The sequence below is a fragment of the Leptosomus discolor genome, chromosome 12 (assembly GCF_034619465.1).
Source record: "Leptosomus discolor isolate bLepDis1 chromosome 12, bLepDis1.hap2, whole genome shotgun sequence".
Lineage (NCBI taxonomy): Eukaryota > Metazoa > Chordata > Aves > Leptosomiformes > Leptosomidae > Leptosomus > Leptosomus discolor.
Genome location: NC_141402.1, coordinates 10,813,289 through 10,953,593, shown reverse-complemented (window position 1 = coordinate 10,953,593; position 140,305 = coordinate 10,813,289). Strand labels below are relative to the sequence as shown.

The 140,305-nt window shown below is 47.6% G+C and overlaps 1 protein-coding gene across 1 annotated transcript; it reads right to left on the bottom strand.

Annotated features, from left to right (window-relative positions):
• Positions 1-56,144: 56,144 nt before the first annotated feature.
• LRRC56 (leucine rich repeat containing 56) lies at positions 56,145-106,545 on the bottom strand. The gene is made up of 12 exons (XM_086472340.1): positions 106,390-106,545; positions 96,423-96,510; positions 89,288-89,348; positions 70,879-70,975; positions 70,270-70,467; positions 66,015-66,192; positions 63,722-63,922; positions 62,171-62,235; positions 60,925-61,055; positions 59,990-60,183; positions 57,067-57,433; positions 56,145-56,331 (listed from the first exon to the last, which is right to left on the bottom strand). The coding sequence occupies exons 1-12, from the start codon at positions 106,543-106,545 to the stop codon at positions 56,145-56,147; spliced, it is 1,923 nt and encodes a 640-aa protein (XP_086328466.1).
• Between the last annotated feature and the right edge of the window lie 33,760 nt (positions 106,546-140,305).

Genomic DNA, 140,305 nt, shown 5'->3' with positions numbered 1-140,305 from the left:
GTGACGGCCACTCCCAAAAGCCGCTCTCATTTTATTCTTATCCCCACCTCCCCCCCCGCTATGGATTTCTAAGTGATTTCTATTGGAAGCAGATTAACAAAGTGACTAATTTTCTGCCCCTTTCCCCATGCGATGGGTCTTGAAACTGGGGGTAGGGATGATTCAGACCACCACTTCAACAACTTTCCTAACTGGGAGCTGGAATTTCAAATGCTGACACTAAAAAAAAAAAATAAAAATATATATATATATATTTAAATTAACAATCTCAGATCTCGCAGCTTTATTTTGTCTCTTGGCACTGCCACCTCCCAGCCCCCCCAAAGCTGTCGGGCTAAAGGCAGAGGAGATGAGGAGCATTTTGGCACGTGTGGGAGGATGCACGTTTTGCGCAGCTCCTGCAAACTGCCAGTCCGATGGCTGCTGGGATGCGCAAGGGTTCGGTGAGCTCCCTGTACCTGAAATAATACATGGCCAGCCATGAAAACTGGCCAGTCACCCTCCTCACAGAAGCGAGGACCACCACCGATTGGCAGGGAGTCACCCCTGTGTCCCCCACAGGGACCCTCAGAAGCCGAGACAGCACCTTGCAGACAAAGATTGCAAACACTTGGCATGTGCCTTTCTCCCACACCGGGCACACACAAGAAAAAAAAAAAATCCAGTTAGGAAAAAAATCATCAATTTTGCACCCAACAGCAAGGCCAGCTGCAACCCAAATCCCAAAGCATCCCAAGTGTCTCTCAGCTGCACCCCAAAAACCAGAGCTCCTAACAAGCACCGCCTGGGACCAGCATGAAGGTTTTGAGCTGAGCAGCCCACCAGCGCTGAGGTTTCACCCACTTTTGGGGGGTTTGCTCACTCCCCTTGCTATGTCCACCCCCTGGCAGAGTGCTGGGTAGGGGACCGGGCAGGCAGGAGAGCAGCAGCACGGGAAGAGCTTCCCAGCAAGCCTAATTAAAACTGCAAAAAGTCAGAAAACTAGCCTTTCAGGTCAGGGTTTGGGCTGGGGCCAGGGTTCTAAAGACTCCTAACTAAGATTTATTTATACTTGAGAGTGGGTTATGACGAGCCCGCCACCCAAGGAAGACTCAGGTGTCCACGGGGACCAGCCGATGTGTGCCGGGCAATTCTGGGGTGCTCTCGGTCATTTTATTCCTGCTTTGAATCTGACACTCTCACTCCTCTCCCGCCCGATGCCGGGAGGGATGCTCATCCCAGCTGCGTGCAGACAAACGAGGGGAAAAAAAAAACAACAACATATGAGTAAACAGCAAGCGGGGAGGGGAGGAGTGGCCCGTGCCGCCATCCTGCGTGCTGGAGCGCTGGCAGTGACTCACTGCCCCAGATCAGCTGCTGCGGTGACGCATCCACCAGCTATCTAACACTTCCTGAGGGCCCAGCTCCTGGGCACCAAAGGGAAGAGGTGGCACTTGCCCGTGTGGTGAGACCTGCTGGTGGGACAGCAGCCTCTCCGTTACTCAGGTGTGGAGAGGTAACCCAACTTGGAGAAGATCCACGGGGAACCGAAGCCTCCTGATGGTGCTTGTCCTGCTGTAGGGTCCAGGCTCCCATCCAGCCCACCGACAGTGTCCTCCTGCCTCGGGTCCCTCTTTTGGAGCAGCATCACTGCCCTTGGCTGGGGTGTTGCAGGGATAGAGCAGCTCTGCTGAGCTTTCCATGCCATATCCATTCCAGGCCAGAAGGTGACACCGTGGTCAAAGGTTGAGTCTGTGGCCAAGGGTTTATGCTGCTAGCAGGTCCAACGCTGGGCTGAGATCAGTCATGGCAGGGGCTGACAGCATGGCACTTCCCAGGCTGGCAGTTCCCATGCCAACTGGAGATGACTGGCCACAGCAAGGCTTGATGCTGTGGCGCTTCCTTGGCTGGCAGGTCCCACGCTGGGTGGAGATGATCATCCATGGCTCTGAACGAGCTGTCCATGCAGCAGGCTCTGGCGACCACCGACAGTCACTACCACCGCAGCAGGGAGCACCAGGCAAAGCCCTGCCTGCAGCCACGTGGCACGGGACCTTTTGACAGTGCCGTGCTTGTCCTGAGGATGCTGGCCCCGGGGTCCTGAAGAGACACCATCTCCCGGCCTGGTAAAGAGCAGCCAAGAGGGCCACCTACCAAAGAGGTCATTGTCCTCTCCTGCAGCATGGTGGCCATCAGGGTGCAGGCAGGACACAGGCACAGGGCTCCAGCCCAGGGCAGCAAATGGGTTACTTCATCCTGGTGCAAAAGAGCTGACGGCGGTTAAACGAGCTCAAGAGATGACAAACAAGTCCTACCAGAGTGGTCACAGCCCAGAGAGGCAGCTCTTAATCCTTCCACTGTCACAGGGAGGGTGTGCAAACGTTACTCACCCCCCAGGCCTATTGAAGCCATCAGCTTCTATGCACGGTGTCCACAAGCACCCAGGAGCAAGGAAGCAGCAGGCACAGGGCTCTAATTCACACCCAAGTATGTTATTTAAGGGCAGCCATAATAGTCCCCACATCCTTGGTCCACCCATCATGCCACATCCAGCCCCCTGCTCTGCCACAGCGTGCCTGACAGCAAGCCCTAAAAACCATCAAATTACCGAAATCAGTAATTTTGAAATTGCACAAGGGCTTTTGTGGACTCCGCTTTTCTCTCCTTCAGCTAGGGAAACCCCAGCTGGGGACAGGGAGAACCACTGCAAACGTACCCTGAAGGCGCAGCTTTACCAGAGACGTGCGGACAGACTCCAGCCCACACCCGTCCCTGGGCTCCGTCACGCTTCGGCAGCAAGTGGCTTCTGCTGGGGGTATCGTACAAGGCGTAACACACACTCTGTGTCTGCAGAAGTTACACCCGTGTTTCAAGGGCTTTTTGCACCCAAGGGAAATCAAAGGGCCAAGACCAGGAAAACTTAAGTCCCATGGCACTTGCATTGCTCAAGAGCTGAAGCATCACTTGAGCCTGAAGCTACAGACCATGGAAGTCCCCCGGCACCCCAAGGGAAACGTGTCCCCCACGTTAGGATCTTGCAGGAACTGCCCAAAGAGACAAATTTCTGGAGAGCCATAAGCACCGCACCAGCAACCCCCCCTTAAGAGCAAAACAGAGGCTTGGGGATTTTCTGCTCCACTTCCTCCACAAAAATTACAGGCCCACACTAACATGCCTGGGGTGTAAAGGTGAGGCTGGTCAATGCTGAGCAGGGCGGGAAGAGTCAGGCACAAGTCCTGCCCAGGGCTCCGAGATGGGATGGAGATGGGCCTCGGGGTGATGGCCTTGGGCAGGGATTTAGGGGGGGGGAGGCTCACGCCCCAGCCTATGCAGAATCAGCTCACCCCATCCCAGCTCTGCCTGCAGAGATTTCTCTCACCCTTCCTTTCACCCAAGCTTTTGGGTCTGCTACAGCATCGGACCCACGCAAAGGCTTTGGAAACAGCACTGGGAAGGAGCTGGGGAACTTCTTTAAGCCTCTTAAACAAGCCAAGATCTATGGCCATGGTGGACCAGCATCGAGAGCCGTGTTAAAACATCAAGGACCGCAGGCAGCAAGGACATTTCAGAGATGTTTACTAGCCAGTCCACCCTGTGGATGAGCAACCAGCCAAAAGCTCATTATAAATTAAAACAAGCCAAAAAACCACCACCAACCCTTCCACCTACTGCATGCACTCACGTTACAGCGTTTCAGCCTGCAAGGGGAAGGATCATCTTCCTTAGCTTAATGCATCGTATTTCTCCCTCGCAGCACTAATGATTACTGTCCACGGGGGGAGAAAAGCCAGCAAGGTGGGCTAGTAAAGCCTGCCATAAAGACGAAGGTTTGCAAGGGAAACATTAGCAGCACCTGCTGTTGCTGTAACCATTACCATCGATCCCAGATGCGCAAGCGAAGAGAGACTTCATGAAAGCAGCTGAGCATAAGCTCATAGTTTCTTCTCAAGTGGGTGAAGCAAAATTAGCATCAGTGCGCAGATTACAGGGGAAAGAGGAAAGGCTCTTGCACTGCTGAGCTCCTTTTTTCTTGTGCAATTGAACCTGTCCGGACACCAAGCCCAGGAGGGGCTGGGGAAGTATTTAGGTGTCCAGCTCCCAGTACAGGGGCAAGGTTGGGTCTAGGTACCTTTGGGCTCTAGGCTAACCTAGATCAGCCTTGAGGATTAGGGCTTGGACTTGAAAACCTTTCAGGGTTGAGCCCTACCCCCAATATTTCCCTAAAGCTGTTGCCGTAGTTTTTAATACTAAAAAGTGTGGTGCTTGCTCTGCAGCTGTCAAGGTACAGCTATACTTGCAGCCGCTGCCCAGCTGCAAGCCCCAGCGCAGCAGCACCGGGATGCCCAAGTGCCCATCACCTTCAGGGGGTCACTCACCATCCAGCTCTCCAAAGCCAAGCTCCAAGGAGTATTTGCCAAACCATCCACATGCAAACACAACCCCGGCACGCATCTGCTGGCAGGTCCAGCATCTCCACCACGTTCACCTTCCACAGCAGTCACCAGCAAGAGCACGATGCAATTTGTGAACGTTGCCCCGTTACTATGTACTGCTCATTCCCCAAGTCAGAAAACAGCTTCTGTTTCTCATCATGCAGGATGCAGGAGGAATGCTGCAAATCTAGAGATGCAAGAGCCTGTTCAAGCCTTGGAAATACTCCAAACTACCCAAAGTACCTGCTTTCTCCTCCCCAGCCAAAGAGGAGAAGTGTTTCAATTTCCTCCAAATATCCTTTTTTTTTTAATCCCCAAGGGCGAAACCAAAATGGGGAAAACCCGACCAATGAACTATTTCTCCTAATGCCTCCAGAAGAGCCAGAAACGACCCTCAAAGTGCAGCTTCCTCACGCTGCTCGCCCGGTCCAGCCCAGAGGACAAGATGCACCTTGGCCACCTACAAGGCAAGCAGAGACAGGCACTGATCTGCCGCTCTCCTCGTCTCATCTCAAAGTGATCAAGGATTTCACTTCCACAGGCTCACAGGAAAATTCAGGCTCTGTACCTCTCCTCTGAGCAGGACGAGGGACATGAAAGAGCCAAGTGACCTATAAATATTCTCCCACCAACCTGCCTTCCAGCCTCCTTCAGAAGAGCTGGCGTCAGCCACCAGCAATCCTCTTTCCACTCCAATTCTCATCCTAGAGGAGAGGGTAATTAACAAATTAGCAAATGCAAAACCAGGGATAAACCTTCCAGATTTTATTTTCTATTTCCAGAATAACTTGCAGTTTCCTACCCTGCTTCAGAAAGCGGCCACGCGCCAAGGACGCACTGCTGGGTCTCCGGAGGAGAGGATGCACTGATGAATATGCAGGTGCGTGCTGCCACGGATATTTATTTATAACTTTGTAGGATTAAAAAGGCCTTTAATGACCATTTGCCGAGAGCTAAAATCGCTCCTTTCTTTCTCCGTCACACACACACAGACGCAGAGTCAAATAAACAAGAGACCCAGAATTAATCCAGGCTGAAACCTTTGATAAGGTATTTTAGAAGTCTCTGCTTTCACACTACCTGGCACATGATTAATTAGGTGGAGGTGCTATCAACCCCTGCCTGAACCCACCCAGAGATAATAAGCTCTTTAAAGCACTAAAATGGAGGCACATCTCTGGAGAGGCAACTCAATCCCCTGTCTGGCACAAAAACAGAAGGGGCCATCCATCGGGGAGTAGTCACTGTCCTTCAACAAGTGATGGAGATCATGGCTCATGACCAAGCCCCGAAATTGCCTTGCTGGGAGGTGGCGAACCTCTGGCTGAAGGGGTTTCAACGCTGGCAAAGGGCCCCATCTCCTGCTCCACGTGTAGGTGTCCTCCTTCCTAACGCTGGGGGTCAAGGGCTCTGCGATACCCAAAGGGCCGAGATGGGATGGGAACCGGTGCCGGGGACCACGTCAGCCCTCCCACCTGCTCGGAGAGGGAGATGCAATAAAAATATCTTGGTTTCTCAGGAGCATTTGGGAGTTTAGTCCTCATGTAACTCATGCTCACCTGGGGTCACTTTGGGGAAACTCAGCCTTTTGAACCTCCTACCCCAACTTCTTTACACAGACAGCAGGTCCTTAAAAAGCCAAATAAATTCAAAGAGGACAGTACCAAGTCCAACATCGCAACCTAGGCAATTCTCAAACCACGTTAAAACACTCCAAAAATTACTCGAGGTGGAGTAGATTTGAGGGACAACTAGTCCGTGCCATGCAGCATCTTAAAGACACAAAGCAATGTTTCTAGCACACCCACTCCTGGGTCCCAGAGATATTTCCCGGCCAGAGTGGAAGAGCAAATGTCCTTTAGCAACATAAGATGCTGAGTCTGTAAGATTTTTAAAAGACTAGAAAGAGCAATAGAAAATGACTTTTTCTTAAAAAAAAAAAAAAACAAATCCAAAGAAAAACACTACCAAAAAAACAACCCACAGGAATTCTCTCTGTGGTACAAAACCCTGTGAAGATACAGCATTTTCCCCTGCTGATGGTGGGGTGGGTGGGGATACCTTGGACCAGGTATGACGTGGTACAATCCGGTGCCCAGGCGGGCTTAGCCCTGGGAAAGCCCCGCAGTCTTTGGGGTGGGACCCTGAGGACTTGAGCTGCCCTGAGAAAACCCTGTCCCAGAGGAATCAGTGCAGGGAAGAAAGGAAGAAGAGACATCCTTGGAGCAAGCCTGGGAAACACCTGACTTTCTACAGGCACAAACCATTAAGCAAAGACCTGGGCATACTGGTCAAGAGCCCAAGGAGACCACGAGCCGCTTTCTGACAATTAACGAAGCTCAAGTTGTCCCTCAGAAAAGCATGGGGGCATTCACATTGCAGCAACCAGCCAACACCAATCATGACATGCAAAGAGGTAAAAGCCCACTGCCTGGTCCACCCAGCCTTCCCCCGTGAGTAAGTTTGGCTCTTTGCAGAAAGGAGCACTGCCACCGCCAGACATCGCCAGAAGTTGGAAAAGAACATAAATAAAAATCAGCAAGTGAAAACACCAACCACAAAGCCTCCAAAAACCCCAACCCAACTTTATTCTTATCTACAGATGTCTGTGGTGTTCATCTAACCCCTTGCACACCACCAGCTACCTCGGGCAAGCATCTGGAGGCAGAGACCAGCTCCCTGCTGTGTACTTGTGCCTCCCGGGGAAAGCAATATTCCCAGCAGGAATCATTAAACCAGCAAGAACCCTAACAAACGCTCTCCCCGCGATCCCTCAGCCAAGCAGCTTCACACCACCAGTTGGGTGCCCCCATCCCTTGCCGATGGCTTCCCTGGGCTGACAGAAAAATCTGGGAGCAAAGGGGAGGCTGCTGCTCGCCAGGTTTCTCTGCTGACCCAGCGACTCTCCTACAGGATACTATAGGTGCCTCCCAAGTTCCCGTGCCCAGGAGTACAACGCTAAGTCTAACATCATGGAGGACCTCCATGGGGGACCCCGGACCCCAAAACGCTGTTGAGAGCACTGCAGCATCCCATCACCAGTTCTCTCAGTTACGAAGGAGACACCTGGGGTGATATGGGAAGGTTTGAGCACGTGGCTCCTAAGACCAAGAGCTCCAGCAGGTCCTGCGCTGCAGCAAGGTTACAAAGCAGCAGAGGAAGCCTTCCCAAATTCAGGCAGTGCTCAAGTGCCCCAAAGTTTCCAGCTCAGGGCTGATCAACCCATGTTTTCAGGTAAGAAGTGTTGCAGGTTTCTTTTTTAAATTTTTTTTTTCCCCCCTTTCTTTTTTGAAGCAACGAGTTATTCCAGATGACTAGCCCGGGGCAGCTGGAAGCACCCCAGCCCTCAAGAAAGTGCTGACTCCAGTCCACAAAAAGCCAGATAATCAGCTGCTTTTAGAACCTCATGAACTTGGCATCTGAAAAATGGAAGGGCATAAAATTGTTAGCAATCATTTACAATAATAGGATTTTGTTAAAAACCTTCTGTGGAGACACGCTTATGCCTCAATTTGACTACACAGGTTTACAAGGGCATAGACAAGTTGGGACAGATCAAGGAACATCCCTTAAAAAGATGCTCTTAAAAACAACGCATACACATGGAGCTAATACTTAAAACGTCCCTCACGCCTTTATTTAAACTCGGGCGCAGAGCAACCCATCATCAAGCAGCACCTGGACTTCTTCTGACCTCAGCACAGCGCCCAGCATCGCAGGACTCGACGGAATATCCTGCTCCGAAGCCTTGGTACGCACAATATAGCCTTCCAGCCAGGGAGGATCAGCCTGGCTGGATTTGGTCCCAAAGTATCACGCCCCTGGCACATGGGGGGATGACAGAAGGTAGTCTTGGGTCACTTCCAAGCCACCCCTGGAGGTTTTTCCCACAGCAGACAGCACAAACAGGACAGGACAGAGAGGCGCTGAAAGACAGGGATGAGATGAACCACTGGGGACCCCAGCAGACGCACTCGAGCGATATTTCTCTGCAGCACGTGGCAACGGTGAAGGCAACCGTGACACACACCTCCGCTATGGAGGTGGACAACATACATATTGCTGGAGGATGTTAGCTCCCACACAGCCCCATTTTACAGCCCCATTTTACACCCAGTCCCCAAAATACTTTGGCACAGAAGCTCCTGTTTGCCCTGGTGCAGTAAATCCTTGTATCTTCAGCAATTACACCACGCTACCTTTTTTGGCCAAGTCAGATTTCAAAGAGCAGGGAAGGGAGCACCCTGGGATGATTCACACTGGCCATCACCGCACCACTTCGGCCAGCCACCACCCACTGCCAAAAGGTTTGGTCAGCCTGGCAAGCTCCCCAGCACGCTCGCTGGGGCCTGAGGGTATCCAAAGCTACCAAGTGCCTGATGGCAGCCATAACTTGCTTTTCTTAAGCATAAGGAAAAAAAAAAAAATCTAAAATAAATCAGGCTTAGTTCTTGTTTTATTATCTCAGGGTCAGACTGTTGCTCAGGTTCCCCCCTTCAGGCCCTGGGTAGAGCTGACTCCCACGTCTCTCATGCACTTCTTTGCAAAGAATTCTCTTTTTTGGAGTGACCGGCATCCCCTCACTAGGAAGTTTCAGAGGGCAGGACCCCCAGACCCGCAGTGCTCAATGCTGCGTGGTGTCGGGCACCCATAGGTGCTGCAAGCCATGCTCCCCGGTCTCATGGCTTTCTATGAAAAGGTGAAAGAAAGGCTTTAGGAAGATGTATGCACTTGCAGGAGGGGGAGCATCTCGATTTCCACGCTATTCCTTTCAAGAGGGTGTGGGGAAGCCAGCAGAGCTATGCCGAGAGGGAGGCCAGGCGCCCTGCTCAGGCTCTCCCAGCAGATAACTAGGATGCGGGAGGATTCCTGGCATTCCAGCGGCACCAGCAGAAAGTAAGAGCATCCCTCCTTCCCCACAGCCCCTTCCCGAGCAGACACAGCCGGCACTGCCTGGTGAGAAAGGCATGCAGCGCCTGGATGCGCTTCCCGCTCATCCCCACTGCGGATACAGCACATGCACACGCGCGTTCGCTCTCTTCTCCCCAAGAAGAGCAGCCGTTCTGCTGCGCGAGGAGCGTGACCCCCCACGGGTACCCTTCGAGGTGAGCGGATGGGTGCGTGGGCCATCCCTGCCCCATCCCGGCCGCATCCAGCGCCCCGCCATTTGACAGCTGAGCTCTGCCGATCGTGCTGCCACACGTCCCCGGGGCCCGGCGCCTGCCTGGCAAGTCTCGGCACAGCACCAAGCCAGGGCCCGCAAGCGGGCCGTTAGCACCAGCACCCCTGGGAGCCGGCCCTGGCTTACCGCATGGAGTGGCCGGAGCTCCCGTCTTACCTCTTTGGATCATTTCTCACCCGTTTCCACCTGCACCTTCCCAGTTTCTCCTGAAATCAGCCATCCCGAGGGGAGTGCCACAGGCTGTGCTGGAGGCAGCCACCCTGTTTGGGTGCGTGGCCGTGCCCCTTTCCTCCGTGCAATACCACCCTCAAACCCACGCTTGGGTTTTTTAACCTGCAGTTGGGTTTTTAACATGCAATTACAAAGCTCTGTCACGGGACAGGGAAAAAAAACAGGGAGAGGAGTTTGTTCTCCCACCCGCAGCGGGCCACAAGTGGAGTTACGAAACAACCTGCCGGCAGAGTTCACAGAAGGCATCAGAAGTATGCAGCGAGGAGCCAGGCTCTCACCGAGGAGTTTAACCCCTGTCCTTAGGGAGCTAGAGATGTCCCTGCAGGGAGGAAGGACAGACAGCTTTGCCCCGTGGATGCAGACGACGGGGGGAGGCTGCTGGCAGCGGTGGCCGAGACCCCCCACCACCTCGCCTGCTCCTGCGCTGTGGGCTCCGGCCAGCCATTTCAGAGCTAAGTGGGACCACGACGCTGCTTCTTCAAGTGGGGCTTGGGTGGGCCATGCTGGTGGCAGGAGCTGCTGGAGATGCCGGTGCCAGCTCCCAGTGCCCCGGGGAAGGTGGGAGGCAAGGCCACCTGGTGCTTCACCGACGGCGACACAAACAGTGTGGCACCGGGCAGGTGGCAAAGGGGCTCGGGGTCTCACCAGTGCCGAAAGCCGCTTCCAGTCATCTCATTTGGGGTACCCCAACTTACCCCCTCGCCGTCCGCGCCCCACTCCGTACAGCCGGGCGGGTCGTTGCACTTCGCAGCCCCAAAATAATGGGCTGTCCCGGGGGCGGCTCGCTCCGGGGAGACCCGGGGCCGGCGGCGCCGCCGCTGCAGCAGCCGCAGCAGCCACCCTCGGCGGGGCTGCTCCCGGGGGTGCCGGCCCGGCTGCGGGCAGGGCCGCGCCGCGCCCCGCTGCTGCAAAGCGGCGGCGGCCCCTCGCCGGGAGGCCAGGCCCAGCCCAGCCCCGCCGCACTGGTGCGCACTCACCTGCCGCCGGCCCGGCCCGGCCCGGCCCCGGCCCTGGCCCCGGCCCCGGCCCCGGCTCTGGCTCCGGCTCCGGCTCCGGCCCCTCTCCCCGGCAGCGACCGCCCCGCTCCAGTCCCGCCGCTCCGCTCGCAGCGCGGAGCCACGGCGACCTGCAGCCCCACCGTCCCGTCCCGGCCCCGCCCATCGCCCCGCCCCGGCCCCGCCCCCGGGCAGGTGAGCACCGCCCCTCCCCTAGCGCCGAGCGCCCCAACGCCCGGGCGGCGCCTCCGCTCCTCTGGAGGAAAGAAGCGCGGATGCTCCTCTGTAAAAATAAGAGTCTTGAATTCTTCTTTTATAGGAAAAAAAATTAAACTCTTCTTGTTTCAAAAAAAATTCTTGAATTCCTTTTTTTAAAAAGAGTCTTAAATTCTCCTTTTTCAAAAGTTTAAAATTCTGCTTTTAAATAAGCCTTAAATTCTCCTGTTTTATTTTTTTTTTAAAAAGAACTCTTAAATTCTCTTTTTTTCCCCAGTTTTAAATTCTCCTTTTCCAAAAGTTTAAAATTCTTTAAAATAAGCCTTAAATTCTCTTGTTTTGTTGTTGTTGTTTTTTTTTTTTAAAAAAGAACTCTTAAATTATCATTTTTTCCCCCAAAGTCTGACATTCTCTTTTTTCAAAAGTTTAAATTTCTGCTTTAAAATAAGCCTTAAATTCTCCTGTTTTGTTGTGGTTTTTTTTTTTTTTTTTAAAAGAACTCTTAAATTCTCTTTTTTTCCCCAGTTTTAAATTCTCCTTTTTCAAAAGTTTAAATTTCTGCTTTAAAATAAGCCTTAAATTCTCCTGTTTCATTGTTGTTTTTTCTCCAAAAAAAGAATTCTTAAATTCTCTTTTTTTCTCCAAGTCTTAAATTCTCCTTTTAAAAAAAAAAATCTGTTAAAGCAGACTGTAAAAAATCCCTCTTAAATTCTCCTTTTATTTTGCAAAAGGGTCCTAAATTATCTTTTTTTAAAAAAAACCCTAAAAACTTAAACGATTGTCATGTCTAAGTGACAGTCTTAAATCCTCAGTTTTCAAGGCAAGCCCAGCCCAGGCCGCACCGTACCCCTCCGTCCTGGCTGCCAGCGTGGCGGGACCCTGTGGGCAGGCTCCATCCCGCTGGCAGCCGTGGCCCGCTCCCCAAGGCCGGTGCCAGGCGGACGGCAGGGCCCAGACCTCTGCCTGCTCCAGCAGGGCCCCAGGACGGACGAAGCCACAAGCCCTTTTTGGGGAGGAAGAGCTCGGCCTGGCCCCAAGGCCAGTGCAGGCCCCGTGTCCTTCAGCCATCCGGGGGCTTCAGAGGCCCTAAAACCGCAGAGCGGCAAAGGGAGGGAGACAGGTTCAGCCGGTTTGGGAAGAAGCAGGTGCCTGCTGCTGTGCCGGAGGCTTTGGAAACTCCTCGCCTCCTCTCTCTGCCTGCTCTTCCCATTCGAGCTCCCAAAAAACCCACCCGAAAGCTGCCCCGGCCTTGCGTGCCAATACCCGTCCCCTGTGGCCCGCCACGTGGCGTCAGCCTCGGCGTCCCATCCTGGTGATCTCCGCTGGCGAGGGTGCTCCAGCCAAGCCTATGCCGGTGCCACCCCAGCGCCAAGCATCTCCCACAGTGGGGCGGGCACACAGCTGCTGTTCTATTTCCTTATCCAGAAGCTCTTGTGAAACGTCCTACTGCTCATGAGAAAGGACAACCCACCCATCAGGCCATGGGTCCTGGGGTGGCTGTTCTAAAACGGATCTCACGGCTGCTGCTCCATCACGAAACGTGCATTAATTTTTACTTATAGCCAGAAAACCCCCCATCTCCTGTGGACCTCGTCAGGTTTACATCCTTAACTACTTTCTTCTCCACATCCGAGCTGTTGGGATTAGGAGGTGATGCAACACACGAGAAAGTTTCTGTCACTCGGCAGCTTTAATTGGGTTTTTAAATGAAGTTTTCTGTTGTTCTGACATATTCCCCATAATTACGATCTCCTAAGATCAGATAATGCATCTGGCGCTCTGTAACATGGGCCATGCCCTGGAGACCTTACAGCACAGGAGGAACAAAGCTCTGTATAAGAAAACAACAAAAGCTGTTCTCAGGAGATACATATCTTATTTATTAGCTTGGATACTCTTCCGAGATCCCAATCGGACACAAACTGAGCAGAGGTTCGTTTGTCACTAATAAGGATGGTTTTCTTTCTTTTAATAAAAAGATTTTGTGTTTTAAATCTTTCTGCCTTTAGCAGCTTGTAAAAATATTGGAAATCTCTTTTGGTACCTTGAAAAGGTAAAGCTATTACTGTAAAAAATAAATAAACTTCTAACTCTGCACCCACAGGTCTGTGTGATCCCTTGATCCCCCGCCCTACAAAGATTTTTCCATGTCTTCCGTCAACTGAGATGGATGAAAGTGTCCAGGGGATAGTTCCATACTGGTGAGCTCTTCCAGATGGGCTTATGCACAGACCGCTTCCTCCAACCCTTGCAGTGTCTCAGCCCCCCTCCACATTTATTCCTGAAGCTCAGAAGCTCCTGTGGTGCTGAGGCCACGTTCAGGGACTGCCCCAGGAATAGCGACCGAGCTGATTTTTGGGTTTGTGCTCACGGGTTTCTCGCTGGAGATGCAGCTTAAAGTTTTGAAGAGTCTCATGCTCGTTGTACACTGAGCAGCCAAGCTGCTCTGGGCGGAAAGCGGAGCTATCTCAGCATCTTGAGTAGTTGAATTATCACCCAGCAGGTCCTTTGGTCTCTCCAGCACCCTCCCAATTGCAGATGAGATAGTAACCCCATCTGAATTTCCCCAAAGAAGATGGTGTGCTCAGGAGTGCAACAAGAAGACTTCTTCCTCTGAAGCGTCTTAAGATACAGAATAAGCACAAGAAAACCCCTTGTGAGTACAAACGTACTGCACGTAGCAGCAGGTCATCCTCCGGTGACCAGCGAGAGCCTCTCTTAACACAGGACATCTCCCTGTGACAGCCTCCCAGGCCAGGCCAAGCAGAGCAGTGCTGGCCCGTGCGATGACGTGGCACTGCGTGGTCAGCGTGGGGGATGAGGGGAAAACAGGTATTTGAGGCACTGGAATCTGCAGGGCTGTTGGATTTTGGCTTTGAGCACAAAGCCAAACCCCTCTGAGCTGCTGTTGGGAGGGGACAGTAGAGGAAAGTTTCTTTTTCAAGCCCGTCTCAAGCACCACTCCAAAAGGAAAGAGTGAGAAGTCACGTTTTCAGAAGTGCCCCACATCCACTGGCCTCCACAGGAGCAGGATGTGGTCTAGATCACGGCTATTGAACCTTCCTGCTGGCCTGAAGGTCATCTGTTATTTCACCATCTCACACCAGACACAGCTGGAGGCAGGAGCTGCAGCCCCCCTCCTCCTGGGGGACAAGGGCTGCGTGGTCCCCACAGTGCTTTCCTCTCCTTCTCCCCTTGCCGTGGTCTCCTTGAGACCTTGGGAATGTGCCTCTGAATCCCACAAGCCTCAGGAAATTTGTCCGTCACCATCCTTTTCCCAACAGCCACGACATTTCATATGCCACAGAGAAATGACCAGGGCATCCCTTGCCTAGCTCTGCACACAGGAGGGCATGTTTCCCCCAGAAGATGAGTTTCCCTCTCAAATAAAGACCACTGCTGCTCAAAATCCCAGAATTTCCAGGGGAGAACTGGCACCAGGAGAGAAAATTGACTGGTACCATATGGCATGTTGACCTTATCTTCCAGCAGACCCCCTACCTCAACAGCTGTAATTGAAAGATGGAAGTGAGGACCTAGATATATGAATACATATGTATAAACAATATATACAATTACAAATATATAAAAATAGATAAAAATCTAGTCTATAGATAAAAATAAAATACATACACGGGAGTACTGCCTCCTGTGCTCAGCTTACACTTGTAGCACGGTTGGGAAGTGCCTACTGATCCTTTGGGCACTCTTAGGGCTTTGGGAAAGTTTGGAGGGGGGGGGGTGTGAATTTTTTCCAGGTTTCTTTGGAAGGTGTGGAACCCACCGTTGTTTTTCTGGCAAGGGTCCTATTGCACAACCATGCACTGTTTTGCTGAGAGACAGAAGATGCTGCCTCGAGTGTAACAAAAGGGCTTGTCTGGAAGAATTTTCCCGTCTGTTTCTAGGACAACAAGAGACACGAGAAAGAAAAGATGCTGCAGCACCACAGCAAAGCCGGATCGAGGTTTGGCACCGCAGAGCCACTGCAGCTGACAGCCAGCGTACCACGGACCCCACCATTGCCACCCGCGGCCTTGCTTGGGTCAGGGCTTGCAGGAAGAACAAACCTTGATTTGGTGGGAAGACCTTGGTCTGGTGGGAAGACGAGGTGTTTTCCTTCAAGGGCAGGCCTCCTGGCCTCTGAAACTTGATATATTCCTTGTCTTCCTGCTTTGTTCAGTGAAGTACTCGTTCTGCTTCTGCAGCGAACCTGCTCAGTTGCTGAGCGCTTGTCTGCTGCGGCTGCAGTAGGAATGGGGATGTTCAACAGTGGCCCGCAGGATTGCAGCCCCAGCGAGTAAACTCTTGGGCCCCATCGGTCTCCGTACGTGTTTGGCTTGCGCCTCGTCAGCGTACAGTGCTTTTCCGAACACACTAAGAGCAGTGGTGATGTCTGCATGCGCCTGCCCACCCTCCTTGCCTACGGTGGTGGGAGCTGTCAATGGAGGTGACCTGCAAAGGGTCTGGTGGAAAGTTGTGCCCAGGAAAGTCACGGTGCAGCCGAATGGGAGCCAAGTGGAAAGGCAACATTGTAAAAACTCGTGGTGTGGTCAGAGCCAGAGATCTCAGGTCCCTGCAGCCTCCAGAAACCTGCATTGCTAGAATAGCTCTCGTAAAAGGTCCAAACCAGCAAAATCTACCTTCAAACTGGAAGTGAAGAACTCAAAATTCAAAGCACGGCTCTCGCTTACCCCTTTTGCAAGGAAAATTAAAAAAGGGATGTAATGAGGTTGGAGCTCCTACACTCCTGACCAGCACCCCCAGGGGAGAGCGTGGCTGGGTCATTACAGCTTCATCGTCATTCCCCACTTCAACAGTGGGTTGAGCTGTGCGACACCAGGAACAGGGGAAGAAGAAACGGCCGAAACAATGGTGGGTGGAAGTGAAGAGAAAGAAAATGGACTGGAGAAATAGAAAGGGGAAAGGACAATGGTGTCAGGAAGGGAAGGGATTCCCAGGGCGCGTCCCACAAGCTTTTATTTCCCGTCCAGGTGCTGGGTAGTGTTCTCAAGATCTGCCTTTCGTCTAGGAAATTGCCTCATTAATTATGGCTGTTGAGTATGGGAATGCAACAGCTCTCTGCCACTCTGCTGCTGGGGGAGCCTGTGACCCGAGCCGTCCGGGTTTCCCAAGCATTTAGCAGTGTGGTCATGCTAATTTAGTTCAGGTTTTTCAAAGGCTTGCCGGGAAAAGTCCTCTCCTTTCCAGAGGCATTGAAAGTTTTGACCTCCTGACCTTCCCTTTTACTAGGAGGTTCAAAAGCAGCATTGCAGCTGTTAAAGTTTTTCTTCATGCCTCAGTGATTCTCCGATGGGGGACCAAGCTGGTGTTTATCTAGGCTTGACCTCTCTTGTTTGAGCCTGGAGATGTCTCTTTCTTGTGGTACTACAGGCAGGGCAATGCTGGAAACCTCCCTGCTTTTCAATTCATTCCTTCCCTGCATGCAAACGCACCAGTACCCATTACTAATCCATCCCCCACCAAGAGCTGGGATTCCCAGCACTGATCCCATTTGTCCATCAAGCTGCAGATTCATTTACATTTAATCCACCGTGACTTGTCTATGAAACACGACCCTCCTCCCACTCTGATGCTGGCATCCATTTGGCTCCAAAAGTCAACTATTGGTTTCTGAAAAAAAAACCAAACCCCAAACTAAACCCCCATTCCCAACAGGCTACCACTGGCCTAGCACGGACCTTCTGTGTCTCATCCTCCCCTCTGCTGCCAAGGCTCATTATTTCCAGTGGACATCCTCCCCTCAATTTACACCTTTACCTCACACCCTGTCCACAGTGCCAGACTCCCTCGAGGACCAAGGCCCATCGAAGCACCTGAGCAGAGGCCTAACTTCGAGCATCTTGTTCTGGGATGGCACTACACGTCTCATCCCCTGGGTGACCGGTTGGAGATGGATGGCCTGATTCGCTACTGTTGTACCCTGGATATTTAGTCACAGCAGCCCAATTTCCAAGCCAGGACAGGGGCTGCTGCCTTCTGCTTCACACAAGTCCCAACAGCTCATCCCGGTGCTGAAGCGTTAGGTTAGGATGCAAAGTGAGGTGTGAGGCGGCAGGAGAGGAAAAGTTTCTGGACTCTGAACTGCCAGTCCCCAGAGCTGTGGGATTAACCACATTCACACCAACAGATTAGGGTCATTAACATAGTCATTAAAAAAGGGAGAGTCCTACTGTGAATGACGACAGGTGCTGCACACTGGCAGGTGCCTGATCCCCGTGGTGGAGGCTTGAAGGTGGCGAGGTAGTGATGGGCTCCTTGTTGCAGACATCTCCAAGGCAGGAGCAGCCCTCACCCTTTTTACACCTTTCCTGCCACCTGAAAATGGTGGCGATCATAGAAATGTGTGTGGGTGAGGTCTGAATTACACTGGGTGATGTCCCCAGTGCTCACGCTGCAGAGCCCTCTGCAAGAAAGGTGCTTGTGGCAGAAGCTGGGGTCAGGACCTGCTCTCTGGGTTCCTGCATCCCTGCTCAGTTATTATCTCCTTAGGTGAGCTCAGCTTCCCTAGCTGCAAAATGGGGATACTTTGCTTGCAGGGGTGTGGAGGAATAATTAATTAATGTTTATGAAGTGCTTTCAGATCCCCAAACAAGAGGGGTGAGATAAGCAGCAAGGATTCATGTGGTAGGTGCAAAGCGTTAGGATGAATTATTGTGATTCAAAGGTAAATTATTGTTATCGCTGCCTAATAAGCAGATACAGCTTAGATTAGCCTCAGACAATCTGATTTTTAACTCTGTTAGCCTCTTTTTTGCTCCTTCTTCTCAACAAGAGCATGGTTTCACCCCCACTACTCACACCCAGTTGACTATAATAACCCGATAAATTATATGGGGCTGATCCATCTGGCTCATCTTCTGGTGGGAAGGAGAAGTGTGGTGGAGCCAGCCCCGGTGCTAGCACAGAAGAGACCTGCAGCAGGGCAGCTTCAACTTGCACCACTGCCATGAGCTTCTCACCTGCGCTGGCATCTGGGAGAGGCAGCAGACTCTTTGCAACGTGGAGCATCCCCAGAAGCTGACTCCCTTCCAGCTTCAACCAGCAAACTCGCTGGGTGAGCTTCTTCAAAGCCTGTTGCAGGCCAGGAGGTGCGAGTGTCCAGATGTGATCCCACTGCTCATGGTTACTGCCCCTCAGGTGGGCAGGGGAACATGCCCCCAGCCCAGCCTTTGCTCAGAAAGGCTTAGATCACCGGTATGACCATGCACTGGTGAGGGGTTAGGAGAGCACGGGGCAGTGACAGAGCAAATGGGCCTGCGGGAGCTCGGACCTGCTCTGAGCTGGGCTGAAAACTGTCTTGAGGCAGCTTGGCCATCTCTGCCTTGAAACCAAAGCGAACCCGACCTGTTTTAAACCAGTGTGAGTAATGTGAATCCCGGGCTGGCGCGAGCAGGTTTTTCTGGTTGTCGCTGCAGACTTTCCCCCTCCTTCCTTGCCTGGGTTCCCAGTTTTGCACTGGGAGGGCACCCGAGCCTGGGGAGGAGCACAGCTTACACCCTTCAGGACACCTTTTCCTGCTCTCTACCCATACCATTCCCCTTGGGCCCAAATTGCCTTTCCAACCCCGTGCCTCGGCAGCCACCTGCCAGCCTGTGCTCACAGAAACCCCCATGTTACAGACAGCTCCACATCTCCAGCCTCACGGACCTCTCCCACCACCAAAACCAGAGGTCCTCTCCCACAGCCTCTCCCTGTTGCGGTTGCTGGTGCCAAGCATCAGAGCACAGCGCAGTCCTGCACCGGCTCTGGTCCTTGGTGGCACCCAAGTGGGGACCTCGGGCAGAAACGAGGAGGGTCTCAAGCCCCAATTGCTTTGGGTGCTGATGTGGGCATCCCAGACCACCTCTAGACACACACCTGCAAAGGACAGGCAAGTTCTCTAGTTTTGAATTGTCCTGTATTATTTTTATACTCAAAACCATGTTTTTTTTCCTTTTTTTTCCTTTTTTTTTTTTTTTCTTTCAGCTGGGAAGACCAGGGTTATGCATGAAAACTCCGGTTCAACAAGATGGTTACACCTGGGCTGGAACCCATCGCAAAAGACTTAAACAGGATTTAAGCCTGGGTTTCAGTCCTATTGAGTCAAAGCTCTTTGGTGAACAGGGATGAATGGAGGCTAAAATCGCTCTAGGTAGGAGGGGGCTGGCACATCGTCTCAGTTCATCTGTGCCTCCCTGGAAATCCCAGTCTGGTAGGAAAGCACCCAGGCACCTGTCTCTTGTGTAAAGATAACAATAGTTATCCTTAGTTATTTCAAGTCCTAACTGGGTCCTATATGCACCTGAAACACAGAAAGAATAATACCTAAATAAAGAGGAGCAAAGATTTTTTTTTTCCATCTTTGACAATTTTTTTTTTAAATTTTAAAGATAAATTTTTATTATCTGCAAGGGACTAATTTCTTATTAGCTATTGATTTTACACAAAGATATTATTTGTCAGGATACTTTATTTGTTCTCCATATCCTGAGTACTTGAGTACGGTAGGTAATGTATCTCAGTCAACTGGAATTCACTGGGAAAGCCAAAGAGAAAATAGATTTTATTACCTACTACGCTAAGAATAAATAGTCCCCGATGCCTACGAAGTACTGCTGTATTCTTAACCCAAGGTCTTCTAGTAACTACACAAATCATGCAAAAAAAGTTGCCTTTCCATTCGTATGTTAGCAGCATGCCTGAAATAGAAACACCATCCAACAGATGCACATTCAGCATGTATCTTCCTTTCTATTGGAAAGTCAGTAATTGGCTTTCGCTACCGTAATGCTGAGCTCTTGGCAGTTTTTGAGCGCAGCCGTACTCAGCACACGGCAGGCAGCTCGAATAACAGGCCATCTAAGCAAAAAAGGAGGATTTAGACTGCCCTTGCTCACCGAGATTTTCCACTTCTTAATAGTCAAGATTTGCCTTAAAGTTAAAGTCGGGGCAACCCAGCCCCGGTGAGGCTCTGTGAAGCGCTGCTCATCTCCTGCATGTTGCGTGAACCAGCACAGCCCCAAAACACGCGCCACAACCCTGAGAAGGACATGCCATGGCAGATGTTGCCACCTCCGAATGGCTCTCCGGCGGGTCCTGCTTTTCCTAGCAAGCATCCCCCCTTTTCCCACCCGGCATGGGAAATACGCCTGGCTGTCGTTCAGAGAAAGGGGAAAACAGCTGAACAGCCAGAAACTTCAGACAGGATGAAGCCTGGAGTGGGTCGCCCTCAACAAGGCGGGGTGGGGGTTGGGGGGTGTGTGTGTTTAGAAAACACCACCTTTGTGAAAGAGAGAAGACAATACAGAGCCTGACATGGGAAATGAAATATGTATGTACCTAGGACCTCATCCAGCCCTCTCCAGCCACTATACCTCTTGCCTTTGCATTCAAGGGGCTCTGGATCCCATCCAAAAAAGATGCAGGGGAACAAATGTAGCCCTGGCAACCCCACCGAGGGCAGGGAGGAACAAAGAGGACCCCCCGGGCTGAATTTGTTTCCATTTTTAATCCTTATCTATACCCATCACCCCCATGCATGGAAAGAGGCTTCTTGGCTGTATAGATTTGCATTGCTATGAGAGTTTGAAGTGATAAAACATTTGGCCTGCCTATTCAGAAGCAATTAGTGATTCAAAGCAGTCTGAGGCATCTTAAAGGGGCCTGGTTTTCCAAGAGACAGGTGCTCTGAGCTGACTTCGGGGGAAAAATGAGATTTTTAGAAAAAAGAAGTCACTGGCTGCTTGAAAATATAGTTCCTTCAAGTCTTAGTATGGAAAAAAAAATTGCAGAGAAAATTCCAATTTAACCTAGTAAAATCTGGGAGGAGGTAGGGAGAAATGGCTTAATTTACAGTGCTAGTAGAAGTAATGCTTTGTCTATCTGTTGAGCACATATGATTTGTATGTTCCTTCTCTGGGTTAAGGATTTCCCCACCACCACCACCAATGACACAGGCACAGCCACCTCCCGCTAACCCTGCCACTCCAGCATCCCTGTTCCAGCACAACATCATGCCCGAGCCAGTATTTCTCACCCGGATCTCCTACCAAGGGAGGAGGCATTTCTTTGAGCATTCTTGCTCCTAGACTTTATAATCTACCCAGGCAAAAGGGCAGCCTACCAACCTTTAGTCTAACTGCAGGTACCAGCACATCCTTGCTGCTGCTGTTGCAGGGCAAACCCAGGGAAGGAATGAGACCTGCACCAAACCCATGCTGTTACAGTCTCTGGCAGGCTGAAAAGCCTGGAAAGGCAGCCCAGGGACACCTAGCTCTCAGAGTCCCTGGGGAAAGGCAGGAAAACCCATGCCAAGGGAGAGCTTGCCCCTGCAGAGGCATCCGGGCAGGGCAAGCTGGCATACAAATGTCCAGTGCAGAGGAGAAAGCACCCCCCCTCCCTCTGAAGGAGTTGTTTCGTAGTGTCCTCCCCATGAAGCTCCGTTTCTCCCTCTATAACCAGGAGACATAAATATGTGCCTGCAACAGGCAACTGAGAGCAAAGTGAGGCTTTTGCTTGATGCTACAGAGGCTCCAGCTCCTCCCTATCCCCACGCCGCCGAGTCATGCTGACACAACCACCGAATTGTTGGATCCAGGAGAAAAAAGGGAGAAGGAGGAGGAGATCTCTAACTTTCATCCGGAGGTGTCTATCTCCTCCCTGCAGTACTGTGTACAGCACCTGGGCTCCCTGCAAAAGCATCCCAGTCAGCCAAAGTCGTTTCCACTACACGTGCCGCATTTCTCGGGGGCTGCTGCTGGGGCTTTGCCAGGCAGAAAACAGCAGGAGAAGCTGTAGGAAAGGGTAGGGCTGAGTTAAAAAAGGAGGATTTCTTCAAGAAAGCGCTTGAAAGCTAATAGAGCAGAGGGCCACAGCTGGCTGAGGATGCATTTTAAACAGCTTTTTAATCTGAGCACGGATATATCCATCACTGTCTCTAACATCTGTCTGGCGAGCGGGATGGGTGGGGGCAATAATCTCCCAGGCTGTTACATGCAGACTAGGAGAGCAACTAGGCAGCAGATAGATTTGGCACCCCTCAGGGGTTTCCAAGGTGAAGCACCGGTTGTGAATGGGTCCTGCTAGCCCCCAGCGAGCGATGGAGGAACACCCAGGTGGTGGAGATACCCCCCTCTCCGCATAGCGCTGCGGGAAGCCACGCTTGGTGGGGAAAAAAAATACCCTCCGCTACATGCAGCTCTGCAAGGCTTAAAGAGCATCTCGGGCTGCTCAGCTCCAGAGATGGTTTTGTGCGATTCAGTACAAGTGTCCAGCCGAGACGAGGGCCTGTAACATGCACTCACACACACACAGACACATCTCTTACCCCAGAAGCTTTCAGGTTAGAGAAGACTAATAAATGGAGAGAGAAAAGATACTTCTTCCTATTTCCAAATAGAGAACAAAATTCTCAGAGTCAGCCTAAAAGCAAAATAAACAGCACGCAGACACCAGCCTGCATTTTTAGGTACTTACATGTCTTCATGCAACTGGTCCCAGCTGATTTTTGCCCAAGCTACAAAGCATCAAAAGGCAGAGGCACTAATTGTGACCGCTTTCCCCGGTCCCGGGCTGCTAAACCTGCACTTCCCTGCCTGTGCAGAAAACTCCCTCTGTACTTGGCCAAAACAAGGGGCCAGACCTATCACAGGCGCTCTTCAGAGGGTGCTACGCCTGCAGGAACAGCTTAGAGTCAGGGCAAGGTCACAGGTGAGTGTGAAATGCAAGAAGCAGCAGTGAGGAGAGCCACGGGCATTGTGGAAGAGGACCAAGACTCATCAGCCCTCATGGCATCTGCTGTGTTTCTCCTCACCCCAACAGTAGCTGATTATGTGGGTATCTCACTTTTCTTAGCACATACACACACACGCACCATCAGGTTTGAACTCCTGCTGTTGCGAAGACACGTTAGAAGTATGACACAGAAATGCTGCAAAGGTTCAGCAAGTAAAGCATACCCACAATTTCCTTCTTACACTTCGGGGCTGTGCTGCTTTTTGAGTTGACGTACCAGTGTGGGACCAACAGAATACTAAAATGACAGAGGCTCCCCCCCAGAATCAGGTGTCAGAGAGGACAAATGGAGTCTAACAACAGCTACAGGAAGGACTTTCCTAGGTCCTATGGGACCCTCAAGACCACGTAGCGATCACTTGGAAAAACTCACCAGATAAGAAGCGAGAGAAGATACAGAAGAACTGGTAGGTCTGGAAGTGGTCCAGGAGACCATCTCCAACCCACTGCCAGCACCCACTGCTCACCCACTTCCTCCCAAAGGAAATTTCCGGCTGCTCCAGTTCACCCGGACGACAAGTTTTTCCTCCCCTACCTCTGCTCAGGTGTGACCGTGTCAGCTGTTTTTCAGCCAAGAGGATGCTTTGCACTGAAGGGATCCAGAGACAAGCCTTGTAATTAGGAGGTGGATGCCACCCACCAGTTAACCCCTCCTCCTTCCTCATTTACCCTGGGAGATGTATAGCCAGGTTTGTTTACGTTGCCCATCCAACTTATCATTTGTGCATACTACTTTCCATCTTCAAAGCACTTCAGCAGGCGTTTTGCAAGCTTCTCACCAGCCCTCATGTGACAAAGGTTTTGGAAAGGGGATGGAAGGGGAGCAGGGCAAAGGAAAGCCAAATAATTTGCCCTGGGACAAAAAGAGCCAGCAGTAGATCCAGGATCAACAGTCAGCAACTCCTGCCTTTGAACCTCGAGCTCTGATCTTTGCCTGTACCTCATTACTTTCAGGTTCAAAAATGGTGTTGTGAAACCTAGTGCTCATCTTGGTACCAGAAAGAAGATTTCATGGGATTTGCTTCAGCTCAGCACTCCTGTGGTCACAGCCAGCAGACTGAGTGGTCTTGGAGCAATGATTAAACTAAATAATTTCAAGCATCTGGCAGCAGTTAGCAGCATGTGTTTCCCTAAACAGCACCATGGCAAAGAGAAGGGAAAGGATCCATCCATGACCTCTCATCCTAGCTGATATTTTGGACTGGTTAAAGCAGGGAATGGCAGCCCAACAGCCTGCGCTGCCCCCTCATCATGCCAGCACCACTCTTGGTGCAGAGAACTGCATCAAGGACTGGTCCAGCTTTAGAAAAAACCCAGAGGAGAAAATAGTTATTTTTTTCTGCCAGACTGGTGCCTCTGTGTCAGGCAGTCAGGAAAATGTTCATGCCAACAAAGGAGAAGGTGGAGGAGCAAGAACTTGGGTCAGGCTGGGAGTTCAAAACAGCTTAAACCACTTTTCCCATTGCCAGGCATAGCAGTAGAGCAACTCAAGGCACGTTGATGGAGCTACAACAAGCTGGACCAGCATTGTCATTTATGTCAGCCTGTACCTGGCAATGTCTGGTCCAGTTGTCTGAAATTCATAATATATTGATAGCCCTGCCACAGCTTTACCATCAGCACCCCTGACTTGCTAAACCCCTTAAATCATTGTTGGGCCAAAAGCAGCCCCTCTCCTGGGTGGTCCTGGGCCCACAATCTAATTTTCTTCCCATCGCTGGAACAGTCTTGTACTGAAGATTGTTTTGCTGGTTTTGCTGCAATTTTTCTCTCTTACTACAGAGGGAGAGGAAAGCTCATTAAAATTGAGAGAGCAGACACACTCCCCATCTTTGCCTCTTAATCACGAGGTCAAATGAAAAGGCTCTAGCAGACAACGAGCCACTCGACCAGAGCGTTCCCAGCACCAGACCCACCTGCCGAGCTGCTCCCTTGGGTGAGGCGAGAGCAACACTATCAGCCCCTTGGCTCTGCTGGGAGAGGCCCGACCTGAACCTGCCATTCGCTCTCCTCCTGGCAGTGTGTGTCAAGGCTCTGCCCCCCACTTTCCTTCCATCCTCCCAGCCGTAAAACAGACATAATGCACACGGCGCCTTTCCCAAAGCCCTCCAGGACCTGCTGATGAAGACTCTGGAAGCATTAGAGGACTCTAGTGTCACCATCACTTTCGGGATTACTGCTTTCCAGGGTAGGAGATGGTGGCAATTACAGGCATCGAGTCTCCAGCCCTCTCCTCCACAAGCAGGGAAGGCAAAGCAATTTTGGCTTCTCCACTGACAGCTCTGCAGGACAAACAAACACAAAGTGCCAAGGCCGAAGACCGCAGGCGCTGGGGTGCTGCACAGCTGGAGACAGCCCCAGACACTAAGGCTAGGTGAGGACTACCAGCTCTGTGTACGCTCGGGCTGAGTAATATCCCAAGGAGCCCAAATGTGCTCCGAGATGGCTGGGACTTGGGAAATCTTACCCAAGGGCCAACAGGGCTCTAGCGAGTGACCACGCGAACTCCTGCAGATCCCACATTCATTAAAAGTAAAATTAATGTCTCCCTTTAATAACCTCGTTAATGATGTCTGCTCTCCTAGGAACCAGAATTGCTTGGGGCTCATCTCTATGGAGAAGACCTGAGCTTATGCTGAAGCCTTCTGGTGAGCGAGCTTTGTCAGGGGCCCTCTGCTACGAGAAAGCCCTGGTGTCTAACAGAGTTTGGGTCTGTGCCGGACCTTCTTAGGGGCAGTGAGTGAGTCCATCTTTCTCTTTCCTCCCCTCACGACCCATTTTTGGGACACTTGTAAGTGTCCTGATGCAGAGCATCTCTATTTCTCAACAATGTTTAAAGGGTATGAAGAGCAGGAAGGGGCACAGACTGACAGGTGCACAAGTCTTACCATGAGTGTCTCTTCTTTAAGAAAGCAAGAGGAAAGAAAACAGATCAAGAGTTATTTTTCTTGGTAAGGAGACAGGATAATTTCCTGGTCGTGATTCAGCACTGTGATATGGAGTCAATGACTGTCCTTTAGACACCTCACAGCTTTGCCTTTAAAACACGGCTCACGACAACACACCTCTCCAGGTAAGGTGCAATTACCTGGGAGTTCACTAGCTCATTGCTAGCAATTACCCAGCTGCCGGGTGTCCCATCAACCCACCTTAATCACTACATCATCACTATGGCCCTAAAACTGGTAGCTCCTACTGTCAACAGTAAATACCATCATTAAACATCTGGGAGTGAATTTACTACCAGCGACGGAGCGATTACTTGCTGGGGTCACTGCAAACATGCAAGGTGAGCAGGATTGTTATAAAATATGATCCCACTCAAATAAAAGTAGATGCTATTAGTGAGCAACAGGCTGTGTTTATTCCATAAAACACCAGGAAAGACAAGTTATTTAATGACTTGCTGGGAAAGTCCTGCTTCACTGGGGCTAGTGCTCCCAGTTCATAAACTGCCTCAACAGAACTGTTGCGGAGATATAGAGAAGGCAGAATTTATTCCTGTTTATGGCCTGCAAGGTGTGGGTATGTTTTCCTCTCTCTTGTGTTTAGACTGACATTACTCTTCATGGGTTTAATAGAGCCTGAAGAATGTACTTGGCTTAACCCTTCAGAGAAACAAGGCTCATCTGAGCTAACTGGAGCAGGGAGAGCTGTTCCTCCAAACAGGAGCAGCATCACCCGGTCCCAAGTTGCTGAACTTTAAAAATTGGCTCTAAAAACGTGATTGTTGAAAAAAAAAAAATAAAATACCCAATTAATTTCATTCACCTTTAGGATTCGGGTTCATCTAGGTCAAACCCCTCTAACGACATGGGACAGATGTTTTTCCTCAACTCTTATTTAGATATAAAAAGCATCATTGATTCTCACAAATCCAGTAACTGGGTCCTCTGGCAAAGCCTATACTGCCGTAAAGCTCCCCCTAAAATTGTAAACTTTGGCAACACCGCATGACGCAGGATTTTTTTATTTTTTTTTTTTTTAAACTGAGATTGTGCTACATATTCCCATTCAAACAGTGAAAAATGATCTCTGTAACAGGCATGGCTCTTTCCCTCTCTCTAATCCCCACCCCCCAGCCCTGGGACGGGCTGGCTGTGCTAATCTTATACCTCCAGGTCATCGGTGCAAATCCAGGTCAGAAATAACCAGCAGTTTGCTTCCCATCATGAGGCTCCTTGGGGATTACACCGTTGGTCTGGGGACTCCTTTGGCAGAGGAGCACTTGCCGCGTCCTGCTCCCAAAGTCCCTGTGCCTCTGTATGGAACAGGGTCCAGGACGGCTCCTGTGCTCCATCACCCCACTCCACGGAAGATCCAGCTGTGATCTGACTGGGGGGTGGAGGGAAACGGCTGTGTGGCTGCACCCGCTTTGCCAAAGCATGTGCCCTGTGCCAGGGGTGCTCCCAAGGGGCCTCTGGACAAAGTATCCAAATGCTGTTTCAGGGATGGGGCAATTTAAATATGCTTCCTTGGCCCAAGGATCCCCTGCTCCAGCTCTGCTTGACACGCTGTCAGCAAAACCCTCTCTGCTCATTTTGTGATGTCCCTCTGCCTTTCCCTGCCACCAGGGTGCTGAGGAACTGCTATTCTGCCACAAGCATCGGTGCCAGGAGGGATCTCCAAGTTTCCTTGCGCCTTTGGGTCTATGGGAAAGGCTTATTCAGGCAGCCCCCAGCCCTCTGCCCTGATAAACAACACAAGCCGTGAGCTAAAAGGTCCTGGCATGGCCAGCCCTCTCTGTCCCCCACTCGTGGCACCGAGACTTTTCCGAGTCTTGGTGCTGCTCTCCAACGTGTGTCGCTGAGTCCGCGCAGGACGCCAGCCCTTCCGCGAGCTTGCAACCTGCCACGGAGCCAGGAGGCTCCTCTGGGGTGGATGTTACCCTGTTGAGGGGGTTTCTCATCTTGGACAGCTTGGACCTGCCCTGTCATTAGTGTGTGGTTCTGCCAGTTTTGATGGGTGCAAAATGCGCTGCGCTGAGCACTGCCTCCCCGTGCAGGCGAGTGTCCTCCCCCTGTCAACTCCTTGCGTCTCTGCTCCCGTCTCCCAAGTGGAGGAAAAAGCCCTTTCTTTACAGAACTCCCCCCCACCTCCAATGCCCCTTGCTTCCCTGCACACAGCTGAGCCTTGGGGGGCCCTTCCCTCCTCACCCTGCCTGCTCCAGGGGGGCAGGCACGCAGGGTGGTCCTGCTGAGGCAAAAGCAGAGCAGCTCTCTATCAGCAGGAAAAACTCTTTCAATTTAAATTTAAAGCCACCTCCTTCTAGCACAGATTCTTGCCCTGGGTGCCCTGCAGGGCTTTCGTGAGTTTGATCAATCAGGAGAACCCAAACCAACCCGAAATCACCTGCTCCATCCTCTCCGGGCAAGAGAGCTGACCACACAACCGTCTGAAGGCCCCCTGACTCCCCTCTCCCTGCACAGTTTCTCCCTAAGTATCCCTCCTGCCATCCCTACTGAACGGTTGCTTTCGAGACCCCCCCAAAACCCCAGTGACTTCCCCTGCCCCCCTCCCACTTCGAACAACGCCCTCTGTTGCCCTGCCTGTGCAGGAGCACAGGTGCCAGCTGAGCAACCTGCAACGCCACTGCCGACGGCGGCTGCCTGACACCCGCATCGGGCAAAACTCATCCCAACTCCAGAGTCAGGGCTGGGGTACAGGCCGGGACCACGCAGGGGGTACCTGGAGGAGGGCCGGTGGCCCCGTGCGCTGCTCCTCGCTCCACGATGGCCACCTTTGCCCGGCACCCGCAACGCTCCCGCAGCGGAGCGGGGATGGAGAGTCTGGCTCCTCTGCTTCTCGTTGCCAGGACACCTTGGCGTTCAAACCTGAGCTGGGACCAATCAGCCCTGGGGCTGGGGAGCACCAGCCCCACGTCATCTGCTGCTGGCGTTTATTTGAGGGAAAAAGCGTGACAGCGGCCACACAGCCCATGGGGAGCTGCCTTTGTGCGGGTGGGTTCTGCCCCCACCCCCGCTGCTTACTGGAAGCCTCTTCTGTCGGGCTGCGGGAAACAAAAGAGCCGCGGAGAAGGGAAGGGAAAAGAGCTCTTCCCTCCAACTGCCAGGACCGAGTTCAAAAGCCTGGGCTTTTCTGCATGTCCTCTCTCTCCACCTCTGGGCTCCAGCCCAGACCTTGGTGGTCACCTCATTGGGGAGAGCCAGCGCCCGGGTCACCTCTGCCTGGGAGCGACTGAACTCCCCTGGCACTGGCAGGGTGCTCCTCGTGCCCCTGGTGCGACTGCTTCCACCTGCCTAGCTCTGCCCCAGACCACGCAGCGTGGGCATGGCCCCACAGCCCCACAGCTTCAGGGGTGCTTTCTGGCTCGGATGCAGTCACAAGTGCATTTTTCTCCCACTCAGGCCCCACAAGATGTTTTCTACAGAGCCCAGAAGTGGAGCCCTAAGCCACTTGTGAGCACGGGGGGCCCAGGTGCACCACATAGGCAGACCATCCTTGGTGCTGGCTTCCCTGCTCAAACACATGCAGCTGCTACCAAGGTGTGCCCCTGAGTGAGAGAAGCAGCCGTCGTCTTTGCTCCTTTGGTGTCGGTGGTGGGAACTGGTGCATTTTAGTTGCACACAGATGAGGAGGGTGAGAACCACCAGGCTCCTTCCCAAGGTGGGGTAGGTCCAGCTGCCTGGGTAGATACTGAAGAGAGACCTCCACGTCTCCTTGGTGATGGTGGTGGTAGGGGGATGGACAACAGCGATAACAACAGGGGGCCAGGTGTCCTGGCAGAGCTCCTCCCCTCAAGCTCCTTAGACTCTCCAACCCAGGCCTCTACATGGACCTCCTTCCTGCTCACGAGACAAAGCCACAGAATAATATCCTCCACGCCTAGAGCGGATGCTGAGCCTCTGCGATAAGCGTACCTGGTGTCTGCTAATCCCGCTGCCTGTTGTTTATTCTTCCCAGCAGAAGGTACTGGGGTTTTGCCAGCTCCCAAGAGAAGAAGACCTGGAGAGTGGCCTGAGCACACTGGAGGGAGAAATCGTAGGGTTGGCTACATGTGGTGCTGTGCCTGACTCACCTCTCCATTAATCCACCTCCCAAACACTCGTTTCACTCCATTAATTGGCTACGCTGCCGAGGTGCAATCCATTCCTGCGGCTGGCTCTTGGGCTGGCTTGCTTGCCACCCGGTGCTGGCAACAATTAAATCCAGGCTGGCTCCTCACCGTGCTCCGCTCCGCAGATGGACACGGATGACCCATAGCAGCCTTTTCCCAGTGAACCCACACGTTGCCTGTACGGTACCAGGCACCCACGCTGCCTTCTTCGCCTTCAGGCTCAACGCAGCACCTCATGAATGAGGTATGATTGAATGAAGGACACTGTTTCTGCAGAAGATAGCCCACACGAGGCTATAAAGTTCTTTAACTCATTAATTTTCAGAATATACTTACAGTTAATTTGTGGTGACTTTATGGAGTAGAGAACACACAAAAAGGTGTCTGTGCGGCTCTGAGGTTGGTCTGCTCACCCTTGGCATCAGCCTCCAGCAGTGCTGGTAGGACCATGGTTACAGACATCCCTTGTTTGACTCAGACACCAGGCTTCTCCATTGACTCAATGTAGGAGGGGAAGGGGAACGGCAATCACAGAAAGCAATGGGGTGGATTTCACCCCCTTGTTATCTCCATCATCCCAATTCCAAAGGTTGGGGTGGGTGGCAGCACTCAGGCAGGGCTGCAGCCCCACTGGCGCATGCAGAACAGAGGGGTGAAAAACGACATTTCGGGGAGTCTTCCCAAAGTGAACAGACAACGTGGCAAGGGAGTAAGTGCGTATCAGCGTGGAGCCAGATGGCTATGAAAGGACATCCCCACCAGCGCTGAACCCCACCTCAGGTTATGAGGGCTGAACAAAATTGCAGAGCAGTAAGACCTGGCTGGCTGGGCATCACTGTGCCGTAGCAGCATATGGTGGGGAGCTGCAATGTCGCAGCCGTGCAAAAGGCAAAGGGCCAGCCCTGGCCAGCGGTGGTGCTTGGGGATGAGGCTGTCCAAAACATCAAGCTGGGGTTGTGCCAGCATTTTGCTGGTGGAGAAAAGGCCATTTCTGCACTTCTTGCACATGATTTAGAAGTGTTCCCCTTTATCCTCTGCCCATCTGTCCCCGCCCGAACCAGGATTGAACTTCCAGCCCCCGCAACTCACCACCTCTTATCTCAGGTTTCACCATAGGCAATCCTGAGTCCCAGACTCCTGGGGACACATTCAGGCAATGGAGAAAACACACTTGAGAGTGACTTCTTTCTTAGGCGGCTGACTCAGCCCCTGGAGGTGCCATCTCCCTCCTCCGCCTAGGCAGGAGCTACGTATAACCAGGCATAGTCACGTGCCTCATGTTAGATGAGAGCTGAGTCCTGCCTCCAGGCAAAATCAAAAGATATGAAATACCAAAATGCTCCAGGGGACCTGGGCCTCGCTCCTTAGCTAGGAGCCACCACCAACCTGCCCCACGCATTTTGTCTGGGCATGGGCAGCACTGGTGGATTGGGTGAGTGAGCTCAGCTCCCTCCTCCAGGACTCACCAGCTCCTTCCAGAGCTGAAGATGCTGCTGCTGCTGCCAGCATGGGGAGGGAGCACAAAATCCCCTTTTGCACAGCTCTCCTGCAGCCAAGTGGTCAGCAAAGCTGTTGTGTTGCTGGACAATGGACCTCTGTCCAGACAGATGGGACATCTGACTGTGGACCCGTTGAAGGGGTTAGAATGGAAGAGGGTTCCAGCAGAAGCCTCCTCCACCTGTCACTACAAGTGACATCATGCGACAAGGCTAAAAGATAGCAACGAAATGTGCTAAACTAACTCAGTGGTGGGGCAGAGTGGACTCAACTAGTTAGCCACTCAGCGCAGCAAGCGAGTAGTCTTTTCCAGGGTCCAGTGGCTCAGTTTTGCCCCTTCTTGCTTCTGCAAGCTAGTTCTGTTCTGCCTGTGATCCCGTCCCATCCACAGCCATACAATGTCACGTGAACCGATGCAGTGGCATGATGGGATGAGACCACGTCTGGATGCAGCAGCACAGTGTGATTTCCCTTCAAGTGATTACTCTTCTGGGAGCTGCCCAAAATCCCCAGCTAGCCACCACCAGAACTGGTGGAGGAAGAGAAATAGATCAGCTGTTTCTGGAGGGGCTGGAAGAGGGCCCAGCAGGTATTGATTCAATCCTTCATTCAATGCACGTTTGGGTGAAGCAATTCAGAACCGTCCCGTCAATTCAACCCTGCGTAATAACATTAGCCACAGAGCTCAGGAGCTCGGTCCATCTTCCCTAGCAGATCCATTATTCTGAATCAGGCTCTAGGTAGCAGCAAGAAAATGATCTCAGCCCGATACACCAAAGCCAAAAGCTCTAGAAGTCCAAAAGCCTAAAGCTCCAAAAGCCTATCACTTTTCTCTGGACAAGAATACTCTACAGGAACATGCCAAAGGCCCAGTTCCCCATCTCCCTCTTACCTTGAATAAATTATATTATAAAAGAAGAACAAGAATAAAGTTAACAATATGTATATTTGACATGCACATCAAAAATAAAGAAAAAAAGAAACTTGCAACCCCCTTTAGCACTTGGAGCAACTAGAGCCCAGGAAAATGCCAAGGGTGAGGAGGAAGGTTGTGTTGGCACTGCCAGGGTGGGAACGGTGTACGGGGAGGGAACTGTGACCCCCACTTTTCCACATGGACACTGCACCCTTAGACCTTCAGGCTTGACTTGAAGGTGTATACACGGTCCAATATTACCTCCAGGAAACCTATGCCCATCTCTGCCTTCGCCACCTGCTCTCAGGCAAGCATCTCTTCTTTCCCATTCCTTTGGCTTGGCCTATGTCTTCCTCAGATAAACTCTGCCCAGGTGGCACTCTCCCTCTCTCCTCATTCCTCATGAAGAGTTTTCCTTCCCCATCAGATTTGTTTTTCCGTGTGCCCAGTGGGAACTGGAAGGAGGGTAAACACATGTATTCATGCACATCTCCATCTCCATATCTATCCCTTTCACAGGTATGATGCAAACCCTGTTGTGAATAACAGCTTTAACCATGGCAACATGCTCCAGCATTACAAACACAAAGGCACCGAGGTTGGAAAAAGGCTGGAAAAAAGCACGAAAGGAGGAGAGGGACCAGGTCCATCAAGGCCTGTCAAGAGCCAGACACCTGGACTTGGGTTGAGCAGCCAGGTGGTAGGGATGTTTGGTACCCCCTCTCCCCCTTTTTCCTCCCTTTGTACTTATATCTCAGCATTTTGCTAAGCAGAGGTCTTATTCCACCACTTCTGCCACTACTGGGCTTGACTGATCTGGAGTAGAGCTTGATTTGCTATGCCCCAAGTTGTAGTAAAGATATGTTACAAGTGAAGGTCCCGGCTGCTTGAAAATCGCAGTGCTGCATCACTGCCTGGTCTGACGGGAAAACCAGACCAGCCTTGGCTCCATCCTCCTCCTGTGAGATGAGACCACGGCTCAGGCTATGAAATCCCACAACCCCTTCTTTGGACATGGGGTGCTCAAGTCCTCTCCATGCCAGACCCCGTCACCACCTCACCCACGCTCATAGGACAACTTCAAGCGTACCTGCTAGCTGGATAAATCAAGGCAGGATTTTCCTGGGTTTGCACTGATGTACTTGTGGAGAGGAGAGAGATCATTGCTGGTATGGAGGACAGAGGTCCTTGCAGCCATACAGAAAGCATCTGCAATGCAATCCCATCATTCTTGGCATGCCTGAAGCCCCCAGTGAAGACCCTGATTCCATTACCCCAGGCACTGCAAAGGCAAGACCCTGTCCCACAGAGCTTGCAAGCTTGATAGGAGGTGAAAGAAAGCAAGTTTTATGATCTGCATTTTCCGAAGAGAATGTAGAGGAGCAGAAGGGTTGAGTGACATGCCCGTGGTCAGCTCAGATGCCCATGGCAGAGCCAGAAGAGGATGCAGCCCCACTGCTGTGCCACCTCTCGTTGTCGCTAACGCTCTTACGACGCAGCCAGAAATACGGGACTGACACCTAGTCTGGCGGGACTGATCTCTCTGCTCGGAGGTGGGAGGTGAATCTGGACAAAGCAGGAGCCTTTTGCTAGCCCCAGCTAAAATGTCATCATTTCTGGATGATTTTGGCCCTAGAGTGACCTCAGACCTCCTTTTTAAGGGCGATGTGGGCTGTTTTGCTTATTCTTGGTTAAAATCCAACAAGTCTTTGCAGCCTGCAAAGAGTGAAGGAGATGGTGACGAAGCATCTATCTACAGACAGAGGCAGAGAGACTGGAGACAAGAACTGTTGCTTAGGAAAGCCGTACCCGTGCCAATCAGGGAGAGGAGACAAACCAGAGCGGCGTGGGGAGAGGAGCACCTTCCAGGGTAACCGGCTAGTGAGGCAGAGGGGTGCCGAAGGGTTAAAGGGTTTTACTGAATGCACAGGAGAGACTAAATGGATCCGAGAGGAAAAATCCAATTAGGAGATCTAACAGGAAGAAGCCAAGCCCTGAAACAATAAAGATAATAGTTTTAGCTGCCAAAGAAAAGATTAGAGCTGGGTGGTGAGAGCAGATTTGTGGTGGGGCCAAGAGGAAGGAAAAATTGTAACAAAAACCCCAAAACAAAACAAAAAGAGTTATTATTCCTCAAGACGGATTCACATTACAGCCTCACCTGCAGGAGAGTTCATCTCAGGACCCAAGCTGTGCAGCTGGTTCTTGCTTTTATACCAGGCTGAATGCCTTCAAAGCAGTTTGAAGTTCCAGCTTGAGTTCGTCACTGACTTATCGGCGTGAAATAAGCCAGGATAGAATTGACCACAGTGAGGTTTGTTTGCTTGCTTTGCTTTTCTATGTTATCGTGTAAATAGGTTTTACCTGGGATAAAAGCAAAGAGAAGGAGCCAGCACAGCACTAAATGTGTTCCCCTCACCTCTCAAGCAACACCAGGCTCTCACCTACGGTGCCTTACACACCATGGGGTCTCTGCAGGAAAACCAAGCAGATTTAAGACTGGGAAGATGGCTTTGCAGACAGGAGACAGCCCAGTGCTCACAAAACCACCCAGACACCACCTCTACCCTTCAGAGGAGAAAGTCCTGGATAAAAAAAAAAAAAAAATCTATTAACAAGCTGGTTATGCCTGGTATGAAGTGCCAATTCCGTAAGCAAGCTGGATCAGGGGAGCTGGCACAGCCTGTGGCCAAGGAAACAGCAGCATCTGGAGGGAGCGAGAGCTGCGGGGCACAGGCATGCTCGCCACGCCACCCTGCTGACCTGGGCCCCGAAAGGCACCTTTTTGCAGCCTCAACCCCAAAATATAATAGGGCAACATGGAGAAGGGGATGAAGGAGGATCAAAGGTCTGGAGGAGCTTCCCTGCAAGCAAGGACTTGTGCATGCTGGGACGCCTCAGTCTGGAAAAGGCGTGACTGGAAAGGTTATAGCAGAGGGCTATGAAATCATGCATGGCCCAAAGAAGACCGATAGGGATCGGCCTTGCTGCCTCTTCCCAGTGCAAAAACTGGGGCCAATTTCAAAGCTTGCAGGTCCTCATGCAGTGGAGGACAGACCTGGGGAACTCCTTGCCCAAGGATGCTGTCAGCTGTGAGACTTTACACGGGTTCAAGACAAGTTGTGGGGAAAAAAAATCATCTGGGTTAATGAATACAGACACATGCTGTTTAGGAAGCACGTGGGGCTGTGCTCTTGACCTGCGTTAGTGGAGAACGGTGAGGGGATATAGGGGCTGCACTCTGCCCAGGTGGTCCTCACTCCTGGAGGAGATGACAAGGGGTGGGAATCAAGGGGATGCTAAGCAACATGCCCTTGGGAGCACCTACTGCTCCCTGAAGGCTCCCTAGGATGCTCAGTGACTCAGACTCTTGGTCTGATCTGGTATACTTTCTCCTTACTCACGGCTAAGCAGCCACGTGGATCCCAGTCTTGTCCCATTAGGTCTCCCAGGATCAGAGCTGTCCTACAGCTTATCACCGGGAAAGCTGGCCAGTGAGCGATTTCTCCCCGTAGCGCATGTCCTCAGCTGCTGGCCTGCATCAAAGACACCAAGCCACAGCCTCAAATGACTTATTGCTAAAGGGTGATCTGTTACACTTAGCGGAAACACTGAAGAATCTCACCAAGCCTACAGAGGATCATCCATATCTTAGAGTGCTGAAGCTCCATCTCCAAGCTTACACAACTCTGTTCAGCCTGTGGCCGTGCTTCTCCACCACCAAAAGCACACCGCTCGTGTTCGACAGCATGAAACCATCCACCTCCCTCCTCTGACCCACTTGTCAGATGGGAACATGCTCTCGCCAGCGCCGGCTCCCAGCTGGGAAGACGAAACCTTTGCCAGCCCCATGCCAACCCCTGGGACAGCAAGTCCCCCTGCCAACTTCATGTGTGCTAAACCACATGTAATATTTGTGAGCTCAGGCAACTGCAGAGTTTTAATGTTTAATGAAGGGAAGTCTGCACAGGGGTGGGGGCAGGAGGTGGCTGGCTGAAGCTCAAGATGTCCACGCGCTTCTTGTCGTCCGTCCCATACGACATCTTCCTTGACCATTCCTCTGACCTTCCCTTCCTCTGGATACATGAGATGAGGGACATGATGGCAAGGCAGACGCCGCGGTCTGGCTTTTATGGCCTCATGGGATTGCCAACCCCAACAACAGGTGCCAGGCACCAGCCAAACCCATGTTCGGTCTGTGTCTGGTGCCTACAGGGAACCACCTCATCTTGGCCAAAAGAAGGACCGTGCAGCCTCACAGAGAAGCCTTTTCAAGTTCTCATGAAGCCAAAAAATGCCAATGCCTCTGCCTGACTTACAGCTCACTAGCTGGTGGTCACCTCAGGAACCCCAGCCCCGAAGCACAGCGCTGCAGAAGCCGTGACAAACCCCTGTGCTGCCCAGACATCCCGGGAAGGCAACGGCAGAGGAAAGCACGATTGAAACTGGAGCTGCTGCACTCGCATCACAGGATAAAATCTCCCTTAAGCCAAATGTTAATGAGAGGCACAGGCTCTGGGTATGCTTTGTACTTTTTTCCTCCTGGATTAAGCAGCAGCATGTGAGGACCATGGAGATGAAGGGCTTGAAGGTTAACATCAGGTCAACAAGCCCTTTTTCTCTGCCTTTCAGCCCCAAGACCCTGAGGTGGGGGTTACCTAGAGCAAACATTTTTAAAAAGGCAGTTCTTTCTTCCCGGCCTCTTTTGCTTTTGTGCAGAGGAGCTGCCCTGGGTTTGAAAGCCAGCTTGGACGCTGCTTTGCCCCGAGCCAGCAGGATGTGGGAGCAACGGCGAGCCATGGCTCTTCTCCCATCTAAAGTCCATCGGTCTCTCTTTCCCAGGATGAGCTCACTCCTACGCACTTGCAAGTGTCTGCAAGCACCTGAGCTGCGCGCAGAAAAGCAGGCTTCAGCTCCTGACTCCGCAGCTGATTTCTTGGGTGATGCCAGGCAGGTTGTTCACAGCCTGACTCAGCCACCCTCAGGTTTCCTTGTGTTGCAGAAGCGTAACCAAGGCCCGGGCTCTGGTCTCTTCTCCAAAGCAAAGGTCATCACCCCTCCCCTTGTCACCCTCGCAGTGCGTGCCGAGATGGTGACGTCCCCAGTGGAGCAGTGGTTTCTGTTTGATCACCTGGGTGGTACCACAAACACAGCAAGCGGGTTGTTTCCCCTGGTCCCGCTGTGCAGAGGGCCGTGGACTGCCCTGGCCGGTGCCCAAACTCCCCCAGTCTCATCAATGGCATTAAGGACAGTAGAGTGAACCATTGTACCTTAAAGATCTTTTTGGCAAGGCAGAGCTTGATGAATACAATTCCTACGCACCTCTAGAAGTGGTGACCCGGCAGCTGCACTGGATGACGGCTGCGGGGGGGCTTCCCCTGCACAGAAATGTGACTTGTGGGGGCTCTGTCCTAAAGGCATGCGGCTGGGCAGTGAGGGAACACCAGAGGGGAACACGGCTGTCCCAGCTAAACCCAGCTGAGTGGGCTATGGGGATGAGAAGAGGTCCCTCAACCCCTCCCACCATCCCTGCTCTGGGTGCCTCTGTCCCGAGCAGCCAGAGAGTACCGAGCAGCTTGGAGAGGAGGGAGCGGGGAGGGAACCGGACGAAAAACAGATCGTAAACCACTACAGATATTTCTGCCATCACCTTCTGGCCACTGCCTCAAGCCTTGTTAGCATTCAGAGGTTGCATTGATTTAAAGCTGTTGGAGTAACTAAAGTGAAACAAATTTCCCAGTCACTTTTTTGCACAAACATATACATTGATATTTTTATATATCTCCCTGTAAAATTAAAGCAGCGTCCTTTACATTGGCATGGTTTATTCTTGCCTGGGAGGGAGGTACCAGTACAAGACGCTTAAAAGATGCATTTATATCAAGTGCTGCATCCCTTAAAAGACAAAAATATTTCACTTTCAAAACACCTGCCGCATGTCTGACTGCTATTTATACCAATAAAAATGTCTTGGAAAATGAATCCAAAATAATTAACACTGCAAATTTAGATTAGTAGAATCACATTAAGTCTTTTTGTATACATTCTCATTTGAAATAAACAGTCTTAATTCAGGTTAATTTATAATTCATCGAAAAAATCCCTAATTAAACTGAAGGGACCATCACTCCATTATGTACCTAATGAGACTGTCAATACAGCTCTCAGATGATTTTATACTGCCTCTTGTAACTACAGCAGAACAGAAACACCTGGGAGCTTCCCTGGGCAGGCAAGAAACCTTCAGGGCCTGCGAGGGGGACCTGGGGATGGCGATAACACAGCCAAGCCTCTCCTTCAGCCCCAGTGCTGCAAGCAGAAGCACAAGAGCTTGAACAGAGAAACGGCCCTTTTGGCCCCTCGACCCTCCAGTCTCCATGTCTTCCCACCTCCCTGGCGCCAGTTGTCCTCTGGTGGGGCTTGGGAAAGAAATCGTCCACTTCCTAAAGGGGTGAGGGGAGGGAGCCCACCCTGCAGCCTTGTGGGGACCCAGACCCACAGGGATCGATGGTCAAAGCTTGTTCAGAAATGTGTAGGTGCACGTTAAGGTTTTGCATGTGCCTGATGCTGTAGTTCACCTTGCACACAGCAGGTAGGGACCTGTGCTGGTTCTGGCTGAGATACGGTTAAATTTTCGCCATAGTAGCTCCTACAGTGCCACATTTTGGATTTGTGACCAAAACAGCGTTGATAACTCACGGATGTTTTCCTTATCGCTGGGCAGAGCTTGCACAGAGCCAAGGCCTTTCCTGCGCCTCACCCCACCCCACCAGCGAGCAGGCTAGGGGGGCACAAGTTGTTGGGAGGGGACATGGCCAGGACAGCTGACCCCATCTGCCCCAGGGGATATCCCAGACCGTGTGGCGTTGTGCTCGGCATAGAAAGCCGGGAAAGAAGGAAGGGGGGACGTTTGGAGTGATGGGGTTTGTCTTCCCAAGTCACCGTTGCACGTGATGGAGCCCTGCTCTCCTGGGGATGGCTGAGCACCCGCCGGCGATGGGAAGTGGGGAATGAATTCCTTGTTCTGCTTCGCTTGTGCACGTGGCTTTTGCTTTACCTGTAACACTGTCCTTATCTCACCCTGTGAGTTTTCTCAATTTTGCCCTTCCCATTCTCTCCCCGATCCTGCTGCGTGGGGCTGAGTTGCCGGCTGGGGTTGGTTAAACCATGACAGGACCCCAAAATGGTACCTTGCCGAGTGCTGGCTAATCACCCATTGTCACACATAAGGCCATAAAACTCCTTCCCTGAAGCCAGCATCCATCTGAGGTACCCAAGCCAGAAACAGGAACGGGGCAATCAGCGTCTGTGTGCCACAGTGCCAGAGGGGAGGAAGCATGGCTCTGCTGCAGCCCATCACCCCACAGCAGAGGTGGACACCAGGGCACTGAGCCCCAGCCCCAACTCCCTGCACAAGCTGTTGGGCAGGCTGAGGGCAGAGGGTGCCAGGAGAAGCGCTGAGCCCAGCCTGGGCCACACATGGGGCTGCAGGGACTTGGGAACCACCCCTCTGCCCACAAACCTCTGTCAACAGCCTCCCCCTCCTCTCCTCTGTCCTTTTTCTTCTGGTGCCAGACAGCAGTCCCAGCTGAGAGTCAGGCTCCTTCTGCCAGTCCTCTTCTGAAGTTATTCTAATGAGAGCTCGTTTAGGCTTCTCAGCCTAAATTGCTTTTTGCTGGGCTTCCTTCTAGAGCTGTTTTGCAAAGCAGGTCTGCTCCACGTGGGGCACTCTGAGGAGGCCGACAAATCGGGTTGAGCACCTGGAAATCCTAGTGAGGTGAAACATGGTGGCTTTTCCCCCAACGAGCCAGCCTCTGGGGGTGGAGGGGGAGACAAGGGTTACTGACAACCAGTGGTGATGGCTGGCATCTGGCGTGAGGTGCCACGTAGACACTGGGGGACAAGTCCAGAGGGACAGCCAGACAGAGGATAGCCTTCATCTTGACACTTCTCTGGGATATGCTTAATTTTGAAATCATGCACCACTTTTGCCTGGCAGGGAGGTGCTGGTGTTGCAGTGAAGTGCCTGGGAGACTGTAGGGAGACGCAATCCAGAGCAGATCTCCTCACTATCGTGCACCGGCTGCTCAGACCGGGCATGACACACTGGGCTTCTCTCCAACGCAACCAAGACCATGCAGTGAAATGTCAGATGGACAGCAGCCCCCATTGCTCATGTCTTCCACCCAGCTCTTGCTTTTGCTCCAGTGAGCGGAGCAAGTGTGAACTCTCCCCTGCCATCACCAACTGCAGTTTGCCAAGGGTCAGCTGTGTCAAACCCATCCGACCACCTCCTGCGGTGGAGCCACCGGCTTTACGAAGAGTGAAAAAGCAGGAGACAACATATTTTGATGTTAGCAGGACTTTAGGCACTGTTACGGATAAAACATTCCCATAGGTAAGTCTGAGGAATGATTGTAGAGATGAAAAACGTCATACAGGGAGTGCACAGAGTATATTTACTGGTTGCTCCAGTCAAAAGAGAGAAGGCCCAAAGCTGTTGACTCATTCAGGTATTCAGTTTGGAGACAATAGGAACCTGCTGCACCCTGAAAAACCAAGTGAACAAGCAGCAGTGATGGTACCTGGGCCCGAGTGTTTCCATTTATATCTGTCCCTTAGCCTTGCATGGCGTTCTTAGCTGTTAAAGTGATGGAGGCTTTTCCTAGAGCTACCAGTGTGGAGATGAGACTACAAAATTATTCCATTGCTGCGTGCTAAAGGCACAGACGACTACAATTTCACTTCTGACTCCTACTCATCCTGCCTCGTAGCAACCAGATTAATTGTGGCACATGATCAAAGGGATTGAAATGAAGAAACCAATAACCAAATGGCTGCCGTTATCCTGCTGCACAACTTGGATGGAGATAAGGACTTTAATTTTGCTGTGAATCAGCCTGGGCTGGGAGAGGCGAGGGACAGGGTGCTAATGCTGTGTGGTTTTATCCTAACAAATACTCCAGCTGCCCTGGTTCAGTGATGACTCTGCTATCACATCACGAGCTTCAAGAAGAAAATTTCACCACCTTTTGGGAGAGTAAAAGCAAAGTGCGAGACCTGCGAAAAGGAACAGAGCCACAAAGAGATTTTGCCGTATGGCAAACGGGTGTGGTGGCTCGCAGCACTTGTGGGCTGAAGCTCCTGGGCATGAAGCCCAGCATGTCCCCGGGTCACAGCTGCAGCCCCTATAGCACCCTCCTCTTCGTCTGAGCACCAGCAACACACCATAAACAGGCCCCTAAACCCACCATCCCTCTCATGGGCCAGAGAGGTTGTTTTAACAAGGAGTTAGCACCCTGCCGGAGAAACCTGGCGGTGCAGGGCACGTGTATCCCACCCTCTTCTCCTCGTCCTCCTCGCCTGCTCCCGGCACACCACCCACAGATCCTGCCGGCCGCCTCTGGCAGCTCCTCAGAGAGCTCCACCGAAGCGGAGCCAGATGGAGCTGCCAGCTCGCCCATACGAGATGGCACAGGCTTTTCAAGCCGCCTCTTCCCGGGGCTGCCTACTCTAGTGTGGGAGGTGTAAGCGAGGCACGTGTTGCTTCCCCCAGTAAGCCATCCTCCGGCACGTCCCAGTGCCACCAGCACCGGCTCTGAAGCCCGTGGTTGGTGGTCCAGCAGATACCAAGCATCAGCTCAGACGAGCACCACGTCACCTCTTCCAAATGCCCTCTGGGTGGAGAGTAGTTCAAAGCAGAGCATCGCAGCTGCTAGTCCAAAACCAGAGGGAGCCAGGTCACCCGGCTGTGTGGAAACCCTCTGCGTGCACAAAAGCCCCAGCCATGGACTCTGACCTTGCCCACCACGGCGCTGAAGTGGTGCCAGAAGCAGCATCCGCAGCCTGGGAAGCGAAATTCCTCCTCCTTGCACACTCCCACTTTTTACTCCCACTTACAACTTTGGGAGGATCACGAGAGAGAGCATCTGCCACCGTCCCTTAGAGAGACCCACGCCAGGCATCCCGCGGGATCTGCTGCCTGCAAGGACAGGCTGGCTGGTGGCAAGGGAAGATGTCACCTGCTGTGGTACACAGCTCCATGTGGACACGAGGTGTTGGTACAGGGTGAGAAGAGCCAGGACCACTGCGGGCTGGTGGCTCTGTCAAATTCCATCCTTCAGTAAAACCCTGTCTTTAATTGCCAGCGTTTTGTTCTCCCAGTAAAGCCACGCACACATGATGGAGGAAGAACAGGGAGCCTGCCTGCACCCCAGCTTGCCAAAAACGAGCGCAGGGGCCGGCCACGCCGCAGACACTGGCCTTCATCGCTGTCCCGAGCCCGCTGCAACCAGTGGTGCTGGGCATAGTGCCTTTGGAAGACAGGAAGCAGCCGGTATGGGATGGCGGGAGCAGGCGGGCGTTGGATTTGCACCGCTGGGGAAGAGGAGTGCAGCCTTTCAGGGGCTGGGTGAGCCGGCGCAAAGCACAGACTTGCACATCTCGCTGCCTTCGCCACAGCTTGGACCGTCTTGACACCGTTCTGGGAAGCTTCATCTGCGCTGGAGATGTGCTTCTGGCCTCAGCAGCCTCGCTGACCAGGGAGAGGCTGGGATGCTTGGAGACGCAGCGCTGCCTTTGGGGGGGAGGTGGGCAGAAACACCTTGTCCTGCCGTATTTTCATGTTAGGCTTTCAGCGCTCGGATAAACTGTAGGCAAAAATATGTTGTGAAGAGAGAAAAAAACCCCTTTCACACCCAAAGCAGGAGGGCTGGGTGCTACCCCGGACCCCAGGGATTCTGTGCAGGGGATAGCACGTCCTTGGGAGTGTGCCAGGGCAGGATGTGGCACAGTGCAGTGCCGAGGGTGGCACAGCATGCTGGAGCAGCATGTGACACGGGGCGGTGAAGAGGACCTCCAGGCCACAGGCAGCCTCCTTGCTTTTCCCTTATCTCTTTAGCAAAGGCCTCTCTGGGGCCAGCCCAGGCCAACATAAGATGCAACCTTTGACTACACGAGTCTGGTTTTGCAGCTACCATCGCTCACCATCGTGTTTGGCCCCCTTGGCTCCGCTCTGCTCTTCGTGTCTGCACCATTTTTAGCTCAGTTGGCTGCAGCCTGCAGTGTTGGGCTGCTACCAAAGCAGCTGAACCCAAGAAACTTTTTTAATGTCATTGCTTTTGCACTGTCACTGTAGCATGGGAGGAGGGACGGCGCTGCATTCATCTGAGGGCTGTGGACTTGGTCCACCAGCTGCAGTGGTGGCATCTACCACACCAAGTCTAAGGCCATCACTGCTTCCAGCAAGAGAGGTTGGGAGGTCCTGTCCCTTGTGAGTGAGGGTGGTGGTTGTCACCTGCAGCAGACCCCACAAGTGACACTGGACACATGAAAATAAAACAAATATACAAGAAAACCCCATTTACCCCCTCTCCGCTGGCCATCACCCGGGGTGCGGGGGATACCCCTTTGCTGGCTCAGCTTTCTCCATGGTAACAGATGGATGTCGCAGTCCCATCCCCCTTGGTGATGCCGGGGCGGGCGGGCGGGAGACAGATGGCGACGGAGGGGAAAAGGGTCCAGATCCTCCCGAGTGGCAGAAATTGCAGGAATCCCTGATTGCCAGAGCCAAGACGCTGACCTGGAGCCGTGGGAGGGAGGGAAGGTGGAGGCGCGTGGCTCTGCCTAGCCCGGAATAGCAGAGCAGCTGTTAAGTTATCGCTTGTAATTATTACAGCATATGGGAGGGAAAGAATAGCTCTCAAGGGGAGAAAAACAAATAAGGAAAAGGCGGGCTGCTGCAGGGCTGAGCCACGGGGAAGAGCAGCGCTTGGCACCGCGGCGGGTCCCCGGCGGGTGGCAAGGGCATCGGGGGACACGGCCAGGACAGCTCTTCCCCTCCGCAGCCCCGGCAGGAATTTGGGTGCGAGTATTTACACCCACAGCACCAGGTTCTCCCCCATGTCCCACGGTACCCACTGCCTACTCAGGGGCATGGGTATGCCGGGGAGAGGATGACACTGGCTGGGATGTCACAGAGGGATGGAGCCGGGTGTGCTCCCCCTGGTCCCTTCTCCCAAGCACAGTTCTGCTGCTTGCCCTGCAAAAGGTAGGAGCCGGCAGCTACCGCGCACGAGGGAGGCAGCGGGGCCGCGGGGGATAACGCTGGTGCACAAAGGGCCTGCATGCCATGGTTTGGAGGGACAGCACCCAAATTTCCCATCTAGGGGTGCTGGCGGCATTGTTGCTTGTGCTGGCTCCTGCAAGACCAGGCAGGAAACTGCAGAGCTGGAGCAAACACCTGCCCTCGGCTGCAGGATGCACCACCGAGCCCCAGAAAACCAAAGCAGAGCTGCAGGGGAGAGGCTCAGGAACGGGCCCTGCATGGGACAGCCTGCTCCAGGGAAGCCACAGAGCAGGGAAGAGGCGATGCACGGCACGACAGGGGAGAGCGGGGAACGTCGGAGCTGATTAACAGTCTGTGAACGGGGAGCAACAAGAGCATCTCTTAATTCTGTGCCACTTGGAAAACAAACGTTGTATCCCCTCGTGGCTGCTATTATTCTGGGCTTTCATTATTAAAAAAAACATATATATATGAGACAAGAAGTCTTTGGAAACGTGGAGCCATTGGCAGACACACCAGCTGCAGCCGACCTTTGGGCTGTGATGTTGGGAGAAGGAGTGGCGAAAGGATGCTCTGCCCCTTGAAAAAGCCTGGGAGACTGAATGGAGAAAAATCTAACTGTATTAAAAGCAAAGATTTAAGTTCACTGATTAAATTCGCAGCCACTGAGCTACAGACTGCTGGAGGCTGGGAGAGAATTTGGGGCCCATTTTGGTGTTTGCTTGTCCTGTGCAACAGGCACATAGCCACAGGGATGGGGCAAGACGAGGAGGAGACATTACTTGTCCTGCCTCTGTGCTCTGATGGCTTTTCCCTGGGCATCTGCTACTGGCTACGACTGGAGATGATGCAGGACCAGGGATGAGGGGTGAGGGGGTTAAGGGGTTAGGATTTACTCTGTAGAGATATTCTTATGCTCCCTTATGTTCACCTTTCTCCTGCTTTTGAGCCGTATTTATTTTATGTTAGCTGCTGCCTCCTCCCTGACAGCAGCATGAATGTCCTCAGAGCAGGTGAATCGGCACCTGCCTGCTCACCTAGATCAGCCCAGCGTCTCCCTGAGTCCCTCATCCCAAGCCAACCTGATCCCATCACAAAAAGCTGGTGGCTCCAGCGGAAAGCACCGACATCTGCCTGAGCAGGAGATGGGGAACCCTGGACCCAGTGGGTGGAGCTGCCAGGACCGAAGGACACCACTCCTGGACGGAAGCGAAGAGCTTGGAGCTATGTCTCTTGGAGGTGGGCACGACACGGATGTAGAGGGGTGCTGAGCACCTGCTGGTCCCATGGGAGCCTGGGGTTGCCCTTCAGCTCTGGTACCCGACGTGGACACGCAGCACATGTAGCTGCTGAACAGCGACGGTGCTGCCAACAATGCCACAGCAGAAGCACTGGAAACAGGAAAGACGGTTCAAGCTCTGTGATCCAGAGTGAATCGTGTGTGGCAGGCAACAGCCCCGGTGCCCGTTAAATAAACCGGTCAAACCCCGGCAGTGCCCCAGGATCCCTGTCGAGACAGGCGCAGTGCTTGGAGAGCAAAGGACCAGCCCTGCAGCTGGCACGTATAAGCTGGCCTGGGTGAAAAATCAGGGAGGCGACACCAGTTTGCACCAGCTGGGGGTCTGGCCTGATGCTTTGTAAACCACTGGCCCTGCCAGAAGGGCTGACTCTCCGCCCCATGCGCCCTGGGGTGCTGCTCAAGGGCTTGCCTGGGTAACCCACCTTCACGGGCAGCTTGAAGGGACTTCTGCTGCCTTCCCGCGAGGCTGAAATGCTGCCTGACCGCGGTGGTGTGTGTGACCTGGCAATACAACCGAACCTGGAGGTGCTCCCCACCACACCGACACCTCAGAAGAGTGGGAGCAGCGAGGCTGAGATTTGCAGAGCTTCTTGGTCCTTGTCTCCTCCATCTGCAGTGACCCAGGGGCAGGGAAGGGCTGCAGATGGGGGCTGTGCCCTGGGGTAGGACACAGCTTGGGGCATCTCAGATGAAAGGATTCTCACAGCCTTTCTTCCAGAGCCTCCCTGGGGGACTGTGCTGGCTCAAGCATCCAGCAGAAGACAGAAATCCTGCCAAGAGCTGCAAATGGAGGAGGAGTGTGTTTGCAGCTCTTTGCTGTTTCCACGTTGGCCCTGGATTGGCAGTGGCTGAGTTGGAGCAATCAGGGTTTTGCTGGCTAAGCCCTCCTGCAGCCTGAACTGACCCTGCAGCCCCAGCTCACCCTCCCATGCCCTCTGGCTCTTGGCTCTGGGCAGGGTGGCAGTGATGCCAGAGCTGTCCCCATCAGGGCTCAGTACAGGCAGCAGACACATACACACACAGTCACACACACAAAATCCCCTTCTTGCACTTTTGGCCACCTTCCCAAATGCCAGCACGACACTGCAGCCCCTTTCCATCCCTGCCCATCTGCGTCAGCAGCGCAGCCTGCTCCCGCTGGAGGCCGGAAGCTTTCCCACCCAGATGTCCCACGTGCGGCATGTCTCAGAGCCCGGACACACTGCCCAAGGAGGGGGCATCACGCAGCATGGCGTGACGCAGTGTGTAGGGCTCCTGGAGCATTAGCCGCTGGCACCTGAGGGTTGCAATGGGCAGGCTGCCTGCTGAGCTGGGGACTCCTCAGACATCTGCTCCTGCTGCAACTGCAGGAGCACCCAGGTCTTGTGTGGATAACCCCCTTCCCCTCCCCAAACCACCTCGATGCAGCTGGGCACCGCAAGAGGCAGGATGGGTATATAGCTGGTTCTGCCACGCAATGAGAGCCTTGGTTTGCTGAAGAGGGAAGCACTGAGAGCTGCCCACTGCCAGAAACGTGACCCTGCAAACACACCTTGAACCCGAGTGGGTTGCCCAGGGAGGCTGTGGTATCTCCATTCTTGGAGGTATTCAAAAGCCATCTGGACGTGGTCCTGGGCAACTGGCCATAGGTGGCCCTGCTTGAGCAGTGGGATTGGACTAGACGACCTCCAGAGGTCCCTTCCCACCTCAGCCAGCCTGTGATTCTGTGAAGGGGTCGTGCTGCTTGCAGGAGAGCTTTGAGGTAGGATCAGGAGCACAAGAGACCTGAGAGAAAAGTAGCAGGACTACAAGAGGAGTGAGAAGCTGCGGGCAGAGGAGAGGGCAGGGTACCCAGGGCCCAAGAGGAGGTACTCAGCTTCCATACACTGCTCCGTCAGGTGGGCCAGCACATCATGTTGGGGAAAGTCACCAAGGAGGAGGTTTGTTTAGCTCAGCTTAAATATCGCGCACCTCTGCTATGAACCTACCTCCTTGCCCCTGGCATTCCAGCAGACAGAAGAGGTGAAGATGACACCAAGGCAAAGGCTGGGCCAGGGTCCTGTTGGGCACTTAACTGTACCCCTGACTCTCAGGCCCTCCCTGCTCCCCTGCCTGGGCTTGTATCCTACAGACAGGGTGCTCCTTCTCCCTAGAACCACCACCAGTGCCCAAGCCTTCAGCTGGGGACAAAGAGGGGAGAAGGCCTTGACCCACAACCTCAGCCACCCACCAGACACTGGGGGTTTCTGGAAGCTGCCCCCAGACTGGAGGCCAGCAACTTGGCTCTCTGCTGGTGCAGGCAGGATGCAGGCAGGCCTTTATCCAGCCGGGTTAAACCTTCGGGGTCTTCACCCACCCAGCCGTGTGCTTGAGGTGTGGTGCACAGCAATGGGGATGCCTTCTGAGAGGTGGTTATAAAATCCAGTGTGACCCAGAGCCGATCCCTCCTTCTGCTCATCTTCCGCTGTAAATCACTTGCAAAGTTGCTCAATCTTAAGGCAAAGTTATCACTTCTTCCGCAGCAGCAAGGGCCTCTCATTTGTTTTTCCATGCCACTAATCCAATCTAAAGGCTTGTGCTTGGATTCCTGCTTCCCCTGGGCTGTTCCTAATCCAGAAAATCGGGATTGGGTAATAGCAGTTGAAAAGGGAAGGCAATACCTCTCTTTTTCTTCTTCAAAACCACCAAAACTGACACTAGATAAAATAAAAGGGATAGGACAAACTAGGGAAAAGAGAGTTTTTTAGCTTAGGCTATTTTTTTTTTCCCATTTAAAAGTTAATTTGTTAGTGATCATCCAGGGGAAAAAGATATTTGTTGCTTTGACCCTACAAAACCTAAGAATATTTTTAATTCCTCGCAACCCCTGTGAAGCCCCACCTGGCAAGGCAGCAGGAGATATCCTCTGGAGGGTCCCAGCAGCTCTTGGGACCGAGCTTCTGAACAGGCGAAAACTTGGTGACTAATCCAGGAAATCCCCTTCTCCTGGAGAAGCTGACCCTGTCCTGATCCTGGCTGTTGCTCCTGGTGTGCAGCATTTTTCTGGCAAGGTCCATACCCAGACCGTGGAAGATTCTCACCTTGGGAAGAACGTGCAACATTAGCAGAGTCATTCGGGTGGTCTGGGAACATCACTATCTCCTCTAACCCCTCTGCTCTCGAGGAGGGTGTTGCTTTGGAGAGGGATCCACCACTTCTGCCTTGTTACGAGCTCCGCATCTGATCCAGCAGAACGTGCTGCACCTCCCGCAGTGGGATGGCGCGGTGCTCCCAACCTGGCTGCTGCCGCCGGCGGGTCCGTCTCCCTCTGTGCTGCCTGCTGCAGCGAGCCTCTTCCTCTTCTCGCCCAGCACCTTCCTCCTGGGGCAGATCTCCCAAAGGTTTCTGTCTCTTGCTCCCACAGCAGCTTGGCCTTTGCTGTCTCTCTCCCAGAACCTGACAGCGATGTAGCTCCTTTACACAGCAGATGGTGTGGCCACGATTGCCCACACCCTCGGTTAGTGCGTGCCCCAGCACAGGCCTGGTCTCTGTGGGCTTGATCAGCCCCGGGTATGACCAGGACACAGCACACACTGAGCACCGTCCCCACAGGCAGCATGGCTGGGGCTGATGTGTTTTGGCTGCTGGGGGGAGAGCAGGTACTGTGGTACTTGCCTTCAGACCCCTGTCACGGCTCTAGATGTCCCCTGGGGCATGCGTGATGCTGGTGACAGAAGCCTGTGGTGGCAAGGTGGCCCAGGGATGGAGTAACGACTGGGTTGGTGCTTGCTGTTGGGGAAGAAGGGTCTGACCCTGAACACAGAGCAGCAGTAAGAATTTGGGCATTGCCAGGCTCCACATGGGGAAAGAGCTGGGATAGAAGTGACATGGGCTGAGTGGTGGGACACGTTGAGCCCTCGGGACCAGCCCTGACAGCTGTTGGTGTGAAGCCCCTTGCAACCCACCAGGGTGTCCCAGTGCTGTCCTGCTGTCAGGAGGAGGGCCAAGATCCCTGCAGGTAGAAAATCACAGAAGAGAGAAGAGCAGCAACAAACGCAAACCCTGTCCGGCTTGCGCTGCTCTCCCAGTGAGGTCCTGCCTGGGAGGTATCAGGATGCTGGCTGAGCTGGGTGACAACCAGGAGCAGGGCAGGGAAAGAAGGAAGAAGAGACGAGGGTGGGGATGAAGGGGAAGAGAAGTGGCAGAGAGCTTTAACACAGCTGGGCTGGGAGATGACGAGCTTCAGACTGGTAGACCTGGCAGCAGGGATTTGCCCACTGGCACTGGGGAGCACAGCCCTCAAGAAGCTCTGCCTGCTCTATCGGGCTCCAGAGATGAGAGGTCCCCAGTCAACAAAGGAGGAGAAGCTGGAATTCAAGCCACACACAGTCTAGAGCCTGTTTGCAGCTATGGCCTGTGACAAAGATCCTTTCTTTAAAACATGCTGGGATTGCACGTAGCATCATCAGATGCCCTATAGCACCACAGCTGCTGAGGCAGGGGTCTGGGACGGTTTCCGTTACATTTTGTGGGCATTGCAGGTTCCCTAAGGAAATATTTCCAAACAAATCAAAGTCAGATGTGACACAGCAAGCCACTACCAGCATAGCGCATTTGGGGGCACCACGGGAGGCCAGCACGCTGGGTGCTTGGAGAAGGTAAAAAAGAAAATGTTGAGCTCACTGTGTGCCGAGCATCTCCCAAACGCTCTGAGCCTCTTGGGTAAGGGTTCTGTCTTTTTACTTTTCGAAGTTACGCTTGTGAGACTCTCTTCTTCCCTCTAGCGTCCATTTCAAGATGTTCCTCTCGCTTTTCAAATTCAGCTACAGCGGCAGCCTGCCTGTTTTCATGTGCAGCCACCCTCTTCCTCAGGCACAGGTTTCACATTTATAAACGATACTGCAACTCTCCACCCAGGCACCCGACATTTTATTTTTCTGGTTTACACTGTGCCACGCAGGAGGATCCCATTGCAAGGCCGTTGTCCCTGGCACGCTTAAAAAATTATCTTAATCACTGCCTTCATTTTAGCACGGTCACGCTCAGCTCCAGCTGTGGATGTGCAGGCACAACGAGGTTTCTGACGGCAATGGAGAGAGGACATGCCAGTGGCAGATGCCCTGTCCGAGGGATGGGTCAGAGCAAGCCTCTGCTCTTGTTGCCTGTATAAGACCATGCTATGCTTCCTCTCAGATTTGTCCTTGGGCTGTAGGAAACCAATGCGAAGATGAAAAATTACTCCACTGCCCCTAAGGCTTGACCAAGGCTGTCATCGCAAGGTTGCCTTTCTTCTAGTGACAGCAAGAGACCTCCTAGGCAGGTTCTCTACTGTCTGGTCACCTCCCAGCTAGATGGGCTGGATTCTAAAAGTCCAGCCAGCATCTCCCTCCTTGGGGACAGAGATGACAGATGTCCTCCTCTTTTGGGAACCGGGCAGCAGACCTGCCTCCCGGACGCACCTGCAGCAGGCCAGCTCTTGCCTGCAGCACCAGCTCACAGCCTGCGGTGGCACCTTGAATTGAGTCCCGGACAAGCCCTCCTTGTTGAATCCAGTCCAGGAGAAGCCCTCCTTGCTGTCCTGCAGCCGCCCTGCCCTCCCTGCCCCCTGCCTGCACCCCCCTGGAAGGTCCAAAAGCTCCGCAGGCCAGCTCAAGGTGCCACGTATGCCGACACCAGGTGCTCTGCCCTGTGCCATCTCCACTCTTCAAGGCTGGTCCTTCGCCTGAGCCAGGACATTTCCAGTGTCCCCCAGGGGGAACTTTAGACGCTGCCAACAATACAAACATGGCCAGGACATTCTGGCATATGAAGAAAACTATCGCAGGGCAGGACTCATCTCACCTGGCATTGGATGGTACCAGACGCCTAAGCTGCCTCAAACCCTGTTTTATCAATGGAGAGACTGGCACTGCTGGAGCAGGAACCATCTGACTAAATCAGATGGTTCCATGTCCTGACGTGGATGCAGACACTGCCATGGTAATGAGCTTGAGCCTGTCGGGCTCTGAACATGGTGGCAAGGCAAGGAACCACGTAGGAAATGATCCTGAGCTGACCTGTCATTTGTATGTCTTTGAAGAGGAGGTGTGTGTGAGACATTCCCTCCTGAATGTCTCCTGGGCTTTCTCCTCCCTGGCAGCCAAAGAAAGTATCTCCTCTTCATCCAGCAGTGAAGATGAACTTGTTCCAAATGCAAAGCAATCCCAAGCCTTCAATGAGAGTACCAGCCTCAGTACCAAGCATGACAGCCACGAGCCCTGTGCAGGAGGTGGCTGTGCACACAGCTGTGAAGGGGACACGGGGCAGGGCTAGCACCCCCTTTGGCCTGTCCCAAACAGGACGCTAAGGTCCCTGCAAGGGGTCGGGCTCTGCAGAGCCGGGAGGTGCAGAACGCAATCCCAGTCGGAGCAGGAGCTGCCTTCGCTTGTCAGGGCCCATTTGTTTGTGTGGGATGCCGTCCCGGAGGTGCTGCTTTCAGGAGGAGGAAGGATTTTTAGACAGTGAAATAACTAAATAACTGGCTGCCTGGCACACAGCTCCCCACTTCTTTCTCTGATTATTCGTTAAAGCTCAAGCTGAGTGGGGCCTTTCAGGAGGCAGGGCAGCACCAGCCACTCCAGCAGAGCTGCTCACAGGACACCAGCTAAGCGATGCCGGGAGGCCTCCCGGGTGGACCATGCTTCTGCCAACGCTGCAGCACTGTCGCTTTGGGTCAAATCCCTGTGGTCCCTGCAGGGTAGCTGCCCCCCACTCACCACAGCCTCCCTCAGCCAGGGGCACTGAGCAGCCTTAGCTCCCGGCAGGACACTCTTCCCTGTGGTGCTGACTTATTCACGGGTGAGGGGGGAGCAGTTCTCACCCCTCTCTCCTGCTTACACACTAGATATCCATTTGGCAGCCAGCAGCAAATCCCATTAAGGCAGCAAGATACTTAAAGGCATCAGCAGCTCTTGGCCCCTTACAAGAACAAGGGGATGGACCCATCTGAAACTGTTCACGTCCAACTGGAAGCAAGGATCCTACTGAGATAAATATTAATAGAGCCTGCAAAGGCAGGGATGGGGATAAGCTCGTTCATTAAGTGACTTTGTCCATATTCAAGGGACCAACACAGGATTTTAACAAAGGAAACAGCAACAAAAAACCCACGATGAAACTCCCCGTATATTTCCCTTTTGGGCCAAGAGAATCAAATTCACAGGTCACCCCACATGCCTGACATATCCTAATTAGCCTAGTAAAGCCCTGGCTGGGTTTTACATTTTCTGTACGAAAAAAGTGGAAGGTGGATGAGCAGAGGATAAAACCAGAGCAATAATTTCCTCAGTGGATCTGTTACAGCTGGGCAGATCTGCCCTGTTTATTTTGCTTGTCCTGGAAACTGCAACAGACAACAGCATGGCAGCTCTGGGAAACCTTGAGGTGCACCCGCTGCTGGCAGAGAGGCTACCAGCCCTTCTTCCCCGTTAGCTCTGGCTGTGAGCTTGCTCCCTTAACAAGCCTCCTTGCTGTTCCATGCACGACAGCCTGGGCCCCTTTACACACACTTGGCTCCAGAGCACAGTGTGCACAGCACGCTCTTGCACATACCCCTCAGCAGGTCAGATCGCCCAGAAGGAACGCAACGAAGGTGGCACACAAAACCCTCATGACTGAGCTGTCCACCAAAGCCTGGCTCTGCTACCTGCTCAGCTTTCACGTGCTCAGAACTAACGAGCCTTCCTCCACTCTTTGTGCCAAAACCACGTTAACAAGAAGCGTGCGCAGTGGAGGGAAGTCAGGTTCCCTCTGGTGCCACTGCTTTGCTGCCAAGTTGCTTTGCTTTCCTCTCTGTATGCCCAAAACCAGTGTCTGCCCTGCTGGGTAACACAGCTGGAGCTCCACTGCAGGAAAGCAGCACCCAAGAGCGGAGCGTTGTCACTTTGCTGAGCACAGGAGCATCCTTCTCTGGCCTCCTGCCCTGTGCTCCGGGCGTGGGGTCAGCAGTGCAGCTCGAGGCCGAGCACACCTCCCAGATAAGCACACGGCATCCTGCCCACAGGGTCCCGCTGAGAGCAGAGCTTTTGCTTTCCTGCACGTAACCCCAGGGAGAGTGGCATCGAGATGCTGCCCTGCAAGTGCCCCAGGGCCCCCCGCTCCCAGCACTGGAGCTCTGCTGCAGCACAGTGCCACTAAAGCCACAGCGCTTGTGCCAATGGCTTTGCTCCTCAGGCTTTCCAGTCAGCTCTGGACACTAAATCCCCATGGTGTCATCATTAGTGCACAAGAGCACATGGCTTCAAGCCTGTCTTACACACCCACCCCTACCAACACCAGAGAAGGCGCTTGGTCACCAGCCGATGCTGTGACTAGTAGGTACAGCGGACACCTTCCCCTGGCTCTGCACAGACATGCCACCCCACTACCTGGCATGCGACTGCCTTGGTTAGGCCACCCAAGGGGCAGAGTTGGTTTGTAAGCGGTGAGGTGGCTGTTTTGAAGGTCACACACTGCCTGTGCCCCTGAGAGGTATCACTGGGGTACCTGAAGGGAACCTGAAACAGGAAAACCTGAGTTAAAGGGTTTTGACAAAGCCCTCAGTGACTCTTACTTCCCACACACGAGGGCCAAGCTTTTTTTCTGACCTTTTCTCCAAGCCCTCTCCGCCACCACACAGAAGCTCCTTGCCCCGCGCACGCACAGGGCCAAGTTGCGTTTGTCACCAGCCCGGCTCGCGGACGCCTGCCAGAGCCGTACCCAGAGCTCTGTGTCTGCGGGTGCACACGTGCCGACCCATCCACCTGCCCCAGTCTCCACGCACAAAAACTCACTTTGGCTTCTTTTTTTCCTCCTGCCTCTCTGAAATCAAAGATGCAAACTGAGAAGGAGGCTCTGAATACTTGGAGAAGATAGCCCTACCCATCACCCGCTGACAGGGAAGGGCCTGGTTATCACCAGTGCTGCCTGCCAGCGAGGGCTGCGGACTTCAAGCAGGCAGGGAGGGCACAGAGCGCTTCTGAAAACTACGCTGCCACTTGCTTCTCTCTTTTACAAGGTCAGACGGGGGGTTTTTTGGTGATGGTCATGGTCAGTGACACTGGCAAAAAGGCTATTTCAGGAGCCCCTTTAAGGACACAGGCACTGCTGCTGGGTGACTTCTGACAGGAAATCCTGCCTGCATCCACAGCATTGCACAGCAACATGTGCCACAGCGTTTTTATTGATTTTTGATGGATGATTTCCTCTAGGACTCGTCAAAACTGGGCAAACCAGCTTCAAGCTCCAGACTACTTTGTAGGAGAAAGTGGTGCAAGTATCACCATGACAAGAGGAAGTTTTGGGGCTTTCTCTATTATTCTGCTCCTCTCTGGTAAGCTGACCAGTAGAAAGACGACATAAACCAATTCATTAACTCATCATGTAATTACTGTTTCATTAAGCCATTTAAAAATTATGTATCTAACATACAAATTTAAACTGGAAAAAATTGTGATGACACTTGGTTTCAGACTGCAACATCAATAAAGTTATAAGGCCCAGTCATTGGGATCAGCATCTCAGTTTGCAATCACTAAAACAGATGTTTTGAATCTCACATGAATATAAAGCAAATGCCCTATTGAAAAAACAAGAGATTATTCCTTTACTTCCTGGCCTTCTTTTTGCTACAGCATTACTTAAAATTATTCAGTCAGATGGAATTGGAAAGTCTATTTGATCTCAGACAACCAGAGGTGGGATGCCTGGCTCCGGAGGCACATGCAGGGGATGATGCTCTGACAGCTGCTGACAGAGATCAGCTCCGCTAATGCAAGGTCTGTCCGTAGGAAGCGAGAGAAATCCTTCCAGGGCAAACAAACACGTTACTGTTGGGATGAGCCACTTGGTCAGCATTCACTCCCAGAGTGACGCAGGCAGCAGGAACCTGGGGTGCCTGTGAAGGGGTGAGATCCTGTGGGGCACCAGCTCTGAAACCACCCAGCCTGCCTGGGCTCTCCCTCGGGCAGCGCACCCCTCCCTCACAACCCGTTCCAGGCAACGCTTCCTCGCAAGCCCTGGGCTCTGTCCCTGGCACATTCAACATCCAGGAGTGCAAAAGATATGTCGCAGGGCTGCTGCTGGGTCAGGTGGCCGAGCACGAGTGGGAGTGTCCTGCATCCCTTACCTCCTCCCGCCCGCTCCGCGCTCCCCTTATGTCCCAGAGCCGGGCATGGTGTGGGTGAGAGGAAAGACATTAGGACTTGTTCTGTTCTAGCGCGGGAAGGCTGCGAAAATAACCACGTTTTTGTGTAAGAAGAGGTTGATTAGCTCTTCTGTTGATCAGCGTGTGCTCTTTAAAGAAAGCATTTCTAGACCAGCTGGAGCCTTAATTGAGACAAATCATGTCATTTGTTTGAACCGCTCTACTCGCACAGCTCTGCGTTTAGCTTGCAGGAGAAGCTGAAAGACAGCATCCATCCTTCAAGACTGCGCCATGTGCGTGGCTCCAATGCACGCTGCCACCTGGGTGTCTTCCATGACTAGGGGCTCTTGTTCCGAGATGTTGTTGAGGCGGTGGGTCTGTCTGGTAGTGACTGCAGCACAGCCCTGGCAGTCAGGGGCCAAGTGATGTTCATCAGCCCAAACCTCTCCGAGGCTGTGGTGGATGAGCAGACAGCTGGCTGGTGGTGGCTGACCTCTCCAGGAGGGCTCGTGCCTATGGTGGGCCTGAGGAAAAGAGAGAAACACTGCGGTGAAACTGCACTCTTGAGTCTGGGTATCTGCACCCTCCCCACAGCTCTGCTGTCTCCTGCTCTGAAAGTCAAACCAAAAGGTGCCAGGCCTGGGAGCAGCCCAAGGCACAGCAGCTTCCCACACAAGGCATGCGCTCTCTGCCCATACTGCTCTACAATGACTATGTTCACTTCAAAATCAAGGCATCCTGTCACAGCTCCTCAGTTCTGTTTCTTCAAAGAAACTGACCTTACAGGAAGCGGGTTCAGGAATAACCACATTTGGGTGCATGCAACCCTTCTCTAATGCCTGCTTTATTTTCCAAAGCTCTTTCTAACATGAATTAAGTTTCAAGGGAAGAAATGCAAAGTAGGATGTCAGGAGCTTGTCCTGGGGTTTACCTGGGGAGAGTGTTGAACAAGCATCACTACAAGAGAGCTCTGCCACAGACGCAGGCATTGGCGCTGTGTGGGGGACGTGAGAATGGAGCAGTAAGAACACAGGAAAATTCTGGGCTATTATTCAAGAAAATACAAAATTTCCAATGCTCAAGCTATAAGGAACACGAGAAAAAGTTTCATTCAGCCTTACATAGACAAAGGCCAACGTCAGTACAAACAAAAGGAGTCCTTTTTACAGAGCAGGCAGGAGAATCCAGAGACAACACCCAAGTCTGCTTTTTCCTGCCTGAAGCCCCTTCTGGTTTCCCCAGGCGCGCTGCAGGCATACCTGATGCTTGCTGAGCCACCAGCTCCCGGTCCTGACCTAGGTCTTTGCTGGCCGGTGCTCCGTGCAGACTGGTCCTGCCCTCGGGATCCGGCGGCGGCCGGCACGCTGTGCTGGCTCAGGAGAGCAAGCGCCTCATCCAGAGGCTGGGCTGAAGTTTCCTGATGAGCCCTTGCCCGGCATCGCTGTGTCCACTGCCCATCCTCCTCTTGGCTAGGTATTTTTAGGCATCTTATCCTGTGGTTTCTTGTTTTCCAGGGTCTTGCTGCAATACCCATGACAGATGCAGGTGAAGGGCTTTTTGGAGGGGACGGAATGAGACAATGGTTCGGGTTGGAGAACACTGCACCTTCCTGAGCCCGTGCCAAACCTGAAACAGGGCAGGGAGTGCAGTGATTTACCAGTTCACCTCACTCCTGAATGACCAACCCAGGGAACGAAAAGTTTCGGAGAATGCTGTGTGATGGAGCTGGGTGGGCAGACGTGGCCCGGGGCACGCAGTGGTGTTGGCCTTGTTGAACTGCTTCCTCTGACGGCCGCAGCTTTGGGTGGCTCAGCAGCCTCCCTGTTGGTACTGCTGGTGATGGGCCAAGCACGGGAACTGCTCACGAGCCCCGCACAGCTCAGGAGGGACAGACCAGCTCACCCATCCTCCTGTTCTCAGGCAGGATCATACCTGCATCATTCCCGGCCAGTGTTTGCACTGACTTACTTTAAATACCTGAGGACCCCACTGAGTGATCCAAAATTCAAGGCACAGGAATAATAATCACAGATGAGTGGATCCACTTTTTTTTAACCAGAGGCAGAGGTGTAAGAATAACACCTTGAGATTAGCCTTAACATTATGGAGAGTGCTTGACTGCTAGGGAAAATATTGCATTACAAGCAGGGCTGCTATCTGGTGGTTCATATTTTAGCCCATGTAATCCTTAGGCGCAACATACAGAGAAGGAAAATCATCTTGTGGCTGACTTATGAATACAACGTGCAGGCATATTTGCTTAAAACCATTCTATGTATAGCAGGGATCCAAATGCTCCTGTCTATTAAAAAAAACAACTGTACCTAAGCACCCGATGTGCAGGGTCCAGGGTAGGAACACGACCTAAAGAATGTGACACCGAAACCCAGGCCCAGAAACTTCAGCTTTATAGCTCTGAATTGATGGGGGTGTGTTTTACTGCCCAGGTAATGACATAAAACTGATTTAAATTTTCACTGAACAGTTTCCATCACACTATAGGCTTTACAAATATGTAAATTTCCTAGGGTTTTTTAATTTCTTTTTAAGACACTGAAAGACTGGTATACCTGACTCCAGAGCCCAAGATAAGACCCAACAACTTCCAAAGAGTATAAACTATACGGATCTGATCCTGAAACACTTTTACGTAAGAGCAGTTTTGCTCAGATGACTTGTTCCTTTCCTGGTCAGAAGGACTGTTTCCAGCAGCAAGTTCTTCTGTGAGAAAGTCACATTGGGTAGGACACACTTCTCAAGGTAAGTGTTGAGGCATTTGAATACCTCTCCAAACTTAGACACAGTCTCAGGTCACAGAAGTCAAGTGCATTTATTCAGCCTTGCTGAATAGTCTACCAGTTGCTAAAGTTTTCTCAGGTATTTGCTCTGCAAAGGCTACTGTGCTTGTGATTATTTGAATCTTGTTTATTACGGCCCTGGGATTTGGGTCACCTCCCCTGCCCCTTTAGGTAATGCTAGATTTCAAACCACTCCATCAATCTGTAACCAAATCCCAGCAGATTTGGTTACAAGATGGGCAGATCTACGCCCAACCATTTACGTTTATAGTCCTATAGGATGTGACACTACTATACTGTGAGATGCTTGGGGCACGGTCTACTTAATCTACAAAGATGAGAGCATAATAAATCAGACTCAATCTAAATAAATCATATTAAATCTAGAAAAGATCAGATTAAATCTAAAGAGAACATGAGATCATAATCTAAGACTTATGTGGCCACTGGACAACAGACCATTCCTTTAGATTTTTCCAAACAGCTTCTGTTCGTGTTAAGGAGACATTGTTTATATGACTGTTAACATTGAATAGTTTACTGATACTTCTGTTTTTTCCAAAATATATGATATTTTTCCAAATTTTAGTAGATCTGGTTTTGCTCTTGAAAGAAATGTAAAACAAAAATTCTCATGCTAATATTTACTGAGAAAAAAAAAAAGTGATTATTAACAATAGAAACAGATTAAAGTTGTACTTACTTCTGTAAGCTCCTCTACTTGATATGCACTTGGAACGACCATTATTAATGTTTCTAATATTCTTAAATATGATATTCAACCACTAGTGAAGACCAGGAATTCTGCTTTCATTCACATAAATTAAATTCCAGAGAGGCCCCTGGTTTGGTTCCTGAGTAGAAGACCACGTTTCATTTTTAAACTCTTTACTGAATGCGTCCATTTGGTTGCCTATCTTTCCAGAATTCCCAGTTCCCCATTAATTAAACCTTAATCATCAGCTCAGCCATTACTTCCACCAGTGCCAACTGGGGTAAAATACAGCTCAGTTGGAACGACAGTGTTTTAGACTCATCTGGCACTGCCATAAATTAATGGCACAAGGTAAAAGACAGAGGCACATCCTTCCTCTAGACTCGATGCTAAGCTGGTGTAAGACCAGCTTTGTCCCTCTTAATTATACAGACCCGTGCTGAGATATATCAACTGATGGTCACCACTGCCAGCTGCCATGTCCTCCTTACAAACCGGAATGGGTTACTTAGGGTCTGGCTCTGCAAGGACATTTCCAAATTGCTGCTCTAGAGCACAGAAGCCAGATCTCATCCAACACTGCAGTTACTAATACACCTACCTACCAAGGGGTAGTAGCACATGTCACTACCCGATGCTAACCCTTCCCCAGAGGTGTAGGTCCAGTACCTGAGGAAGACTGGGAGAGACAGGAGTGGGAAGAAGAATCGAGTGAAATCCTTTCAACAAGGTCCTCGCCACAGGTCTCCCTCAACTCATCTTCACAGCTGTCAGCCAGGCTACAGTCTTCATCCTCTTCATCATCACTAAGAGTTACCTTCAGTGCTTGGGTGACTTCTTCTTCCTGACCTGTTTGCAGGTACCTGGACAACATCAAGTATCACTCCTTTAGCCTTTGAGTCGTGAATATGCAGCCAGCCAAGTGCAGCCTGGCATGGCCACGCCAGCAGACACCCAGGCAGTGGATCCAGCCACCCGCTGTAAATTCCCACTTTCCTGGAGACACGGAAAATCATTCCCAATGGATCAGCCACCTAAGCTCTCTGTGTCTGATTATCTGAAAGTGTTCTCAAGTTAATCAAGTGAAATGGGGCAGATTTAAAATACCGCACAGTGAAGCTCAGACAAATAAAGCCATTTTTCCTTCCAAAACAACCATTATCTGTCTATGAGATGGGGGAATCTCAGCATAGCGTTATTTTCCTTTCAGCCTTTCATTTGGTTAGGCCAATGTGATACTTGAGAAAACCTTATGTATTTTCACTTCTTTTACTGTCTGAAGGTAGGCAGTCAGGGCCAAGAACGTCTTATCAGTTATGAAAAGTCATTTCCCTGCTCTCGCTACGCAAGCGAGCCCACCCTGCCTATGCTGGTCTTCAGACCCAGAGAGAGGTCAGAGCTTCCCCCAGGTTTCTTCTCCCTTGCCCACTCCGCAGATGCTTCAGTGGGAGGACTGATGGGAGGGTTCCCACCGCAGGGACAGGAAGGGAGGAGGCCAAGACCATCCCCTGAAGCCACCACCAGGTGGCCAAGGAGTTTATTTTACTATTCCAGCAGAAAACAAATGCCCGTTCTATTGCACAACAGTTCTCCCGCGGTCTCACCGCTTGTGCTGCTCTCTCCATACTCTCAGTTCAGAGAACACATCTCCCTGGTGCAGACCTCCTTCTCCTCCAGAGCCGCAAAGGTCTTCAACCCTCAGACCGCAGCGTTTCAAAGGGCTCACTGCAGGTGGCTGCAAAAACGACAGAAGTTCTCTTGATAACCTCCAGAGCTCTCCCCAGCTCTGTTTCTAGACTGTGGATTTTAGAAGGCAGCACAGCCTCCTGTTACTGAGTTTGCAGATCACCCCTCACCATTTTCTTGCTCTTCAGTTTTAAGAAGCCCCATGCCTCAGTCCCACACACTGTTACCGCTCGAGGAACCTGGGGTGGCAGGAACAACAAATGTTGATTTATGTCCTGCTGGTGTATAGGCCTGGATCATCTATACCAACAAGCATATTAAGACCACTACCCCAGAAACGACATCATTCAGCCCATGACCGTAGTCCCCTTTCACATCCCAGTTTATAACAGTCAGTAATTCACTCAAATATTCAAACTGGTTTCAGAAAAGCTTCCAGGGCTCGAGCAGTGGCAGCAGAGAGACAAGGGACGGACACATTTTTTCCAGAAGTTCTTTAACGTCTGTTGTCAGCATGACTTGCTGCTGCTGACAGCGCAGCCATGCAGGTGTCCTGTGCATGCCGTTTCCCTGCTCTGCCACGTGCATCCACCCCGTGTTGAACCTCAGGGCCCACAAAAGCTAACCATGGTGAGCCAGACTGCACCCCTTTACACACGGGTGTCCTCACACTAAGTGACTGCCAAAATGAGCGGGGTGACCCACAGGGATGGAATATCACCCCACTACTAAAAGGAACAAACTTTGGCTTTGTGTTTGTTTAGTCAATAGAAATGACCTTGCAGCATTAGTGTTCTGTTTATGCCAACATCAAAGAAACACTGCTGAAAAAAAGAATCTTTTGCTTAATAGCTTTCGTAGAAACACTGTCACATTTTGCAACCTTGCCTCGGCTTTGCTCAGCCAGGATGACAGGAAACCTGCCGCCAGCAGCCGATATGTGACTTTCCTATGTTCCTTTATGGTTAATCGCTGCTAGCACATGGGCACCTTTATAACATCAGGGCAAGAGACCCTCTGTCCTCCTCAAGGCCAATTGTGTGTTGGGGGGCTTTTGGGCTACAGAAGAGAGTGAGCCACCACAAACCACAGGCGGAGTTTGGTTTATCCCAGGATTTATGGGGGTCACTGGGCAGGAACATGAAGTATACGAGAAAAACATACACCCAGCTTTTGCCTCCTTGCACGAAGGGCCTTAGTGGGGTTCCCACAGATAACTTGACTGAGTCCTAAGAAAAAAGGAAAAAAGAAAATATTTTACTCCAGCATTTAACAAATGGTGCTGTCTTTGAAATCAGTCACCACCATTTCCCACGTACAGGAAGATGTCATGTTTCATGGCATAGGTTCACAGCATCAGCTGGCATGGCCCGACCCTGCTGCTGTGGCAGTTCCTCTGTTTTTACCAGAATCTGTCTCCTCCTGCTCCTGCCCTGCCACCTCCACCGTGCTGGTGCAAACATTGGTGCGGCCACATGGCGAGTCAGATCAGGGAACAGATCCAGACTAAAACTGAATATGCTTTTTGGGGTGCTTTTGGTTTGTTTTGCTGTGTTATTTTTCAGCTGGATCTTGATCAGAATCAGGCTCCCCATGTGGCTACGCAGACGCTCTTGCCAAAACCAGAGACAAGGCAGCAAAGGGGCAGGAAGAAGCAGCGAACATTGGGTGAAACCGTCTCGATCAGCAGTGCTAGCTACCTACAAGTGTATGTGAAATTACTGTCTCATTCCCTGGCAAGCTGTACTTGGTTTCCACGTACCTTCCCGAAAGCCCACTCAGCTGTTTACACTGCATTGCTTCATCAAGTTCATCATCGAGTCCTACCTACAGCAAGCAACTGAGGTGGGACTAGCACCTGAGAGCAGCCCACAACACTGGGAAAACAAACACCATCTTCTGATCTAATATGCACTCTACAGGCCAATGGAGTTGCACCATCGAGGTCTTTCCAGGAGCCAGGGAAGGATGTCTTGGGAAGTGCCAGATACTGTACCAGAAATGAACTCCCTTTCCACCCAGATGTCCCCAGGAGCTGCTAAACTGGCAGTATCCAGCTGGCCAGGGCACGAAGGGCAGTGGCACACCTATTTTGGGCTAGCCTGTAGATCAGGTATGCGAAATCTGACTCCTCTTGTTGAGTGATCCACCCCTGGAAACCCCAAAGAAAGCACTCACTGACAGCAGGGATGCTGCTGCAGTATGAGATTGCAGCGCACGCAGTTTGAGCACCTGATCCAATGGGGAGTGAACGTGCATCACCATGGCTTTCTAGAGGACAACCTTGGACCACGTTCCCATGACTGAATGAGATGTGCCCGCTGACCAAAGTGAGCCCCAGCTAGGCTGACGTGTAATTTAAAGGGCGGAGCAAGACAGCTTTTGACACGGTGTGAAAGGCAACAGCAGCAAGAGAGCACCATTGCAGTACGGGGCGCCACACGCAACGTCAGGAGGGACGGCAGCACGTAACGCATGGGGGTGAGGGGCTGAGGAGGGGGAAGCCCAGATGACTTGCACCTTCTGCTGCAGGGGGAAATAACGGAAAGCCCACGCTAGAGCAGGTGAATCCCATGGAAGAAAGCATATGCCGAACCCGATCTAGCAGCAGCATGGGTGGGTGGTATTCAAAGCACCCAGGCTTTCATTAGCAATACTAACATTCAGAAAGAGGTGGAGGTGTGGGAAAGAACAGGAGTAAAAAACATACATTACCATATGTCAAATCACTGGAGTCATCTTCCGTGAACAGCTCATCAGGAACGGTGGGATCTGGAAGAGGACAGGCATCGTACAAGAGGCGGGCATGGCTAGATCTCCCTGCGTTAGCAGGCCACTGTGTGGTGCCAGGACTGGAAGCTGTCAGGGGTCTTGGGCCACATCCAGACTGCCTTGCTACTGCCCCAAGATACAGATCTAAGAGAGAGGTTTGACTAGTGCGAGCAGTCATGCCAGGCTCCAAACCACACCATCACCATGCACTGCCAATATGGCGACTGCATGCTTGGAGCTGTGGGGGACAGAAAAACATGTCATGCTGGAATAGGCCAAGAAACATGCTGGAAAGGGCCAGGGCTGGAGACAGAGGGCTTCCTGGTGCTGCAGGCAGTGCCCTGCAGCTGTCCTCTGCAGTCGGCGCAACATGGGGACCCCCAACCAAACCAAAGTCCCTCCCCACCCTCCTCCTGGGCACACTCCGCTGCTGGCTGAGCATGGGGTCAGGCACTGCTCTGTGCTCACCACCTGCCTCCAACTGCCCCACGGGGAGCTGGGATGTGTCCAGGGCTCTGCCGCTCCCCCTGCCTGCATGCCGAGGGGCAGAGTGAACTGCCTCCTTTTTGCTGCCCACCTGCCTGCAGGGGAACCGCTGCCGGCTGGCCACAGGCATAGTCCAAGCCCCCAGTCTGAAAACATATTGCTTAAATGCCCAGGCACCACACAGATGGTGACGGCCACCGTACCACAGCTGTTTGTCAATCAGGGCACACCATGTACCAGGAGCTACGGAAATCTGGGAATGGCAGTCATAGATTTTTCCAGTACTGCCACCAAGACAGATACTTCTCTACCACAGAAAGAAAGGCAAAACACGACTTTTTGTAATGCTACAGGGCAGGGTGGGTTATACAAAAGCTCGTGAAGGCAGACAGAGCCTTGTCCTCTCACCTGCCCATCCGCTGGCTCTCCTGGGAGCACAGCATGGCTGTGAGAGCAGCACGTGCAGCCAACAACCCATAGGAGAGCAAATTTCATTTCGGTGCTTAGATGAATAGCGTGCTTTGTAAAGTGCTGAGCATCTACCAGCTCCACAGTGGAGCAATCAGCTCTGTAATAACATGGCCATTTCCTTAAGAGCCTAGAGTTAGGGATGTCTAAATATCTTGGCCACAGTTGTTAATACAAACCCATGAAATACGCAGTGTGTGAAAAGTACCCGAGTCAACATTGCCATAGGAAAGGAAAAATATGGGGATGTCTGGACCTGACCGTAGGAGCTCGTCAGTTTAGAGCTGAAGGCAGGACTATAAGTATGGTTATACCAGGAAACAATATGAATTCACAATTTTGTGCTCCATCCCTCCTGGTCCTTAACTAGTTTTCTGAACCACAGCTCATGTTGCCAAAGCAGGAACTCCGAGGGACCAGATTTTAATGGATTTTTTCCCTACTGTAACTACTATTACAACTATTAATTTGGACCCACCAGGATTAAATAAATGACAAACGTATGTACTTACTCCAAGACAAACTAAATTTTTAATGGAGTACAGTTGGCTGGCAAACCACAAGTGGGGGCCACTACATTGCCCAGGCTAATGGGAAGCAACAGGAGCAGTTATAGGAAATACTTTGTACCATTTAATGGTACGTGGTAAAGTGCATGTTGTGTGATACGTAAAAGTATGGACATCTGAACTATAACCAAGGCTACAGGCAGGGGGACAAGAGATTTATTTTCAACCCATTTACTCTCTACTAACGAATGTAATGGACTTAATCACAGAGGCAAAGAAAATGGCACAGATCTCTTAAGAGACCACGCAATCTCAGTTGCTAGGACGTTGCTACCATTGAGGAGTGGTGACCAAATTGCCTTTCCTATTATTAAATCAGAATAGGAAATCCTGCTACATCCATTTTACATCGGATTGACTGCTACCATGGAAAGGGCTGTGAACAGCTGCTGTTGAAATGCTCCTTTCCAAGCTTTTCCTCTTCCCATCGCACAGAATGAACGCTAAGTACAGACTCTCAGCTACCTCTGGATGTGCTTGACGCTCTAGAGGCTGTTTGCATTTTTCTGATCTTGATGCCCAGCTTAGGACAGCTTTCATTTAAATCTGCACCGTGCTGAATTCCAGTTTCCTCATTTCCCAAGTGAAGACAAGGTCCATAATCCCTTCACCATAATTAAATGTTGGCTTTGAAGAGGCCAGTTTGCTCTTCATCTTTCTTTTTCACACGTTATAACCTGAAAATATGAACTCTGATAGGAAACCTGACATACCTAACCATGAAAAGTCTCCAGCTAAACCACCGTCCTTGATAGATTTCTTGATGATTAGCCAACCCTCATGCATCTTCTTTGAAGAAAGCAGAGCAGTCTGGCTTGCTGGTATTTCATCCAAATACTCCAAGTGGGGAATGAGTTTTTTAACTTCAGCTCTGTAATTATAATTTGGTTCCTGGAGAAATTGAGAAAGTGGTTACTTGAACAGTTTATTGAACAGACTGTGGACTTCCACCAGCAGCACAGCAGTGTTCAACTTGTGTAACTGCCATATACCTTCAAACGCCTTCTATGAGGCAAACCTACTCACCTCATTCAACAGAAATACACAGAGTCAGGAGTTCCATTTCACTGTGCTTTCTCCTCACGTAATTTCTACTCCAATTGATCATGAACATGTCCTGAGCAGCGCAAACACATGCTCCCCACCCAAAGGCTCCTTTGGTGTTTTCCCACAGACTTTAGCATTTGCCGTTGTTATATTATGTACCATGTACAAAAGCATAGAAGGTCCCTGATGCCCATGGAAAGCCTGGGCACCCTCAGTGTTCAGCCAGCCTCTCTCCCTGCTTTTACAATTCCCTGGTTGCTGCATCAATTCTCAGATGATAGGAAGACCTGAAAACACGTTGGGAGTGTTGCTACACCTGCTGATGGAAAACAGAGCATTTCCACAGATCGTGTTTTCAGGCACACCCATAAACCAGCTACAGCAAATGGACTGCCCTGATTTTCCAAGGCAGCCTTCAGGGGTTTGGTGTGTGATTTTATCCACTGTTATAAGCAAAGGCTTCATTCAACTACGTGTTCTTCTCCAGGAGGTCGCATGCCAACAGCGGGTGCACGGAAAGCTACAACGGACGGCACTCTGCTGCCTTCTCCGCGTGCCAGAAAAGCACCACAGCTGCTCGCAATGCACATGGACTCAGTGTGACAGCCACGGGGGGAAGCATGCGTGCAGCCCCTTCAGCATGCGTGGGGGTAGATTCAGGAGTGCCAGTGCTTGGGGACCTCTGAGCAGCAAGGCCAACCCAGAACAGTTATAACAGCACACTGCAAATTGGGCTGTCTTGGTGGATTCCAGAAGCAGAGAGACACCTTCGCATGGCACCTTCATCTTGGGGAAAACTTAGCAATACCTCAGGGCTGACTGGGTTGTGCTGCTTTGCAACGGCAATATTTTTTGTTAAAATAGTCTCAGATTAGAAAAGGCAGCAAATGGTGATGGCGGTCTCTTCTACTCAAAGAAAGTATAAAGCCAGAGTGCACTGCTAGAGGCAGAATATGAATGGACAGCGACCTACAAACCAATCGCTTCACCCAGGTAAATGTTACACTTTTCAAGGCACTGCATGCAACATTAGAAACCCCCCAAAGCCAACTCCTCATTCAACATGGAGTTGTCACAAGCCTGGCTGGCCGTGTGCTCTCTCCCTCCACACGATGCAGCTGTGAGGCTGGCGGAGGGAGCTCACCAAACAAAGCATGTGTTTGTTGCTGTTAAGAGGCAAACACTAAATTTCTCTAACTAAGCCTTTAATCTTAATTTAGAAAATGAGTCAACCCATCGCCATGCTACCCCATACCACATGTACTCTGAGCGGTGCCTGGGCTACAGCCAATTTCCAGCCATGTCCTGTTGGAGAGAAGCATCACGTTATGCTCATGTTACACGACTGCAACAGAGGCTGCAGAATTTATCATCAGGTTGTTGCTCTTGGTTTAGATAACAGGGCAAGATGAGCTCATCTGAAAATCAAATTACAGAGAGCTAACAGGCCATCTGAAGAAAGAGCAGTAAATTTAGCTGGACCATTCTGTAGATTAGAAGTAAATAAATAGGAGAGCTTTTACAGAGCTGTAGCAAGGACCAGACTACAAGAAGGAGCTTGAGGAATTAGAGGGGGCCATCAAAGTAAGGCCACATCTATTATTTTCTATATTTCAGGTGGCTTTTCTATACCCTGAAGAAATGCAAACGTCAGTTGGAACCAAGAAAGTGACAAAGCCCATGGAGAAGCTCTCGCTGGCCAAGGGCAGGGCTGGCTTTGTAACTGCCCCCGGGCTGAGCAGCTTCCCAACACGGTGACTGGGTGGGAGACTACAGTGAACTTACAGTCTGTCTCTGCTACAGCTCAGTGTAAAACACACCATCTTGCAGACTCCCTCAACAAATTCTGGCTGGCATTTGAATGCAACTGCTTGCACAGGAGACAGCAGACAGCCATTCAGCACGGAGAAGAGCAGCAGGGCACACCACCACACAGCACTCCTCTTTGAACTCCTGTGCTGTGCCCACACACAGCAACATCCCAAGGACTGATGTCCTCAGCTATACAAACCAAGGGCAATCTGACATTTCTCCGTTACATCTAAGGATTGAAGATGCCAAGTGAAAACTACACCCTCCAAAAATACCACTTTCGTTGAGTGGAAACGACAAGGGAGTAGAAAGAGACTTCTTATGCTGTTAGGACATACTGAACCATTTTCATGGTAGGAAGCTCTGATAAGGAAGTGTTAGAAGTTGTGTTTTTCTCTGTGGGACTAAAAAGAGTAAGTAGGCCTGCTTCATCCATCAGAAGCAGGCAGCGTTTCCTTACTGTAGGAATATGGTTTTCCATCTCATGACTGCATCCTCCCTAAGGGAGAAATGTTGATGGAGAAATCATTCTGGTTACAAATAGTTACAAATGTGGTCTCTGAAGTATAATTCTACCAGTTTGAAGGAGAAGGGCAAGTGTATAATATTTTCTTTTGGATTCAGAGAGGAAAGTCATGATAGCTAAAGCACTACCTTCTGTGTCTCCTTTTACTAAGGGATATGATCAAGCCAGCAATTACACCTGAAAAATGCTAATAACTCATGTATCTAAAAAGTGCCAAGATTTAAAATAGGCACATGTCTACCACACGACTGAGTTACTGATAGCACCCCAGTTTTCAAGTCTAAATCCAGGACAAATATCAAACCCAAACTTTTCTGCAAATTAATGGCAGGGGCATGACCGCTCTGAAGCACACGGTGACGTGATGGAACACGGCACAGCGCAGCCACAGCACCAGCTCCTGCTCTGCTCCAATCCCTGCTGCGTTGTCAGCTCTTTACGGTATCAGCGGGGACTGCGCCACCCTTTGTGAGCACGGCACATGACACACCTCTGCGTGTGTGCGCACAGGCCTGTGACCTTCTAAAAGACCTGGATCACAATACATTGTGTGCTGGCCATGAACTGTCATCTGATGATATGTGTTAGACATTATGTGACCAAAATGAGGAACAGCCTTATTTGACCAAGTTTTTAAAACTCTGATTTTCTTCTACTTCCCTTTTCAGTGCATGTCAAGATGTTTGTTTTTCTATCCCAGCAATGTTTCTTTTTTTTTTTTTTTTAAGCAGCGAAAAGTGAAAGAGAGTAATACAGCTCTGAGACTGTTCATGTAGAATTAGATCTCCCTTATTTCTCTTGTTGACTGCCCTGAAACCCAAAGCAGTGTATTACTGTGTTTTCATCTTTGTGACACAAAGGATCTCATGCCCTCCACAAAATACCTCCACAGAAATGATTCTACCATAAGAGGTGAATCACCGTGTTTTGTACCTTCAGCTTTTGCTGAAGGGTTGTTTGGCATTTGATTTTAACCTTTCAGAGGAAAGGACAACAAGCAGTTCCTACAATATAGCTTTTCCCAGTTACCTCAAGCACTGTTTTTCTGAGGATTCAGCTTTTGAGTGTGGTGGTCCTGGAACACTCGCTGTTCAACCAGGGAGCCTCCAAAAGAAACGTAAAAGCCCGAAGACACGTATCTAATTGAGGCATTGCAATTGGCACATCTTGTAAGAAAAACATCGGCTACTTTCTAACCCACCACAAGGTGCCTATAGGCTAGAAGAATCCATGCAGCTGGGGTCCATGCTCTCCTCAGTCTTCCTTTAAGAGGCCTGTTTGCACTGCAAGCTGGGAGAAAACAGAATGGCTGTATGGATCAGAGCAGCTGATTTCCAGTTGAATCCCATTCTGACACGTAAGAAGGAACACATTGCTAGGAAACAGTCCTGAGTCTTTACTAGCACTCCTTGTATTACTCAGTTTGTGCTCATCTTGGAGACAATATCCACGAGCAGGCAAAATGAACAGAAACAAAAGATGGGAAATGCATCCCATGTCATCACTCAGAATGACACAATAGGAAGACGCAGAAACATTTCTCATTCCCAACTCGAACTGAAAAAGCACTGCCAGGTCCTTACCTCTGCAGATTCTGCATTTGGCTTCAGACAAATAAGGTTGCCCTCCACTGTCAGACGGCTCAGCTTGCAACAAAGTCCCAGGTACTGCATCTGGCTGATGTCCTCAATATTGTTCCCTTCCAGGTCCAAAACCTCAAGGTGATCCAACCAGGTCAGCTGGCTCAGGTCAGAGATACTGTTATAGGCTATGTAGAGTTCCTCAGCAGAAGAAAGCAGAATAAAGACGTAAACCACAGGCTTGCACAAGTAACACTCAGGCTTTGCAAAATGTTTTCTAATATGGCACAGCATGAAATCAGCATGGAAGGGAACATTTTTAAAGTGTGGTTGTTGCTGCCTTAAATAAATAGGGCTAATATGGCAATGAACACGATGCTGCATGAAGCATCTTCAGGATCAGACCTGAATGACAGGATCAGACCTGAATGAAAGACCTCTACTCTTAAAAAAACCCACAGCTGTATGGTTTTTTAAACTAACACATGCCAGTCATGGCATTGAACCAAAGTGCTTTAGAAGAACAAAAAGTGAGAACGACGACTGCGAGTAAAGAGTATCAACCCAAGCCAGCTTTGAGATTGTAATTTTTCAGGACACATCTACACTTACTTTTAGAGAGCTGCAGGAAGAGATCCCATCTAAATCCAAGAGCCCACAGCAAGCCATCCACAGGACACGGAGATGGGACAATGTGGTTCCAAGATCCCTTACAAATGAAACAATTCAAGCTCTATTTGAATGGAAAGCAAACCGCTCAAACATAAACAAAATACAGCACTTTATCAAATCCCAAACCAACCAAAAGCTCATGATTCTCTACTGTAGCTGTGATATCGGACTATCTGAGCAATAAAGAACTACACAACGGGGAACTAAATACAAGGACAGTTTATCACAGGAGGTAGAGACCAGCATGGAGTTCACAGAATCACAGCAATGGCTGAGGTTGGAAGGGACCCCTGGAGGTCATCTTCTCCAATCCCCGTGCTCAAGCAGGGCCAGTTGCCCACAACCACATCCAAACAGCAAAACAGTTCTTAAACAGAGATTCCCGGAATTCAAAATTGTGGATTAGCCATCTTTTATAGTATCTATTTTTATAATATACATTATAATAAATAATACATACTTTAATGCACTGTCTAGGGAAAATTGCAGAAGATAAAAGAATATGGTCATGGGGTCCCTTCTGATCTTCGAATAATGGTAACAGTTCCCTTACTCATGTCTTCTCTTTAGAAGAACCATGGGGAAAAAGAGCAGCTTTGCCCTCTGAGAACCTCTTGCAGCTTTGACGCAGCTTTGCAGCAAAAATCCCTACAGTCACATTGCCAGCTTCAGCCAGCCAGTCCAAGAGGTCAGGAAGGAGGGCTTTTATAAATGGGGATGGACGTATGCTTGTCTCTGGGTTTTGTTGTTTCTCCACCACCTGAACATTTGGGAAGGGCCACATTAGGAGAAAGGAGACTGCATTAAGGCTGAATAAAGGATGAATGCATAGAAAAATATCCTCAGATGCCTCTCTCCTGCAATTTGCCAAATACAGGGTTGAATAGGAGTTTCTAGGGTGAAATCGGGGATTTTCACCCCTCTGTCTGTATGTTACCACATTCCCAGCCTTGCAGAAAATCTTCCAGGGACTATTTACGTTCGGCATATTTTATAAATAAAAAACCCACAGCTTCTAAGGCTTCCTTAAGGAACAGATGCCTCCCAAACGAATATTTACAGAAATTTATTATTAGATTTGCAAGCTGCGTGTCTGTAAGAAAGAAATTAAATTAAATTACAAAAGCAGAACCTACCATCAACCAAGGCAAATACACCCATAAACACAAATATGGCATTAGACATAACGTGAAGGAATTACACTGCTCATTTCAAGACCCACTCCAAGCACTGATCAGTTTTTCAAATTTCGGGCAGAATTTTCTTTTCTGTAAACCACTGGACATCGGCAAAGGAAAGCGGTCATTGTCATTTTTGTACCATTGAAACACGCATTTCTGATAGATGCTCTGTTTATAAGGCCAGCAAAACTGAAGACAATCCCAACATGATTACTTTACATACGGTATGGCAAGACATGATTACTGAATTTTATTTTTATTTTTCCTTTGTCTTGTACTTCCTAACTGAAGGTCTTCTGCCACAGAAGGAGCTTTTGGCAATATCCTTGCTCCTAATGTTTCTGTCAATACAAAGGATGCCAAACCAAAGCGATGGATTAATTCCTAAGCAGTTTGTACACAAGTCCCCGAGAAGAAACAGCTATCCCCTCTACTGCTAAAACCTCGATCACTTCATGCATTTTGAAGAAGCAGTCCCCTGCTCCTACTCAGAGGTCAAAGGGTCTCAGAGTTAAACTATATTTCCTTCTGTGTCGTGTTTTTCAGTCCCAGTCCTGGCTATGGCTAAACCCAGCGCACACAAACGGGGTCAGTCCCTGCTCGCACTGCCTGCTAAGTCACGCACAGCACGTATTCACTATGAATTATTAGCTAACGAGTCTTCAAGCATGGCGCTGCAGACACCATCAGAAGATGTTAATTTAGATGACTTCTAAAACCTACTTACCTTACTCTTCACAATTTATGCTGCCCAGCATATACTCTCAAATCCATTCCAGTTTTATTCATGAGTTGCAACTCTGCCTCTCCTACGACTAACTTTGATGCAAGTCAGGAGTAGCATGTTTAAGGTTAATAATAATCAAACTTGATTAGTATTAGTACCCCAGACAAAGGAATTAGGTTGTATATCCCATGTCTTGGGTACTTGCAAAAGGCAGAACTGCTGCATGTTTGCAGTGCAACCCTAAGTTTGATAACAGGGTCTCGTTATTAAAAAATGCTTGTACGGACACTACAGAAAAGGAAAAAAAGCATGGAAACTAAAGAGAACGGGTTTATTACGAGGCTAAAGTTTGCTGTGCTAAGCTCTCCTTTAACCCATGAAGCAAGCTACTAAGAAAGCGTGGACTTTGTTGCAGTAGGTGTTCGGCCTACTTTTGCTCTCAATACTCTAGTTCAGGAAAGGCAGCTAGTGAGCCACAGTGTCTTCACCCCTTGTCCCTCCAGAAGAGCGCTCTAGCTCTCATGGAGGGCAAACGACTGCTGTCCCTCCCTCCCTGCTACCGTCGACAGGCAACAGCGAGGAGAAGAGGCAAAAGGACTCCTTCCTCTGCCCAGCCCCAACCACAGAACTTTGCTGCAAGTTAAAATCAGAAGCAGAGTTAGAGTTCCCCTCGCTGACTCTGGGGTCACGCTAGCTGCTGCAGGAACCTCAAATTCTGGGTCACGCCGTCACATTTTGGCCCTGCTGAACTTCACTCCTGCATCCACAACGAGTCATCTCCAGTCAGAGATGTTATCACAGCAAGTACATCTGCAAATATTTTATTCGGTAACTAACAAACTCATCTTTTGGAAGCTGCGTGAATCACGCTGCAGCATCAGAGAGAACTGCCTTATTCATTACACACAGATAACTGCCCCCGAGGGCACAGCTGCTGTAAGGTGAAACGGCAACGTAACTCAAAGCAATCTGCTCCCGACAACCATGTGCACCTGTATTTCTGAGAATACTTCTGAAAGATCCTGGCTGGCGAGCAGAGAAGAGCTTGCAAGAGATGGGAGTGACTCCACTGGGACCAGCCCTACTGCATCTGGCACGTCCACCTTGGAGGGGGTCAGAGCAAAGCGAGGAGCTGGGTGAGCGCGCGTGACTGCCGTGTGCGTGCAAGTGTGCCCGCGGGCACATTTTCATTTATGTGAAGTGCAGAGGGTTAGAGCAGCCCAAATGGGGGAGACACATCTCGTGACTTTTTAACAAGAAAGGGAATTAACAGGAATCTGCACTCTGATCATAGTTTACCAGGGTAAATAATTTTAATCTAATAATAAACTCTTAATAACAATTTATCAAGGTAGTAAGAGAGAAAATCCACTATAATTATACACGTAGTGTAACAAAACACCCCCCCCCCAAGAAATAATCACTGACTGAGACTAAAATTAATGACACACATGTCAGAGACCAGAACCCTCCTGTATTAGGCATGATATAAAGGTATAGAAAATGGCAGCATCTATTAAAAAAATCAGGTAGAGAATATGACTGAGAAGTTTGACAGCTGAAACAGGAAAAAGACGAGACCCTGTAGAGAGCTGGTGGCAGTCGGTCATAGGACGCCATGCAGGAGCTCCCCAGAGATATGCAAGCAACAAAGAGCATACAGAAGGAACCAGAGGAGACTGTAGAGGAAACGCAGATCCTATTAATACACACACCAGATAATTCAATTCCAGCGGACAAGTGTCCCATCCCAGGTGACATGGAAGCCAGGAACTCTACAGAAAGGGCAAGGAATTAATAGGCAAAACAATCACATATCCTGCTCACTTCTGCTACGGTTCATGCAGGTCAGGTTTGAAGCAGAGAGACAGAGCATGGGGTGTGTACGTCCTATCTTTGGTTGAGATAAACAGAGGATTACAGCCTCGGAGGTTGCCAAACCAGCGTCCTCCAGAATAATTACTCCACACACACCCCTACGCACTTGCCTGCAGAACACACACTGAATACCAGATCATGCTTTTAGTCTTTGAAAGTGCCAACAAACCAACAGACTCCCCTAGTTTCACCTTGAAGCTAGAAACATTAATTTACAATTAATTTTTAAAAAGTAATATTAATAAACTCAAGGATTTGAAGCCTGGGTTCCAACTACCTCCAGATACTGCTGCAGGGATGGGAACTCACCAAACAGCTCTGTGTTTCTGTGAGGGTCTTGGCAACACCCTCCCCAGTTGTGCACAGCTATTTAGGATTTTTTCCCACGAAATTTGATGCTCCCATCTTGTCATCACTCCCCCAGACTGAGAGGGGGAGAGCACAGGGGCAAGGAACAGTTTGGCTTACAACACCTAATAACAAGTTTGAGAAATAACGTGTTCTTCCATTAATCCAACATCCTTGTTCTTCAGGGACTGATTCACTCCAGCCAAAATTTTACTGGACAGAGACCAGACCTAGAGAGCCAAATCCCGCTCTTGGTTTCACCACATTAAATCTTGAATAGCTCCACTGAGCATAAGCTACCCAGTAAACACAACAGTACAACCCTGAACACATTCATCAGCTTGAAAACCGTTTCTTTTGGAAGCTGGTTTCAAATCATTCACCCAGAAATAAAACACTAAATCCACTGAACTTGCAAACAGCCTCTCAAAGCACACAGGCATCTGTTGAATAAATCTTCAGTAGCAAAATATCTAAAATAGCTATTGATGCAGATATTATTTATTTTTAAAGGCTGCTGTGAAAATGAACGCACTGGTAACTGGAGAGATATAGATTTTAAAAGAGTGACCAAACTACAGTCTTGCAGAATAAAGGAAAAAAAAATAATCTTATCTCTGATCTACAGAAATCAAGTGGAATTTATCGACCCGCACTGTGATAACAATGATCCGGTCCATATGTCAGCACACAATGGTTTGGTTGTACAGATAATTCTGACATCAGAAGCAAAAACTTTTAAAGCCTGAATGTTACTTAAATCGGTAACATATGTCCTAAAAGGAAGCTTACATAATAGCTTCATTGTGCTCTCAAATAGCTGTAAAGCACTCAAAATCGTAAAACTGATTGTGTGCATGTGTTGCTCGTGCTTGATCAAATCCATGACACAGCCTCCAGTTCTGCAAGCAGCACTGAGGCCACGTCCTTATATCCCCGCAGTGTCTTTCCGCAGTCGAACAAACGTCACATGAATGCGAAGAGCTGACTTGCCTTGCAGTATTGCAGCCGTGGTTGGTTTTGTACTTCCATCTTCAAAACCGTTGGCTTGGGTCTCCTCTGTCTTGCGCCTCACACAGCCATGGCACGCAGGTTGCCTTCAGCATCCCATGCTGCTTTGCACAAGGTGTAAGGTAACAAGGATCATGTCCCATCTTTTGCTGCCAGAAGCCTGCTTTTAGGCTGAAATGCCACAGAAACATAGCACCTAATATTCTGGCCTCATTCATCTTTTGGAGCTGTGCAGCTTTTTCACAGTAAGGGTTCCTAACCCTGTCGAGACACGTTGTCGGAGACTTCAAAAACTAAGCAAAAAGAGACTTTTCTAGGCAACTCTCAACTCTTAAACACATCAGAGGAAGGCAAGTGTGTTTTAGGCTGAACAGAAAGCACACAACTATCAAAGGTCTTTTTAAATAACAACTGTGTCTATGAAATTCTGTTTTCATAACTCCCTTTTACATGCAAATGAAGAATTTCTGTAAGAACGAAAAGTTATTGTTACCAAAGGTCTTTGCAGTAGGGTGACTCTGTTGTCCCATCTTCCTGAGGCAACATTCGCGTGAGTAAGAAGCTGTTTTCCAAACGGGCTGCAGCGCTGATGCCACTGGCAATATTCCTCTCACCAAAAGGATATCACTATTTTATTCCAAGGTTGGGTGGTTTTTTGGTTGGTTGGTTGCTTTTGTTTTAAGTCTAAAGTTTGGAAAGGGGCAAAGGTCTGACATATTGCTTTTGTTACCTGTGGATCTCTGCCACACACTTCGGTGACAGCAAAATGGATCTCTGGGGAGGAAACGCAACTCCCCCGGTGCTGCCCAAGGGGTAAATCAGGGAGAGGGTTCAGGGTTTCATACTTTGTCCAGCCCATGGCTCTGCGTTCCCAGCTCCATTGTGCCGAAGTCAGAGCTAGCTGCCGCAGCTTTCACGGGCTTGTTGAAGCAAGTTGCGATTATCAAGCAGCCACGTGCTTTTGGCCAGCACTTTCTCTAAAGCAAAAGCCTGAACACAAGGGCAGGAGACTGGCTACAGCAGTCAACAACACGAATAGTTCCAGGCAGTTTGGTTGTTGCCCAGGGCTGGAGCCAGAGACCACACTGGTGGTCCTGATAGAGCACCTGAGCTCTGCCACGGACATGTCTGACCAAGGCACAAACCAGAGGCACTGCATGAAACCCTTTGTTCCACTAACACCAGTGCCAAATCTCCCCCTGCTGTCAGTGGGGCTGAGATCTCCCCCTCTGGTGCCAGCAGGCAAGGATGGCATCTGGAGACAGGAGATGACACCAGGAAGAACCTAACCCCAATGAGATATACCTCTGGGCCATTCCTGACTTATTATTTTCACTTGTCACTGTTGCTTCTCCTCACCTCACTGAAAACACTGTAGCAACCACAATATTACACTAAGTGCTATGCTACTTGCAAGCACTTTATTTTCCATGTCAGATTATACCTTATTTAAACCAAAAGTGCTTGCTGAGACCAAGAGGAGAGAGGTATTTGTAAGTGAAACTGAGTGCTGACACACGTCTCTGAAACTAGTCATAACCACGCTGAAGTTAACCCAGACACTTACTTCTGTTGAAGTTAATACACCTGAAATGCAGCTTTAGTTTCAAGTGCTCTCATTTTCAGTTGCTGTCAAAAAACCTAGAGCAGAATAATGGGCTCGATCAACATTGGTGTACTCAGAGTCAGGAACAGCAATTCCCTAATACATGAATATACAGCATGCGTGGGAAGGATAATGTCATTTTGTGTTAATTTCCTTTTGATCATTAAAACTGCTTGTCATCTTAGTTACTGGTAGCGTTTTAACACTGAAAGATCAGCTGCTTTAACTCAGCTCCCACAATTTGAAAGGAGCAGGGGTTGTCAAAGTGCAGTTCTGTGGGCCAAGACCTGCCCTTGGTCTTTTTTTTTCCACCCATGAAGCTGCGCCCCAGAGATGCTGTAGAAACAAAACACACCATCCTGCCTCACACTGGGTGCATTATATCTTCCACAAGAGCAAGTGAATTTTCAAATAGGATAAAGTTGAGACACACAGTAAATAAAACTCTCACATCCACATATCCATTGCCCCTCGACGCAGCCCCAGAGCTACTGACAGTTCCTATAGCTTTGGCAATCGTTCATTCGCATTGTTGAAAGTTTACATACTAAAAAAAAAAAAGGATAATGAAACTGTGGTTGCAGAATGAGTTATTTACATTGAAGGAATGAATCCCACAGCGCTTTAAAATTTCCTGCATGAATAACTTTTCAGTCTCCCACATGTTCTGTGCCTGTTTCACAGTATGTTCCAGGTCTGAGCTTTGGCAGAGTAAGACAGATATATTGCAACTTTGACTTAATATAGATCTCATCCTTCAAAACCAACACTTGAAACTTTCAATGCTGCAGGGTAAACAGAAGGAATATTCTCTAAAAGATCCAAATCAGCTGATAGATTCCGTGGTGTTAAGACACACACCACACAAAAAGCCCCTGAACCCCCTGTTTTCTGAGTACCAGAAAAACTGGAATTCTAGATTAATTGACCACACAGAACTAAAAAAGATTAGCTGTGAGTTGGTATTCAACTTTTGTTACAGTAATGGCTATAGAGTTTCCACTGGAAAAATATACTTGAGCTACTGCAGAAATGGGTTGGTATGCAAACCTAGAGAAATAGGTCTGAAAACCTAGAGAGAATATGTAATTTAAAGTGATCTAGTCTGACTGTACAGTGGCAGCAATGCAGGTTCTCGAGATTCTTTAGATCTGGCATGTTTGTGTGACACTAATGATTTTCTCCTGTGGCTGATGGTCATTTCTTCTTTGTACCTTTTTCTTCTTTTCTTTTTTTAATCTGTACATATTTTCAATAAGAATACAGAAGCTTGCAAGGAACAGATATGGGTGCATGTTGGGCCCGTGAATGGCTGGCAAATGCCAGTTGATTTCCTCCAAATTTCTTTTCTCTCTCAGCCCCTAATGATCACCTCAGATTTGGCATGATAGACTTGTCTCCATACGTCCCAAGTCAAGATTTCTTCTTCAAATGATAGCTTCAAGGGAGAGTTTCTCTGCTTGTACTGGCCTCCAGATGTTCATTTACAACAAGCAAACAAGATGCAGAAAAGAAGCTTGGGGGAACCTCAGAGCCCATCAACCTGACTGCTGAGGCAGATAAGACCATACAGATTTCTATACTGAGGGTGTTGTTACACGACAGAACCTCAGCATTTATTTCACAGTGCACCAATGGACACCCCAAACCTGGTGCAGTTGTGCTAACTGGATGGGTAGCAAATGCCACACCCTGTCCTTGACTTCTTTCAAACAGATTCCCACTCCAGGGGGATCTAGCAGTAGGTGTTGCAATGTGTCCTTGGACACAGAGATGAGCCCTATGGCAGAAGTGCAAACCCTCACAAGGGCTCTCAGCTGCCAGAGAGGCCACTGGTCAGCTCTGCTGATCAACGAGAGACTTCATCACATGTGAGCAGACTTGTTGTTCTAGCTCCCTAGCACCCTCCTGCCCACACAAGTCGCAAAAGGCCTGCATAAACAATGCCAGAGGAGCTCACACCAAATCCTCCCACCCATCTGGACCAGCTTTGGAGGCAATGGTAGTTGTGACCCATGAGGAACAGTTCCTTTACAGACTAATTTGCAGGAATAACTAATTGCGATGGTTCCTGTAAAGACTACTAACAGTCTCACCAAAATGGCACACAGTAAGAGAAATGCATACCATGTCAACTTCCAACGAGTCCAGGAGTCGAGATGAAACCCTTCACTGGCTATGATCTGTACTGATCTTGAGAAAAGCAATTTGATGAATTTCAGCTGGCTGGCTATTGGCTGTGAAGTAAGGGAAAATATTTCCCCAAACAGCTGCAGAAGTGTCATGTAACCCACTGCCTGCCATGTTATTCAAAAATGGGCGCTCACATCATCCATTTCAGTGGCTCTCTGTAGCTCTCCAGTGAAAACAAAGGTTTCCAAATTGACATCCCTATCAATTTTCCGTTAAGCTAACTCAAATACATGGCACAAACGGCCTAGTGCCACTGTTAAGTACAGATGGTAGGAAATGCAGTAACTGTATTTCACAAGACAGAAACATACGGATATACAGTTGTCTTTCAAACCGTTGAAGCTAACGTTTCTTCTGCACCATGAAGTGAGCTTGGGAATGCAAAAAGGAAAAAAAACCTCAGTGAAGGTGGCTACGAGTGGTCTTTAGTATTAATGAATGTATAAGGTAGAGAGACAACTCCCCCTAATTACAATGCTTTGTGAGTTTAAAAGTAAATAGCAGCTAACCCAAACTATTTAATAAGAAATAATGAGATGTCTGAAAACAAACAAAAAACCCAATCCACTGAAAAGAACCCTGCACTTTTACCTTAAAATTGTGGGAAGAATCATTGCGTATTGCAGACTAAAGCAAATTCTCAAAATACACAGAATTTGCATAGTCACGTAGATGAACCTTACAGAAGGTCCTTTTGTCAATGGTGGCTGTACTGTTTAAACACGTAAGAGTGACAAAATAAGACTCATTACACAAATAAGCACATTTTCAAATATTTTAAAATTCCTCCAGTATCATTTAGCAACCATATTTTAACGTGTTTACTTTATAAAGGATAAAATTTATGCTACTTATTCTTACTATTTCTATTAACATGTGGCAATAAAATTTTATTTTTCTTTAATTTAATAAGTTCTTATGGAACAAATGCTACGTTTAAAACTGGGTTTACCTTGGGATGCTGAGAGCAAGAACTCAAAAAAAGTGTGTGGGGCCTTAATAGGGATAATTATTATAATCATAAATAAGGGCAAGACAGACTAAATGACAATAAGCAGACTAAACCAAACCTCTCCAAGTTCTTGCCTATGGTGAGACGAAGCAGTAGAAAGTAGAGTGGTAGGACTGGGAGGCTGATGAAGTTCAAACCAGGAGATACCACAAACGGTCTTCCAAACACACAAGCCTTCATAAAACTTCTGTTACCAAAAGTGGGTGGTGGGTTTCATCATCAGACCTTTGTGTTCAGTTCTCACCTCCACAAGAAGAACATACGATGCAGCTGAAGGCAACGTGTGAAGAACGTACCTGTATTGCACCTGCTGATGGAATGACAAACTTCACCTCCTAGAACACAAAGGCATTTCTGTGTTTCTTTTTGCAGGTATTGATCCACCCCTGAGAGACCTGATGCACCTGTAAAGAGCTCAGGACAGAGGGATAAAACTTTGCCAAACAGCAAATCAGAAACAAGTCTAGAGAAAAAGAAGTGTGCCTGTATTTTAGGGGAAAAATAGCAACAGGTCCTTTGTGTGCAGTAATGCGTCTACAGAAAATAAAAACAACTAAATCATCTCCTGCTTGGAGAATATTTTATAGAAATTAGATTATGAAAACTGATCACATAATGAAATTCTATTTATTTCTTCATTGTTTATTCATATTGCTTGGCAGTTACCAAGTGATGAATACAACCACATAGCTTAATTTCCCCTTCAACCCAGCTCCCTCCCTTTTTTAAAATCAGCACTTACCTTGCATTGCAAGAGCATAATTTCCCAGTGAATATAATTATTTTCAATAAAAAACCCAAACAAGCTGCAGACAAGCAACTCTTCTGTTGCAGAGAATCAAAACAACCCACAAACCCATTAAATTAACACTAAGATTATTTTTGTACCTATTTCCATGAAGACAACCCTTCCACAGCTGGATAGCTCCATGGCAGTGGGCTAATTACTACTGCTTCCCAACCCAGTTCTTTGGGTTTTCTCAGATGACGATTATACACATTCTTCTCACCATGGACTAAAATGAATATTTAGGCATAAATTTTCATCAGCAATCCCCAACACTGACAGCTGAAACAGAGCAGCTGCAAGCCCTAATAGCCAGGCATGTAAGTACTTATTTGCTGGCAGAAATCAGCTAGTTACTACCAACAGTTTTATTTATCGTATTATAGCAGCCATCCAGAGCATGTGAGTGAGATCGTGATCCCATTAGGCAAAGCCTTGTACACAGCTCGTTCAAAAGACTATGTCTGCCCTGGAATAACATATAAAGCAAACAAATAAGACTGAAAATACAGCAAATTACTACAGCTAATCCAGGATGCTGTGGAAACAACAGCTAACCCAGGAACTGAGTTGTATTTTTGAAGTCCTGGTCCAGTGGCTCAGCCACAAAGCCTAGCCTTGCCACAGCCTCGCCTAGCCAAAGCCTAGTCAGCCACAAAGCCTCTAGTCCTTGCCGTTGCTATCTCCAGCTGGTTCAGAGTAAAGCTGCCCCTGTAATCCCAGAGACTGGGATCAGGTGGGCTGGTGGACCCCCTAAAAGGTTACTCATTCACTAAAAGCAATTTGTGGATCTTAAGTAATTGCTACTTGTAAGCAAATGGTATTTGCAAGACCAAAACCACCGATTAACACAGATTTCAGAAGTTCCCTCTGGAAATGACGAAACCTTTTATCTGTGTGTTTTCCTGACGAAAGAAAGGAAGGGAGAAATGGTGTACAGAGGGTGAGAGCCAGTGATGTGGCTTTCACTGGTGTGGATGCATGCACTGGTTTCTGCTCGCTGTCTTTAAAAGAGTGAGGGCTGGATTCTTCCCACGGGACCAAACAGTCTATGCTCAAACACCAGAGAAGGAAGGCAGGAGGCCCCTATCCTCAGACCTTCTCACAAGAAGGGAAAAGCTGAGAGGTGTCCACCACCTCTACTCTAGTCCCCTGACCTTCTGGAGCACACCGTGCTGCCAGCACATCTGCAGCTCAGGGAGCGCTTGCTGGGAGATGAGCCGCATCTCCTGGCTGGGCAACCCCAAGTGAAGCTGGACCCCAGAGAAAATCATACATGGAAAAGATTTGAGGGCTTCAGGTCAACAAGCCCAGGCTCTAGCAGAGGTATTTACTGCTCAAATAGTCAACAGAGCTCCGTTAGCGAGGTGGTGGCTGGGGCAGCAGTAAAGAGAAGCTGAACTCTCACCTCAGATGAGTGCATGGCACAAGAAAAAACATTCTGAAAGGAAAGGCCACTTTTTACCAAATATACTGAAAGTGGTGTGTCCATTCAGATGATGAGCAGAGAAAGGGCACAATTATTTATTAAATGACAGGCTTGCAGGTGTTTACTGGCAGACTTGCCGAACGCATCATCTATTATTTATTTACTTTGCTGTTTTTATGTTCACGCTGCAAGAAGTGTTGTGGTCTCTGATGATTCTCTGATGGTTTTCATGCCCTGTGTTGTACTGCAGCTTGGATCACAACACAGCAACATGATAGCAGGGCCCCTGGGGGGAAGAAACCTCCATCTGTGGAACTGTTCAGGTGACAATGAGAGCAGATTCTCTCTGCTCTAAGATGAAACGAATGCACTAGACCCTCCCCGCTCACCCTGTCATGACCAGGAGACTTTTAAACTTGTAGCTGCGATGGTAGGACCTGCCTCATAACCCTGTTCCTCACAGGTACCCTCTGTACCTGACAGCCTGAAAGATGTGGCCGGGGAGCTTCAGCTAGGGATGGCTGTGTGAAACATAGCGCTGAAGGCAAGAACCATGGGAAGACCCTGCAAGGCCATTGACTTGCTTTGACACCCTCCGTGCTGGCTGCAGAACAGAGCCTGAGCTCCAGAACCACAACGGTGCATTTGTACAGGAAACAAGTTCAGCTTCCCTTGCTGGTGAACCAGCCTGTCAAACTCCTTGATACCTAAGGCCATAAAGACATTCATACACTCTACTTTGGGCACCTGACCTGGTGAAATAAAACCAAGAAAAGATGGAAGCATTACATTACCTTCCTAGTCAAGGGAGAGCTGGGCATCTCAGAGCAGTCTGCCCAGAACAGACAAATGGTCAAAGCGATCAGATCTCCCTAGGGCCTAATGCAGACAGGCTGATTGTGCTTTACTGAAAATAATCCACTCAACTAAAAGTAGCTGTATTTCTGTCCCAAAATCATTATTTTTTATCAATAGTACAAATGTCCTTAAAACTGTCAATACTAAATAAAACCTAAGGTCAGAGCACTTTTGCCAAGGTTTGTAATATTCCCAGGGATCTGCCGGCATTAATACAGAGAAAGCTCATTAATACAGAGATTAAGATTCAACTAAAATGCTTTCCTAGCTCCTGGCAAGCACCCAAAGTCCTCAAAGAACACGTTCTTAAGATGGACTTCATAGCAACCTTCACTGCTGAAGGACTTTCAGGCTTGCTACACAAAAGAAACAACAGAAACACTTTCAAAAGAAATGAGCTTGTGTTTGAAATTAAGGGCTTTCCCCACCCAGAAAAGCAAATGTTAAAGTAAACAGTGATGCTCTGGTCAGTGAAATATGGACATGAAGAGACCCACACAGACCAAACCAGAGCAGTGGGTCTCTGACTCCATGTGCAAGTACAACCTAGAGCAAGAGCACCCTCATCCCTCATCAAACACGGTAAGCAACTACTGTAATACAAATAAATCATCTGTGGGCAAACATTTGCATCTTCAAATCAAGCTAAGTAACTGAATTGATTTCAGAAAATATTTTGCATTTTATCTATCATAAAAGCAACGCTGATCCTTGTTGCACAAAACTCATTGCATTTGCATGTAGCACCTATCTTACATGCATCAGATACAGTAAACCAGTAATTGCAAAAATTTGGGAATGACAGGCAGAAGAAAAAGCAAACTGGAGGAAAAAAAAAAAAGAGCAAGTAAAGGAATAAGTAAAAATGACAAGGAAAAAACAAATTTAGGGGAATGATGTCTCTAAATTTCTTCTGCTTGAGAGAAAATTATCCAGCAAACAGTGGGTGCCTAGACACACACTACCAGTGATACATCACATTTTGAGCTGGTCACTGTCACAGCTCAGTCTTATACAAGACCGTGTAACTTGGTCCAGATCCAGCAAAGCACTTGAACTAATGTTAAATTTTCAGCTTGCAAGCAGTTCCACTGAAGTCAAACTTCTTGTGCTGCTAAGAGGAGAGCATTTGCTTAAACTCTTTGTTGGATAATTACCAAGGAGTAATATTGCTAAGTTCAAATTCCTAGAGATCCTGACTCAGGTCTCAAAAATATTTTTAAACATTGGTTTAAAGTCCTTGCCCTAAATTAAGAAAGAATTAGTTTGGCTTTGGTTTCTTACAGTCATTAAATGATCAGCAAAATCCTTACTCAAATCACTTGTCTCACATTTTCAGTTATTTTTTCACAGTCAAGAGGGCTTGAAACTTTTCAAAAAGTGAATAAAGACATTACTGTGCAGCCAGTTTTGTCCCCAGGAGCTAGTCTTAAAAAAACTAAACAAAAAAAAAAAGGTAAATCCATCCTAAGACTCATAAAAGCACGAGAATTGTTGAATTTGAAAGTACTCTGCACCTTGCTCATCCAAACCTTCAGGACAGCTGTCTCATTTCCACTCTGCCATGATGACTTCAGTGACCCAAATGGACCAGGACTACTGTCCTCCTGTTCTGGGAGACTCTCCTGCAACAGGGCAAGAGCAACTTGAGAACTATGCTCAACGCAGACTGCAGCAAAGAAATGTTATCTTGATCTGGGTGAAGGAAATCTGCTTTCCTTTCCCTATATCCCTCATCCTTACTTTTGCCCCCACATTCTGCAGTCTCTGCATTTCATCTCACTTCAAACATAACCACCTCGCTCTGCTACAAGCAGTTGCTTAAGCAGCCCTGGGAGCAGACCAGGCTTCTGCTGGCTATCACCAGTAGAGCTGAATGGGAGGAAATGAACTTCAGCTGGTGAAACAGCTTCTGCTATAAACTTATGGGAACCAGTTCCCGAGATTCCCCTATCTGATTTTAAAGCTCTTTCATAAAGATATCTATCTAACATTTTTAAACAGATCTTTTCATTCATCCCTGAATTGAGAAGAAAATCAATCCGATAAAAAATACCCAGGCTACATGCCAAAGCAGAAGTAGTAACTCATTGGCCTTGAAATACAGTTCTCTTACTGGAAACATTAACAAAGACGAGGACCGTGTGTCATTGCAAAAAAAAAAAAAAAAAAAAAAAGCCAGTTTTTAACAGGCACTCTTCAGAACAGGCTCCAGGTTTCATCCTCAATTATCAGTTCATAAATTAGAATTTCTTAGCTGCTAGCAGATGGGTGAAAGTCACTAAACAAGGACCTCATAAAATTAATGAGATTTAGAAAATTAACAACAATCTGAACTAATTTCTTTCCACAGTACACTGGATTTTCCAGAGCCATTCCCATTTAGCAAAGGGCCAGTAGAAAACTAAAACCCAGGAACAGCCAAAAAAGAAATTCCCTTTCAACTGCCAAGATGGATTAGCTGCAAATAAACTTGGATGTATTTTCCTTACGGATTATATTAAATAGCTGATAAGGATATCCTGCACTTATATATAGCTTTTCGAAGTTCCAAGCATTCAATAGTAACACAAGCCTTAGGAGGGCTGGGGAGGGACTGTGAATTTACAACTAAAGTGGCTCAACCACATTCCCCATCAAAGGAATCAGAGCTCCTTCAGGAACCACCAGGAAAAGCCAATATCCAAACTCACCGACCGAGCGAGCCTTGCTCTCCCACAGAAAAGTGTAACACACGAGTACCTCGATGCCTCACTGCCAGAACATTCCTCCTTTGATTTCTATCCGACAGCAAATGGCAAAGCCCACCTCAGCACCCCCACAACTTAAGCTCCTATGTGAAATGCGCAGGAGTAAACATTTAAAAAAAAAAAAAAAATCAGTAACTAAAGACAGGGTCATAAGTCCTTATTTTGACACCTCCCTACATGCAGTTTACGATCAAGAGAATTCTTCCCCCATTTTCTAACTGAAAAAAGATGACTTAATTCCATTTCATCCTAAAATAATTAGGAAATTAACTCTGCAAGACAGAATGAAACAAAAACAAATTGACAAAAAGCAAGTTTACCGTCTTATTACCCACTCATGCATACACACTGACAGTCTTTTCTTCATAATGATTCACCATAATACATTTTTTTCACATAACATAGCATGAAAAGGATGTCTGCTTTTAACATCCTGAGCATATATGAAACACCATCTATCTTTTGCCTCCTTTTCTGTCCTTTACCTTCTTTTTAGTAAACTAATCAATCTTCCAGTCTGTCCTTACAAGACGTTTCCTGTTACCTGCTGCCCCTTTTCAAATTACAACCACAACGATTCTGACTTTATGGCTGAGAAAGTCTGGGGGAACTGCTTTTAGGGAGAAGGAATAACATTTTATTTCTATCATTTGCAAAAACCTCAGTTGCAAGCATTTGGTAGAACACAACCAAATAATCACTTTTTGGACAGAATTCAAACATCAGCAAGCTTGATTCAGAAATACAGATTTCTAAAGATGTTGGAGTAAGTGGCAGCAGCCTGCTGGGAGGGAAGCAGCCACGTTACATCAGCTATAGCAGACATCGCCACCGCTGCAACGGCAGCGTTGCTTTAATGGGCATTAAATTGACAGGCTGCAGACACCTAAAACCAAAGTTCAAGCACCTGGGCTGGGCTGGTGTGGGCTGTGCCCTCAGGCCATCTGTGTTTATCAACGAGAGATTGTCAAAGACGGGAATTAATAAAGGAAAGCTGCTGCTGTAGTCGACTGACCGCGCTCTGGTCTGGGTAACAGAGTCTTCATTTACCTGTTCCCCGACAATTCCCTCTAACTGGCACACGGAAAACATGCTGGTTTAGAGGAGAAGTGGATAGCTTCTCTTTGGGTTTGTGTGCCTGGGAAGCATCCCCATACTAGAGTTCATACCCAAGCCAAAACATATCTACATTGTAGCTGATCAAATCAAAACTCAACCGGAGACCAAATGTTACCTGCATCAAGGACCACCAGGATGTCAGGTCACAGAAAATGATTTGCCGAAACTTTTCAGGACAGAAGCTAAAGTCTCAGAATACAAATGGATGTGCAAAATCCTACTAAAACCGTAAGTCAAATAAACTAAACAGTTTAGTTTTCCTGAACTGCACCCTGCATTCAATACCAAGAGAACTGGTCAAAACATTGACACATTTTAAAAGAATATAGATTTTTGACCGAACAAAAAACCTCTTTTTATTTTTTTTTATTTTTAATGTAATGAAATGTCTTCTGATATTGTCAAAAATATGATGTTTTTCACCCACTGCTTACTACCCCATTGCCACAATTGAGCAATTTCATGCTTATGACAGCGGTCAGTTGCCATTACAATAATTGCAGCACTGTAGAATGACCACTTTTCCATGTTAGGGACTAGAAGGTGAACCACAAATTTAGATGGCAAATACTTCACCTCATCACCGGAACATGGGGAAACAAGACCAAAGTGTGACAACTGAAGTTCATTAGCTGCTTTAGTGACGATGTATGAGACCAAGAAGAATTTGTTGCCGTTTCCCATCAGGGAACATGTTCTCTTCGACAAGAATTAGCAAAATCACTGCTTTTTCCCCCCACAAATTTAGCAGACAGCCATACAAAGCCAGAGAGCTTTAACATACAGCTCTTTACCAATATGAACTGTACTTTTCCTTTGTGCATTAATTACCAAGGGCAATACATATATCAGCACAGGAGACAGAAGACAGCTCTGCCTCCTCATTGCAATGGTTTTCACTTCGACCTTCCCAACCTGCCAGCTCCTCATTTCTCTAGGAGAAAACCTGTGATGCTTCCATGGAGCTCAGCAAGCCAGGGACATGCTGTCTTCCTAACAGCTCTCACAAACCCAACTTCATTGACTTCAATAAAGCCAAAGTGATTTTCATCTGCTGAGAAACTGGTCTGACCTGTATAGGACAAGCTCCTGTGCACAATAAAAGCCCAAAGGCTGAAACACTTTGAAATCCAAGCACCTAGGCATAGATAAGAGGCAAATTTCCAGCTCCTTTCAAATTTGCAACAAATTTCCACAGATTCCAGCATGGCAGGAACTTCCCTGGTGGCAGACTAGTTCATTGGCACCATTGCAGCTACACTGATTTATTCCAGCACAGGTCTTGTCCTTAAACCTAGGTGGTTGCGGAGCATATAGTCATGACCTAATCCATTACCCTGGCATGCAGAAATGGAAGAAATGAAAGCAGCACAAATGAAGATTTTATCACTTACATTAAATTGAGGGCTGTCATTCTTTATGCTTGTTTCAGTTATCATTCATTTCTTACCTCACAGACACAAGCAAGCTATTGTTCAACTTCAATTCTCTCAGATTAGGTAGATAGGCACCTATGGGAACAGAATAAAGAATCACTCTGCAGACCTGGCAGTAGAGTTAAAGGAAGCTTCTGACAATTACAAGTTGAAGCATCTAATTTTACATGCATTTATTACCTGTTTCTGCCAGATCCGTGCTGGACCTCTTCTAAGGAAATTAATGAGATTATTTCATGCCAAAAACATTTCACCCTTTGCATTTTTGCAAGACATATGTACTGCCTGCGTGACTACCCAATTATAATTTTTGGAACCCCTCTCTGACAATTCTGACAGAGCACCCTTCCAGACAGACCACAACAGAAACTGGCTTGATGGGTGACTGTTTCCTCTGATCTGATTCCCAGCCCTTAGTGATTATTAACTGAGCAATACTCTGAAGAGGTATGGGGTGCTTTAGAGTACAACACTTCATGACCTCCAATTTCTACATAACACTTTTGCTTCTCTCCCCCAAAATCTTCTTCTACCTCTTTAATGGCAAGTAGTGATGGACTTACTGGATACACAGCTAAGTAATGCTTCTTCAATACACGGGAAAATAAGATCTAAGTGTGACAACTGAAGTTCAATAACTGCTTCAGTGATGATGCATGAGATCAAGAAGAATTTATTGTCATTTCCATGTAACAGAAGCCTAATTTCCCATGTCACAACATCATCTTTTATAGTTCAGAGGTCCCCAAAACGCTACTTACGCTTTGCTAAGCATTGCCTTCTCCTTTTCATTTTCTGGATGTGACCTATTGTTTACTATTAAATTGTACAAGTTTCATATCTATGAAAACCTCAGTATCCTGTTGTTACTACTCCGATTCATACTTTTTTCTATTCCCAAGAGATATTTGCTTTTTTGGTTGCTTCTTCAGCTATTTCTGAATCAAAATCATAGACCAAATCCCTCCAAGGTACGGAATCATTTGGATACAAGCTCAAGTCCCAGAAAACGTTTGCTATTGAGAACAGCAAGTTTTTACCCATTCCCACTAGCAGAGTTTACCCCTGGCTGGCGAGCATCCTCCAGTACAACACGCAACCATGTCGAGGTAATACCAGTTTTAGACAAACTGGATCATGGCTAAAACATTAAAATCTGCTCTCAGTAAATATTTTTATGAGTCCTCTGAGGAATCTCTCTCTGGCAAGGGTGATCTAGCAGCGTCCAGAAGGACATCATTCCAGCTCTTTGCAAAGGATCAGAAGAAAAAAACCAAACAAACAAAAGAAAGGAAAAAAAAAAAAGAAAAAAGGAGTGGGATCTTAAAGGCAAACAAAGGAGGTCATGTGTTTCATTCCATCTCCCCAAACAGAACAAGAGCGTTTATGACAAAAACATTTTAATAAATCATGTTTTACTAGGAGCATTATCTATATCTAATGCTATTTGGAGGTGATTATAATACCCATATTAATCTTCATGCTATACTGCAAATATTTAACTTCATGTCTTTGCAAAGCTCTTTAGAAAATATTAAAAATTCAAAACACATCATGCAATTTTTTAGCCTTACTTTTTAATAATTTTCCTTAATCCATTAAAATCATAGCACAAATTATAACACACCATCCTCATCCTGCAGGGTATACTTCCTCATGTCAAACAAGTTTTAGAAAGCATGGCAACAAAAAAATTTGGAGTCCTGACGGCGGAGATACTAGGCTCTCTGTTAATTATTCCCAGCAGTCATACTAACTACTGAGCAAAGACTGCCTCAGATACAATCCACACACCAAGAAAACCTCCACGGAAAAAAAAAATCAAAATCTAGATTTTAAAAAATTGCTGTTGTGTTTCTGATAAGAAACCTGAAGCACAGAGAGGCGAAATGACCTCCCCCAAAGCGTTGAAGGAAGAACAAGGTGGCTGCAGCACCTCTCCAGTCCCGGCACAGTAGCCTTGCTGCGGATCCAAGCAGCGAGGTTCAAGGTTACCAAGCAGAGGCTATTGTGAAGCATTTACAAAGCAAATGGGTTTTAAAAACCAGTATTAAGCAGAAGATTCGAATGAGGAGTCAAGAGGACTAGCCCAAGAGAAACAGGAGACTTGCTCCAGCAAAAGCTTTACACTGCATGCATTTAGGGTTCGTGGAGGAAAAGAACAACTATTAAAGGATCCAGCGAGGCAGAGTGACAGGCTGACGATACGATTTTCACATCTGGTTATTTCATTATTGTAACCCGACCCTCCATCTCAGACATTTTATTGTATTTTGGCACAATCTGCCCCTGGAAACTTGTAGAGTGTTAAGCTCCAATGTGCTGTTTACCAGACTGAAATAAAAGTATACTATGTGCAGTGGTGGGAAATTCTGCCAGTAAGACTTCTGCAGCTTACTTTTCCAATTCTGAAGGTTCTTCCCTCCTTTCAGTTTTATATTCTACATGTAATTTTTCTTTAGAGCTCAGAATTCACTGTCCATTTGATTTTCCTGGTTTTTATAGCTCCAATTCCTTATATATAGATTAGAGACTGGAAGAGTAAATTAAGAAGAGAAAATCGTAAAATGAAGACGACAGACTAAGACATCTATCCACGTGTAACCCTCACGGCATCTTTCCTGAGAGCAAGGATGCAATTTATTCTTATACTAACGTAAAAATACTCTAAATTATCAATGATATTGAGTTCTAATATTGATTTTAAAAGTACAAACAATATAATCCTCATCCTAAAACTGCCTTCATACTGTATAATTTTCATTTTTAAAAAATGAGAATGGTCCAAAATATGGCTGATGAATGACCGCAGTACAAGGCTGACAATTCAGAACGGCAAGCAATGTTACCCCATCTGTCTACGATTCCCTTTCACTAAATACCCTTTTTGTTATATGGCTCTGAAATTAGTACCACCAACAATGTACTAGTGTTAAACTGTTCTACTGTACTGTCCCAGTGGAACAAAACTAAATGAAGAGCAGAAGGAAACCAAAGTGTGAGGTAGGTGAATAAAAGGGATACATGCACACTCAATAGCATTGCCTGAAGTGCTGCAAGTCACAAGCAGGGTAGCAATGCAGGTGTCTTTCTGAGCTGCCTTGGTACAGCAGGTGACACTTAGGTAACTGACTAGGAATAAGGAGAAAGCAGGCAAGATGCTGGTTTTATTATATTCTACTAGCTACACCACTTGTATTTAGAGTATATGTTTATATTATGATGTATGCTTTAGGTAGCATCATATATCTTGTTTTCTATTGTTAATAAACATCATCCTGGCCTGACTTCTTACGCTTTCTGGAATATGGACTAGTGAAAAACATACACAAATGAAATTACTGACAAATACTTGCAGTGGCATCAGGCAACCTATGTGTTGTGTTGATCCTACAGTACAAAGCAGGCATGTGAACACAGGCTGCACTCTTCTAGCAAGAGCAACCCAATATGTAAATTAAACAGGCTATTTAATTTACATTAATTAAGCAGACCTAAGCTGTCTTTGATCAAGTATGATACGTCACCTTGAAGTTATTTCTATGTATCTTCTAAATGTGCGGTGTTTTTGCAGATTTCTGGGGCGAATTGGGCAACACAACTGGTGATAAGACCACAGCACTTGCAGGCAAACCCAAGCTAGCTGCAGCCTAGCTACCCAAGACGAGAATCTCACAAAAACCCACGTCAGCGCAGGGTTTAACATAAGCCTGTTGCCTCAGTACATCCTCGCAACTCCTGGAGAGCCTGCCTGAGCCCTGCTGCGGCGGGTGCTGCAGCACCTTCTCAGCGAGGCTTGGCAGTACCAGCTAAACCAAGCCAAGCGTGGGCTGGGAGGCACAGGCCGGCCTCACGCCTCCAGCCTCCGCCCCGGCTTCCTGACCTGCTGCTGTGACACTGGCTGCCGACAAACATCTTCTGGCTTTGCATCAGGAATAGCGACAAATACGGCGAGAAGAAAGAAAGAGAGAGGATGACCCTGTGTGAAAAATAACGCGTGCCTCCTTCTGAACCCTCCGCAGAGCTTTTCCCTGACAAAACGTGTGTGAAGGAAGTGGCAGTCTCCAGACACGTAATCAACTTAGCCTGGCCACCAGCAGGCAACAATTCAATAAGTACCAGCGAACAGCACTGTGGGTAACTTGATTTGTAGCTATTAAAATCACTTAGAAAGAAGAGAACTATGTAGTGTCTTAAATGACTCTATCCCACCATTACTTTCAACAGAAATTTCTACAAGCTGGTCACGAATGCGGTCCCAGATCTGTCAGCAATCAAAACCAAAGGGATAAGCTAATGAAAAGGAAATAGTCCATCTGTTTGAGTATGATCTGAAGCCTACATACAGCTGAAGAGCACAGAAGTCAAGTCCAAGATCTGCAAAGTTGGATACAGGACTTGCCAGGGCAGTTCAGTGTTTCGCCTGTCACTCAGCAAGGTGCACTGAGAACAAACAGCTAGAGATTTCAGCAATTACCCCAAGCCCTGCTAAGACTCAGATTCAAGCTCTGGCATGAAGCCTTTCCTTAATTTTAAAACAGATCACCTGAAAACATTTTAATACCACTCTTTTTGGTTTTTGGCCCCTGTCCCTAAGAAATGCAACTGTTCCTCCCCACCATGCCACATCATTGCGTAGAGGCTCTCCTGACAAACTGGGAAAGGATAGCAGGATGGTGCTTTAAAGTTTAGCGCATCCCAAAGTGGAATGTTCCTAAGAAAAACTCAAGCAATATGTTTTAAATCACTCTGGAAATCTTGCTGAAGATGTAGGCCCTCAGTGCTTGTGTGTCTGCGTATGGCTGCAAACATTGAAACATTTCTCAAGTGGAAATTGTGGTGTAAATTTGGGATTTGAGAGCTGCAAGGTTCCAGGTGACCCAGAGTTACGTGCCATCTAGTAACTTGCAACTCTCTCACCTGTCCATGTAAGAGCTTGCACAGCCTATGTTACCTTTACACATAAAACCAGGTAAAACAATATTGTTTACTGAGTATGAACTGATCATCCAAATAAATAAGTCCTTGATAATGAAGATGCTCTCATCCACCTCCTGCAACTGAGGAATACAGTGAGAGCAAGGTTAAGTGATTTAGTATGGCTATAAAGAAAGCTAATTAGCCAGGTTTGGAACACAAGCAGAAACAGCAAATTGCAGAGCGGTCCAGGCTGGACAGGGCAGCCAGAGGTCTCGAGCCCAGCCTCCTGCTCAGAGCCAGGTCTTCTGTGAGATCAGTCCAGGGATGCTCAGGTCTTCACCCAGCTGGGTCTTGAAAACCTCCAAGGATGGAGACGGCGAACCTCTCTGGATACCCCTATTTCCTGACTGTCGTAACGGTGGAGAAGCTTTTCCTGTTGCCACACTGGAACTTCTGACATTCCAGCAGGTCTGGTTCTTACCCTATGCCTTCCCTCAGGCTATTTATCCAGACCCCTGTGACCAGAGCTCAGACCAGCAGCGCACAGTTTCAGTGGCAGGCAGCCAGCAAGGAGCCTGCAATGAGCCCAACACCTCCAACAGCAGCCTTGCTTACACCATTCACATTGAAGGTGCAAACTGCCCTGTGACACCCCCAAAACTTTAGACCTTAATCCATGCAGCTAAAAACCACCTGTCATGAAAAAAATCCTGCAAGGAACTGATGATCACTGGAAGCATTAAGGTGCAAATCACCTGCTGACATTTGCAAAGGGATTTTCATGGGGAGGAAACTCAGAAATGCACTTCGAAAAAAAAAAAGACAGAAGGAAAGTCAGGATGGTCTTGATGTTCTGTTATTCTCAAAAGCAGTGGGGACCTGCAGCTGCTGGGTTTTATAGTCTCAAGGGCCAACTCTTGGTGCAAGGAGTGGGATATAAAGAAGATGGAAATTGTTTGCAACACGGGAATAGTTCTCTGTATTCTGCAGAAGTTGCAAAAGCCTAATCACGGGGAGCAGAAAGAAGAAGAGTTATTCCAGTAATGGAAAGGAAAGGGAAGTACAGAGTGAAAAAGGTTAAACATTTTGCTAGCTTGTCACAGCTAATGTAAAATGGCATAGGAATGGGAGCACCATTTTCGAGCATTGTAGAAATGGCATAATGAGATTTTTTCATCAACTGGAGAAAACATGACTGAATAGATTATGATCTCTGAAAAAAATGAATGTAATTTACCTTAAATTATCAAGTGCCTATCAGAAAGAGACCTATTTACGAAATAAACAGAAGAATCAATCCAAAGTGGCTATATAATTCAAGACAAAAGCTCCTTTACTGTACTTGCTTAACCATTCTTGACAAATCGACATCACAAGACCCACTAAAGCTAATCGGCTGTTACATTATAGTCCCTTGCACATGAAAATGAACTGCTTGGCTGAAAATACCAGCACCCACTTTTGAGGATGTTACTGCTTTTGGCACAGAAAATATTAACCTGCAGTAGTCACTCAGCTTCAACATGGCAGAAGGTGAACATGGTTGTGATGGGAATCCAAATGACAAAAAATGACTGCCAGTACTGGAAACAAGGAAGGGTTCGTATTCTCAGTGTTAACTCTGCTACAGAGGGAATTCCTCTGGTACCTCCTCACTTCCCCAGTGCAGTGATGATGACACAGAAACAAATCACAAGCATTAGGGCTGTTTGGGGCTCATCAAAATGCCATATCTATAGGACCTTCCTCAGCACATCATTCAGCACAGCTCGATGAGGCAGGAGAGGACACAAAGCCAGGCTGCTGGCAGCATGAGCAGCCCGACACCGCTAGTGACTCCTCAGTCACGGGGAAATCTAACAGTGGAGAGAAATTGAACCGGGGCTACTGTTTTGCTAGAGCAGCACCAAGTACTCCAGAGCACAAAGCAATCCGTGAATGCTCATTTAGGGGCTAGAGGCATGTCATTTAAGAGGAAATTGTTCAGATTAATTTGCCACAGACAGAAGTGGTGTCACTCATCCCACTGCTGTAGTTTTCAGTCCTATTTAGAACCTCACAGAAGAAAATGGAGATTGAGGAGTGAGAGGTACCAGGGAGATCATGTTTCAGGAGCTCATGAGCAGGACAGTACTTTATACTGGCTGTTGGTTTCTGAGTCCCCAGTCCTGCTTCAAGACATGATAAAGGAAAATCTGAGATGGCAAGCATGAGATAGTGTTTTCTTACCAAGGTTCCCCAAGCTGTTCTCTCTTGTATCTACTCGCATCTCTAGGGCCTTCACTTGCTGCAGATCATCTACCCCCGTCAAAACTTTCTGTAAAGATAAGCAGAGATATATGTGTACTCTTGTGCAATCAACCAGGTGACATGGGAGCAAAAAGGTGCAGAAAGGCTTTCAACCAACGCTCTGTCAACATACACTCCAGGTCAAAATGGCTAGATGTGTGATCGCATTGAAATAAATTTAGTATTGAGAGATCTTTCTTCCTTGTAGTTCCAAACTATTCTAGTCTCGCATCACTTCTTCATTGCTTGAAGAGTCAAGACTGAGGGTCACATTCAATCTGCAAATCAACAACAGATTTACATGACAAGCAACTTCATTTAAACAGTATGCCCATGCTTTAAGATTTGCATGTCTTGTACTAATCTTCAGCAGATAGGAAGAGTTACCCTTAAGTGTCACCTGTAATCAAAAAGGCACTAGGTAGTAAACTCGACAAAACACACTGTTTAGCCTTTTAACCCAAAACTCTGAAACGGAAACACGATTTTAGCTCAAGCAGCTCACTTTTCTGAAAGAAGACAACACTAATTACAAGAATCACAAATTCCTTTGAAAAGATCTAGGCAATGCAAATAGAAGCCTCCAAAATCTTTCATTATTTTTGCAAAATATTAGTAATAGGACCAACCACTGCATTAAGCAAGGGCGTATGTGAATGCAGGATCTTTCCTAATGTCCTAAAGACTGTGTTGATACGTACATGTAGGTACTGCCTCAGCAGAGGCAAGCAGGAGGACAGAAACAAGCAGAAGCTATACACAGAGGAGAGAGGGAAGTTCTAGGACAGCCAGTGAAAACTACAGCAAGGCTGTGAAGTCCTAAGACGCCAGGCTGCAATTCCACAAGCAGCTGAAGCAATCTCATGTTACCACTGCTCTCATCCCCTGTTTCTCCCTGCTGCGATCCAGCTCCTCTCTTCCCAGCTTCCTCCATCCGGGCTACATGTCCCATCACCTCCTTTGCATCAGCTTTGGGTGCTCAGTGAATCTTTCCATGCATAAATTCAACAAAACAGACCAGGAGGGAACTTCATCCTTTCTTCCTGATGGGTTAGTGGTTCATGGAGTTTCTCCTTGAGAGACAAGAAACAAGGTTTTGTGTCACAATTAACTGCCTGAAAGAGTTGATGCTATGCATGGTGATGCAACTGCTAAATATTCACCTTTCTGTGCCAAAAGAGTTATGATGTGGGGCTAAAAATGTCCACTTCAAGGAAACAACTGACCCTGGCATCAGTGTCTCCTCCTCAGTGATGCAATCAACAGCATGGGTTGAAAGAACTATTGTCACCTGCCTTTTACCCCTCTATTTCAGACGAAGGCAGGAAGTCACTCAACAACCTCCACAAACAGGATAGAAGTTTCCTTACTATTAAAAAGTTACAACATTCTTTAGTTTGTTTAATAAGGGGGAAATTATTCATTAGAAGGGAATGTGTAGGACCACCTCTGTTTATGAGTTTTGGGAAGAAAAAATAACCACAAGAACATGCGGTCCACTTTGCAGGGAAAAACGTGGTTGCGACATTCCCGCTCATGAAGTAAAATCTGTACTGCACACAAACGGCTGCCACTTCACTCACTCTGGTGGTTCCACATCCTCTTACAAACAAAGGACTAAACACAGTCCGAGTGTAACTGAGATGACAGTTTAAAAGGGCATGGTTTCCTGAAGAGGCTGAGCATCCCTCCTTGGAAATCTGGCTCCCTTCTAAGGTCTTGGCTTGGACTCCTAAGAAACACAACTATCCAAAATCTTCAATTGCTTTTAAACTGTCTTTAAAGCACTGTGTTTAAAATTATTTTTAATCTTACTTTTTTTAAACTGTGATTTCAAGCAGGCTGAACCTAAGAAAGCTTCCAGACTGTCTCGCCTTCCCACTAGAGTAAGAGAAACAAAGGCCTAAGGTAAAAATCTGGGAGTCCCCAATGGCATCCAGACATTTACTCTCTATCCCCAGCTGCAGCCACCACAAAAACATGTTTCCTCCTGCAAAGAAGGCAAGCTTACCAACTACAGACTGCTTTCTGCCCTCAAGTAAACACAAGATCCCTCACTGCAAGGCACACTTTGCAGTAACCCTTTCCAGGAGGTGATGCTGTCTGTCATACAGCACGAAATCACGTGAGAAACAAGAGCTAGCTGGTGTCCTGGCACACACCACGCACTCGGATTGCTGGATGACAAGCTTGTTGTCATTAAAGGAAGCTGCTTCTGAAAAATAGCTCTCCCCTCCCCATCAAAATAGTCTTAAGAGCCGACATCAGTAGAAGACAGAATAGGAAGAAGTCTCAGAACAAGTAAGAAGCTTGGGGTCATGCACTTTGTCAGCAGAGTAGCAGAAGGTCCTGGCACCACAAGGAGCCTTTCTCTTTTCTCCTTTGCTGTCTGCAAATTCCCTGCACGTTGTCCTTCCCCTGCTATATTCTAGACAGCCTCCCTTCACACTTCTGCTCCTTGTTCTCTTTCAAAATCCAAGCATAAAAGCTGCATAAAGTTATAGTCTCTCCTCTTCTGGGGTTCCCTATCTGTTTTCCTCATACCAGGGATTACCGGTGTGCTGCTTTACCCTCGTTTTTCTCTTCCAGACCCACCACTTGTACTTCTTCCCCTGTCTGAGAGCTGAGCTCCTTAGCACATCCGTATTTCATACTACGACAGACAGAGCTGTGGCTCCAGTGCTGGAAAGGGTTATTGGCTGCCACCACCAGCTCTCTGAGCTATAGATAGCTGCCTTGAAGCGTGTACTAACCAGATGCGACAGACTCCGTGTGCTCTCGGTCCCCACTTGCCTGTTCTGCTTTTCCAAGAGTCTCTGTGAAAATCGCTGTCCTTCCATCTGCTGATACCGAGGAGATGCTTGGAGAGTTTGGAACTGATTGGCAGTGGGACGCAAAAGCTAGGAAATGAGAAATGCTCTCAGGTTGAGAATATGAGCTCATTTAAAGGCACTTGAAGCACAGGGACCCCAGGTGTTGACTGCAAGCTAGTTAGCAAGCAAACGGCCAGGGCAGCAGTTCAAGAGAAGGCTGTGTGATGAACAGTTCCTGTGGAAGATAGTTAGGACACTCCTACTCCCCAGACACCTTTCTTGGCATACTGGTGCAGCTGGAAGTGTGTTACGTCTCATGTGTCACAGCTAAAATTCTGGCACTGGGAATGGGGGAGATTTAGGGAAGGATGTGGAAACATTCAAACAAAGATGACACATATTTAGCAGGATCTCCCTTTTATGTTGTTGATTAATGTCAAAGCAGAGGAACTTTCATCAAAATTTGAAAGGAAGGATATTTAGGAAGAATTTTGCTGCTATTGAGTGGCAAAAGAAAAAAAATAATCACAGCCAAACACACTGAAGGGATCATCAGCTTGGGCAGAGAGATGTCTGGCACCACGCAGGTAGGTAGAAGTGATGCTAAGGCACTCTGCATCTCTTCATTCCTAGGGCCGTGCCAGGTCTAGGACAGGCTCCTGCCCTAATTCAGAGGTGTCCCACCGTGCCTGCCAGCCCACAGCTCAAGGGGCTGTTTTGACAGCCAGTGCCCCAAGGTCTCTCTGCTGGTGCCCCAGGAATGCTCACAGACGTGAAGGTGCTGTGGCATCTAGGGATTTCTTTGGCTGTTTACAGCTATACTCAACATAGAGCAGACAAAAAGGGACCAATGATCTGTTCTAGGCAGAGATGGATACACTCAGTTATTTTACATCAAAAAGATACCTTGAAAAAACTAACTATCATTCCAGGCTGATTGTTGGTGTTCAGAGGGGATTTTCCTTGCCACCCATCTATGGCCCAGCGAGGTAGGTACCAGTTAGACAGAGAAGGAGGATGTTTTCTGAAGAATCAAACATCAAAGTCTTTCTGACACACACTGTTCAAGAGGTGGCCTGACAGCTGGATTCCAGGCAGCAAGCATTATACTCCACCCTAAATTTGTTCATTTGAAAGGATAAATTTCCACGGTAAAGCACTGCACAATTCTTTGAAGATGATTACACGCTAAGTAGAACAAAGACAGATAAAGTACACTTTACGTTTTTGCACCTCCTTCAAAATGGGAGTAAAACTATTTTCCATGAGATCATGCAGAAGCTATTGGTAAATAATTAGCCAGTATTTTAAGAAGCAGCTCCATGATGGCTGGCAAACCATTCCCATCATGCAAAATGTCTGGCCAATATCTAACTGGAGAGCGTGCACTTGTTTGGAAAGCTTTTCCTCTGACTGACAAGAAGAGCCAATAAGTATTCTGTAAAAAATTGCAAGTGAAAAATACTTCTGTGCTTGCAGAGCTTCCCAACTGGCAGAACAGTCACCTGGGGATGCTGGGAAATCCAGCTCAAGTCCCACTTGCAACTCTCTGTAAATTCCTTAATTGACAAATATCTGTTCAATTAAAGCTGGTGTATACAACTGGTTTCTTCTCTCTCCCCCAGATTTTTCACATACTCTGTGAAAAACAGATATGTTGCTGAAGAGCATGTTGCGTGCAGCTGTCAGAGAAGCATTTCCAGCTGTGCGTTTATTTTGCTGATCCTGGTTAATTTGGCTAAGACAGGAATTCCTGAGTGGTGAGCTTATTTTCTTTTAATACTACACCTGTATGCAAATACTAGATTCATGTTCATTCATGTGTTCATTGCTTTTTGCAGGGATTTTATTTCAAATTCCCAACTCAAGTATAGTCTCTCCCTGCACAACAAAAAAATTTAATGTAGCTATGAGTATGACAAAATATTTCTTCTAAGAGGAAAATTACTAGAACATTAACAAGGTTTTAAGTGATTCTAAGTCAAGGGATTTTCGATGAGAGAGAACAGAACTGTCCTGTGGTCCCCCATGCAATCTTCCTTTCAAACTGGCTAAATCCTGCAGACACCCGTAATTACAATATTTAGCTGTCTTTCACTACTTTCTACATATACATACAAATACATTCTTCTCTCAGCTCAGATGAAGAGATTGGCCAGGCGTTCAATCTGTGATAAAGAGATTATCTTCTTGGCTTGTATGAAAAGTGTAGATGAGGGCAATCATTACAAACTGTAAGTGGTGGTGGACACCTTAATAAAGATGTCTTTATTCTCATTGCTGAAGCCTCCAAGTCACGCCAACAGATCTCTGTGGACAGGCCCCTGACTAGTCTTGCCATCTCCAGCTCAGCTCCCCACTGACTCACACTGGGGATCCACAGTACCGACACCTTCTTTTTTTGAACCAGTATTAAAGGTCTGATGCTGTAATTTGCTGGGAGATCTCCTAACTACTGCAAATGTCAAAGGGCACATGGGGGCACCAGAAACTATATGGGAAGTTTGCTGGTCTCCCAGAAATAGCCTGTGTCAGTCCTGCAGGAGGAAACAAGCTCGTTTTAACTATGCGCTGCACTAACATGCAGGTCAGGAGTGGACAGGGTAGCATATAGTCTTACACTGACTTTTGCTTTAAATTTGTTTTAAGGATTTACTTTCCCTCACGTAGATATAAAAAAAGTCACCCCCCAATATTAATTATTTTTTCTAACTAGCCATTAGGTGCATAATAAGTAGCAACAATCATTGCTCAATGTTGTGTCACTGAACACACAAAACTCAAGACCGTAATCTGCCATTTCGTGTTTGTTAAGCAGCTGCAACTGCATGCAAATTAAAATCTGTTTTTTTCATAGAAAGGCATGCACATGTGCGTGTATGCATATAAATATAAAGATTCCTCATGTGATTTGAATGTAAACCATCAGATGCCTAAGAAGCAGGATGAACACTAATATAACAACTATAAGCCTTCACTGTAGTAAAGGCATTAGTGTCAGGAGAAGAACATATAAAAGGAAAGCTCTGAAACTAAATGAGGTTTTGTAATGTTTTCCCTGTTTGCAGTATTATGTTTACTACCATCTGCTACCTTGAGCAATCTGATCTAACTTTGAAACCAGATGTACTTTGAGCAGAAGATCAAACTGGAAGACCTCCAGAGGTCCCTTCAAACCTTTTTCTAATTATTATTTTTCAAATGATTATACAACTCTAATGAAGGATTTAGCAGATCCAAACTCAGTCAGTTGCTTCCATCTCCTTGACTCCACTTAAATTACCAAGATTTTGCACTTGCTTCCTTGATCTCAACTTTTTTTCTCAAATCCATTTAGCTTACAACTGAGAGGAAAACTTTCTGCAAATGAAAAAAGGAAATGATTGAGTCATTTCAGCAAGAATCCAATCTGTTGTTCCAGGACCCTCCAGGATTTTCTTCTCCCCATGAGGAGAAGTGCATACCATATGAAATACACCCTAACCTCCTGAGCAACAAAACTAAACACCACTTCTGAACATGTGTTCCTAAGTTTAGAAAACATGATTAACTGGAGCAGGATCAATAAATAGCAAAGCAAGAAGACTATTTCCTTTCTTCTCCAAAGATCACACAGAAACACCATTAGTTTTGATAACGTGACAGTATCTGGAGGATTATTTGACCTTGTAAAATGCATTTATTCTGAGAAGTGCAGTGCTTTTTGCAGAAGTCAGGAAACGATCCTTTGCAAATGGTGGGGAGAGGAGAGAACAAATTAAAAATCTGACTCAAGACAGGTGGAGCCCTTATTTTCAGTTCCTCCACACAGTGAAAAATCCGTGCCACAGCCCTAACAAAGTTACAAAATAATTGCAATGCATCGCCCATCAATAGCCAGTTTTCAGAACAAGGGGAGAATGGGGAATTTGCTCACCCTGGTATTCTACAGCATCCAACAACAACACATAAGCACAACACAAGTCCAGGCAGAGCAGGGAGCGGGTAATGTTAACAGGACCTGTACAAATGGAAAAGCAAGGGCACCTACTCATATAGATGAAGATTTAGCAGTACAACAGAAACTTGACACTAATACTAGCAGAAAGAATTAAAAGAACATCTAATGCTATCAACACTTTCATCAAAAGCTTTTGACCTGGAGCTTGGATGAAAAGTATTCAAATATAAGAGGGCACGACATGACACCGCAGCAAGAGGAATGGCAGCAAGCAGAAACTACAAAAGATGTGATTAACATAACAGGAAATGGAATCACACGGGATTTTAAAGTGAACGTTATGCTGAAACAAGGCCACAGAAGATCACGAACCCTGTAGTGAGTGAGCACAAGACTTAAGCGAGGTAAGGATCTGCTATGGAAGGAAGAGAATAGGCAAGGGACCAGCGGTTTTGTAGAAGTTGTCTTATGGGCTACAGGGTCCAAGAAGGCAAAAAGGAAAAGATTTAAAAAAAAAAAGGAAGAATCCGTTTAAGCCAAACTTTCCTCTCTTCGGAGGAAAACAACCCATGGAAAAAAGTGAAGGAACACGAGTATCACACCTTTTAGAGATTCCTTAATAACAAGGACTGCTAATGGAGACTGCTAATGATTTCACTACTAAATAGACTGCCATCCCCCTGGAAAAAGGACGAAATGAGTAAAATTTCATAGAGACGAAGGTAGAGACGAGGCCACAGGCTGCAATTCAAGGTGCCCAGTCTTCACAGATTCTGCACAGCTAGACCTGCCAGCCTCCCCGAGCTCCAACTGAACTGGTGCAAGAGAGCACACACTGCAAGTGCAAGGAGTAAAGCTGAGCATGTGCCAGAGAACAAAACCCTTCCTCAGGAACCTCCACCAGGTGTCCAGAAATCTGCCTACACCACACTGCAGAACTGGGGCCTATGTCTTTATTTGAATGTAAAATAATTTTACTTTAATGAGCATGTATTTTAAAAATCTATTAGTTTCCTTCCCAGAGCACTTCAGAGAACACAATCAATAATTCCTAAAATATTCACAACTAAAAGACAATCAAGAAGATATTGCAAGTGTATTGATTTATGCAAAACACCCTTTCAAACCATTTGGTTATCGATGGCATGTGGTTCCTTAAAAAAATATGCACGTGAAAAATTGTTTTGGATTAAATGTTTGAACAGTGTCTCTATTTTTACATTTGCAAATCCAGAGGAAGTAAATTTATGGAAGCAGCGGTTTCCATTTGATCAACCTGAAGGTCAAAGAATAGATGGATTGGATCTGTTATTAAAACAAGCTATAAACATTGTAAATGTTTCCTTGACAATGTCATAGAATTTTTCCTCTGAGCAGGAAGTATCCCAGCTATGCCAACACAAATGTTGGGTTCCATGGCCAGGAAATAACTGTCCAGAAAAATTAGTAGGACAGTATGCATCCATTTAGAAGAGTCTTTGAAATGGAATTCCTTACTACTGTTAATACACACAATCTTAAAGAGACAAGACTCGATTAAGGTCAAGAAGGTACATATGAATAACAAATGGGGTTTTCCCACTTTTAAAAATGGCCTAGAATTGCGGGGGAATCTAACTTCTGATCTGTACTTTAAAAAAATATTACAAAATAAGGAACTGCAGCTTCATGGGATGTGGGTAACATTGCCTTCCATACACTTTTCTGCTTACAATTGACTGCAAAATAAAAGCAGCAGAGCTTCAGGAAGAGAAAAATTTCATGCCAACAAAAGAACTTCCTATGGGTTTAATTCAGAGCTTATTGAAGTTAGAGGGCAGCTGTTTCGGTTATTCTAATGGGCTTTGGTTCATGCTGTAAGAAAGCAGACTAATCTGAGAGCTCCCCATTCGATTTATACAGGGTGTTGTAGGCCACAAACACATTAGACTGGTCAAACTTTGTGCTAGATTTTAAAAAAAGACCAGGAAGTTGTCAGAGGGTCACACGAGCCAAAGGAAAGTGAATGGCATAGATCGTAAGATCATACATCAATTTTTCTCCAGAAAGCTTAAAATATACACTCTGAAGAAAGTGATTTTTGCATCTCCAAATGTTTTATAAAACTATAAAAGACTTAGCTACTAAGGGAAGAGCAGTTCTGAAACCAACTGGCTGTCTAATCTACAGCACACGGCCAAAATGGGGACAGGTATACAGCCAGGGAGTGGCGTGAGCCTGGAGCTGGAATGTGCCCCCTGCTGAAGCCAGTGTCGCTCCAGCGGGTGCACAGAGGATCACGGACCCCACGATCACCCCCTGCCCCCAGGAGCATCCCAACCACAGCCTTGACCCCATCTGTCTTTCACTAATTTCTACCCAGCTCTGCAACCCAGAAAGCTGCAGTGTCTGCCCTTAACTGCTGCTCTCAGCTCTCCCTTCCTTTAGCAGGGATGAGTGAGGTTATTTCCTCAGCTCCTATACATCCCAAAGGATTTCACCCTTAATTAGTCCTGAGCAAATACAGCACAATATGCAACCAAGTACGCCTTCACAAATATTTCGCAAAGTGAATTCCTTCGTGAAGATTTCAGCCTGTTACTATCTTTCAGCAGGCTGCAAGCCAAAATCATTTCACCCGCTCAAAAAGGAACATGGTTTTCAAATGTGCTTTGAAATTTCACATACTTTAATACATATAGAAAGTACTTCTAGCACTTGCAGAATATTTTAATTGGCTTCTTAGCAGGACAGATGATTTTACTAATTCAGAAAAAAAGTTGTGCTTTTAAAGTTGCATTTCCAGTCTCTAGAACAAGGTTAATGTAAAAAGCTTTTTCTAATGCTAAGGTTCAAGGTACTTCAGGTGGCATTAATGAGATCTGTTTAAATTATAATTATGCTACCCATACTTTTCTTCACGCTGCTTCAAGAAACCTAGCAATAAAGACAGCAGCATTCATGCTGGGAATATTTTTGATATGAAACAAGGTGAAAGGAGGACAAGCATTTGATAAATTTCCGTAAGACAGAATCTACTTTATGCAGAAGTCTAACTGTCAGATACGCAGGAATCTGCAATCATCACAAGAGCAGCTGGAAGGTTAAGTTACTACAGCTCTGTATATGCCCATTTGCCTCTTCTACTTCATTAAAAAGTTGGATGTCTACTCACCAGTTTCCTGGGGGAAAGGTACTCATCCATAAGTAGCTCTCCGTCATCTTTAATCAGCAGACTGGGATTTAGGTTGCCTCGCCAACTCAAATCAGTCACCCGCACTGCAGCTGAGGCTGGATGAGACACTCTGCCAGGATTCCACTTCAGGTCCATCTCAATATGCTTTGAACAAAAGGATAACAAGTGGTTTGATTTTTTCCCTGTATTTATTATTTTCTCTTCAGCAAAATCTATTTTGACTCCCATTGCAAGTCGGCATGTGCCTGTGAAGGTACGGGTTTCTTTAATCAGAAAGAACGCAAAGCAATGCACCACATAACAGAAATTGTTCCTTTTCTTCACCCACAAGAGCTATCCTAGTTCCACATCTCATTGAGCTTCAAGTGTCGTCTTTTACAGCAAACTATTGTTTGCGGTTATACAAAAAGCCAGGCACGTCTATGGCTCCGTACAAAGAAGGCAGTCAAGAACAAACAACTCAGAGGACACCAGTCCCTTCCAGTCTTCTCACTACTTCACCCTTCTCCAGTGGCAATGGACTTCCCACCCACATGGGCCTCCTACCGACTCATCCCCTCTCAAGAAACGCAAACATCACTTGGCGAAACACTCCGCCAGGCTCCAGGTGCCAGCACCACACCACGCCATCACTGCTCTCCAGCGTTTTGAGCCCTGCCTGTAGGGAGCACAGACAGCACCAGTCTGGAGTTGCTGCCCGAGCTCAAATGCACCTGCACTGCCACTGACTGCCCTCTGGGTCAGGCAGGCCATGTCTACTGACTCCTAGTTCTGAAGAGAGTCTTGGAGAAAATAAAATTAAAATACAATTTAAACAAAACTGTGTGTGTTTCAAGCAAGGAATGAAATCCCAAGTTGGAAGCTGAAGCACTTCAAAAGTGTTAACTGTTCAGTTCCTAATTTGAAATACAAGAATAAGCATACGTACAGCCTTCAGAGTCAAAAAGCAACCGGCTGTACCCGAATGGTACAAGCATTACTATGATTTATACAGCTATTTACTACTACTTGGCAGCAAGGAAGTATCACAGCTGGAAACATTGCTGTGACAACAAAAGGCTAGACTAGAGAAAAGCCTTCTCGCTCTGCTGAAGGGACACCTGCAGTTTTCCTCTGTTCTCCACTGTGAAGCAATACTTATTCTTAGTGCTGGAAACGTAATTAAATAATCAGCCTAATCATAACAGGCTGACAAGGCTTCACTGGTGGCTGAGAGCTGAGAATTACCATCTTCCTTCCCCCTCATACTAATAAACAGGTAAACACAGGAGTGATTTCTGTTACACAAAGCAGAAGAAATTCTGACTGTTCCGCTAGTCATCTCTACTTGAGAGGGCTGACCGGTTAGTAGGCGAGAGGGGTTTACACCAAAGAGACTTTCTGCTCTGACTACTCACATCCAGTCGAAAGACTTCACCTCTGCACTAGCAAAAGAAATTCAAAAGACTCAGTACTGTCAGAAAAAAATAGCAGCCCTTATCCGAAAAAGAACAATCCACCAAACCTCTCCCTGTAGGATCTTCTGGCATTAGGAAGAGAGCAACCAAACCCTCACACTCCTAAGTGCTCCTTCCATATGCTCATCAGGGGAGAAGCAACCCACAGAAAGCAAAACCTGTTTTTCCCAAATCACTGCATGTACCTAGCAAGCATTCCTAGAGAAGTTGACTTCTCAGATGTGCTACGCCTGAGCCACGGCAGTGTTCAACACTTAAAAAACACATTCAAGAAGAAATTCTTCAGAGAAACATGAATCCTTTCAATCTCTCTTAATGGCTTATAAAAGAAACACCATAAAGTGAATTGAGCAGTGACATTTGCTTCTAAAAAGCTTCTGAAAGCTTCTAAAACCTCAGTGTGCCCACAGTAGTATAAGGACAACTTTCGTACTTCTGCCCGTTAAGAGGGAAAAGTGAGGTCAAAACCACTATGTGTCTTAGTTTTTGGAAAAAACCTAAATCCCATAAATTAGTTTTTGGAAAAAAAACTAAACCCCATAAATTTCTATTATCTATTTCTTTTTCCAAAGAATTCTAGAATTTCTCGGACCTTTTTCCTCTACTTTCTCTAGAGTAGGTCAGTATGATTTAGTCAGTACACTGCGTTGCAACAGTCATCAGTTGTCCAAGGAAATTCAAAAATCTTATATGATATGAAGGTCTTCTGGTGTTGTCTCTGCCTTCCTAAGAAAGAATTAGTTTGGTCAATAACTGACCTGGATCAGAATATCTGCCATATAAATGCTGGAATACTTTGACAGTTGCACAAGACTCGTGTTGGATCATGTGGAAGTACTGGCGGTTCTTTCCAATTCGAGCAAGGATTGTTATTACCCACAGATAATCCCATATGTTATCGGAGCGGAGTGGAGCAACAGTCAGAAACCACTGATGTCACGCGTGAGTGCACAACAAAATGAGATAATAGCAGGATTGTGTAGTTTTGGGCTGTAAAGAGTTATTACACTTGCGTAAAACAAATTATTGTTCTCCTTTCTTCAGTCCATCATTGTTACATTTCAGAACATACTCCAATCTTTGAAATACATGTTGATACAGCACTTACTTAAGGTTTGACAGGGAGATCAATTTGTGGCTTAAGATCTGAAATAACACTTCCAGACTTCCAGTTCTATACTTCCTGTTATTGATCAGCTGCTTGTAGTTATTGTAACATTGGATTAGCAAGGAGGAAAGTATTTTCATCACAAATTGTCTGGGATCAAATTGAGTTATTGTCAGCAAACAAAACTAATTTTTTGACATGCTTCCATCACTTCAAAACTTTCTCCAGAGAAGAAAGAATCTTCTGAACATGGATCAAATTAACAGCCTCAAAAAGAGGAATGCAGAAAAGCTGAGAGCGCAGGAATCCTAGTGGTGAGGTACCAATCTTTCACAAAAATCCATAAACTTCTGAAATCTCCAGCACTGTGCAGGAGTGAGAAGGGGGCCTGACACAACACTTGTTCCCGTATAGACACAGGGGTCAGATTGCTCATTTTCTGCACGTCCACCTGACTTTCTGAGACAGGTGAAATCACTCCAGTAAAGCCACCTCACCTCATACAAAATACTAAAAAGCAAACGAGAAGTCTATGGTTCTGCCAAACGCAGAGGACAAGTAACCACTGACCCAGTGTTAGCCTCAGTGGGACAGTTTACAGGGACTGGGAAGCCTTCATTGTCATTAAAGAGGTCTGAGAAGTCATGAACCTGAAGGTTCACTCCACAGAGAAGACGGCTGCATTGGATATATGCTGGATCTATACGCTGAATGGTAATGCAGATCATTCCTGCGAGACTTTGTGGGACTAACAAGGATGGAAGGGAACTGCACCTAGCACAGACCTTCAATGAACTCAGTGGAAGAGCAAAGCAATACCAGTAAGTAGATGAGAGAGTCAGGGAAAGAGAAAACGGCTGGAAAAAATGGGGTTTTGTCCTGCATGTGAACACTGAGAAGCATAAAAGAACGAAAGCAAGCAATGAATGAGTTTTCACAGGATTTGCATCATAGGTCTCCACTTGGCAGCCTCTTACATGTGTGGACACCTAGAAGCACAAAATCAGTGAGTACAGGAGAAATCAATGACCAGAGCAGTGAGATGGAAGATCTGGAATTCAATGAACAGTTAATCTGCCACCGTTCCCCACTGCTGCCATTCTCCTTCCCAAAGCGAGCGTGATGACAGTAAGCTATTCAATTCACAGACATGTTGTGAAAGGTCGTTAAAAGCTGCACGACATTTTCAACATATATAGAGTAATACAGCTAATAAAGATCATTATTAAAAATAAATGATCCCTGGAACAACATGTTATTTGAAATCCCTGCAGAATACTGTAATTTGCTAGGAAGAAATTGGCAGAGAATAGTTATTTGATGTCTTAGGGTCCGACAAACTGGTAAAACTCCAAGATTGTATTTTCCTACTACAAGATTTATGGAAGAGTCAATGATAGGATCGTGTATTCTTCATTAAATATATATTAATACTCATTTCAAATACAGCAATTGCCAGAAATGTTTGACTCCATATTAATTATGGCTTCTTATGCCTGGGAAAGAACCTCTGAAGTGTGGAGCTAGGCATGACCATTTCTAACACAACCTTCAAGACACTACCTAAAGAGCTTGTCCCAACCAACAATTAGGTTACCTCTTAAAAACAAAAAACCCTCAAACAACAGTAATCAATCCAGATTTACTCTAGGAAAGACATATACCTCTCTATATTAACATCTCATACAAAAATGAATCTCTACTCCCTTAGGCCAGCTTCTCAACTAGCACCGTCTCCCGCTTTGTGGCTACCCATGCCCCCAAAAAGCTCCACTAGAGAAGGAAGAAAACCCATTTAGGGTTGGGTACTGCAATCTGTATGCCCTTATCTTTATGGCACCAGCTGGAAAATTCTCTAGAAAAAAACACTGGAGAGCCATTCTGCTGCCTACCCCTTCAAGCCAGGAGGTTTGCCCTGCAGACTTCCATGTCTCCTGCACTGCACAATGTCATTTTTATTTGTTTAATCCAGAATCACAAACGCCAGCAGTGCCCGTACTGTTACCACTGCCACAGAATGAAAACAAAAAATTCTGTGTTTACTAAGGATTTGACAAAAGGTTTGCTTTATAGGTCCCAAAGGAACCATGAGTGCCCTTTTAAGTGTAATTTTGTACAAGTGCACTACAGATAACCTCTTCTGGAAAATAACTGTTTGGGCAGCTGGAATTTACTATGATGTCATCAGGAAACTACTGTTAGAATAATCCACTCCTAATGGCAAAACCAGTTCCTGCTACATTTATGCAATATAAAGCATTCTGCAACACATCAGTCTATTTTAGCAGGTGCAGCTACTAAAAAGTTGAAAAATAAAACATCTGATCCGGTATTAATGGGAATCTTTCTTTTCTGCATATGACTAAATGATGTTTTTTAATCTTCTGGTTTTGTTAAGCAAAGGAGGTAATGACTACTTCAGTAACGCTACTTTAATATCAAGGGATCACGTAAACACTATAAAGAACATTCATAAATATTCCACTTGTGTGCTCCACTAAAGAAGAAAAGCTTTTATGAGAATGCTGAAATATCAAGATATCAATAATATCCCATTTAACATAATTAAAAAGTCACTGACTCCAACGCCACTGAATGACTCAAATGCTTACAGTGATGGTTTTGTTTAACCTTCAGCCAATTTGAGGCCTTGGTTCAAGCACCCACATTTGCATATAAAGTAAGCATACCCATTTGCCTCATTGTTTACCTTCCTTATTTATTGTTTTACAAGCTGTAAGAATGTCTGCCAGTCCTTTGGCACTATGTGTAAATCCGGCTCCACAGTTGCCACGACCGTGACAGGTCAGCCTGGGCATCTACCTCCCACACAGTTCTTGGGGAAAGTTCTTGGGAGCTTCATGGACTTTGCATCATTCCCATGCACAGAGCTGAGTTCAAACTGTGCCATCGTCCATGGCAGCAGTGATCCCAGAGGAGAAAATGCATGCTACAAACCCAGACAAGGTTTGAGCCAACACCCTGGAGATAAAAGGTGTTTCATACTCTTAAAAAAACTAGCAGTAATAAATAAAAAGGCAATGCATTTAAATGCCACCCACTTCTCCTTTATATATCTATGAATTGCATGTATTAAAAAAGCAGGATATATAATACTTTCCCAGATCCTCCTGAGGAGGTTGTAAGGTGATGAGAAATTTTTTATCAATCACATGTGCTGCAAATGCCTCTAAATTAAACCATTCTGGAGCTAACTTGTCCAATGTTGTCCTCATGGCAGGACAAAAAGCAGGTCACTCTCTATTGTATGTGCTATTACGTGTCAAAGAAACAACCCAAAGTCCAATCAAATGCTTTTGTTTTTTAGAGTCCCGTGGTGGGAGGAGATCAGTGACAACTTGTCTCTGGCTACAAACATTCATTGATGCTCTCTGCAGTGCAAGTCTACAGACAGTGGCTACAAAGGAGCACGGATTATCCAAATCCTTAGCTGAAATGGCAGGATGCTAGAGATTGAGATTTTTTTTTTTTTCTTATATAGGTGAACTTCTTGCTGCAAGAAAATGTCTCAAGAGGCTCTTCTGCTGTCTGGCCCCACTCCTTCCCACAGTCACCCTGAGCACAGCAAAGCAGGGGGTAGGCTGTGGGGGTGGCTACTGAACAACTGGGGTTATGGAAAAACAGAGCTCCAAGGTGCCCCCACTGCCAGAGGGTTGCCAAATGATCTTGTGATCATTTCAGTTAGTGGAGGAGGTAAGAGTCAGCCCCCTATTGTTTTAACTTTAGCAAAGTAGCCAGGGATCAGGAAGCTGCATTTGGCTCTTTGTGGCCACAACTTTTTATCCACCAGATGTCAAATAAGGCTGCTCTATTTAAAATCCTCCTGTCCTTATGCAGGGGTCCTGTCATGGATAGCTAATGTCAAGGAACCAACATATCTGTGCTTGTCACACACACAGATCCTGCCTTAAACGTAGATGTCACTGGAGCAGAAGATTGGGGAAAATAATTAGTAATAATTACAGTTTCAGCTCTGTTAAAATTAAAAGTATTCAACTATAATGTCACTCTTTTCAACTACTCCCAAGGTACAGATATTAATTTAAACCACAGCACCAGCTTAACAAAGTCTTTTGTCAGGAAATGCTTAATACCCTTCTTTTTGGGCCTCACCTACGATATTCTATTATTATTGCAGAAGACAGAACGTACAGCTAATTGCATCCTACCAGGGTGAATCAAGATTTGATCGCATGTTTAATACTCCATAAGTTATCTTAGTATCTACTGGATATTCTGTTAACCTTCAAACAACATTAATCCAAAAAATTATTTTTTTCTAAAACATCATCCTGGTCATTCATTTACCCACCTTGCACTCAAAAGGCCTAATTCAGCAACCACTCAAACTGCAGATGCCAGGCACATTACCGGACATACCAAGGAAGGACATAAGCAAAGCAAGGTTTGGCAGAGTCAGCATCTGTTTAAGATCAACAGATACAGTCAGGAAAGCAAGACAACCTTTAGGGCACGCAAAGCCCTCTTCATGTCATGGGCACTGACCCATACGCTCCAAGCTCAAAGACGAAATCTAACTGAGCGCCACTGTTTTGGGTCCCAATCCTGAAAAGACTCATTCACGTGAACAACTTTGCATAGAGCAAGTTGGGGGATGACCCAAGTTCCAAGTGCATCACCTGGCTAACACAAGCTAAAAGCATCTGCAACAGGTGGTCTACAACAAGGTTGAACATCTCTCCGCTCTTCATCAGCCATGCTACACAAAGTCCCGTAGGCCAAGGCTCACACTGAAGTAAAAGTTGCCCAAGCTGTTTCTTCTTTAGCTTCCAATTTGACCGAGAAGACTTGAAAACATGAATCCCAGCATACTGTTTCAGAGCTGCGGGAGCTGGGCTGAAGAAAGGCAGCCAGACAGCCCAAGTGCCCAAGGCCAGCACTACACATCCTGCACTCTGTGTGCAAGTCTGGGTGCATGAGAAGAAAAGTTACCTTCAGTGAGCATTCCACTTATAATGTACACTTAACATCTGGAAAAATAAACAATACTGCCTCAGCACAAGGCCTGCAATATATATATTTAAAAAGCAAGAAGCAGCATGATGAAGTCATATTTTAGGGGGGAACAAAAAAAATAATCAAGATCCGAGTGGCTCAGCGCTGATTCATCACCCAAGCAATAATCATCCTGAGTTAGAGCTGGTGGGTGAGGCCTTTCCTGTTACCAGTGCAAAGGTACTTTCTTTCTGAATAAAGCTTTTGCTAGTGAATAAATTAATTTGTCAACTGATTTGCATAGATTATCTTTGTCAGCTACACGGACAGTGGCATCAAGTGCACCCTCAGCAAGTTTGCCAACAACACCAAGCTGTGTGGTGAGGTCGACACGCTGGAGGGAGAGGAAGCCATCCAGAGGGAGCTGGACAGGCTGGAGAGGTGGGCCCAGGCCAACCTCATGCAGTTCAAGGCCAAGTGCAAGGTCCTGCACCTGGGTCGAGGTAATCCCAAGCACAGATACTGGCTGGGCAATGAGTGGATGGAGAGCAGTCCTGGGAAGAAGGACTTAGGGGTGCTGGTGGATGATAAGACGAACATGAGCCAACAGTGTGCACCTGCAGCCCAGAAAGCCAACTGTATCCTGGGCTGCATCAAGAGAAGTGTGGCCAGCAGGGTGAGGGAGGGGATTGTGCCCTCGTGAGACCCCACCTGGAATACTGCGTCCAGCACTGGGGCCCCCAACACAAGATAGACATGAAGCTGCTGGAGCGAGTCCAGAGGAGGGCTACCAAGATGGGCAGAGGGTTGGAACATCTTTCCTGCGCGGGCAGGCTGAGAGAGCTGGGGTTGTTCAGCCTGAGAAAGAGAAGGCTCCAGGGAGACCTTATAGAGGCTTTCCAGTACCTGCAGGGGCCTACAAGAAAGCTGGGGAGGGACTTTTCCCAAGGGCCTGCAGTGACAGGACGAGGGCTAAAGGTGGGAAGCTGGGAGAGGGCAGGTTCAGACTAGATACAAGGAAAAAGTTCTTCACCCTAAGGGTGGTGAGATACTGGCACAGGTTGCCTGAGGAAGCTGTGGATGCTCCATCCCTGGCAGTGCTCAAGGCCAGGCTGGATGGGGCTTGGAGCAACTTGGTCTGGTGGGAGGTGTCCCTGCCACAGCAGGGGGTTGGAACTAGATGGTCTTTGAGGTCCCTTCCAACCCAAACCATTCTATGATTTGATGATTATACATATTGCACTGGTGGCCACACTGCACAAAAAGTTTGAGATTGATCTTCTGTAAGCAATGTGAGCCGAAGAGTAAGTTAGTACGTCCCATGTAGATTCAAAATTTCACCCACTTTTAAAAATATTATGTAAAAGACAGTGTCAACTGTTGGGAAGATGAGACAGTTAAAAAAAAAATATCCCTCTCTCACTACAAACTTAGTTTTGCTTTAGTGTCGCAGTAACTATCCTTTCCTGCCACATGTAAAACCTTCTCACCCTGCAGAAATACTGCTTTTAACCTAGCCTTGGTGTCTTCACCTGGGGCTTAAGGCAAGAGGCTTTCACACCAGTTGACACCTTCCCACCTCCTGATGAAGCAGTGAGTTACCTGTATACCAGTCTCTCTCCAGTTTGTCCCGCATGCCCAAAGGTCTTGCAGGCTCACTCCATTCATCAGGATAATAATAGCGCCACGCAGCTCAGTTTTCTGAGACACAAAAAGATTCAGTGTCTCCTTGCACAGGTGAGCGCAGTCTGAGATCAAGCTTACAACAGTGCTGCTCATTCACAGCCTAGTCTAACCCATGGACTCAGGACTAAGTGACAGTCCAAAGCTGCAGAGAAGAAAAACTCTATGGTTTTGGTCTTCAAAGCATTTTTAGATTCACCATTTAGAAGCATTTCCAGATTACAGCTAAGAAAAGGACAATAAAACCAGACTTTTTTCCCAGCTACTGTTGCATTGGATTTAGGAGCCCTTTGAAAACCAAACTTCAGTGCAGGATGAAAACACATCATATACGGCACTTCTGAGTTTCAAAGTGCACTGCTGTCCCCAAACAACTTTCAGTCTGTTTTATTAGGTAATTAAGCCGATTGAAGCAAGAGATTCCACAGCCCACAAAGCCATCTGAAGAGTCATTTTCAACGCCGGGATGTTTCTGATTTCCAACGTGTTGCTCGCCTGGGACACATTGTATAAATAGAGACGAAATCTAGCTGAACTCGTAGGAAAATACTAAACAGTGGAAGATGGCACAGGAGCTTATTTAGTAACAAACACTCCCAAAATTTAGCAAGAGCAGACAACTAACAGTGAAAAGGACTTTGCAAAATCAATTTAGGCTACTAATGAGGTTGTATCATAACTGTCCTGCTGGGGCAAGGCAGATGTCCAGTTAGCTACTGCAGTCAGAAACAGATGCTTAAAAAACAGCATCAGAAGCAGAGGTAGTCCAAAGCAATCCTTCCCCTGACATATGGTTTTAATTTCTGGCAATCAGCTGCTCAGTAACTTCCCAAGCCAAAAGGTGTGTTGTGTTCGACAGCTGGGGAGATATATAGGGAAGCAATTATTTGGCATGTCTCAAGGCATGACAAATAGTCATCCAGTGACTAAAGAAACCACTGGAACTTTATCAGGAAGCAGTTTTTAAAAACCAGAAAGTGCATTTTTGCATCGTACTTGTTTAAATTGTGGGAGACACTGGCACAGGGTGTTGTGGAGGCTAAAATTACAAATGAGGTCAAAAGCAGTTAGATGGAATGATGGAGGATTCATCCATCTGCCCATACCATTCATTAATTTATAGCTTTCTTTTTCCTCATCACCTTTTTCATCTCCTCTTCTAGCTGGAAACTCTCATTGATTTTGTCTGTTTTCCATTTCTCATCTTTGTTGTGTTTCAAGGAAACAATTTCAGTTCAGCCATTTCCCCTCCAGGATGATCAGAACTGCACATTCAAGATGTGGCCACAGAGATGGTACATGAATTTACGCTGTTTTCAATTCCTCCTCTCAGAAGTTTTAATGCTGTTTGTCTTTCTGACCAGCTGCAAGATGGTATTTTCAGAGAACTACCACAGTAGCTTAATGCTCTTTCCCAAACAGCAATAATTTACTTGAAGCCCTTCATTCTATATATGCTTCTTTCCCTCTCGGTCATCTCTTTGACCTTGGATGGATACTGTACTAAAACAAAACAAAAACATACCCAAGCACTACTTATGCTAGTAACACTTAAAAAAAAAAAAAAGGAAGAAACAAAAGTAGTACTAAAACTCCACTCTAAAAAATTAAATTAAAACTCAAGATGCAAAAAACCTAAGATGAACAGCCAGTGTCATGCTATATTTCAAATACTGCTTCCTACAATCAAAGGAATGAGTGCTGTCTGATTTTTTTTTTTTTCAAATATCAGATAATGCTTCTTCGAACTGGCCAGGGTCCATGATCTTACAATTTTTGCCTCTGAATACAGATACATTAGCCTTTATTACATGTGCCAGGGCAAATCTGGTCTTCTGATTTGTACTACAGCAAGTATTTGTGGCCCTACTGATATAAAATGGGTTTTGCTCCCAATTGTTTTTCAAGCCGAAATATGAGTCTACAGAAGGTATAAAACCACTAACCATTTTACTAGCAAATTAAAATTATGCAGATGTACCTAAATTAATTTCCGTGAAAAACTCATTAATTTTCTGATTCAAAAAATAACCTCTTCATAATTCTTCCCAAATAAATATTAAGCCATTGCCATTAGCGACAAACATAGCAATCCCAAATTTATGGTGTAGTACATAATGTTATTAGTTTGCCGCACTAAATTTTATACTCCTTCAAACTTAGAAAACAAATGTAGTTTCTTTAACTATGTCCCCTAAGGAGCTCCAGATAGGTGAGCACACGCGTCATCATCCTAATAACCACTAAATCCACTCCAGCCCAGTGCTAAACTCACATCTGGTCTCATATTGAGTCTGAATCCCGCTTTTATGTAGGATCGGGTCCCTGGAGCTGTGTAAGAGCCGGGTGACGGCTTCCCAGGCCCTGGGCAGAGCCTGTTCGCTCTCCCACCGACGGCAGCGTACGGTTAAACTGACAAACCGAACTGCCCATAGCGGGGTGCACCCACGTAGGTGCCTCCTGAGGGGTCATACCTACAGCAGCGCAGTAACTCTGTGTTAAAGGCAAGAGGGAGAACACAAAGGCCGGAACCAGCCCCCAAGAAAACCTGTTAAAGACAGCAACCCTGAGATCTGACATGCCCAAACACTTCACTTTTAATCCAAGTTCTTTCAGGCAAATTCAAATAGGACAAAATAACACAAAGCAGAGAAATAAGATTAAATGGGAGTGTAATTTAAAAAGAAGTCCCGAAACATTTTCAGTCATTTGTACATTTGAAATTATTGTACCTTTTCTTCCAACTGCTGTTCTGCGTCTTTTGTTTCCCATTCCTCTCCTGCAGAGGTTTCCATTCACTAGTCACGGCTGTTTGTCTCCATTTATCTCGAGTGACGCAGATGCTCCTACTCCAATTTCTTATTTGATGGCTCCATATCCTGCTAAAATAACAGTAAGAACACGATCTTCAAGAGAAAAACAAACCCAGAGCCTCTGAGCATTCCACAACTATTTACAAAAGGCTACTTTATCCACTGTAGCAGCAAAGTCCATGCTCAACAGGTCTGAAAAGTGTAACATGACACGAAGCAGTACAACCTAGAAGAGGTGAATGCAAGTGTAACGGAAAACAATTTCCCAAGGAGATCATGAGAAGGATTTGATACCGAAGTATCTACCTATTTGCAAAAAAAGTTATTTACTGAACAGTTATTTACTGAAAGAGCAGTCATTTCCTAGGCCATAGGAGTAAGTTGAATTTGTGTTAGACAAAACAACACCATCAGGCTAGCATAACCTAAAAGGCTACATTTTCACTGTATCACTCATCAGAAAATTTTGATTTGTAAAAGCAGTCAGAATGGAAACCAATAGGTGAGCAGGAACATTTTTATCGGGAAACAATGATTATAAAAGACAGGTCCAGAGCCAGGATGGCACAGGACTCACAGGCAGGCCAAAGGGAGGGCTTAAGGCACTCGATTAGCTAATTGCCATCTGCTAATAGCTGTGGGTGAGTATGGTGAGCTCTTGCTGATAGTGGGTTCATCCCCACTCCATGCTCCACACCAAAGCCGTAAGCAGGACACGGACCACCCCCAAGCCCCTTCTGCAAGAAGCTGAGCAAAGCTTAAAGCCTGTAAGCCCAGCATGGGCAAGCCTCTTCGGTTGTTTGAGAGCTGCTGAGGAGGTGCTACGGAGGAGCCGTGTCCTCTCCAAGTGCTATGGAGGAGCCGTGTCCTCTCCACATGCCACGGAGGAGCCGTGTCCTCTCCACATGAAGTGCCCAGAGATGTTTCTACCACTTGCAAGTGCCCGGGACTATTCACTCATCACCATTTTTCTCCTCAGAGCTCCACCAAAGCATAAACCCTAAATCGCGCCGCCAAACCTACCAGACTCCCTGCCAACACCGACACAACCCGAACCCTGCAGACGGTTCCCGCCGCCCCGCAGGCCTCGCTGCAGCGACGCACGGGGTCTCCAAGCCCTAGGGCGCACTTGGCCGGGCCCCAGACCCGCCGCCCCGAAATCCTCCAGGACCCCCGCACGGACGCGTGCACCAGTGGGTCCCGCAAGGGGAATCGCCCCCCACCCGCTCCCGCCCACGGACGGGGGCTCGGCCCCCCCACGGGCCTGCCCGCGGCGGCCGGGGCTGCCGGCGGGGCAGGGCGGGGCTGCGCCGGCCTGGCCGTTGCCCGGCAACGGCCGCGCCACCGCTGGCGGCTCCGCCCCTTCCCGCCCCGCCCGCAGCGGGCCCGCCTAGCGCTGAGGGCCGGGCGGTGGCGGCGTCCCGCGGGGTGCCCGGGGCACCGGGAGCCGAAGCCGCCCCGCTGCCTGGGCGGGAGGAGGAATAGCGGGCGGGGATCCCTCCCGGGCGGGAAGGGGCCTGGCGGGCAAGAGCAGCGGGAGGTGCTGGCGGCGGGGAGAGCAGGGGTGTGCACGGCGTGAAGGGACAGGCCGGGCAGCGGGGCGCGGGTGGGGGTCGGGTGGCGGGTGGCCCCACGGCTGAAGGAGGGGGGTGGCAGCAGGAGGGGGGTCGGGGGCAGCTCTGCTCCCAACAGCGTTTGAAGCGTCCTTGCGGCTGGGGGACAACTAAGGCCACCGGCGGGCACCGAAGTGATTGGTCCCATATGCTGGCGGTTCAGGGAGCAGCGATGCTGAGCTGCTCGAGTGGCTGTTGAGGACCGACAAACGCGACCTGTGGTGCATAACAAGGCTGGTTTCCTCAGATCAGTTGACTTGTAAAAAACTCGAGAAACAAACAGATTAAAAGACTGGATTTCCAGACCAGAGTGGTCAAAAGGTCAGACACAGCCGAATGGAGTTTGTCATACTCTGGATGCCATGAGTGTGGCTCAACTTCTGTCAGTGACATGATCCAACATTGCTGTTGCTGCAAGAGTGCCACTGCGGCGCAGCTCTGGGAGCAGCAACGTGCTCTTCTTTGGGCACTCACCACCTCCTGGTTGGAGATAGCCGCGGCATCATCAGATTCCTTTTTTCACTATTCAACCCTTTTCAATATTCAGATACTGAAGAATTTCGGGACATCAGATTTTGTGGCACATCAGAAAATCACAGTGCCACCAGCGCCAAGTGCACGCCCAGGGCACAGGCAGGCTGGCGTACGGGATGAACTTCCCGTGGTTCCACAAGTTACCATGCACCTGCAGAGCCATCCTAACTGACCCCGTCAATAGCCCTTCCACTCCCTAAATCGAACACGTTTGCTTTCGCTTAACATGATTTATTTAAAAAAGCAAGGGACTAAAGCACAGCGCAGTCAGTTTTCACAGCTCCACTGAGAGGCAGTAATTCATTAAACCAGGTTAATTCAATCACCCAGCCTCATCTTGTCCATAAATTAAATTTGCCTGTTTGAACACACACATTACCTGGTCTTTTAGACTCACCACAATATATTTGTTCAGAACATTGCTCTTACCGTTCTCACTCGCACTTAGGAGGAATCCTCATTTCCACACTTTAGATACAGGATTCATAAATCAGGCACCAGAAAATGCGACCACACCCTCCGCGGTCCCACATGAAAAGCCCGTTCCGGATGGTACCCAGTGTTTTCTAGGCAGTGTTTCTATTGGGGGCAGGAAGGTAGGAGGTCTGGAGGGAAGACACAGGAGTCCTGCCTGCCATTTAGCAGAGGCTGGCGTTTTGAATACCCTACTTGCATGCACTCACACCTCCAGCATCTACTGTACCTTTGCGAGGCCGTTGGAGAGCGGCAGCTGCTGGGGGATTGCATCAGCTTCCTCTGCAACAGCGTTACATTTACTCTAGGGTTTGAAAAATACTATCTTAGCCCCTCGGTCAGGAAATGTGTTGACTCCCCTCTTGCAGGGTCTGACGGTCAATTAACGTCAGAGAAAATCACCAGGGGCCTGATTTTCCAAGGTGATGAGTGCACTCGGCTCCACCTGGTGTCATCGCAGCCCAGCTGCCCATCTTCCCAGGAAGGAAGGCGATGGGCCTTGACGTGCTCCAGGAAGGCAGCATGATTCAGTGAAAACAACACTGAATCCAACATCTGCCCCTTGAATTTCATTCCCACCTCTGCTGTTTATCTCCCAGGTAACTAGCTCAAGTCACCTTGACTCAGTTTCCCCACACACACCTCTTCTTGGAACACACCTCCCGAAGGTTAGCTATGGAGTACGTGTGCCGTGCATGCGCACATCTGCATGGTAGTTTACTTCTTTTGCTGGAAATAATCCTGTTACAGCCAACCCAGCCTGAACTCTTTGAAAGCAATCAAAGAAGAAATGCATCTTTCCATCACTGAGCAAAAGATCTGGCACCATGTCAGGGTAGATGCAGGAGCTTTATGTCTGACCTGCTCAGAGTTACTGTAATTGCGCTGGCACCATTCCCAGAGCTGAGCTAAGGTCAGTGAGAAACCTGTAAATTAATAACTGCAGAGCTGATGGGATCTCTATCCAGGAATCACGTTGTACATTCTTGAAGCTTTACAGGAGAGAAAAGTTATGTTTCAGTTTTGCCAAGCAATGTTTAAAATTTTTAAATCTTAATATTGGAAATTAGTGTACCCTGGACCTGTTTGGAGATGTGGGACCTGATTCTGCCCTCACCGTCACAGGAATGCCATGAAACAGGTTAGGCTAGATTAATTATATTGGTGCTGCCGAAATGAATAGGAATCAGGTGAAACTTTCTCTGAAAACCAAGCCTAGATGGACACACTTTTCCTTTGGGCTCTTACAAAGAAGAAACTCACCTGTCCTCCTGGTTTTATCCAGTCACAAGCAACATCCAGTCATCCCAGTCACTAATTAATATTATTGATAAATAGCTAATCGCTGTTGCCACTTGCATTATCAACATTTAGGAATTCCATTGTACTACAACCTAGAAACACAGGACCTTTCTGGTCAGAGGAACCAGTTTTCTGCTATTGCAGGTAACCACATCAGAGTCATTTAGTTACCCATCAGTCTCCAACTCCTTCCTCTGAAAGATTGGTCCAAAGCCTCTATCTGAAGGTGACAGATCGCTTAATTTATAGGCCAAAATTATTTATTGCCAAGTTGTACCTACTTGTTCTTTTGCCAAATTATTTTTAGGCTTAAAATAACTCTTTCCCTCTCATGTTTGCATTCCTGGTATATTTACAGGGCCCACTGTCATCTCCTCTCAACATTTATTCTGCTAAGTCATATAAGCCAAGCTCAAAATCTCCTGTCATTAAACACAGTCTCACAATTCCTTTTAGCATCCTGGCTTTTCTTTTCCAGCCTTTCTTTCTTGAAGATGGGTGACCAGAACAGTCTAATTTACTCCAGATGTCTTGTGCAGTGGAATAAATACTCACCTTTCTGTCTGTAAATGTCTGGTATATCCTGGGGTCACATTACCAAAGTCATATAAAATTGGCTACTCATAATCATTGACTATCAAGATGGGGTTCCTCTATTTTTTTGTCCTCTCCAGCTGCAAAGGCAAGTGGAATGCAAGTCCCCACTGTAGTAAAAGGTTTTGTAAGTACATGCCCCTGCACTGTGTACCACTACATTTTATTCTGTTCCTATTACTCCATCCCCTTCTTCCTCTGACGATACCCCTTGATCATTAGCAAATGCCAATAGCATGCTTCTGTCCTTTCCAAATGGCACGAACAGGAATTAAGGTGAGTATTGTCCGTAAGAATCTCCACTACAAACTATCTTTCAGCCTGATGATAGTCCCCCTCACAGCATGATCTCTTCTCCCCATTAGCCAGCCCTGTAATCACATTTTTGTCCTGTGAGAATCCCTTTTCCTGCACAACTACCAAGTTCCTTTGGGACACAGCACTGAAGGCTTCCCTAAAGTCCCAAACTAGTAGGATTTTTTTTCATCTAGGAGATTAGTTGTCTTGCCAGAGGTAGGTATAATCCACTTTTCGTAAACTCTTGCTGCATTTTCCCATATCTTTAATCGTGCTTCCAGTCAAATTTTGTTCTAAAGCAGTACATTCTGTCGGGGGTCAGCTTGATGGGTGTGTGTTAGCCTACATCTCCTCTCTCTTGCCTCTCAGCTTCTTCAGAACTGGTGTATACTTGCAGTCCTCCCTTTCTGTTGCACCATCCCAAACGTGACAGTTTTGTTTAAGGTATTCTTTCAGTACAGCAAGGCAGAAATTACTCAGTCCCCGAGTAAAGTGTATTAAGCTCCTGAAATTTTGCTGTCCCCCTGGATAACTTCCATTTCTGTGCAGTTTTCATTAGCCATCCTACCACCACCACGGTGTTGCACATCTCTATTGAAAGCAGAGGAACAGGAATTACTTTAGCTGTAAGCCCACACCTAGATGATCTTCAGGCTTGCCCATTTGGGTTTAATTTTCAACTATTCTTAATCTTTACACAAAAAGGTGTCAATACAGCTAATCATGCACGGTAAAAGATGTGCCTCCAGAAGCTTATTATTCCAAGTAGATAATACAGAGCAAGGATATTCATCACCATTTTATTCATCAAGACAAAACCCAAAGCTAATCTGAGATTAAGTGAGGAATTCATACTATGGTACTGCCACCCACATCCAGACTGCTGCTCTGCTGGAAAACTTTCCCATCTTCTAGTATCACACGGGAAGCAGAACACTGACCACCTTTGATAACTCCTCTATCGGTTAAGAACTAGCAACTACCATGGCATTTTCAACAAAAGCAGCTCAGATCTGCAGAAAGAGCTTTGGTTGAGGTCTTGACTATGGCATGATTTCATATGCCTGAAGTCACTGCCTTCAGAAGATGATGGAAGAACAGTTTCGACGATGGCCGGGGTTTAGGATTTCATCCTCAGAAGCGATGACTGAGGCCAAGAGGAACTGAGAACTGATCCAAAGATCCGGAGGATGACAGGAACTGAATTTATTTTGCTGTCACTGCACCTGGCACGAAAAGAAAGAGCAATGAGAGGATCCAGTTAAAAAAATATCTTCTCTGACTCACTGAATCCGGGCATTTGTTTTTGCTCCTTTTCACAGGCTTATGTGAATTCAAAACTGTAATCTAAAAGGAAAGCTTTGTCAGGCAACATATGGCATTTTGTACAAAGCTGTATCTTTTCGAGCTGAACTAGAGCTAGAAAAACTTTCGCTAATGGTTTTTATAGAGTATTTTAACTCACACTGAAATATAGGAGATCATAGTTTTTCTTTGTCCTTGCTTCTGTGTACAAGTAGACCAAACTACTTACATCACCAAAGTTGTGTGTGGCATCTGAAGGTGACCATGCGCTCCAGAGGTTCTGAACTAGGTCCTGAACCAGGTCCTGAACCTGTCTCCTCGCACTGCTGCATGCTCACTCGAGGAAAACGAACCTCCTCCTTGGCTTTGTAGAGGTTCAGGATATGTTTACAGTGTACTAGACAGCAATAAAACCAGGAAACGGCATGTTCGCAAGGTGAAGTATCTCTTAGAGAAAAGGTAAGCTTCAGATGGGCTTCAGTTGTGCTGGGATATCTCATTAGCTCACGGCCTGATTCAGCTCTGCTGGGAGGGAAGAGCTCTGGAGGAATCCCCCTGACTGTCACGCAATACCCGATGCAGATACCACACCAGAGGGCTCTTTCCTTCCTCTGCACTACTGCCGTGGAAAGGCAGGTCTTGGTTCACGACAGAGTGATCCTACCCAGAAGCTGTTGCATTACAGTGTAGGCGAGATGACTGATCAGGATGAAAGAGATGAGGTAGCAAAGGTGAGACAGGGCACTGAATTCATATTTGAGCCACTGAGCCAGGAATTCCTCATTCCAGAAGGGTTTATACCCTAATTCTGCCTTAATTTTAATGAAGAGTTGTAAATAAGTAAGTAAGTAAATAAATAAATGAATGTAAGATTTCTCTCCCTTCCCATTTTTAAAGGAAAAAGGAAATAAAACCTTTCTTCTCTGAAAAAATATTGAAAGCCAGAAAAGCATGCTTGCATTCCCTTGTTTATATCAATCCTGACTCAAGGTGAATCAACGGTAACCTGAAATGCCTGTGTATAAAATAAAGACCATTGTTACGTGTGTCTCCTCAAGGCCCTCTCCCTTTCTTAGTTTCTTTTGGGTCAAATTATTTCCTGGATTTGGAAAGCTCAAGGATGCTGTCATCACGCATCTGCTCTTCCAGGGTATGGCACCCTGTCCCACTGTATGGAACAAGTCTAAAGCTGCCCTACAGCTGCCAGACAGTCATTCTTGCTGAAGAACTGATAGGTACAAACCCCAACGTTGTTACAGCTGTAGTACCACTATAGGGGCTTCATTCAGTTTAGGGGTATCACAGTGCTCAGTGTGGTAGAAATCCTCAGCACAAGAAGGTCTTGCTGAGAGAGCCTAAAAGTGGCAGGCTTAAATTAAAATATAAAAGGAAGAGCTCTGGCTGTAGGATTCATGCCTCTGGGATGCAGAAGGCCTCTTGCTGAGGCTATTTATAATTCACACCTGGTCCACATTGTTGGTGGTCCTTGCATTTCTTCTGGGATGAATTCCATGCCGAATAATTGAGTTTCAACTTTGTTTTCAACGTTAAACTAAGCAAAAAAAGAATTGATGATGGAAAGGAGTTACAGTCAATGACTGTTTTGCCATAGTTTTTCAGGAGCATCACTTCTTCTTTGCAATGTAAAGAAACCTGTGGCCTCACTGTGCTTTTAGGTCTGTTTTGCCAAGCAGGCATTAGCTGTGGAATTCATCTAGCTGTCTCCAGGCAGGGGAATCAGCAGCTTTGCAATGGTTACTTGCTTTTTGTGCCAACGCAAAGCCACCACAAAATGTTAGCAAATCGGAAAAGTGTTGATTTACACTCACTTCCCCTCAGTGTAAGTGACAATACATGGTGTGAAGCAGTGGAGAAATTGGGGATTTAAAAATATTAATCAGGGCAAAGCACCAGTTTGCATGCTTTTACACCACTAGTTCGCATGCTCTTTGCACAGTTCAAAGCTTACTCTGAATGCAACTCATGTACACTGAGGCTTTCAGCCGTCACAGCAACAGCACCACTGCGAGCCATGCTACAAACAACAGCTCTGGCAAAAGTCCTTCACAAATCCCTGTCCTACAGGGGAGGAAATGAGGTGGCTGGGCACAGTTTGCAGTAGGGGAGGGAGGCGGTCAGCAGGTAGACAAGGAGTCAGGCAGCTCTGCAGAGTGGAACAAATGCTGCACACCCTGTGCACCCCTGTGCACACCTATGTCATCCTAGGACCAGCATCTACAGCCTAGAAGACGTGGTGCTCTGTCCTAACATGCTAAGAGCTGAAGTGCTTCTTATGCCTCAAGTGCTTTGCCCATTGCTGGTGCTCCCACGGGTGTTTCAGCTCCATGGGCGACTCGGTGAGTCGTGCTTGATTCTGTCTCAGCATCAGTGAAGCAGCTGGGCAAAGGCAAAAATGGTCCTGTCTGCTCTGTCAACAGAACCCTTGACCCTGCACATCTGCTCCTGCTGCATGCAGCCTGGATTCGAGTCCAGCAAATACTACACAGGAATTAAAAGTGATGCACACACCACCATCCTGTATAGGGCTTTCCCCTAGAATTTAAGGGGCTCATGTTGACTTTTCCATGGATAGCCTGTTTGGGAAGCCTTGGGATTCATCTGTATTTGGGTCATTGTCATTTGTAAGTTCCTCTAGACTAATAGAAGGAATCCTATCCTCATAGAGAGGGAAGGATATTTCCCTGTCCAAAAAATGACAGGTGAGCCCTGATTTCCAAATACTCTCCTTACAGCCCTGGCTCTGGTTTTCCATAATGTGTGCTTAGAAAAATGACTATGTACTTTGTTGTTCCAGCAGCTCAGTTAGATTAGTGATGAGAGAAGAGGGATTATCGGTATGCTTCTGTACTTTGTATGCACTGTCTAGAAGTTTCAGTAAAATTCAGCTCTGTTACCTAACTCAGCATGCTGGGGGAGACCAAGACAGATGCTCAGGTAGTATTTCAGAGTATTGAAAACCATAAAACACATCCCAGTCCATGCAAATCTCACACCTGCCTCAAATGCCTCGCTTGACAGTTTGTGTGCAAGGCTGGATCTCTCAGCAGTCCCACTGGCTGGTGACAGTGTATGGCAGTGAATAGGACACGTTGTCGCTACAAGGGACTCCAGCTGTGCTTGTAGGCCAGCCCTTTGGCCAAGAACATCTGCATTTTATCACTGCATGCTTGCACTTCCAGCTAAGCACCCCATCCCAGCATCCTCTTTTCCTGAAACACCTTGGAAGGGACCCTGGGGTAAACCCTTATAGCGGTTCAATAGAAACTCCTGGTGCCTGAGCTGAGTGGTGTGCATTTGGCTCAGCAAATCCCTTCAGCAGAAGACAGAAATACAGAATGGGAATCCTCTCGTGACCACAAACTGCTGTTATCTGTAGGAGTTGTGATGCTCCTGTAGTACTGTGACTCATCTCCATTCACGTCCTCCAGGCTGGGCAAAGACCTTGCATTTCCAGACTTGCCCGCCATTGTTAGCGAAGGAGATGGACCTCTGACAAGCTCTTGTTTCAGTTTGGACCTGAATTTGTGGAAAACATAAAGGGAGCAAAACCAGCACTGGATTTGCACCTAACCTTTTCTAATGTGATGGGATGCAGGGACTTGATTAATTTACAAGTATTGACATAAGGAGATGAGCAGAAGTCCCTGCATGGCATTAGCATTACACTACCACCACTCTGTGCAGTGTCTGGCTCTTGCTATTTTGTAGACAGGTATGTCTAAAATACTACTCACCAATACGCTTGGCAGTGGTGAAATGCGTGTCCCCCCAACAACTCCCAACACATCACCACTGCCAGAGCCTGTCTTCCTTGGAGCGCACACAAGCCTCCCCTGCCCTGCCCTGCCCTGGTCACTCCCTGTGCCATTCCGTGGATGTGCTAACACAGGGACATTTATTAACAGACCATTTGCATTAATCTTGTGCACCAAACACTCACAGCTGGCTAATTTCTAAGTTATCAGTTGATTACTGATTACTCCCTGCAGTAGCAGATCAAGGTACAAATTAAACTAGTGTTAAAAATTAATTTCCTTCTCCTTAGAAGTCAGTGTAAACACAAGTGTGCAGCACTCAGCTGCGTGTTCAGTGTTTACCGGCTAGCTCCTGGTTTGTGGAAGGCAGGTTTTCCAGGTGCGGTTCACAACTTTCGTTTCTAGAGAACTGAGCAGCTAGACGTGTGTCTACAGCTGTTGGCACATGACACTTCTTTCTCCTTTGAGACACTTGTTTCACAGCATGTCAGCCCTTGGCAACCTGAAGAATGAAATATAAAGACTGAGGGGAAATAAATAAATAACCCCCCCCAAATAACCAAACCATAGATGTGATCCCAAACCTGCTGAAGTTAAAGGAAGTGATTTCAGATCACATCCACCATCTAGCCTGCAAAGAAGTGCCAAACTAACTTTAAGCTATTGGGCTTGCCAAAACTACCACCTCCACAAAGAACATATTTATTAAATGTTGTTGTGTGGACTGACAACCATTGTGATAACTCCTGGTCAGTGATCATTGAAATAAAACTCATGTTCCAGCAGCATGCCTGGCTGCAGCCAGAGCTCAGTGGGAGTGTTGCCTGCTTGATGCCATGAGTACAGGATCTTAAAATATAGAGTGAAAACCCCTGTTTGTCACAGAGTCAATATCCCAGCAAGGGCAGATCCCGTACCACACCACACACCTTCTTGTTTGTGATTGTACGCTTGAATTGCTTCCTTGCCATTTACACAGCAGCTATCTAGGATATATGTTCAGGGAGCATCGTAGTACTTGCAAGCATGACTTTCTGATATACCTGTTTTTTAACAAAGATGTTAGGCAAACATCTCAGCTGCTCAGAAACAGGTCCCTGGGACTAGCCTGCCCTGCTGGCAAGTTTGGAAGCCTTCCTGCTGTGTGGCGTGGTGCATGGCCAAGTCCCAGGTACATGGGAACCAGTGCTGCTTGTTTTGGAGGCACGCTCCCCATCGATGCAACGGGTAGGACCAGGCAGCAGAAGGGATTTGGTGCTTGGGGACTCAGATAGCTGATCAAGATAGCCAGGGACTAGGGCTAACGACAAAGGTCTGTCTGGATCGAGAGATAAAGGAGAGAAAATAAATAAAAAGCAGGAATTAATCTGAGGAATATTTCAACCATGGTCCCTTAAATGCCACAAGTAAAGAAAGATCTTAGAAACGTCTCTAACTTAGACATAGCAACATCTGAGTACCTTTCATCCAGCAAATTCGTAGTGCTGTTTATGCAGGAGCTTTGTATCATCTTCCCTGCTGCAGCATAGTATCTGCTTAAGCCCGACGTTTTAAAATACTTCTGCCACATGGAGGTGGGCAGGTGACTCAGTACAAACACGCAGACCTCAGCTCGGCCCTTTGATAGGTGCTGTCATATCGCAGTGCAGCTTGTGAAATCAACAGCTATGATATGCTTCTGGAAAAAAGCATGCCAGCCAGAGGGTAGATCTGCTTGCACAGTCACTGCACCTGGCACTACAGCTTATGTTACCATCTAGACTATCTATAGGTATCAACCATCTATGGCCAGAGCTGCTCAAGGGTCTGGGACAGCCCTGAAGGAACCGTGGGCTCAGGATGGGGCGTGCTGCTCGCTGCTGTACCAAAGCCAGCTGACTGACGTCTCAGAACAAGGTGCAATTTTGGTGTCAACAACTGGACCATTAATACAAGCGTCAGCAGGCTTTGGATCAAATCCCTTCCGTGGAGTGACGCAAAGGGAGTAAGGAGGTCTTTCTTGTGGAGCCTGAAGCTGAGCTCCCCAGTGCTGGACTGCAGCATACCAATGGTGGGAAGTGCGTGCGGACAGAAAGGGCTCTGCTCTCTAAGCCTGCCTGGCTTCTTGCCCGAGCTTCAAATGCAGCCTGCAAGGGTTTGACTCAAGGCAATTTGATGGATACCGTGTGGGTGCTGGAGGCAAGAGAAGCCAAGAAAATGAGGGATCTGTCTGTCAGCTGATCTATTTCCTCAGATATTTAATGCAAACCCTTCATTTCTGTAAATATACCCTGCATGCTGCTATAGATCAGTTATGGTTAGAAGTGTGATCCTGTGAGAAAAGGGTGCAAGACATGAACCAAAACTGAAGAGTTTTTCATCTACAGACCACATTCCTTATATGTGGTAACAACATCCATGGAATAAATTCATTTATTTCTGCAAACAGGCCATGAATTACACGTCAGCATAGTAATCCCCCTTTATCCCATTCTTTGACCTCCCCTGCAATATGCCTACCGAGTCTTCTCTACTTGCACTGTTTTCAACTTTACCAAGTGCCTTAAGCCCTCTGAATTTTGATCATTGATTGCCAACAGCTGCAGTGATTAAACTGAAGCTTGAACCATCCCCATTAATAAAAACTCACCACTTGCCTTTTCTGCAAATCGGATTTCAACAGCACTCCTCTCATCTTCCCCTTTGTCTGGCTCTGAATGAAAAAAAATATGCAGGACCATTTGCCAGGGTTAATTTTTAATAGTGTCCTCACTGCCGCAGCGAATGAAGTCATTTATTATCCAGCAGGCAGCACACTAACACGCTTGGCAGTAACAAATGCTGAAGGAGGTGACTCAGGCATAAGCAATCAGGCGGAGTTTTACATTCCCACCTGCCGGATGGCTCAGCACAAAGGGCTGAGCACGGCATTTCGGTTTACCCGATGCTTGTGTCTTCATCCAAGGGACACCTGGATTCCAGCCACACGGCCGGCGAGGTTTATTTGCTTCATAGCCACGTGTGAAGCATGTAGGTAAACAGAGTTTGCGTGGCCAGCCCTCCTCTCTGCCTGGGCACTCTTTTCCTCTAACAAAGGAGGTTAATACTCCTCCTAGGCGGTCATCCCTGCTGCAGGAAAGTGTCAGCCCAGGCCGTTTGGCCCTGAATGACTCTTCGTGATCTCAGGCAGACTGGAGCTCAGCCTACCCACCTGTAAAACAGGTTTAATGGTAGTTGCCTTTTTTTCTAGAAAAGCTAGGAGGATTACTTCATGTCTGAGAGCCCTAGATGAGAACTGCTCAGTGACAGAGAGCATTTTAAAAGAGCAGCTGGAAATTCGGGCCAGAGCAGGCTGGCCGCCCCATGAGCAGGTAGAGATGACCACAGAAGCTGCACTGTTCTCATCTCGTTACCCAAGATCCTCAGGAAGGCTGGGATGCAGATGATTCACAAACCAGAAAGTGCTTTTGAATTACTTATTAAGTAGGATTCATGTTGATTTTACTGCTCTGGGACACACAGAGTTGGGCTGCAGAATCTCTTTTGCCATCTCTTCAGAGTCAAATGCGGCAATAATGTAAAGTCCTCTCACACATGTATCTATTGCCATTGTATTTTTGCCTCCACGGAGTAGTCCAAAGGCCACTGAAAAAGTCCATGAATCTTCCCCGTATCTGCAGTAAGCTTTGGATCAGAGCAGTGAGAACGTGCTGCTGAACATGCTATAACAAGTTCAGCAGCATGTGCAGGAGAGCTGGTATAAGGGTGGTCCTGAAAATGAGGAAGATCTTGACTTAGCAGACAGCAGCTTCCTGCTTAGTCCTCACTGGAGCACACCAGCGCCACTTAAATGTGCGAACAGAGCAGCTCTGAATCCACTCCCTCCCCCGTGCACTACCCCAGAGAAGCTAGAGGGAGGGTATTGTATTACTCTTAATTCACTTTGTGATCATGTAAGTCTCCCAAATCCCGCTGCCAGTAAGCTCCGATGATTAAACAGCTTACTGAAGGGAAACGATAGCTAACACCTTCTACCCTCATCAAAGTGTGTTGCTAATGAGAACTGGGAAATTGCTCGGTGTTAATACAACATCTGTAGATTAACGTTAGCTTACTCATGTTTTCATAGTCAATGGCTGAAATTCCATCAATCACTTGGATTCACGTAACATTTCTGATTGGTGTTTTGGTACGTTAGCCTCAGTATTTCCCCAACCCAAGTCTGCTGACTGGGAGTGGAAAAGGCCAAGTCAAGAGTCTGAGGCCAGAGAAGAAATTTGTAACACGTCGATTTGGGCATCTCATCTTAGGGATCTTGCAGGAGGTCTGACTCCAGGAATGTTTAGCACTGGCCCCCTGAAAGCCATCAGACAGTATCTGACTGATCTGTGCACACACACACACTTCCATCACTGCTGAGCTCCTGATCACCTGCCTGAAAAGTCACCTAGAAACATGCAGTGGCCTTGCACCAGTCCTGCAAGACGCAAGTGACTGCAGGTCCTCTTGTGCCTTTCACCTTCGCTGCAGACAACAAATGACGCTGGTGATCCACTTGACAGCTTCAGTGTGGGAAAGATCTTTAATGAGGAAGCGGGGAACTGCCAGCAGAATCTGTGTGAAACAGGTGTAGAAGTAATCTGGAGAGATCAACTATGTGCCACCTCTCTGTCTGAAGGGATGATATCTGGTCCTGTGCTTCTCTTGAAGATGTTTGCATGGGAGGACTATGCCCTCACCATTACTAGGGGTCTCTCAGGACAGCCTAGATAGGACAGTGACACATGAGCATAGCCTGTTAAGATCTTCCAATACCTAGCCTGAATCTCACTTGATGTGGGAATACCGCTACCACCATAAGCCCACAGGGAGCTACAGAGCTCAGGATCTCTATCTCTGATGGCAAGTGGCTGCGCTGCAGGAGAGTCTACCTTTGCTATAAATAACATGAAGGCTGAGGTCACCAATGGACTTTGTTACTGCAGCAGTGCAGATTTTAGGTAATCACAGAAAAGGATGAAGAAGGAGCTGGAAATAGTCCACAAGAGCATCAGGAAGAGGCTGCGACAGAGGAAAACAGCTGTCTGTATGGAAAGGGACCATGCAAGCAAGCTTTACTAAGGTTGGGTACAGGAGTAGAGCGTACACTGGAAACTCAAGAGCACCAAGAAGCAGAGAGGTGGTGGGAAGGCTAGATTCCATCCTCCTGTCCAGTCTACAGGGCAGCTGCAGTTTACGTGAACACTGCTTTGCATCAGCCTTACTTGCTTACAAAGGTGGGAACCAAGGTTCAGGGCAGCTCCTTACAGAAGAAGGAAAACAAGAATTTAGTGAAGGCCTGACAGAAGAGAAGCAAAGGCTCAGCAGCTCAAGTGTGATGATGAGAAGGAGGGCTGCGCGGCAGGGATAGAGACAATGTGCAGCCAGTACATTAAAAAGCAATCAAAGGAAAAGAAATCAGTAGTTTAACTGGATAAACACAAATGTCTTTAATTCTATCTAGTTCTACCATGTGCGCCTGCCTGAATCATGCTGCTCAACACCGCTTTGAAATTTCTGCGAGAAACAGATGTAATTAGCAATTGTTCCTCGATGCTGAGGGGAAGAAAATCAGCATTAGTTGACCAAGAAATAAGAAGATTCTTTTAAAAAGAATAAGAATAATCTTAGTGTCTCCTCCAGGAGAACACATGGGATGGTCTGAGATTTCAGAACAAACTCATCTGGTACAGAGAGGCTTTGAACCGCACAGATAAATCTGTTGCACATCAGTGAATGCAGAAATGACACAGAGCGCAAGCCATCCCTTAGCAACTCATCTGGTTTCCACTCCTGGAAATCTGCCTCCTGCCAGAAGAAGTGACACAGATGACCCAGAGCGTGGTAAGTGATCCAAACTGCCCCACAAAGAAATAGGTAGCGTGCAAGCTGCAAAGTGTTCAAACTTTTCTTTGGAGTTTGAAAATGAAAATCACACGGGGCTAAATATCATGAGGGCTTGTTAGCAAAAAAAAAATAAATAAGGCTTTCAACTTCCAAAGACCTGAGTTACTGCTGTACGGAGAAGACAAAGGCAAAAGCCTCTCTCAGAGTGCAGTGATCTGAGGATCAGGCCCCAAGGGAATGATTGACGTTCAATTTGAGCGGACAGCTAACAAAAGCTCCTGTACATACGCCAGCAAACCACCGTCAGGAAAATCAGAGTGGCTCCCAACTTGCAGATTTCTGCATTACCAGCCCTCCTACCCTACGTGACCCTTGCTGATCTGCACCGGCAGGCTCAGCAGAGGCTGGATGGAGACACGGGACTTTACCAACCCTCGTCACTCTTGGTCAGGTGGGGGCATTTCATGAAGGAATCAGTGTCATTTTTAAGTAACTCAGACTCTAGACTCACCATGTGATCAGCCATAACTCCCGGGAAAAAACATGAAAAGTCAAAAAGAACATTTGTTGGGGACTTAAGGAAACACCCGCAGGAACAAATGGGACACTTTCTGCAGAGGGCAGCATGCTTCAGCTCAGGCTGAAACTAGCAGGCAGTTGTAGAAAGGGACACTGCTTGTAAATACAGTGTCAGGGATCTAACCTCTATCTCATCTCTCCACCCCTCAGCAAAATCTGAAGTCCAAACATCCCACCATGAACTCAGGTGAGGGCTTCACGTTACTACCTACTGCATATCGTGTGTAGGGAGATACGATCGTTGTTCATTCCTATCGTGTCTCTACAGGCAGTCTGACTCAGTGGAAATGACCAGTCTTTGAATTACATCTTTTTGTGTGTGTGTTTGGGCTGGGGTTTTTTAATAGAAAAAAAAGAATCAGCAGTTGTCTGTATTTTTAAACTGCAGAACACAGACCTCCTTCTACTTCCAAGCTCTGATTACAAAGCCTTTCCCTTCTGCGATTCCAGAGCATCTTGTCTCTGAAAGTTTCTATTTTCAGTTCATAATTGATCAAATCCAACTGGTAGCAGAATTCATTTCAGTCAACAGGAATCTTTCCTCTCTAGCTTTGGTGGAGCTTGGGCCAGGCACCTGGCAAGGCGCTGCCTGGTTTCCTTGCTTATTTCAAAAAGGAAATCCATGATGAGAAAGATCCTGTCCTGGATCAGATAACCCTCCAGGACTGATGATTTTGCTCTGCCCACCCAGAATCTTCTGCAATGTTTCAAATGGTTTGTTTCACTCTATTTAGTAGAATTTAATCCAATCTTAATGCCATTATTTTGGGGATTAAAAACAAAGTGGTCTCACTCACTGGTTGGGTCATCTGAAGCAAAGTAATGGTTTTGGAGATGACATAGAGGAAGACTGTTGATTTGGGGGTTAATTCATGGTTTTGCTGTGTTAGTTGATTACTGCAGGAGATATCTCTAGTTCAGTGTCTGTCTTAAAAAAACGCTTTGAAACCAGGACTGAGTGGTCATCTTTCTTCCTCTGTGGTCTCTCAGCTGGACTTCTGCTTCCAAGTCCTAGGTATATCTGAGAGTCCCAAGCCCTTGGGATGATGGAACATGCTTGCAGAATTTCACAGTTGTGATGTCTCTCGTGGCTATGCCTCTCTCACTGCGATGTGCAGGGAGGATTAGCCCACAGACTTCTCCCAGTCTCTAGGAGACTGTGTTAAATTATAGTGTTGAATAGTTTTAGCATGGTTTCTTTGAGGTGACTTTCATTTATTTCATGGTTTCTTTGTGCTGCAGAAGACTCAGATTTTCCCCATAGTCTTTTTACAGTCAGTCACTCACAGTACAACAATTCATCGTCGGGAGTAAGCTCTAGCCTTGCATCTCCACGTAGATTTATCTGATACATTAAGAGCTTCTCTCAAAGGCTGCTTTCCAAGTTGTGTTATTGTTGGGGCTTGTGATCTAGCCATATTTTCTCTACAGCCTCACCAGGAAGCTACAAGAGGATTGTCCATGAGTCACAATAATTTTACCTGTAAATTCAGCTAAGCCCCTGGGCAGCTCAGAAGGCTGGCCACTGTTTCTCAAGCCTGATACTACTATATCAACAGCCTAAACTTTAACCGGGAGAGAGTGTTTTTAAGATAGAAAGAGGGAGCATACACTTCATTCCATCACACAGTTGGAGCTGTGTTACTTGTTACTCATGTTAATAGCCTAGGGATTAAGAAACTTTCAGTTTTTCCTTCACTTTTCAAGCTTGTCCTGCAGAAGGCATCCTTTCCAGCTCAGGAGTCAAGCAAACATTTTATATATACCCTAGACCCACTCCAGATTTACAAACGAGCCTATCTTAAGCACAGGGTAGTTCCACTGGCTTCTGTGACTACTTGCACAAGGAACAGTTTTCAAAATTGTCTGCCCCTGAACTAATAAAAGTTCAGTTTTTATTCCCTCCCACAGTCACAATTATGAAGGTTTCCCCTCTCTGCCCTCAGCCAATTCCTTTTGCCATTTCTAAATTCTCTCACTAACACCGGTATGCTGTGTAGAAATGAGTTTGCCCTTCCCAGAAGCATCCCTGTAAAGAGGATGGGTTTGAAGACAGACTCTGCAAGCCTATTCCACCCTCTATCCCAGGTAATTCAAAATACTCCCAGATCTGCAGAAATTTATTCCACTTCAAAAAAAAAAAAAAAAAAGAAGGGGGAGGAGAATGGAGACTGTCACAGAATGGAAGCCAAATTAATTTTGGAAGAAATTGGTTCATCCCTTACTGGCATCTGCAGAGTTGCATCAGCCTGCTGCGGAAATGGATTTGCCCTTGTGTTTCTGAGAATCCAGCCTTGTTTCAATTCTTCTGAACACTTCCTTCTTTCCTTCTGACTGCACTTCAGTTTTGATCCAAGTATCAGATAGGCCCACGAGGCAGCTGACTTGCACCAAATCTAACATAAACTTCTACCGACAGGTTCTGCTACCTGGACAATGCACGGCCCTCCAGTGAACAAAAAGGGTAAGGTCTCAGCTTCTTTCCTTGCTATAGCAACAAAGCACCTTCTGATGATGATTTTTTTTCTGTTTCCTAAGTTGGTTGCCATGGCAAGTTACTTGTGTTACATTGTCAGATACTAAAAGGAAACAATTGGCATTCTCTAGAAAACTCAAAATTTTAAAAGTTGATGGCATATAGGTTTGCTCTCTGCCATGACTACTCATCCTCTAAGCTCAGGGACAGATACGCAAGAAAAACATCCCAGTATGGGAAAAGTACTTCCAGGTTTCTTGAGTCTGGTGTGTCTGCAGGAGGAATAAATCAAAAAATCACGAAGAATATGGTGCTGTGAGGAAGCAAAACTTCTCAGTACGCTCTCAGAGACAACATTAAGGAGAGCACAGTGGTAGAGTCTTCCTTCCAAACACTTCAAGAACGTTTCAGTTACGCAGGAGAAGTATGCATCCAGGAAAATGGACTAGCTAAGTGCAGCGAGAGGTCAAAAGCCATGGAAAGAACCGGGAAGCAATCTGCATAACTAAAAGTCAGGTGACTTCGTAGAGATGGCGAAGCAACAGGAGACTCAGAACAGCAAAAGCAACTGACACCACAAATCTACCCTCTGTGTCTGCTGAGAATCGACATACCCTTCAGTATATCAAAGGTACACAACATATATCTGGACGTACTCAAGTACGTACTCTTGTGAAGCTAGAAAATTACTGTTACTTTGCTGACGATTTTGATGAGCACAAGAACTTCTCACGTTCCTTTGGGTTTTTTTTTGGAGGAAACAAAGTTCAACTTGGCCCTTGCCTGTGCATTTCTACTAGAAATAACTAAAAAAGATTAATGTTTCAAAAATGTCAGGGATAGCCTTGATCTATAGCTGATGAGCAAGTGCAGTTGCTAACTAAGCTCTTGGTGTAAGCTTGTGTGTCACACAGTGGAGAGCTAAGCTCTCACCTTGTCTATGACTCCCCTCTTGCAGAGGTTGAAGAGGGAATGGCAATATCAAGGACTTATTTTTTGGGTCACAATACAAAAATCAGTGTCATACCTTCCCAGACTGAATTTAGAGTGCTGTTACAAGAAGTCATGACGGGATCAGCATGTTCATGAGTTATGGCCTCCCACCTGCAAGCTACATACAGCTGGGTGAAGACAATCAGGAAAAACTGAAGGCATGGGAATGATGGAACAGCTTTTCAAGCCCACCACAGATTTCATTTTGGCAGTCTTACTGTGGCAGTAAGGATCTTCTGAGATTCTCTCTGTTTCCTCTTTATTGCTCCACGTGCCAGGGGGCCCAGGATTTGACGAGCCCTCCTCTCCTGTCAAGCAAGGCTTGCAATAGTTAGGAGCACTGTAGGATTTCTAGAGTGCCGCGCACTTCTCTCTGCCTGCCTTGAGCTCTGCCGTAGCGCGCAGGAGCTGCACCGATGCCTGGTGGGCAGCTGGAGGAGTTTGCTGCCAGTCCAGCTGGAGACACTATGGGATGAGTTAGCAGAAGTTAGTTAACAGGCAGAACTCCCTTGTTGCAGTGGCATCTGCACTGCTATTGCTGTGGCGCTGCGCGCCCCATGTGTAAAAAAGAGGGTTCTGTCTTCCAGAGGCCTCAGACAGGCCAGATCTTTTCCTAGAACTAAATTCAAGTGTAGAGAAAGGGAGGAAGAATCTGTCCAGGCAGAATGACTTTTTACAAACAGGCTATAACCTCAGCAAGCGTAAATCCGCCCAGCTTTGACAAAAGCAATGGAGCTATGCTGCTTTGCAACAACTGAGGATCTTGCCCCAGTATTTTGGTTTTGTTACCCAAAAATAGAAAGGGGGAGAAGACATCTTTAAGCTATATCACTCTCTGTGTCCTCACAAGTTTGTTTCATCACCCCTATGTGATTGTGTGGTTATGACTCACCAATAGGTGATTACGCCTCTGTCTTCCAGTAGTCTGCAAACAACAAGCAGTCCTCAGGTGTCTTATATCCTGATGTGATCTGGCACTGAAGAATGAGCAAGAAAGAGGCAGTTTCGGTCCCATCTTCTGGGGTTTCTTGGTTCTCGTAGGTCACTGAGAAGTCCAAGAAGCATGAAACTGAGGTTCACCCCTAGCTGTGTCTATTACACTACCTATTTGATACTTGCTCCCTGATAATTTCTTCTGGGCCGCTTAGGTACTGAAAAATATGAGTCTGCTTTCAGGGTGCTTCAAAAAGCAAGATTTCTGCATGCTCCAGCACCCTGACTGTTCACCAGAAACGGCTAAAACAAGACGAGACAGGTAGCGCAGAGAGGCGGTGTGCCGTGTGTACGTGTGGCTGCCTGTGAAGAAACCCATTGCCTTTGTGTGTGCTGCTGCTCCTGCTGCTGGCTCGGTCAGGAGAGATGCTGTGCTTCTGCGAGCTGCGGCCCTTGCTTCTGTGGAGAACCGAGAGGTCGTTCAGAACCAGGAGGGCTTGTTAGAGGTGAGCGAAGAGTTTGAAGGTACGTTAAAGCTTCAGCCTTTTCATTTGGACCTGTCTGTTTGCATGCTGGCTTTTAGAAAGTGCTCTGGCAGGTTTGTTTGTGCTGGTGCAACAAGTCTGTAAGACCTGAAAAAATCTGCACAACTCTCTCAATGGGTACCCTTAGAACTTGCTTAGTCTACTCTCGCTACAAGCTCTGCAGGGCATGAGCTTTCTTTTTATTATGTGTCAAGTGTAGTATCTAGAACAATGGTTTCTAGATCTATTTTCAGATTACTAGATACTTTTCTAATGGAAACAATAAATTGTGGCAGTGTGCTTGAAACGTATGTCAGAGTGAACCGTGCTTTTCTAGGACTGGGAATGCATACTTTATTTGGCATCATATTCTTCATCAAAACTCGATCAGTTCTGCACATTCCGAGATAACAAGGTGACTATCCACTTTCCAAAGCAATAGGGGAATCATGGTGCCTAATAGTAAGAAATGTCTGGTAACTGGCGTACCGAGACAGGACAGCGACCGCTGTGTTGACAGACCCGAATTCATGGAATGAAGCTTGAGTCCATCAAGATTTACCAGCTCCGATGTCGAGGTGCTCCTTGTGGT

Coding starts and splice junctions, on each gene's coding strand:
- LRRC56 (XM_086472340.1), bottom strand. CDS start 106,545: ATGGACCTGAAGTGGAATCCTGGCAGAGTGTCTCATCCAGCCTCAGCT. Junction 89,349..96,422: donor GAACAGCTTGGGGAACCTTG/GTAAGAAAACAC, acceptor CTGTTCCCATAG/GTGCCTATCTACCTAATCTG. Junction 70,976..89,287: donor AGCTTGCTTGTGTCTGTGAG/GTAAGAAATGAA, acceptor TTCATTTGTAAG/GGATCTTGGAACCACATTGT.